The sequence below is a fragment of the Lycium barbarum genome, chromosome 12 (genome assembly GCF_019175385.1).
Source record: "Lycium barbarum isolate Lr01 chromosome 12, ASM1917538v2, whole genome shotgun sequence".
NCBI lineage: Eukaryota > Viridiplantae > Streptophyta > Magnoliopsida > Solanales > Solanaceae > Lycium > Lycium barbarum.
This window is the reverse complement of record NC_083348.1, coordinates 95,046,671-95,190,849: the sequence shown is the minus strand read 5'-3', so window position 1 is coordinate 95,190,849 and position 144,179 is coordinate 95,046,671. Positions and strand designations below refer to the sequence as shown.

At 33.8% G+C, this 144,179-nt stretch overlaps 8 protein-coding genes, 1 non-coding gene and 1 pseudogene across 13 annotated transcripts; 7 read left to right on the top strand and 3 right to left on the bottom strand.

The window, feature by feature from the left end:
* Positions 1 to 4,911: 4,911 nt before the first annotated feature.
* Positions 4,912 to 10,445, top strand: LOC132623714 (GDP-L-galactose phosphorylase 2-like). Of its 3 annotated transcripts, none has more exons than XM_060338510.1 (6): positions 4,912 to 5,057; positions 6,520 to 6,627; positions 7,380 to 7,804; positions 7,879 to 8,064; positions 8,138 to 8,404; positions 9,882 to 10,445. In XM_060338510.1, exons 2-6 carry the CDS (start codon positions 6,525 to 6,527, stop codon positions 10,209 to 10,211), a joined length of 1,311 nt encoding a protein of 436 aa, XP_060194493.1. In that variant the 5' UTR covers positions 4,912 to 5,057; positions 6,520 to 6,524; the 3' UTR covers positions 10,212 to 10,445. The 3 variants fall into 3 exon arrangements, with proteins under 3 accessions (XP_060194493.1, XP_060194494.1, XP_060194492.1); XM_060338511.1 differs by having other exon boundaries at positions 4,938 to 5,057; positions 6,131 to 6,627; XM_060338509.1 differs by lacking the exon at positions 4,912 to 5,057 and having other exon boundaries at positions 5,804 to 6,627.
* Positions 10,446 to 22,247: 11,802 nt separating this feature from the next.
* On the bottom strand, positions 22,248 to 22,979 carry LOC132623043 (probable calcium-binding protein CML18). Its single transcript, XM_060337741.1, has one exon. It carries the CDS (start codon positions 22,899 to 22,901, stop codon positions 22,431 to 22,433), a length of 471 nt encoding a protein of 156 aa, XP_060193724.1. The 5' UTR covers positions 22,902 to 22,979; the 3' UTR covers positions 22,248 to 22,430.
* A 26,115-nt stretch (positions 22,980 to 49,094) lies between these two features.
* On the top strand, positions 49,095 to 54,276 carry LOC132621987 (probable fructokinase-6, chloroplastic). The gene is made up of 7 exons (XM_060336499.1): positions 49,095 to 49,653; positions 50,101 to 50,312; positions 51,387 to 51,599; positions 52,120 to 52,317; positions 52,457 to 52,594; positions 53,164 to 53,280; positions 53,873 to 54,276. Exons 1-7 carry the CDS (start codon positions 49,500 to 49,502, stop codon positions 54,005 to 54,007), a joined length of 1,167 nt encoding a protein of 388 aa, XP_060192482.1. The 5' UTR covers positions 49,095 to 49,499; the 3' UTR covers positions 54,008 to 54,276.
* An 832-nt stretch (positions 54,277 to 55,108) lies between these two features.
* Positions 55,109 to 55,648, top strand: LOC132621988 (polcalcin Nic t 1). Its single transcript, XM_060336500.1, has one exon. It carries the CDS (start codon positions 55,245 to 55,247, stop codon positions 55,497 to 55,499), a length of 255 nt encoding a protein of 84 aa, XP_060192483.1. The 5' UTR covers positions 55,109 to 55,244; the 3' UTR covers positions 55,500 to 55,648.
* A 1,366-nt stretch (positions 55,649 to 57,014) lies between these two features.
* Positions 57,015 to 60,291, bottom strand: LOC132623108 (probable serine/threonine-protein kinase PBL7). The gene is made up of 6 exons (XM_060337817.1): positions 59,189 to 60,291; positions 58,615 to 58,872; positions 58,341 to 58,516; positions 58,169 to 58,248; positions 57,909 to 58,056; positions 57,015 to 57,599 (listed from the first exon to the last, which is right to left on the bottom strand). The coding sequence occupies exons 1-6, from the start codon at positions 59,607 to 59,609 to the stop codon at positions 57,261 to 57,263; spliced, it is 1,422 nt and encodes a 473-aa protein (XP_060193800.1). The 5' UTR covers positions 59,610 to 60,291; the 3' UTR covers positions 57,015 to 57,260.
* Positions 60,292 to 71,141: 10,850 nt separating this feature from the next.
* Positions 71,142 to 71,215, bottom strand: TRNAN-GUU (transfer RNA asparagine (anticodon GUU)). The gene has a single exon. It is a non-coding gene; the product is annotated as a tRNA-Asn (tRNA).
* A 3,006-nt stretch (positions 71,216 to 74,221) lies between these two features.
* Positions 74,222 to 80,997, top strand: LOC132624685 (double-stranded RNA-binding protein 4-like; annotated as a pseudogene).
* A 10,645-nt stretch (positions 80,998 to 91,642) lies between these two features.
* On the top strand, positions 91,643 to 102,236 carry LOC132621863 (double-stranded RNA-binding protein 3-like). 2 transcript variants are annotated; one of them, XM_060336329.1, is made up of 7 exons: positions 91,653 to 91,895; positions 92,900 to 93,174; positions 97,183 to 97,393; positions 97,499 to 97,907; positions 101,720 to 101,773; positions 101,852 to 101,937; positions 102,035 to 102,236. In XM_060336329.1, the coding sequence occupies exons 1-6, from the start codon at positions 91,769 to 91,771 to the stop codon at positions 101,907 to 101,909; spliced, it is 1,134 nt and encodes a 377-aa protein (XP_060192312.1). In that variant the 5' UTR covers positions 91,653 to 91,768; the 3' UTR covers positions 101,910 to 101,937; positions 102,035 to 102,236. The 2 variants fall into 2 exon arrangements, with proteins under 2 accessions (XP_060192313.1, XP_060192312.1); XM_060336330.1 differs by lacking the exons at positions 101,720 to 101,773; positions 101,852 to 101,937; positions 102,035 to 102,236 and adding an exon at positions 101,523 to 101,592 and having other exon boundaries at positions 91,643 to 91,895.
* Positions 102,237 to 111,195: 8,959 nt separating this feature from the next.
* LOC132623396 (transcription factor RHD6-like) lies at positions 111,196 to 113,645 on the top strand. The gene is made up of 5 exons (XM_060338142.1): positions 111,196 to 112,042; positions 112,483 to 112,587; positions 112,681 to 112,746; positions 112,845 to 112,910; positions 113,196 to 113,645. Exons 1-5 carry the CDS (start codon positions 111,425 to 111,427, stop codon positions 113,316 to 113,318), a joined length of 978 nt encoding a protein of 325 aa, XP_060194125.1. The 5' UTR covers positions 111,196 to 111,424; the 3' UTR covers positions 113,319 to 113,645.
* Positions 113,646 to 134,765: 21,120 nt separating this feature from the next.
* LOC132621749 (U-box domain-containing protein 3) lies at positions 134,766 to 138,182 on the top strand. 2 transcript variants are annotated; one of them, XM_060336132.1, is made up of 3 exons: positions 134,766 to 135,232; positions 136,956 to 137,748; positions 137,865 to 138,182. In XM_060336132.1, the coding sequence occupies exons 1-3, from the start codon at positions 134,925 to 134,927 to the stop codon at positions 137,874 to 137,876; spliced, it is 1,113 nt and encodes a 370-aa protein (XP_060192115.1). In that variant the 5' UTR covers positions 134,766 to 134,924; the 3' UTR covers positions 137,877 to 138,182. The 2 variants fall into 2 exon arrangements, with proteins under 2 accessions (XP_060192115.1, XP_060192114.1); XM_060336131.1 differs by having other exon boundaries at positions 134,767 to 135,232; positions 136,956 to 138,182.
* Positions 138,183 to 144,179: the final 5,997 nt, after the last annotated feature.

Below are 144,179 nucleotides of genomic sequence, written 5' to 3'. Positions count from 1 at the left end.
ACATTATTAGTTTGCACTATTTTTATGCACATAATATATATATATATATATATACTATGTTCAAAACACGATTAATATAACATTATAGTTTGTGCTCTGTATCTAAAACTTTATTATATTAGTGTTTGCTATGAATACAAAGTCTGCATTTTTTTTTTGACATTGTTTGTTTTTTTATTATGGGATTCACTTTTTTTTTTAATTTTTTATATTGCTTGATTTTGTCAATATAGGATACTATGTTCAAAACACGATTAATATAACATTGTAGTTTGTGCTCCGTATCTAAAACATTATTATATTAGTGTTTGCTACGAATAGAAAGTCTGCACTTTTTTTTTTGACATTGTTTGTTTTTTAATATGGGATTCATCTTTTTTTTTATATTGCTTGATTTTGTTAATACGGAGTCCACCTTTTTTTTTCCCGTGAGTTTGGAGATCGTTTAGTATGGGGCCCACCCCCATTTTTTTTAAGGGACAACGGACGACGAAGCATGGGTCTAAACCCATGCTTTATATAGTTTCTTCTTTTTTTTTTTAATTTTTTTTATATTGTTTGGTGTTGTTTAGTATGGGGCCCACCCTTGTAGACATTATTAGTTTGCACTATTTTTATGCACATAATATATATATATATATACTATGTTCAAAACACGATTAATATAACATTATAGTTTGTGCTCTGTATCTAAAACTTTATTATATTAGTGTTTGCTATGAATACAAAGTCTGCATTTTTTTTTTTGACATTGTTTGTTTTTTTATTATGGGATTCACTTTTTTTTTTAATTTTTTATATTGCTTGATTTTGTCAATATAGGATACTATGTTCAAAACACGATTAATATAACATTGTAGTTTGTGCTCCGTATCTAAAACATTATTATATTAGTGTTTGCTACGAATAGAAAGTCTGCACTCTTTTTTTTGACATTGTTTGTTTTTTAATATGGGATTCATCTTTTTTTTTTATATTGCTTGATTTTGTTAATACGGAGTCCACCTTTTTTTTTCCCGAGAGTTTGGAGATCGTGGGTTCCACTTTATTTACTTTTTTTTTTTAATATTGATTGGTGTTTAATATGGGGACCACACTTTTTTTTTTAAATGCTTAATTGGTTGGTGTTTTTTTGAATTTTTTAATATTAGTTGGTGTTTAATATGGGGATCATAATATTAGTTGGTGTTTAATATGAGACCATACTTTTTTTTTTTAAATGCTTAACGGACGACGAAGCATGGGAACATTTTACTTGTCATGTTATTTTTTACACGATTTTTTAAGAAATCGTCAATTAGAATTAGAATTTCACTAATTTACCTTATTAATTATTTGATCTTCATTTAATATTATTTTTCCTTTTATGACATTAATATTTTTTCACATTTATTAAAGTAAGGAAAAAATGGAAAAGTAATTAAATTTTATCTTATTTTAATATATAAGTATATTGCTGTACAATAATTGCATTCGCTCCACTAATGGGTTGATATGCATGTGGCAATAAATCCATCATTATTGATTCAATTGTTTGATTTTCTAAACACTTTTGTATTTTAAGTATGTTGCTGTACAATAATTTCATTTGCTCCTTCTAGTGGGTTGATACGCATGTGGCAATGAATCAGTCATTATTGATTTAATTGTTTGGTTTCTTAAGCACTTTTTTTTAACATTGTTTGTTTTTTTAATATGAGATTTATATTTTTTTAAAATATTGCTTGATTTTGTTAATATGAGATTCACTTTTTTTTTCCCGTGAGTTTGGATGTGGTGGGTTTCACTTTTATTTTATTACTGGTTGGTATTTAATATGGGGCTCACTAAATTTTGTCAAATGAAAAAGAAAGACTATGTAGCCCTTGCATAAAGTAAATTAACAGTTAAAAGAGGAAGCACCAAAATGATATAAAACAAAACAAAGTAGTAATTTATTTGAACTGTAATTCGTATATTTTAGTTCTCAGCTTTAGAAAATAGCTAAAACTGTCAATTGTAATTGCAAAGTAGAGTGGAGCCCACATGACCAAAAAGCATTTGTCAAATGGTAGTAAAGAAGTCAAGTGGGTCTACAAAATCAAGTGAGACCATACTTTTAAAAGAAATAGTACCTTACCCATACTTTTGAACTTATTTACGTAGATGCCACAACGGATGACGAAAAGGGACTAACCGGTGCTTCTAATATAGTAGTAATTTACGTAAATGCCACAACGGACGACGAAAAGGGACTAACCGGTGCTTCTAATATAGTAGTAATATTCATTCCATAAGATTTGAACTTTTCCCTATTTTTTATTTATTAGTTGTTGCAGTAAAAATCCCAAAAATCACTTCTTAATTACCCCATTAAAACTATAGAATTAAAATTAAAGAGTAGACGTTTTCATCTGAAAGAAAAAGTCCGAGAGTCTAATATATTTTTGTCTTTGTTTTAAAAATCACATGCTAATAAAGTTTTGAAATCAAAATTATGAGGACGACTAGAAAAAGCGATAGATGCTTAACTGAACTACTGCAGTAGTAATCCAAAAACTTTTCTCCAAATATATATATGCGCGAAATTTTCGGAAAATCACGGCTGCAACAACAAGATTTCAGACACCTGATTGAAATCATCGGTCGTGGCCTTCTAATAACCAATGAAAATGCTTGGTACAATGTATTACTAACAAATAACAATACATCTTTGCTCCCAACTTCCGTGGGAGATAGAAGTAATGTGTGAAACACATCTAGAAGCTCTCAAGCTTGTTTGATCATGTTGATTATATATATATATTTGGATGTTTGAACAAAATAGCTCATAATTTAGCTAGGTTTTCTATTTCTTTGCTGAAAAGATCTTTTGGGAGAAGTTTTTCCCAAGTTAGATTGTACATGATGCTAAGGTACATTTAAACCATGTAATTTGTTGATGTAGTAATACAAAGTGGTTAGTTTTGATGAAAAAAAAAACATATACCGGTAGCTAGTTGTGCGTTGTTTGAAATTTTATACATTTCGATTAATATACTTTTTTGTTTGTAAATCCTGTTGGGATACTAAGAACTTCTAATTAAAAGTACACATTTAAATCATGCTTATGCTTCATCAAAAATGTAATACACAATTAAAATTTTCTAAATAACGAATCTTTTTTATTAATCACATTTTAGTGATTAATTAATTTGCATTCTATAGAGGAGAAGGTTGTTGATTAGGTATATGTGGCAAGTTTTCGGGAAACTTCTTGTAAGTGATCATAATTGATGCTATGGAGCGAATGAGAGCAATATTTCTTCCTTCCTATTAGATGGTACGCACATAGGCCAAGTTTTTTACGTAAGTTCGATGTTAATTTTGTCTCATACATATTGTTATGCCTTGGGATATTCGTCCTATGAGCATCTCATGCACACTTAATGTACTAAGCTTTTACATCTTGGATTTTTTTATCATGCACAACCAAAATTATTTGTCTTAAGATTTTCTTTTAACTATTTGACAGTAGCTAAAAATATGGAAGAAATAGCTGAATATTATTGACGAAAATGGTCTTGCAAAGATTTTTTGTGTATATAAAATTAAAATCAAATTTATAAAAAGCATACGAAACTAATTAACTTTGATTCTGGTAAAACATATGCTTTCACAGCCTTAACGTATTCTGGATACACCTGGCATTCGTCATATTTGCTCTTCTTTGTATGTTGTGTTTTATAAGTAGTCAGTTCCCTCATTTCAGATGTATAGATATAGATATAATAATTATATTTGTACATATATGTAGCAATGTTTCACGTGATGGAAGTTTTGGATGGGCCAAGCCTCTATCCCAGTCTCATGGTCCATATGAGTACAGTAACTAAAGGAAGATTACATTGTCACATTATCCTATTTCTCTTGGTTCTATTAGAAGTCCGTTAATTTTTCTGCTTGGCTTACTTCAGCCAACCTCCAATAGATCACAAGTATTATTATTTTTTGGTAGGATTATTTTTTATGTTATTTGTCACCTTGCATTATAGAAAGTTTTCAAGTTAATTAATGAATTCTTCTTTTAGTAAAAAAAAAAAAAAAAAAAACTTTGATTCTGGTCGTATGCGGATATGTATGAAAAGGAATATGAAACTGTGACAGCGTCAAGAATTGATAGTAAAAATGAGCATTAGAAGAGTTTTTTCCGTGATTTAAAAGTAGACAAAAAATTCAGAGCACTAGAGCTGGTAATCTGGATTACAGCCAACAGATATCTGAAAGTGAAAGCAGCAAGTGTTGGCATAAAGACCAAAAAAAATTAAGCACTGTAATTTTCATCTGGCACGATTTTGTCAATCAAGGGTCGGAAAATATAATCGGCTTTGCTACTATTCACATTTAAACTATGTATCGTTAAAATATAAAAAAATAAAAATAAGAAAACTGTTAATCTTAATAATTGATACATTAGAATAACTGCATAAGAAGTTATACCAATACAACTAATTCTGTACAACTATCAACTTTACTAGCGACCAACGATTAGGTAATTCGAATAGATTTATTATTCATTAATTTTTGCTTATATTTTTTCCTTTTAAAGTTTAATTGCTCACTACTTATATGTTATGATGATATCATTTATATTGTTTTAAAAAGACCACTAAATAACATGAAACACACGTGTAACAAATGTATTCAGATACTAGTACTTTATTAAAAGTGGAAAGATCTTAAGTCTAAGTTAAAAGACAAAATATCCCTAAAACATCGATAAACATTTATATCCTTTGAAAATATTAAATAATTAATTCTAATAATATAAAAAAACATAAATACATTTATAAGTCATATTAATGATGCCTAAGAGCCGTTGCCTTTTTTAGTCTCCTTGTTTACTTGCCTTATACACTTATTTAGTTAGTTTCAAGTTTCTCAACCTTTCTAAATTTTTCATCCATACTTCTTTGATCTTCTAGCTATTTATTATATATATAAGAGCTAAATTCATGAATTGTTAAAGGATTTGAGTTTGAATAGATATTTGTCTCCCTTTCGTAACCTATGAGTTATATCTTATATCTCCTTTTCAGGTATTTTCATGACTAAAAAAAATCTTTCTTGTTTTTCTTTTGTGAGATTGATTTTGATTTGCTTTTTCTTTTTAATTATAATTAATTCTTGAAATGATTACCATGGATGTTAATATTATGATCAATATTCAATAGATTTACACATTTTTGTGTAGAATTTTGTAGTCCTTTTACTTAAGTTGCATAATATTTTGTAGTCCTTTTACTTAAGTCCTTTCCCGCTAACACTATCTAAATTTTCAAAAGTTACATATTTTCGTTGAGACTAAAGCTGTAGTATGATAATTTGTAAAATTGAAATGATAATTTATAAAACTGAAACAAATTATAAGCAGAATTATTAATGGATTATTAAGGACTTCTGTAGACGGTTTCATCCTTTATTGCGTTAGTTATATAGATTTTAACATTCAACATCTTTTAGAAAAAAAAAAGTTATTCATCATCAAGTTGCACTTTTATTTTAGATGTCAAACACAATTTTTAAATTAATTTTTCCTTCCTTAGTTACAAAATAAAGTGCACATCGTGAGAAACTAGTTTCTTCAAATAAGTAACTAGTTTTTTTTTTTTTTTTTTTTTTTTGTAATTTGAATTCAATAAATATGTGCCTACATTACAAAGAACATGAAACATATTCATCTGGAATCCATATCACACCACCTCATTTCACATAACGAAATATTTATAATATTAGTTTCTTCAGCCGAATTATGTTTATACTTCTTAAAGAATTTGTTAATAAAATAATTTATATAAATTAATTAGAAGAATATATCCTAGCAAAGGATAAATTAATAAAAAATGATAATTTTTATATTAACAAATAAACTAAAAGAATTGTTCTGAAAGTTAAAATAAAAGATACTATATATGTGTAATATCTTGGAAGGGAGATTAGTATTAGGAAATAAAATTTGTAGGATAGAAGGTGTATTTTGGAACTACATATAATAAGGATAATTTAGGCTTTTATATTAAAGTTGGGGAGGCTGCTTGCCAAGCCATACAATAATACAAACTCAATCAAACATTCAAACAGTTTTTTTATTGACCAAAAAAGCAAAGTGCAGAAGCGGCGAAGGAGAGAGAGCATCGGAGCACCAAACGCCACCCCCCCAAATTCAGTGCTAAATTCCAGAAGAAGATGTTAATGAATGAAGTAGTTATTTGTTGATCTTACACAAATTCAATCACGGCTCTTCTTGGATCTTTCGTTTTTATTCTCACAATTCATCACCACAACAAAGTGTTGATCGACAATCCATCTCTTCTGGTGGACGACAAGCAGCGAATCCCTTCCCCACACGGTGGTAGGGGTGCCTCACCCTCTGAAGGCGGTTGCCCCTCCGATCTCCTCTTCCTCGCCGGCGGCGGTCCCCTTTTCCCTCTCTCCTATTTTTTCTTGTAAAGTGCACATAACATACGTAGATATATTATTGATTATCCTATCCAAGAACAGGAAGGATGTTGACTATAAAGAGGGTCCCGACCCTAGTTTCCAACCACCAAGACGATGTTCCTGACCTGGGTTGTGGTCGCAAGTGCCTTGGAAAATGCTGCATGCCTGGTTTGTCTTTCCATTCTTGAAATCTCTATCTTTGGGACTATATGTTTTATTCTGAATCATATATTCGCTGTTCGGATCTTATGAACTTTCTGAAAGTTGGAGGCCTGTTTCTGTATGTCTGATTTTCTTTTCCTGGTGTTTCATTTAGTTACTTTTATGTGGGTATTATTGAATAATTATTAACAAAATATTATAGCACTAAGATAAGAGTTGAGCAGACAATACAGCTGTAACTATATTGTAAATTCAGCTTTTGCTAGTATACATGGAAACCTGAATGTGGAAGTGACCACCAATGCTAGACTGTCTACATCACACCTCTTGTGCACCGGGCTGCTTTTTTTTTTTTTTTTTTTAATTTATACATGGAAACATGAATGTTTATATATAGCCTATAGATTGAATGTACTCTATGAGCCTCATACTGTTAGTTTTTTAAAACGGCAGACTTGTAGTCTACTATTTGTAGCGTTAGTTTTGATATAACCCCATGGTCTATGTATCTTAGATTTGTTGAAAGTATGAGGTAAAGATATCCACTTTGCATATACCTTAATGCAGAATTAAGAAAATTGCATGTATTTTCTGAGGAAGCCAAAGGTGTGCTGCGCGCCTTTGATGATTTTGTTTATTGAATAGATCTATCCGACTTCTGTTTTGTAGTGGATACATCTTGCTTAGCCAAAAGTGTTAAAAATGAGGTTCGGATTGTAGTTACCTGCATTTTTATTTATGTTCTTGCTTGATTTCAGTTTCCAAGCTTCCTCTATATGCATTCAAGAATGACGACAATGAGCCAATTGAAAATGACATTCATACCTTGCCTGAAGAGGAGTGCCAGATATCTTTCTTGAACAATTTGATGTTAGGTCTCTGGGAGGAGCGGATGAGCCAGGGACTATTTCGATATGATGTAACAGCCTGTGAGTCGAAGGTCATTCCTGGGAGACATGGTTTTATTGCACAGCTGAATGAGGGACGCCACCTAAAGAAGCGCCCAACAGAGTTTCGCATTGATAAGGTTCTTCAGCCTTTTGACGAAAACAAATTCAATTTTACCAAAGTGGGCCAGGAAGAAGTGCTTTTCAGATTTGAACCAAGCACTGACCACAAGCCCCATTACTTTTCGGGCATGGGAGTAGATGCTGGTATTTCACCTAGTGTTGTTGCTATCAACGTAAGGAAAGTGCTTTGGTGCCTTTGTTGTAGTTATGATCAGATTCATTTTGTCTTATGAATCTTGTTTTTTAGGTGAGCCCAATCGAGTATGGACATGTGCTTTTGATACCTCGAGTTCTTGATTGCTTACCTCAGAGAATTGATCGTGATAGTTTCACAATTGCTCTCCATTTAGCCAGAGAACTGGCAGATCCCTTCTTTAGGGTGGGTTATAACAGTTTGGGCGCCTTTGCCACCATAAACCACCTCCACTTCCAGGTAATGGGTTAAGCAAATAATTTCTAATTATTTGTTTAGCATGACCTAACTGTCTTACTGCCATTGATGATAGGCATATTACTTGTCAGTCCCATTTCCAGTTGAGAAAGCACCAACACTGAAGATACTGGCAAGGAAGGGGCTGGGTGGCGATGGAGTTATTGTTTCTAAGTTATTAGATTACCCCGTACGAGGTTTTTCTTTTGAGGGTGGAAAAGGAAGTACAGTCCGTGATTTGTCTGATGCTGTTGTCAATTCCTGCATCTCCCTTCAGAACAAAAACATCCCTTTCAACATTCTCATTGCTCAGTGTGGAAAGAAGATTTTTCTGTTCCCTCAGGTAAATAAATCTCCCTTGTCTAAGTTCGTGTACTTGTTGCTACAGCATTTCTAGAAGGTTTCTCTTAGGTTCACCAGTACATCTCTACTGTTGAGAAGCTTTGATGAATACTTGTTAGGTTCTTTGAGAAATGCATAAATATCAGTTAATACCTGCTGATTGCAAATCTGCGCACGTCTGTAGGAAGTAATTTCACTTGATGAATTTCGATGAGCTAGATACTGGAAATAGGATAAAGTTGGAAAACAGTACAAACGAAGCCATAATGAACATTGGAAGGAGTTATAATGAGGGGATCGTTAGTGATACCTGACCGGTGTTGTCAAAGGCGCGCTTAACCTCTGAAGTGAGGCTCAAAACATGTTGAGCTCTTTGCCTCACTTTATGTGCGCTTCAGTGTCATCATCAAGGCTCTAAGGCATACTTTTCCTTGCCGATGAGCCTCTCTTGCAGAGATGACACTAGATATTTGATATTTCACATTTTCACTTTCTCGAAATGTTTTTACAATTTCTCTATCCATATATTTGTTATTCATGCTTATTATTATTTATTAGTCTTGGATTTTATATATATATTTGTATTTTCGCGCCATTGCGCCTTTCTTCATTAAAGCGCACGCTTTTTTGCACTTTGCGCTTAAAGCCCCAGCTGACCTTAGAGCTTTTATGCGCTTTTCGCTTTTGATAACACTGTACCTGACAGGGTTGTGAACAATGAGTCACATTTGTTACCCGATTCCTTCAAGAAAGTGCGTCTAGACAAATCCCAGTTTAAACCCTGGGTTTTTTCTCTGTTGTTGCTTTCTAGTTGGCAAATAAAGAACCCAGATGAGAACTTATCAAAAAAGGAAAAAAAAAAAGAGATTTTTCCAGAACTTGGTTTATCTGAGTCGGACTTTGTTAGATTCACGTTGACTTAATCAACCTGCATCATAGAGGGTTTGCAGACTTGGGATTGCTGATTAGTTTGCTCTTCTCTTTTATTGTAACTAAGCAAACAAACCAGATAATCTCAAGGTGACTTAATTACCCGTCATCAGTAAGAAATTTCAAAATCCCAGCTAAAAGTGCAAAAGACAAGCCCCTTGTGAAACAAGGTGTACACATTGTTGGACATCGCCCGAACTCCTTAGAACCCGCTTTTTTATCAGATGCATGTAGAAGCCATCTGTATATCTTTTCCCCATGATTGCTCAGTGTCTGTTAACAACTGCAACAGATAAAGAGATAAAGGCTCTTCACTTATAATCATAGCTGGAAAAATAAAAGCAATTAGTTCAACTTTTGATCTTTTAGCATTAGTTGTAAATTCAGTAGCGGGGGAACCTCGAAACATTCAACTTTAAACTTGCTTTAGAACCGAGTTTCTGTTATAGTAGAATAGCAGGTTATGTGCATGAAATATTTTGTGACTTGTGCTTACAAATTTCTCTGATGGTGAAGCTTGCATCATCCTTTCTGGGATGATTGTTTAGTGTTTTGCAGAGAAGCAAGCACTTGGAGTTGTAGACCAAGAGCTCCTCAACACTCAGATGAACCCTGCTGTGTGGGAAATTAGTGGACATATGGTGCTTAAGCGAACAGAGGATTACAACGATGCATCAGAGGAATGTGCATGGAAACTTCTTTCTGAGGTTTCTTTATCGGAGGAGAGATTTGAAGAAGTGAAAAGTTATATTTCTGAAGCAGCTGATCTGCAAGAAACAGAGGGGGATACAAGCATCAATCCAGAGAAGGAAATTCCAGATTCTCCTGGTCCGCAAGTGGCCTCACATATGCCTCAAGATTGTTTGGTGTTGCACTGAAGAACTTGTGGCTAGCTCTAGCAGGATTTAATAAAGGTTGAAGTATCTAGTGTATGGTTGATATTTTCTGTGCTATTTTTGCAACGTCTTGTTCGATGCATATTATTGTATTAGTTGGAGTTGGTAATACCCAAGTAGTGTTTGTACATGTGCCTTGTTTTTAATGGCTGCGAGCTGTGGCCTTTGGCAGGATTGTTTAATAAATAAAACAGTACTTTTTTGGTTGGTGATTAATTGATCATATTAGCAAATGTTCCTAATTACACCAGTGTGGACTTGCCCCAGTTCTTGGAAGTTTTGTAATGGCTTATTTGTGTTCCTACAAATGAAGAGGATTGAATTATTTTCTTAGAGTGGGTTGTAAACTATGCTTCTCCGACGCATTAATTAATTGAAAGAACTTCCAGCTATCATGTTGTAATTTCCCAAAGAAACGTCATCTCCATCTCCATGAAGCATAACTGAATTTTGCAGAAAATTGCGGGCCTCCTCTGCATCCGTTGAAATGAACTCCAGCGGATTTATATTCTTCCATGAATGACTATGGCCCCTTTTCCGCTTGTCGAGAACTCAATATAATTTCCAAGAGTAATATTTCCTCTTTTTCTTACAGAAGTTCCCTCTTGCCTTCCCATAAACATTATGCTTTATTGTAACATATGGGAATGGAGCAAGAAATTAAACTTTGTGGTAATCACCATATGTATAGTAAAACCGTTTTAACTAAAAAAGCTGATTCATATCAGACCAAAGGATCATTCTACCTATCCTGTAGAAGACCAAAAATATTGCTTGATAGTTTTGGTCTGCCTAAACCAAGAACGTCAATTTATGAAACAATGCTTGCTTGGCTGAAAACTGAATGTAAACTTAGTATACTATGTAAAAAGAAACTGTATGTGGTAATGATTCTTGCCATCCAATGTGACTACATTTTAAAGGTCAGAATAGAGCCCAGGGCGAGTTCGCAACTTAAATGATCCAAGAAGTGGGTTTGTATACCAAAATAACCTATAAAAAAAAAAAGTGACCAAAGTGCCTTTCGCGCACTAATTTAGTGCGCAATAGAACTAAACTGTAACTTTACATTTAAGTCCTATTGCGCACAAAATTAGTGCGCAAAAGGCACTTATATAAACCCCTAGCTGGCCATTTTCAAGTCACTCTTCACCTCCTCCATTTTCACTCTTACAACATACTTCACCATCACCCCCCCCCCCCCCCCCCCCCCAAAAAAAAATCATATCTCAAAGCTCCGAAACGTCAAACTTTACTATAGAACCCGATGTTTGTGAATGCGGTTATTATTATAAGCTAAAAAATCAAAGACCCAAGATAATTCGGGTCGTCGTTTTTGGCGTTGTAAAGTGCCTGAAGTAAGTGCTTTTATAAGTTTTCAGGGTTAATTTTATTTTTACATTATCTACATATTTTACTTTCAAAAACTGATTTTCTTGTAATGTTTATAGGATATGAATGGTTGCAAACATTTTCGATGGGAAGATAGCATTCCCGTGGATAAAACTATGGCAACAAAGTTTAAAAAGCCTCATGTTGATAGCATTCCCGTTGATAAAACTATGGCAGCAAAGTTTAGAGATACTGCGACCTCACGTATCACTAGAGATATCGCGACCTCACGTATCACTAGAGATACCGTGAAGTTTCACTTGCAGTTTAAGCTTATGGAAGCTCAAGAAATAATTGACCTTTTGGAGGTCTTGCTTAAAGAATCCAAAAAAAAATAAAGTTTTTTCAAGGCTAACCTTAGAGACACTCAACACGAGAAAAATGTTTTGAAAGAAAAACTGAAATTTTGAAAGATTATTTGTGATATCTTGTTGTTGTTGTTTATTATTTCTATGTATTTTGTTTTTTAAGTTTATTACTTCAATGTATTTTTTTGTTATTTTTATGTATTTTGTTTTTACTAGTTGTACGTTTTCACGTATTATGTAATCAACACCTTTTATGTACTAATTTATTTGTATTTTCTTTAAAATTGTGAATTGTTAAACTTTGTATGAATTATTAACTCCAAGAAGCTTATATAAATTAATAATAGACTATAACAATCAAAGAAAATTAAAAACATACTAAATTTTTTCAAATTGATGACTTCATAATATATTAAAAATAAAAATTAACCGCATAAGTCCGAAACTTAAATGACCCACAAACTAAGGTAGTAAACCAAAATAACCCCTAATCATCATCAGAATAGAAATCCACAATATTGTCCTCAGAACAATATTTTGGATTTTTTAAGGCATATCTTCTTTCTGTAGATGTTAGTTCTCTACCTGTTGATGATGCTTGTTCTTCGGTCAACTTCACCATGTAAAATCTACAACGTTTTGCTAGCATTCTGTTGTTTCTTTTCTAATCCTATGTACGACAAGCTCACAAGAATGTGGACCTACTCGAGGCATGGCCATTGAGTACCTTGTTGGGATTTGAACGTTGAGATTTTTCAAGTCACGGACAAGACGTTTTGATTCGGCAAGCCGATATGCCCATCCTCGGCGTAACCCGCAATAATATTCTCGTGGATCTGAATCATCATTACGCTCTATTAAAAGGTTGGGCTTCAAATCGTCTAGCATGAATTCATTGTTATCAAGAAAACTCGGTTCATCGGAATAGCTACTATAATTTGGGCTATCATCACCACTGTTATTCGAATCATTTGGAAAGAATACAAACAATCTACATTTCTACTACTCAACATTGAATATGTTGTTGTTTAATAACAAATGAAAGGCTACTTATACAGTTGCAAAACCCCAAGTCCCTTGGGGTAAGGGTGGGCATGGTACGATATGGTACGGTATTTGAAACTTCGGTTTGGTAATTTGGATTTTCGGTATTTAAAAATACTATACCATTACCATACCAAATTAATTCGGTATGGTTCGGTATTTTTAAGTTCAATTTTGGTATTTTTCGGTACGGTAATTCGGTAACCATAGTTTATTCGACTACGACTTACCTATATACATATGATAAAGAATTAAGACTTCGGCTATTCAAGAAACGTCTCAATTATATTATACAAACACCTTACACGTGTAAAAATATTCAAAAGAAAGTATAAGCAATGCCCTTCGTTAATCAATTATACAAAAAAGACATTTCAATCAAGATATATATACTTCGGTACACAAAAAGGGCATTTCAATCAATTATATCATACTAACATATCTTACACATGTGAAAATATTTAAAAGAAACTACAAGCAATTCTAACGTCTAAACAATTAGTTTGTACTAATACTAATTATATATTTGTTAGTATTATAAATATATATATGAATTGTATATGTAACTATATGAAATATTTCAGTATGGTATTCGGCATTTCGGTATTTTCTTTATCAATACCGAATACCGTACCAAATATCAAACTTTTCAAAAATGCATATCAAATACAATACCAAATACCATATTACAAAAACCGCGGTATTAAATATTTTGATTTCGGTATGGTAATCGGTATATACCGTACCGTGCCCACCTCTACCTTGGGATCCTCCTTATGACCCTACCTACTTACTTTATTAAAAAAAATATATTAATAGGATGACGAGAATTCATCTTCATCGGACATCTCACAGTCCGAATCCCACTTGGATCTGAATCTGACGTAACCTCGTTGACAATATTCTACCCTGAGGCAATGTATTTTCATCTGATTGTTCTCTTCGCGAAAATGGTTAAGAGCAAAATTGAAATCTGTAGTGTACCACGAGGCATTGACGTAATACGACTTTTTGGACGTTTGAGTCCGAGTGCCCTCAAGTTTTGTTCTAGCATTCCAACCTCCCTAACACGCCAATTTCACTCAGCTGTCATTGTATTCTTGATTGTATTTGTGGTTCAGGTTATTTGAGTATTTAAAATCATCCTCATCTAGTTCCCATGTCCTGCCCATTGTTTCGAATATGTTTGTTGGGGTAAAACATGTAATAGAACCAATATCAGAAAATTAGTTCCAAAATGCCATAATAACTTGTTTTACTGTGAATGCTCGTTGTTCGTCGTTTATGTTATATACTACACCTTGATGTGACAACACCATGCTCAATTTCAGACGCTTTATATGACACTTACATTGCGCAACATTTATATGCGCAAAATATGAGTTTTCACATACTTGATGTGCAACACCATGCTCAATTTCAGGCGCTTTATATGACACACTTACACTGCGCAACATTTATATGCGCAAAATATGAGTTTTCACATACTTGATGTGACAACACTATGCTCAATTTCAGACGCTTTATATGACACACTTACACTGCGCAACATTTATATGCGCAAAATATGAGTTTTCACATACTTGATGTGACAACACTATGCTCAATTTCAGACGCTTTATATGACACACTTATATTGCGCAACATTTAAATGCGCAAAATATTGAGTTTTCATATACTTGATGTGACAACACCATGCTCAAATTCAGACGCTTTATATGACACACTTATATTGTGCACTAAGTTAGTGCGTAAAATATTGAGATTTCACATTCTTGATGTGACAACACCATGCTCAAATTTAGACGCTTTATGTGACACACTTAAATTAGTGCGCAAAATATTGAGTTTTCACATGCTTGATGTGACAACACCATGCTCAAATTCAGACGCTTTATGTGACACACTTATATTGCGCACTAAATTAGTACGCAAAATATTGAGTTTTCACATACTTGATGTGACAACACCATGCTCAAATATATGACACACTTATATTGCGCATTAAATTAGTGCGCAAAATATTGAGTTTTCAAACGCTTAAGTTTTTTCTATTTAATATGAAGTTTGGATAAGGTAAACACTCATCCATTTCATAAGTTTAAGTGATATTTTTTAACATTCTTGAAATAAATAAAAACTCGAAAGTTCTTAAAAAAAATATTTTTTTCCCCTTCACTGTTAAGGTTTCTTTATTTTGGGATGGAGAGATTTTTTATGATAATAATATTGTTCGTAGTAATAAACCAAAAGCTCATGTTAAGTATTCAACTATGTTGGATTACCAAACATTACTCAATGCCTTACATAGAAGAATGAAAAACTAATCGTGAATGTGAATTATATGTAGTAGGCAGATACCAAAAACCATTGCAGCATAAGGTTTAGTGCTTTATGGTGAGTGGATTATCGATGATGATAACCATGACTCTTTGAAGAATTATTTGATGGCGCCAGAAGAATATAGGGGGTTAGGCAACATCAATGTTCTTGAAAAGTATGTTGAGAGGATACCTCGCAGTCGTCAGGAAGTCCCTCAAGTCCAGCCTACTCATGGCAACACCTATACGGACTTGAGTTCTTACGGACACATTTTGAGTGGTCAGGTGCCGCTGGAAACTCTAAGCCAGCAATTTAATCAAAATTACAGTGAAAATTGGTAAATATCCATTCTTAAATTATAATTTTGTGTAGTAACACATGTTTATTTTATTATACATATGGTAATAGTAATGTTTTTTTTTTGTCTCTTTTTAGGGGTTATACATCTGATATGAGTAATATTGGGCAATCCCCTCAGTTCGATGCAACTGATTATTATCGGTAGGTATACCTTTTATTAATTAAATAATATAAGTGTTTTGATGTTTAGTATTTACACTACTTGAACTGTCTCTATAGTGAAAACTACACACAAAACTCGCCAGTGGCACCAAATGTTGATTTCGGTGCAGTTGTTCCTTCTTCAAACCCTAACAATATTGATCACTATCGGTAGGTTCATCACCTTGCTATTAAATAATCCATATATATTTTGATGTTGGTATTTAAAATATCCTACCTAGTTTTCGTGTAGAAAGAGCCCTTTACTAGATGGTGATGATTATCCTAATTATAGAAACATCGTCGAGTGATAGCGATGAAATATCGAATGCAGAGGAGTCCGACGATGATGATAATGATAAGGTTAATGTTAATCCTCATATGCAGGAACTACAATTAGTAGAAATGATGAAAAGTCGGCCAAACCAGCAAGAACCGATGGCCGAAAGCCTAATTCACCAACAAGAACCGATGGCCGAAAGCCCAATGCAGTGGCATTCTGACTTGATTCCATATCTTGACGATCTTCAAGTTTGTCCTGATGCCTTTGTCTACACCAGAGAAGATAATCCAGTTCGTCATAAATTGTGGAAAGAATCGGTCGATCTTATAAGAGAACAAGTTCACCTTGCAAAAGGCATGATGTTCGAATTCAAAAAGGCATTGCAAAGGGCGGTCAAAATTTATAACTACCAGGGAATGAGGGAGTTTAAGGTTGATGATTCAACCCAAAAGATCTTGAGACTGGTTTGCAGACTACAGTATCAAGGTTGTCAATGGATGCTTCGTAATATTGTTAAGTATGATAGTATGTGGATTATCACAAAATTCTACCCACGTCACACTTGTGATATGGGAGAGAATCAAACAGACCATTTTAATTTAGATACAAATATGATTGCTCAAATGTTACTTGTTCACGTTGCCAAAACCCCAAGGTAAGCTATTCGACCAAGTTCGTTATAATTTTGGCATCAATTAAATTATCATATCATTGCTAAATGTTATTTGTTTAAACTTGTCCAGGTATCCCATCAAAGATTGCATTAGAAACGTTAAGGAAACATATCGTAAAACGATAAGCAAGAGAAAAGGGATATCTCGGACGTAGGTGGGCTTTTGAGATGATTTATAATACATGGGAGGGCTTTTTCCAATAGTTGCCGAGGTATGTGACAGCTCTACAAAAATTCAGTCTTGGTACTGTTGTAAAGTGGAAGCTCGTTGCTAGTAATATTTTCAATTTTGTGTTTTAAACATTTAAACCATACATTGATGGTTTTGCTCATTGCTGGCCAGTCATATCCATAGATGGAACGCACGTGTACGGGGTATACGACATCAAGCTACTGATTGCAGTAGAGATGGATGTCAATGAGTCGATATTTCCTCTTGCTTTCGTCATTGCCGCTAACGAAAGAAACGACACATGGGGGTGTTTTTGACACATTTAAGGCGATATGTATTTAGGATCATATGGGCATATGCATGTTATCTGATCGACATCAAGCCATAATACACAGTATGTCTAATTTGTCGGGGTGACAGCCTCCCTTTGCTTACCATCGATTTTGTTTAAGGCACATAAAAGCAAATTTCCAAACTAAATTTAGAAACGCCCCACTAAACAAATTGATGTGGACGGCTGCAATGGAGCATCAACAAAAAAAATTTCTTATACGGATGGAGATGATCAAGACAATGAATCCAATAGCATATAATTGGTTGAAGGTTATCGAGATTGAGAAATGCACATTACATGTGGATGGAGGTAGAAGATGGGGGATGCTAACAACAAACAACTTGGAGTCATTCAATGGTTTGCTAAAATCTGCTCGGGGACTGCCCGTTACTGCAATGGTGAGAATGACTTTCAAGTAAGTTGTGGAGCGGTTCGCCACTAGAATAAGACATGCCAGAGCCATATTAGTAGATGGTGGGAGATTGATGCCAAAACTTGCACAAATGTTCGAGTATTATAGGAAAAAATGTGAATTACACCATGTGGTAAAGTATAACTATGCTGAATGTGTGTATGAAATCCGAACAGGTTATTACCAAGGTCGGGGAGGAAACCTTCATACCGTTTATGAGAGAACGAGAACGTGTAGTTGTGGTAAGTGGAAATCATACACATGTCGTGTTCTCATGCCATCAAGTGTTTCCAGGCAATGGGAAAAACAGTAACCACGTATTTGGCATTCGAATACGACGTCGAAAATTATCTTAAAGCATATGCCGGAGGTTTCTACCCACTTGGTGATCAATTTGATTGGCCAAACGAGCCATTTTTAATGATTGCTAACACGGAGTATATCCGTAAAATTCATGTGAACGCACGAACTCGGATTCCCAATCAAATGGATGTTCCGGATAAGACATACTCTCGAAGGTGCTCGACGTGTAAGGAGTTTGGCCATGATAAGCGTTTGTGTCACCTACGGGGCCGTGGTGGAGCAAGTACCTCTGGTGGTGGAAGAACCTTTCGTAGTGGAAGTTTTCCATGGTTGAAGATTGTCTTAAATTATGAATGTATTTTATTCCTTCTTGATGTATTGGAATTGCCTTGAACTATCAATGTATTTTAATTCTTCTTGATGTATTCGAATTGTCTTGAATTAGTAGGGATCTAGTAGATCAATTTGTTAGCTACCTGAACTTTCACCTTGTTAGTGAGGGTTCGAATCGCCACATTGTAATCCCCTCGCCATTTCCCCTTCTCCTACCCCATATGTCTTGAATTATGAACGGCCAAAAAAAAAAAAACTCAAAAAAAATCTCGACATATCCTTAATAATGTAATGCCTTGACTAAATAATAAAGCGCTTAAATCAAAACCTTATAAAATAAAACACTTAAACCTAAAGATAACAAGTTTCCAACAAACAAAACTTATTTTGGGGCCCTTTACAACCCCTAAAACGACAATCCAAACATTTATGTATACTTGATGTATTAAGCCTACATTATTGTTCGCAGAAAAAGATATCAGGTTCTATATAAAATATTGATATTCCAGAGTTTTGAAATATGACCAATCTTTGGTCAAAATATGCAAAAAACGTGAAATTTCAAAACTTTAAAATTACACAAGTGCTAGGAAAATGAAATAACCCCTTTTAGTGCGCAATAGGACTTAACTGTAAAGTTACAGTTTAGTCCTGTTGCGCACTGAATTAGTGCGCAAAAGGCACTTTGGTCACTTTTGTTTTATGAGTTATTTTGGTACCCAAACTCACTTTTTGGGTCAGTTAAATTGCGGACTCGCCGAGGGGCACGTTTGAACCGAAATCCAGATACATTATGATATCATGCATAAAGAACTATTCTAAAGTTCTGTCTCATTTCCTTACTTATTTGGTTGTTTTCATGACTTCTCTTTGCTGAGAATAAGAAAGAACATGACAAGTGGGTGAATTACTTGCATACCATACTTCTATGTGAAGCTTCTGTATAGCAGACATTTCCAATATGAAGAAAAAATTATTAAGGATGAGAAAAATATACCTACACTAATCATGATCTCTTCTATAGGAAGAAGTATTGAATTATAGAGAGAAAAATTGGGTTTATTGCTTCTTTCTGTGGTCAATACTATCCAAACATTACATCAGAGATCATGCCACAAAAACTTGTTTTTTTCTTAGCTTCGAGATGTCAAACTTTGCAACGCCGAAAGGCGAAAAAAAAATAGTGATATTGTACTTAGAGCCTGTTTGGATGGGCTTATTTTAAGCAGCTTATAAGCTAAAAAAAAATAAGTTGGGCGAGGTAGCCCAACTTTTTTTTTTTTGGCTTTTAAGCTATTTTCAGCTTATAAGCTGCTTTAGATAAGTTAAGTCAAACGAGCTCAATTATTTTTTTGAGCTTATTTTAAACACAAAATGACTTTAAGCTGGCCAGCCAAACACTCAAAAAAGCTAAAAACGACTTATAAGCAACTTATAAGTCAATCCAAACGGGCTCTTACTCGGGTTCATAAGGTAACGACTTCACCACTCAAAAGTAGTTTGACCCAAAATGAAAAAAGGACATCAGAGAAAAATAACACCAACTGGTACAGGTATTTTTATGTTTTAATTGTGTGGTACAACTTGCCGAGGGTGTTTCGGAAACAGCCTCCCTATCTTCCGAGATAAGGGTAAGGTCTGCGTACACTTTACCCTCCAGACTCACATTGTGAGATTTCACTGGGTATGTTGTTGTTGTTGTAATTGTGTGGTATAACTTAACTGAATCCGATTCTAAGGCCCCGTTTGTCCATAGAAACAAAAAAAAAAATCACTTTTTTTGGAATTTTGAAGTTGGAGTTGGAGTTGGAGTTGGAATTGTGTTTGGCCATAGTTTTTGAAATTATAGTTTTTGGTGAAATGTAGTTGTAAAAAACTGAAAAAAGTGATTTTTTTTTATAACAAGTTTTTTGAGTTTTTGATATTCCGGAATACAACTTCAAGTTATATTCGGAATTCTTATGGCCAAACGCTAAAAAGTGAAAACAAATTCCGGAATAAAGTGAATATTTCTTATGGCCAAACGCCTACTAATAAAAAGCGAAAAATTTCATCCATAAAAGTAAATGTACAAAACTAATGAAACTACTCTCGTACTAAACAACTCGTTTTTTTGTCCAATAGTATTACCACAATATCGAAGTACTTTTTTTTTTTTTTTGAGATAACGGTAAAAAACACATTTGAACTATCACGTAGGGATCTAGTAGCTCAGTTAATTGGCTACCTGAACTTTCACCTTATTGGTGAGGGTTCGAATCCCACGTTGTAATCTCTTCCCTCATTTCCCCTTCCCTTACCCCCTACAACAGAAATCAATATTATTTAAAAAAAACATTTGAACCATCATTATTTCGCGGTTTCACGACTTAGCTATCAATTGTTTTCCTACTTGAACGATCACCACACCTCAAAATTGACTAGAAACCCGTTTGGATTGATTTATGACTTTTGGCTTATAAGTCAAAAGTCATAAGCTAGAATTTTTTGATTTATTTTTGTTATTTTGACTTAAAAACACTTTTTTAGTTTATCCAAATACTACAAAAGTGCTTAAAAGTTATTTTGGCTTAAAAGCACCTAAAATAAGCCAATTCAAACAAGCTCTAGGCCAATTTATCAGCTGTTTCTTGTTCCTTTTTCCTACGTATATTTTTTTAATACATAAATGATGATAATTCGGTAGAAGAAAAAACCAACCGATAGATGCGCTGTCCTCGCGAAAAAATGACGTAGTTAATGTTTTTGACCATTAACACTATTTATTTATTTTTTGAAACGGAATTGTGAAAATGACAAAGTGTCAAAAGCAGGTGGAAGTAGTATTAAATACCAGCCGCCCCTAATAAATGAAAAACGGAGGGAAAAAGAAAAAACTGACATTAGGCGGAGTACGCATTAGCACTAGAAATACGAAACCCAGAAACGCGTTGCCCTATCAACACGATTACAATTCCGTGTGGTCTTTGGCCACACTATCAAAATTCGTACGCCACAAATTTCTTCAGCAGCACTCCAAAGTATCAACCAATCACAATAATAAATCAATTCAAAGAGATGGATTGCGCGTGAATAGTGAGTTGCACGAGTACATAATAGGAAGTACGAATTATCATTTTTTAGTCCCTTTATTTCAATTTATGTGATATTTTTCGTTTTTTAAAATTTAAATTACATGAACGAATTATCATTTTTAGTCCCTTTATTTCAATTTATGTGATATTTTTCGTTTTTTAAAATTTAAATTACATGAACGAATTATCATTTTTAGTCCCTTTATTTCAATTTATGTGATATTTTTCGTTTTTTAAAATTTAAATTACATGAACTTTGACTATAAACTGAATTATATATTGAAACTACGTGAAAAATACTACTCTCTCCTTCCCATAATAAGTGTTACCTGATTAGAAAATCAAGACATAAATTAACTAAATTTTTTCAATTCTATCCTTAGACAAAAACTTACAAATTAAAGTAGCATCTAAATGATGATTGAAACATAATTTAGTATTATTGGATTCCCAATATCAAAAAGATTAATACTTGTACATGCTCCAATCAAAAGAAAAAAATAATTTATTTTTATTATATAAGGGCAATTTAGTAAACTTCACATTATCTTTTTAACTTCTTTTGTTAAGTAACACTTACTATGGGATGGAGAAAATATAAATTATGATTTTTTTTTCATATCAATCTGGTGAAAAATTACTAAATGAAAAGAAAGCGTTGGAACTTACAATTTTTCTTATATCAATTTAATAAAAAAATACATTTTAAAATTTTGGTCAAAATTAATGAAGTTTGAATATGCGAAACTGAAAAGTAGCGTAAATTAGGACAAAGAGAGTAATGTATTATTCTGTTTCCTTTTTGTCTAATTACTGTAATCAAATTAGATCTTAACCGACAAATTCAGCAAACATATTACTGACAGCTAATAGAAAAAGCTTTTGCTGATTCGGAATATCTTCAGAACTAACTACAATTAGAGTTGGATTGACAGAAAAAACTCACGGCATAAATCTGTCAAACAAGAGAAAATAAAAGCAGGCAGAATATCTACAAAGTTCCGAGAAATCAGTTCCAATTAAAACCTACCGTTATAATCTGAAAAGTGGTCAAGTCCTACTCATCATCTTCTTAAACTCCTCGAAGTTAACACATCCATCGCCATCAACATCAACTTTGCTAATCATACGACGACAATCCTTAATCGAACACTTCTCTCCTAAACCCTTCATAACAGAATGCAGCTCAGCCGCAGTGATCTTTCCGTTTTTGTCCTTATCGTACAAATCGAACGCCTCACGAAGCTCTTTTTCACTGTCCGTTTCACTTCCAGGACAGTGAAATGCTGCAAACTCTTTCAAGTCAATGAAACCGTCACCATCAGTATCAACTTCAAGCATTATTCGCTTTACTTCATCTGGCGAGGTCTTACTGCCTAGCGCATTGAGAATCGCGCCGAGTTCCGATAACGAGATTTTTCCGTCGCCATTGGCGTCGAATTTTCGGAAAACTTTCTCGACTTCCTCCATCTCCACAGATGAAACTGTTGGCTCTTTGGAATCGCTTGGAGTTTCGGCCATTTGTGGAGACAGATTGGATTGGATTGGAAGGGAAAAGAAGAGGAAAGGGCAAGAGATTTTTTTTCAGTTGTGAGTTAGTTGATGGTAATTTATATCTGAGAGGATCACGCGGTTTAACGCGGAAAAGTGGGATATAATTGTCTGTCACGCGGGATTTCGCGTGAAGTCCAGGTCGCTTTTTACTTATTTTGTGAGACAGGATCCGGTACGAACGCTCGCATGGGTAGTAACGTAATACGACTAATAAATGAGGACTTCTAAATTATGGTAAAAGTTTATTAGCAGGGATTTGGTCATGAAAATCAAATATTTTTCACTTTATTTGATATTTTAGAGTTGGAGTTGAAGATGGAGTTGTATTTGGTTATCATTTTTGTAAAGAATATTTGGTTGTCCGAATATATTAAAAGTGAAAAAAAAAAAGTAAAAAATAAGTTTTAGTTATTTTTCAAATTTCAAATACAGTATTTGAAATTTTTATGACCAAACACCATAAAATGAAAAAAATAAAAAAATATTTCAAAAAAAAAGTAAATAATTCTCATTGACAAACGGGCCCTTAGTCTCTCTATTTAACTTGGAAATGAAACAAATATTTCCTTATGGATATAAGTTTTGTTTAAAAACGACCGCATATAAAGCGATCAGTAATTAATAGTTTTTTATTTATAGCTATGATTCGTTATATATTATATTACTACTTAGAATTGAATATGTGAATCTTTTATAATCAATCTATTCTTTTGTTGTCAATAATTTTTTTCTTACAGTATTTTCATCACAGCTTTTGCTTTGCATTTGTCAGACTGACCTGGTTTTGAGTGAGGTTCTATCAGAAACTACCTATCTACCTCACATAAGATCGGGATAATGACTGTATATATCCATCCTCCTCAAACCTCGCTTGTAGGATCACACTAGTTATATTATTATTATTGTTGTGGTACCAATGAGGCAGAGGCGGATTCAAGATTTGAAGCTTGTGGGTTCTCAGCTAGCAGTGTCTGTTGTTACTGATTTCTCAGCTCAAATTTCTTATATATTTGAAGGGTTTCACAATATAAATACAATGTTCGGATAAAAGTTGTGCGTTCTTGCAAACTCACACCCAATAGTGTGGATCCGCCCGTGAGGGTGTTAAATAGAAGATCTAACAAGTAGTACATGTTCTTGAATTGTCACTAGAGACTACAAGTTGTAATTGAATGACCTTTAGACCACTATTATCAAAATTAAGTTATTTCTTCCTTCATTAATTAACTATGTAAAAATAAAAAATTTAAAAGCTTAAAAAGGTCAGCCATAGACGAGAATATATAAATCAATCGTGCCATGTGTCTAGCGAAAATTGTCTTGAGGCTATTTGCGGATATAGTGTAAAATTCTATTTTTAAGAAAAATCCCTTTTGATTAACGAATAAACAATCCGATGTGGGTGTAGAAAAATGGAGCAATAGTGGATAATGGCCTGCCTCTTCGGTGAGTGAGAGTAAAGGGTTTTACAAAATAGGTCTTAAAGGACAAGAAAGGAGAAGTGTAAGTTAAAGATGGAGTGTATGAGCCTGTTTTGGATGGGCTTAAAATAACTTATAAGCTGCTTTAGATAAGCTAAATCAAACGGGCTCAATTATTTTTTTGGCTTATTTTAAACACAAAATGGCTTTAAGCTGGCAAGTCAAACATTCAAAAAAACTGAATAGCTTATAAGTTATTTTCAGCAACTTATAAGCCAATTATCCAAACAGGCTCTATATATATTTACAATTGAGTATATGAATGAGATACTATTATCCTTAATCAAATATTTCAGATTTGAAATTTTCTTTGGGGAGTGGAGCATTTTATTTCCTTAATAAGCTTGGTTGGTGCAAATTTTATTTAGCTGAATGATTGAAATTCTGACTATGCCATTTATGGGAAAAATTAGTGGTTGTGTTCAGTATGAAAGAAATGATTTTTGGAAAATAAGTCAATTTTTTACTTATTTTTTAATATTTGGAAAGTAAGCAAGAAAATGTTTTTCCAAGAGCATTTATATATAATAATCTAGCACAACAGTCATTTTTCATACCAGGTTGAATTTCTTGTCCTTATGCCGAGGGTCTATCAGAAACAGCCTCTCTATCACCCAAGGTAGGATTAACGTCTGCATACACTCTGTCCTCCCCAGGCCCACTTTATGAATTTTCACTGAATATGTTGTTGTGTTGAATCTAGCAAAACAGCATGGGAATGGAACGGGGGTGGCGGGGCTAGGGCTTGGATTGTCAAGGGATGGGGCCGGTTGGGGCATTGGGTAGATTGAAATATCACTCATGGAACTTGTTTTCCCTAATGCTATTAGTAAAGTCATTTTCCTCATTTTTAATAAAATTTTCTTACAAAAATCAATTTTCAAAACATTTTGACCAATTGCTTTCCCCAGTACCAAGCACACCCTATATCACGAATGATTAACGAAGCAAGCAGTTAGGAGAACATCTAATAGTAAATGCTAGAGCGAGGACAGATACCTGTCACGGCGTGAGTTCTGGGAAAAGCGGTGAGCCTAATTTGAAATCAAAAAAAAAAAAAAAAGGAAAGCAGTGACTTAGCTTCGTATCAATAATGGGATATGACATGCTGACGGATCTGGAAAACGAAGGATTCTTATCTTTCACTTCACGCTAGCAAATTCGGCTTTCAGTTTCAGTTCAAATTTGTCTAATTATATCCAAGTCAACCTGGATTAATTATAACTTCCCATATCTATATTACGTTATACGTATTTGGATTGCTCGTTCCTATTTCTGTTGGTCTGATTACATCAAAGTCAAGTTGAATTTATAAATTCCATAGATCTTGTCGAATATTTGACACCATCAAACGCGTTTGTATTATGTAATTCAGTTTCTTGTCCCAGTCCGGTATTTAACTTCCTTTTTTCTGTTAACTACTTGCAACATTGGAATGGGATGGATAACAATACATAACAATACATGACTTGGCATTTTATACTTTTTGCGTTTTGCTTTAAGGTAAGACTAAAGAGGATACCTAGACAGCGGGATTATAAAAAGAAGAAAATGAGAAGACTTTCAAATGAATCCTGCAGTACTAATTAATATGGTAACTAAAAGAAGCACGTTGGAACTTTTAATTGAATTGTAAATATTTTGTATTCAATTTTAAGCTTTGTTGTTTAAGTGTGTAATCATCTCTAAAAATTTAAATTATTAGAGTTATCACACTTTTATTTATTTAATTATGTCTTCAACCCGTACTTCCGGATTCTTTTTGATGAGTTAAGCACGTGAAATACTTCTTGATAATGAGTGATAGTAACCCGAATCCTGAATTTTTGTTGTTATGTTACCATGTTGAAGTGTGTGGTCGACAACATCTGAAATTTAAAATTATTAGAGAGAACATACTATTTTATTTATTAGTTATGTTATATCTTCAAACAATTATATTCTCATTATCATTTGGAGGTATAAATCTACCGAATAACATATGATGACCCTCTCCAAAAATAGAAAATAATTAAGCTATACTCCAAAGTCCAAACCTGTGTTTTCCTTGTCTTGACTTACCCAGAAGTGCCGAAATGCATGCCAAAGAATGGGTGAAATTTCTTGGCTTGTAAGCTCACAATAGTAAAAGCGTTGAGTGTATGATACTTTAAGGGCTCGTTTGGTACGATGAATAAGCGAAAATAGTCTTGGGATAAAAATTTAGTGCCGCCTTATCCTACTTTTGGTTGGAATAAAAATTCGGGATAACTAATCCCGGGATTAATTATCCCGAGATTATAGTGTTTTTTTATCCCACATTGAGGGTGGAATAACAATCCCACGATAACTTATTTTCTAACCAAACGAGCCCTTAGTTTCACTTATAGAGGGAACAAGTTAAAAGTTTGATCTAATAACAAAAGAAATGAATTTCCCTCTCTTATTTGGAAAAGAAAAAAGATGAATTTCTTTTATCATATAGCTAGTTCAGTATATTTATATAGGCACGTTGAAATTACATTAACCATCGTAAAGAGGAATATGATAAACTAAAAAGACCCACAGAGTTAAATATTGTGATTTAATGATCCTCAATTTTATCATTAGTGCAACATTTCATTTACGAAATTGAGAATATATTTTGAGAAAATTGGAGTAGTGAAAACCTAATATATTTCATAGGATGCTATGATAAATTATAAACGAAAGTAACGAAATTATAATGCATTTCATTATTTTGTTCCCAATTATCATTCCTTAAATATGTCAGGTGTATAAACATAAATAACGTAAGAAAGTAGCAATTGATATGTTTTTATTAATTACAACGTAGCAAAGATGGAAAGGAGCTATTTCTCCTACTCAAGCCTAGCAACTTTGTATATAGATGGCTATATAAATCTATATTTAACTATTACAGAAGCATGAGTTTAGTGTTAGTATCGTCGTCAAACTCCTAGTCATGTAAAAAAAAAAGAAAAAAAATTAAGGTGGGGATCTACATGTGTGCTGTGGGTCCTATCAAAACCTTCTCTCTCTAAAAATCCCTTGCATTTTTTAGGCTCATTGTCACTTATGCCCTTATTTTGTGTAGTTGTTTAACTTTTATCCCTAAAAAAAAATTGTGGGATATAAATTTATATTTATGTATCATAATATCTCACAAGTTATGTTACGCATCATTAAAAACTTATGGCCACTAGGCATAAAATTTAGGAAATATAACAGCTTATGTCTATTTGGAAAAAATATTTACCCGAAATGACTCATAGTTTTAATATTACCCAAAATGATCCTTTATACATTATTATACACTTTTATATAAGATCGACACATTATTTACAATAAGTGTATAATGTTGTATATCGTGTGTATAAACACTATTTTAAAAAAAGTTGGCTATACAGATATAAATTAAAAATATAACTACGTGGATGTAATATTTTATGTTGGATTGTATATTATTTAAATTATTCCTAAAATTAATTGCTAAAGGCAAAAATTAAATACCGGCCCATTTGAAGGACAATTCGTGCAATTTCTTCCATTTTTTTAGTTTTTAATTTGTAATAGAAAAATTTCCTTTTTTAAAGCTAAATTCAATAGTGAGCTATAATGAAGAAAATTGTATTACACCCTATCCAACATCTCAATCATATTAAATAAGAATAAGAAAGAGCTGACAAGAATCACCTCACTAATTTACCAATTTCAAATATTTGCTTATCAAATTTTATTTTAAGGTCAATTTTTTATGTCAATTTGATCAACTTCTAGAGCAAATGAGGAATCAATTTACTGTTATATGACTTAATAAATGTTTCATTAAAAACAAAATATCCTACAAACCTAATATCTTATAAACTTTACAACATATTTATTTTGAAAGATGAAATTTTTTCTTTCAACAATTTGTGAAAAATATAATGAATTAGGCCCATAATAGTAATATGAAAAATTGAAATGATTAGTAGTGTGCTTCAATATTTTTACAATGACAGGATCCAAATATTTTATTAGGATAAAGTTTTTAATTTGTAATAGACAAATTCCCTAATAATTTAAAAGATAGGAGACAATTGCAAAAAAAAGGACTTTTAAATGATGATAATAAGTTCATAAAATGGTAAAGGTACGCTTAGTGAAATTTTAAAGAAGAGGAATTCAGGAAAAAAAAATGATTTAAATTGAATACAAAAACCGCTAAAAAAGTCATAAAACCAAAAGATTTAAAACTTATACCTTTGGGTAAGGATAAAAATGCACTAATTTTAGACACATACGTCTCACACAAATAATGAGGAATAACATCAAGAAGACGAAATATAAACGGTCAAGAAACGTATACACATATTTTCTTAAAATGATGAAGTTGGTCTATACTTAAAAATTTAAGACTACAACAGATGCTAACACATGAAAGCGCTTTTCAGTGTTGTTGAGTAGAAAGAGATGATGACATGAAACTCGTTAGGAGAAGGTGAATTTCAAATCTTTCAATTGGAGAACCAAACCAGGAAAGTCATATATGGGACGAGCGGACTAAGTAAACTAATTTATTGATATTTTCAATTAATTGAATTATAATACTTTCTATAATAAAAATTCCATAATTATATTACTAAAAGGTATTCTCTCTGTCCTAATGTATGTGACATAATTTGACTAGGTAAGAAGTTTTAAAAAGAAATGAAAGATCTTTAAAACTTGTGGTCTAAAACAAGTCATAGATATTTGTGTGAATTTAAATCATTTCATTAAAGGTAAAAGGGGAAGTTTCAAGTTAAATGATTTCTAAACATAAAAATATATCATTCTTTTTTAGACGGACTAAAAAAAAAGTGTGATACTATTTTTTGTGCTGGGCTTTCATCATCTAGTATATGTAGAAAGTGTTAGAAATCTTACGGAAAATACTCCATCACGAACGTTGTCGGAAAATACTTGATCACAAACCCTTGTATAGAAAATCTTGAAAGCTTGAGCCATGTCAATTAAGACGTTGTCCTTAAGGATATTTCACCCGATATGGGTGTATCCCCAGGATTCAACAAGCTCTTCTAGTCAGTGTTTTAAATGGCGTTTTTGGGGCGAGCCCCGGGGCTGGCCCTAGAGCGAAGCGTACCAAAAACGCACCGAGGCGTACAGGCGAGGCGTAAGTATCTTGGGGTGTAAGCCCCAACCTTTGGGGCGTTAGCCTAGGCGTAAGGCCCAGCATTTGGGGTATTCATTTGGAGCGTAAGCCTCAGGAACTTTTACAAATTTGAGCCAAAATTGCTTAATATTTTTTTTTATAAGTTAAATATCCAGTAATTAACTCATAGTAAATTCTCAAACTAAATATCTCAAAAAGTCAAAGTTTTTTCTAATCGTTTATCCTAAGTTCATAAGCTTTTCTCACTATTGTTTACGGAGTAACATATACACTTTACACTTTTGTATGCAAAGTAAACTACAAAGCAAATAGTTTGTCCTCCAATTCTTACTATCTTCCATGTTTGCATTTTCCTTCTTTATGCTTTATTTTCTTCTAGATTTTCTTAGCATTCTTCAATTTATCTTTTTCAAGATAGTTTTTAGTTTTAGAATTTCTTTTGATATCACTCTAGTTTAGATAATATTTTGAAGACTCTACTCTGACTATTTGTATTATAATGAGCATTAATTTGTATCTACTTTTGGGTTTTAAAATAATAACTTTATAATATTGTCAATTTTATCTTTGAATTATTAGGACAGAGTATTGTTTTGTCAACTCTAATTATGTTTCATCATAGTCATGTTATTGTGTAATGCATCTTTGCATTCACTTTTTCAAGATTTTTTTAATAGTTCATGTATACGTTAGTATGTTAATAATAAATATATTCATTTTTATACTAATTCAATTTGATTTATATAATTTCAATATATTTTTTACTTATATTTTTATTTTATTAATTTAGAAAATATTAAAAATTAAGTACCCATGGGGCTTACGCCCCGTGCCTCGGGGCTTACGTCTGGGCGAGGCATATGTAAAACGCTCATACTTACGCCCGCGCCTTTTAAAACACCGTTTCTAGTACAAAATTAGGAGTTAGAATCTAACAAAGATTAAAGTAATATTATAAAACCCAGCAAAAGAAAAATAGGAGTAAGAAGATATGTTTATGTATTCTCACTTTTTCTATATCACAAAGAGAAGAACTTAAGAATATATATAGAGACTGATTCATGCAATATTGATAGCTAATTTAATAGTCCAAGAAACATGTACTGCCATCTCATATCTCATAGCAAGTAACTTTTTCACCATAATGGTATAGGCATTCAATTGCACTAATGGAGGAAGATGAATGAGGATTCACCAACAATAAAGCTGATAACGGTTTTTACTTTAAACCTTAGTATAGTGGTTAATTAAGGTATTGGTCATAATTGAATAAATAATCAGACCCATATTTGGATGATATAATTAGGATAAACTAAATATTATGAGAATGAACATTATTTTGGAAAGAATGAATTTGGACACTTCCTTCTGAGATATTACACACATTTTTTCATCAATCCCCCACATATCTCAAAAGCCCACATATCTCAGAAGGAATAGAAGGAGAAAAGCATTTTGCTGGGTTTTCATGTATGAATACAATGCATCGAATCTGGTGTCGCGTAGAATATGAACCAGAACTAGATAAAATAAGATTAAACTTACAAAATAATTGGTGAAGTTTAGAACTTCTATGAACCAAGAATTCTTTTGTAAGCCCAGTGTCTTATTTTATCACATTATACTCGCACAATCTTTGTCGTTATTGCGGTTTTGCGCTAAGAGGCCATGCGCGTGTCCCGGTATTCATGAGTGCTCTAGAAATCCGTCACAATTCACAATTTCATAGAACGGTACCACTCCACACTCATATAGGTCCATCCATCAAGTGTATTCTGCAAAGCAATATACCACCGATAAAGAATATAGTAATGAATTAAGAGTTTATAATTCAACCTTACTTTGCCTTGCAGAACTGCATGAAAGGGTACTTGAATATGTGAAGTAGGGCTGGGCATAAATACCGAAAACCGAAAAGCCGAACCGAACCGAACTAGTTTGGTTCGGTGTTTGGTGTCCACCGTAAAAAAACCGAAACCGAAATATCCGAACCGAAGTTTGATAAAATCGAACCGAAAAACCGAACGCGCACCGAAATTTAATACATTACCCAAAAAAAAATTAAAATAGTCCAGGCCCATTAAGTTTAAAGCAAAAAAAAACCCAATTGTAATAAGTCCTCTTTGCATTTGTATCCCTAATTTTCCACTTCAATTGAGAAAATCAAATATCCTTAACAAAGAAAGGTAACTAGGATGTGTCTTTAGGATTAATGTATGTCCTTTATGTGTTTTCTTAATTATTCTTACGGTATGTATATAACACCTAGTAATCCTATATCATGATTATAGTTTTCTGTTCTTGTGTATCCTGTTTGTTTGATTTTGATTTCAATTTATCAGTTTTATGTTTTATTGCTTTTGAGAATATGAATTAGTGTCAATGAAATCGCTTCTAATATTATATCAAAAAAATCGAATTGAAAAAACAAAAACCGAACTTTAAAAAATCGAAACCGAACTAGTTTGGTTCGGTGTCCACCTTCAAAAAACTGAACCCAAAATAGCCAAATAAAAGTTTGATAAAATTGAACCGAAAAATCGAACGCCCACCCCTAGCGTGAAGTACGTATCTATTGCTTTCCATTAGAGGTCACTTTATTCCATATGACATGTGATGGTTAAAAGTGCCACGTACGTATTTGATGTGAGTTGTGTTTGCTTTTCCAAAACACTCCTTTATGCCTATCATGGGGTCCTCGAGATGCCAATAACTATGAGAAAGAAAAATAGACCTTCGATTTAATTCAATCTCAAAGATAGTTTATGACATGAACTTTGTTCAAAATTACATAAGGAGACAAATATACGATCCATAGCCGATGTGGAAAATCTAACACCCACTTGATAGCATGACAAGAAAATAAATTTTAGATCTAATTCGACTCTAAAATTAACTTATAATATTCAAAATTATATAAGGAGACCAAATATCCCATCCATAGCCAATGTGGGAAACCTAGAATTTTTCAATTTTTTTTTTTCAAAGGCATGAATTATAAGGCTTAACAAGTTAATTAAAGATGGCATGAGAGAAGTTTGCCTTGGCCAATTAGTGCTGAGACCACAAGTAATTTATGTTAAATAGGAGTACTGAAGAAATAAGTTGTATATTAATCCTACAGGGGTGTTATTCCTTTATTCCCGTTGAATGCACCACTGAACAATTTGACTTAAAACTCTGTCGGCGCTTGTCATTTTGCTGGATTCCTTTTTATTATTTTTCAAATTATGAGATGAACGAAAGAACCATTCGATTTGCTTGGTGAAAATTCAATAAGATATAGTATACCCTATTTGAAATATCACATCCGCTAGTTGTGGCGTCTGCTTTGGGCGGTGCTTAACCTGTTGTAGTCGTTGGTCCAGATGTCCCCTAAATAGAAGGGTATCAAGAAATTCTAACTTTATTGTGGTGACCCTGTTGCTTATGCTGCATCAAATAATTCATATTCACCAGTTTCTGCTCCATGTTTTTCATCTGATTAAAAGTGTGGTGGAAAACGTGTACTTGATTTTAGCATCCTGTGGCATAACGGTCGTGGGGTTATTGATCTTATAAATTAAAATAAGTTTCAAATTATCATGATACTAATGAATTTATCCGCACTTCGCGCAGTTACAAAAGACACCAATAATATATATATATATATATATATATATTGACTAATTCAGAAATATAAATCACTTTCAATAATTTGGTGATAATTTTCATGCTTCAAGTAATATTATATGTTAAAAGTTATCCATAAAAGCATACAAATGGCCAAGCTTTTATAGATGAACTATATTTTAAGTTGATAGATTTTTTTCAATCAATTATCTCGTTGAATACTTAAGACGTTAAAGTTTGAAGAAAATGTATATCATCTTTTATATAAATGTCTTTGTCTAATATATATATATATATATATATATATATATATATATATATATATATATATATATATATATATATATATATATATATATATTTAATATATGTGTATCTAAATCAGGATTTTTAAATATTTTCAAGAGTTTCTCCTTACATAAAAAAAATATAAAATAGAAAAATACAAGAAAAAAAGAAGATACACCCACTTGGCCATTTCTATACATATAAATACTCAAAGGTACAATTGATTCCTTAGAGGAAAATATTTGGTTAGTAGTTAATTAGTAGACATCCGGAAAAAAAAATCATAAATTACTATTTTGAATCAGAAGACATTATTGATATACAACAAACAGAAATTCATATAAAAATTAAATTAAAGAGGAATCATAGAGAAAACATACAAAAAAATAAATAAAAAACAAACTAACATAATAACACGTCGTTCTTACGACCTTAATCATTAAAATAGAAGGAACAAATACGGAATCAATACATAATTTTCCGAGCTCTTGTTGACATCAACTATCATAAGCCGATTCCATTCAAGAGCCTTCTTCTTCTTTAATGAAACTGTTAGGTTTTGAGCATTTTAATATTGCAAATATCTTTCAAATTTTGTCCAAATTCCTCACATGTTTTGTGCCTTGCCATGTAATTTTATTTTCATTTGGGTAGTCACAAAAGTTGACCATATCTTTCACATTTTTTGTGGAAAAAAATGTGAAGACCATGGTAGCCACCATATGAACATGGTAGCCACCATATGAATATATTTGGTCTTAGTTTCACATTGCTTTGTAGTAAAAAAATGTGACAATGTTTTTCACATTTTTTGTTGAACAAGTTTTTCACATTTTCATCCATTATAAAATGATGAATTATGATTCACCATTTATACATTCAAGAAAAAATAAGTTCAATCCTTAACTTGTGGGTGTAGAGAGGAAAAGTGAGGAAAGTGAAAAATAAAAGAGTTTATTAGTTGAAGGAAGGTGTTCTTTTGGTGGAGCTTTGGACTCAACATCTTGTCCAGAGTTCGTTGAGTTATACGACGTGTTCGGGCTATTGTATCCTGGAGGGGACAAGTCAGAAAGATTACTGCTGGACCGGCAAATTTGCTGCAGTGGGCTTGAATCTCCTTAAAGAGAGCGAGATATCCGCGCCTCAGCCATAAAAATTTTTATTGCTTCATTGTGATTTTTCAATTGTAATTGTAATTTCACTGCAAGATCACCAACAATTTTAAGGAGATTCAGATGGCTACAATTGAAAAATCGGCGGATGTCAAAGTAGGAGATCTTAACAAGCCATTTCGGTTCAACGGTACTCATTTTAAGAGATGGAAGGGTAAAGTACTTTTCTACTTAAGTCTTCTCAATGTTTCTTATGTGTTAATTGAGAAGAATCCAAATAAAATAGACAACACTTCCATGAATGATGAAGAACTTATTTCTCTTCAAGAAAAAACTAAACAGTACGATGAAGATTCATACAAGTGTCGGTATTATTTACTTAATTGTCTATCAGATAATTTTTATGATTATTATGATAGAACTTACTCTACTGCAAAGAAAATTTGGAAAGCGTTGCAGAGTAAATATGATACCGAGGAGGCTGGAGCGAAAAAATATGCTGCTAGTAGATTTTTTCGTTTCCAAATGGTGGACAACAAATCAGTGGTAGACCAAGCCCAAGATTTTATAATGATCGTTGGAGAGCTCAGGTCCGAGGATATAAAAATTGGAGATAACCTTATTGTTTGTGGCATAATAGATAAACTTCCACCTTCATGGAAGGAATTTCAAAAAACTATGCGCCACAAACAAAAGGAAACCTCTCTTGAGACGTTGATTATGCGAATCCGCATGGAGGAAGAAGCAAGGGGCCAAGATGCACTTTTGCAAATGGAAGAGAGCAACTTACAACCCGTCACAAATAAGGTAAATTTAATTACTTCAAATAATGTTGCTCCTAATGCTAACAAAAATACCTCAATGAAGCCTAAGAAGAAAATATTTAAGAAAAATAACGGTAGACCTCCCAAGAAAAATAATGGTGGTATGAACCAAGCACAAAATCAACAAGCACAAAATAGAGGGCCATGCTTTGTCTGTGGCAAGAGTGGGCATATTGCTCGATTTTGCAAGTTTCGGAAACGTGGTCCTACACCTCAGGCCAACGTTACCGAAGAGCCACTTGTGGCGGTGATAACAGACATAAATATGGTTGAAAATGTTGATGGATGGTGGGCTGATTCTGGTGCAAACCGTCATGTCTGCTATGACAAAGATTGGTTCAAAGTGTATACTCCATTTGAGGAGCCCAAAACCATCATGCTTGGTGATTCTCACACTACTCAAGTGCTTGGAAAGGGAGATGTCGAGTTGAGCTTTACCTCAGGAAGGGTGTTAACTCTAAAAGATGTACTTTTTACTCCTTCCATGAGAAAAAATTTGATGTCTAGTTTTCTTCTTAATAAAGCAGGCTTCAAACAAATTATTGAGTCTAATCAATATGTAATAGTGAAAAAAGGTATTTTTGTGGGAAAGGGGTATGCTTGTGATGGGATGTTCAAGCTGAATGTTGCGATGAATAAAATTACTAATTCTGTTTACATGCTTTCTTCCACTAATTTTTGGCATGCTCGTTTGTGTCATATTAATAATCGTTATGTGGGAATCATGAGTAGTTTAGGATTAATCCCAATGATTAAAAAGGATTTTGAAAAATGTGAGGCTTGTAGTAAAGCCAAAATCACAAAAAGGCCTCATTTCCAAGTTGACAGAAAAACTGAATTATTAGAGTTAATACATACTGATATTTGTGAACTTGGAGGAATTTTAACTCGTGGAGGAAATAGATATTTTATCACTTTTATTGATGACTTTTCTAAGTATACATATGTTTTCTTGATGAAAAATAAAAGTGATGCTTTTGAAAATTTTAAAATTTATCTCCATGAAGTTGAAAATCAGTTTGGTAGAAAAATAAAAAGAATTAGAAGTGATAGAGGTCGTGAATATGAGTCTAACGAATTTAATTCTTTTGTTAGATCATTGGGAATAATTCATGAAACTACTCCACCTTACTCTCCTGCATCTAATGGTGTAGCGGAGAGAAAAAATAGAACTTTGGTTGAGTTGACAAATGCCATGCTTATTGAGTCTAGTGCACCTTTAAATTTTTGGGGTGAAGCTATTTTAACTGCTTGTTATGTGTTGAATCGTGTGACTCATAAAAAGACTAAATTAACACCATTTGAGTTGTGGAGAGGTCACAAGCCATATTTGGGATATCTAAGAGTTTGGGTTGTCTAGCTTATGTAAGGCTAATGGATCCCAAAATAAGTAAATTGGGTAAAAAAGTTACTACTTGTGCTTTTCTTGGTTATGCTTCAAATAGTACAGCTTATAGCTTTTTTAGCCTTGAAGATAATATACTAATAGAATCAGGAGATGCTATTTTTCATGAAAACAAATTTCCATTTGATTCTAAAAATAGTGGGGGTCATAGGACTAATGAAAATATTTTGTCACTACCTAGCTCTTCTACTTCTGTTTTGAAAAATAAAGAAAGTGATGATTTTGAATTAAGAAGAAGCAAAAGAGCTAGAGTAGAAAAAGATCTTGGTCCTGATTTTTATGTTTTTAATGTTGGAGATGACCCTCTCAATTTACAAGAAGCTTTATCTTCACATGATGCTATTTTTTGGAAAGAGGTTGTAAATGATGAAATGGAGTCACTTATTTCCAATAAAACTTGGAAGTTAGTTGATTTACCACCGGGTTGTAAAACAATTGGGTGTAAATGGGTCCTTAGAAAAAAGTTAAAACCGGATGACTCTGTTGATAAATATAAGGCTAGATAGTTGCTAAAGGTTTTAAACAACTAGAAGGCCTAGAATTGTTTGATACTTTTTCTCCGGTAACTAGAATTACATCCATAAGGCTTTTAATTGCTATTGCTGCAATTTTTGATTTGCACATTCACCAAATGGATGTAAAAACTGCTTTTTTAAATGGGGACCTAAATGAGGAAATTTATATGGAACAACCCGAAGGTTTTATTGAAGCAGGCCAAGAGAGCAAAGTGTGTAAACTTACTAAATCCTTATATGGCTTGAAACAGGCACCAAAGCAATGGCATGAGAAATTTGATTCCTGCATGATTGAAAATGGTTTTAAAACAAACGAATGTGATAAGTGCATCTATCATAATTCTTGGAATAATTCACATGTTATTGTTTGCCTCTATGTTGATGATTTATTGATCTTTGGCTCTAACATGAATGTTATTGATGAAACTAAAAATATTCTTAGAAGCCATTTTGACATGAAAGATCTTGGTGAGGCAAATTTAATTCTTGGAATAAAAATTACTAAAACATGTGATGGAATATTCCTTGACCAGTCACATTATGTTGAAAAAATATAACTTTCTTGATTGCAAGCATGTTATAACTCCTTTTGATTCAAGTGTTCACTTGTTTCCTGTTCAAAGTGACAATGATGTGATAAATCAAAAGGAATGTGCTAGCTTAATTGGAAGTTTGAGATATGTGACTGATTGCACTAGGCCTGATATTGCGTATGCAGTTGGAGTACTTAGCAGGTTTACAAGCAAGCCAGGTAGTGAACATTGGCATGCCATAACGAGAGTTATGAAATATTTAGTTGGTACAAAAACCTATGCCTTGTTTTATAAAAAAATATCCTGCTGTACTTGAAGGCTTTACTGATGCAGATTGGAACACTTTATCTGGTGATTCCTGTTCTACCACTGGTTATATCTTTACATTGGCAGGTGGTGCTATTTGTTGGAAATCAAAAAAGCAAACTATTATTGCTAACTCTACCATGGAGGCTGAACTAATTGCTTTAGCTTCAGCTACTGAAGAAGCGAATTGGTTAAGAGATTTATTATTTCAAATTCCTTATTTTGAAAAACCAATTCCTCCTATTTTAATTCATTGTGATAGCACCGCTGCAATTGGTAGAGTTCAAAACCATTATTATAACGGTAAATCCAGATCTATAAGGAGAAAACACAGTACTGTGAGATCATATTTGACAAGTGGTACCATTAATGTTAATTATGTCAAATCTTGTGATAATCTTGCAGATCCACTAACCAAGGCCTTGGCAAGAGAAAAGGTCTGGAGCACATCGAGGGGGATGGGATTGAAGCCCATAAATTCATGAGTCGTATATGAGGAAACCCAACCTGGGGACTAGAGATCCTATAACCAGGTTCAATGGGAAAAACGAATCATATGATGACTTGTTGAGAAAAATGCACTATTTTATTTATTCCCTCCCTATGATGTAAGTGCATTATTCTGTAACAATTTGTGGAGGTTGAGTTTATAAACTCTTAATGAAACTCTGTAGCTCGTATGAGTGGGGTGTTAAGTTACAGAAGCACTCTTGACAGATTTCACCTATGTGAGTGTGGAAGTAGGCCGCTTTCTATGAGAATTGGGCTCGTTCTCAAAAGCACTCATGGAAACCGGGATAGCACAAGGCCGTAATGTGCTGGCTATTAAAGCTCATGTCAACATCTGGATTATTATGTGTAAGCAGTAATTCTTTATTTCCCTAAAGCAGTCATAGTTCAAGTCTGAGACCACTACGGCTCTGGAGTAAAGATTATTGTTTTACTAAGTGGAGGTTCAATGCAGAGCACACCTTCATTATGCATATTAATCTACCTTCAGCTGATAAACTCTCTTATGTTAATATTAAAATGAGTGGGGGATTGTTAGGTTTTGAGCATTTTAATATTGCAAATATCTTTCAAATTTTGTCCAAATTCCTCACATGTTTTGTGCCTTGCCATGTAATTTTATTTTCATTTGGGTAGCCACAAAAGTTGACCATATCTTTCACATTTTTTGTGGAAAAAAATGTGAAGACCATGGTAGCCACCATATGAACATGGTAGCCACCATATGAACATATTTGGTCTTAGTTTCACATTGCTTTGTAGTAAAAAAATGTGACAATGTTTTTCACATTTTTTGTTGAACAAGTTTTTCACATTTTCATCCATTATAAAAGGATGAATTATGATTCACCATTTATACATTCAAGAAAAAATAAGTTCAATCCTTAACTTGTGGGTGTAGAGAGGAAAAGTGAGGAAAGTGAAAAATAAAAGAGTTTATTAGTTGAAGGAAGGTGTTCTTTTGGTGGAGCTTTGGACTCAACATCTTGTCCAGAGTTCGTTGAGTTATACGACGTGTTCGGGCTGTTGTATCCTGGAGGGGACAAGTCAGAAAGATTACTGCTGGACCGGTAAATTTGCTGCAGTGGGCTTGAATCTCCTTAAAGAGAGCGAGATATCCGCGCCTCAGCCATAAAAATTTTTATTGCTTCATTGTGATTTTTCAATTGTAATTGTAATTTCACTGCAAGATCACCAACAGAAACTAAAGCATATGTATAATACTGCAATAAATATAATAACATCACAACTTCAAATATGGAATGAAAAGATAATTTTGAGTAGAATCTCATGAAATGCTATGAATTTACCTTATCTGACGCTCAAGAGGAATAAGAAACCAAGGAATGATTTCCAAATTGTTGTAGCATATTATACCAAAATTTCTAAGCCGAATGGTTTGCCTAGTTGATTAGAACTCTTTAAACTGCAGGCTGTTATTTCCGTACCAGTGTCATGCTCTTGAAGTAATATAACAACAAATTATTAATAAGAAACAGTAATGTAACACATTATACTCGAACAATGATTTCTCCTACTTATATGAAAAACTGTTGTCGGACAAAAAGTGTAGAGTTAGAGAGGTAGGCAAAAGATTGATCATTTCTTTTTGCAGCAAAGCCTCTCGATACCTCTATTTATAGGACTAAAATATGAAATACCAAATAATGTCATGGACAAGATTATTAATTATTTAGAGTTTTGATGATAATAAATTATGGATGTAATTGATAACAATAAGTTGTGGGAGTACTTTGATAATAATAAGTTGTGGTATAATGGAAATAAAGACCACTAAGTTTTTACATTAAAGAATATGTATGAATGATTAATTGGCATTTTTATTCTTTGTATAAGAAACAAAGAAATAGGGAAATTGTTAAAAAAAAAAAGGAGAGAGAGAAAAAAAAAAGATAAATAGGATTTTTGGCCGAAGAGAGGTGTCACGTCACTCTTCTTTTGCCTAGTATAGTGTCGTAAGAAAAAAAATGAATCGGAAAAAAAAAAATCTTTTTTTATTGAATTGAACGTGTTCATTCATTTTGACTACTTTAGCATATTTTCTCATATAGATTAGTGTAACTTTCTGCGAGGAGTCATTAAATTTTTTAAAAGTGTTGTAACATGTTTATGTCTTATAATTAATAAATATGAAAGATAATTAATATTTTTCATGATCTTCTAACATCCTATATAGAATTTTCTGTGGAAGAGATTTATAACCATTCCTCATTAGTTATTAAAAAAACTCATTTAATCAATTATACGATGAACTGGAATAGGGAAAAGCAGAAAATTATTTTAAAGAGAAAAGAACAACGTTGCCAATTGTTTCTTCTCCTTCTGATGCCTTTTCATTTGTATTTTGCTTCTGATTTTGAATCGTAGGCACTTATAGTTCCAAGATCCATATTTTCTTGTTTCTTTCAAATAAAATTTTGAAATTATTTTAAAAGATAAGAAAAAAAAAAAAAAGACGGGGACAACGTGATCCATAAAATGGTCCAAATTAAGTTTCTACCAAAAAACAGAAAAAGAATACAGAAAAGGGCCAAATATACCCCTGTACTATCGAAAAAGGTATATATTCCTTGTTATATTTTAGATTCAAATATACTTCTACCATTATACTTTAGACACAAATATAACTCTCTACCATTAAAATTGACCAAAGTTCCACATGACATTAATATTTTAATGAGTTATATACACGTGGCATGCCACCTCACTAATCAAATCCAATTTTACCTCTCATTCCCTATCTTCTTCCAACCACCCCCCTCCACCTCCGCCTCTATTCCACCATTGAACCTTTTTCTTCTGAAAGTAATTTTATTAAAATAATTTTTTTTTGAAGATCGACCTTTTTCTTCTGAAAATATCCAAGCAGAATATTTGTAATTCGTGACATTACCGATTAACTTTCTAAACAGTCCCCCTAAACCTCACCCAAATTCTTGTATTTCCGTGTTTATACCCATTCCGGCCAGCTGCTAGAGCACAATCTCTGGCAACCAAAATCTAAGTTGTTACAATTAATAATGAAGTGCATATCACCCCTCTTCTCAGTTTCGTCTGCCGAGTCTCCAATTTTCAACTTCACTCCTATTTCCCATACACTTTCGGCTCTCAAATTTGTAGCCCTTCCTCCGCAAAATTCGCCAACTTTAGTAGAATTACTGGAAGAAAATTTGAGTTTGTGATTTGTGAAAATGGTTCAGTGGTGGGCAGTAGTAAAAGGGGAGGTGGGGATGGAAGAAGATAGCGAGGGGAGGGGTAAAATTGAGTTTGATTAGTGAGCTGACATGACACATGTATTTAATTTATTAAATATTAAAGTCATGTGGAATCTTGGTCAATTTTAATGGTGAGGGGTATATTTGTGTTCAAAGTATGACGATAGCGGTATATTTGGATCTAAAGTCTAACGAGGGATATATTTGACCCTTTTTCGATAGTACAGGGATATATTTGGCCCTTTTCCGAAAAGAATATCACTGAGATAAAGAATTGTCATCTACTATTCAAGCTTCTATGTCTGCATGTAAACTTAAAAAAATCAGTATCTACAGGGAATTCGCGACTTTTTTAGCACAAAAAAAAAAAAATTGAACTAAATTAATATAAAAAAAAAAATACATTAATAGGTTTCACGCACGAAATTCGCACGTGTGGGCCTTTCACGCACGAATTTCATGCGTGAAGGAGCCTTCGATCAACCCACACTTGATTATTTGAGGATGGGTCATTACATTAACAGAGGTGACTTTAGGTGCAGCATTTCAGATTCCAAGGCCACTATATTGTCTCTCTTCTTTTGTATGTTTCCCTATTTTAAATACACTGCGGCCGGATCCTACCAGCCACATGTTATATTTCAACGAATTAGGATTTAATTCTCTAATTTTGAACCAATTACACTCGAGTTACTTAATTATACGAATGATCACTTAATTTTATCATATAATAATTATATTAAACTATTTAGTATAATAAAATATATTTAACATAATTATTGTCACGACCCAATCGGAATGCCATGACGGGCACTCGGTGCTAATCCACCCGGGCACCTCTTATCGTACATTCATATTCTCATCTAGGTGGGCCACATGGCCTGCTCATGATTTCTATGCATCAATAATAATAATCTCATTGGGTAATGACACATTTATATCATCATCAACAACAATGCCCATATCCATATACACAAGTCGATGAGGCTAAAAAATTAAATACAAAATATGAGTCGACAAGGCAGGCCATGTGGCCCACCTAGATGTGAATATGAATGTACGATAAGAGGTGTCCGGGTGGGTTAGCACCGGGTGCCCGTCATGGCACTCCGATTGGATCGTGACAATAATTATGTTAAATTATATTTTATTATACTAAATAGTTTAATATAATTATTATATAATAAAATAAAATTAAGTGATCATTCGTATAATGGGGAAACATACAAAAGAAGAGAGGCAATATAGTGGCCTTGGAATCTGAAATGCTGCACCTAAAGTCACCTTTGCTGATGTAATGGCCCATCCTCAAATAATCAAGTGGGGGTTGACCGAAGGCTCCTGTTTCGTGCGTGAAAGGCCGCAGCAACATTTTTTTTGCAGTTTAGTCCTTTTACGCATTGAATTTCGTGCGTGAAATTTATTAATGTTTTTTTTTTTATATTAGTTTGGTTCAATTTTTTTTTTTGTGCTAGAAAAGTCGCGGACTCGTATCTACAGCATGCCGGATGGAAATAGATATCAAATGGTTATCACTTAAAACTCACCATGGCAATAAATAAATAAAGCTCAACAAAAGAGTCATCTTTCGAATTTTGTAGAAATATTATCCAATATTTGAGATTTCATAACATGTCAGCGGAAAAAGAATACTCATCATAAACCCGAAAGGTCATCTATTCAACTGCTATATTGTCCCGTACACACAAATTTAGTATTCACAATATGACAATATGCAGAGAAAAAGAAAATATCAAATTGGTGTCAATCAAAATTCTCCATCATCACAAAGTACAAGAAGGAAAAAAAATCATATATATAAGTTCTACATTTGCGTACACTGACCATTCAACTTCCAGAATGCATTGATAGATGCTAAGTGAGAAAAAATGTCCCAACTCCTCATCAGTGGGTGAGAATCAATTTCTAAACATCTTGTTTCATGCTTTGGCTAAGGAAGATTAAAGTTCAAAATAAGGTCATCCCATGGCCAAGGCCTTTCTTGTTACATAGAAAAAATACAACGTAGTGAAGAAAGGAAAAGAAAGGTGCAGTATATAAAACAGCACACAATGGGAGGTTAGACGTAAAAAGTCATAGCCGGCCATAAAGAGGTGTTATTAAACACATTTAACAACGGGGGATTATGGATGTAGAATTTTTAATGCAATAAGTTTCTTATAATTTTTTATTGTCTTTCTTTATGGAGTACAATAATAGACCAAAGAATGAATAAAAAATATTAAAAAGGAGATAAAAGATAAATAGGAATGGTTACTAACAATAAAGAGATGTCACATCACTTTATTTATACCGAACTTTATATTATATGTAGATTCATAAAGGAAAATTGATTTGCGTGAGCTTATTGTAAGAAATATTAAAGACCGAATTTCAAACCTTAAGGGGTCGTTTGGTTTAAGGACTCATTAGTCCCGGGATTATAATCCCGGGACTAATTTATCCCATCTATTGGGATTATTTTATACCATCTAAAAGATGGTATAAAATAATTTCAGTATAAGTGGGTTAAGAAGGTATAAGCTGGGTTATCCCAGCACTAATTTATACCTTATACTAAACATGATATAAAAATTAGTGTTGGGATAACCCAGCTTATACCTTAAACCAAACTACCCCTAAATCTTCAATTGAAACAAAGCTTCAGCCGCTAAATATGTTTTACAGGTGGCTAAGGGGCATAGCGTGGGGGCAGGATGGCTCTTAATGGAATGATAGGGATGAGGCAAGTTCAAGCAAAGTTGAAATGAAAATGAATGGAAAGGTATATAGCTTTAGCATAACATAAAAGACAAATGTAAGTTCATGGGGGTGATACAGGCCGAACTGGGGGCAAATAGATAGAGTCCGGAACCAAAATGCCCCCAAAAAAATCACTTTGAACCAAAATATTCCAACAAAAAAAAAAGTTATCAAAATACCTATAGCGCAGTATTTTACTGCGTTATAGAAACAGTACAAAAAAAAAAATCTATAACGCAGTAAAATACTGCGTTATAGAAAAGAGTACCAAATTTTTTTTTCTATAATGCAGTAAAATACTGCTTTATAGAAACAGTACCAAAAAAAATAATTGGTCAATGATTAGTCGTATGTCAAGACTCCGAAACGTCAATATTTTATAAAGAACCTGATATTTTTTTCTGCGTACAATAATGTAGGCTCAATACATCAAGGATACGTATACATTCGGATCGTCATTTTAGGGGTTGAAAAGGTGCCCGAAGTAAGTTTTGTTTGAAAAAACTTAGTGTTTGACTGTAAGGTTATTTTAGTCAACTTTATATGTCGAGAAAATTAGTCAGCTTTATTTTTAAAAATTGAAACCGCAGAAGTGAAATTGACATTCACAGCTACATTACCCCGAGATTTTTACGTTGAAATCTATTGCGTATCATCATCTTATAAGTAAATAAAACTGAAAATTTCACGCCAATTTGGGGGAAAATTAAAATTAAATGGGATAAAAGGTATTTTTTTAAAAAAAATCGGCTTGGCCAAACGCGTAGATCTCGAAAAAATACGCAAGTTAAAAAAAAATGCGTAAAACGGACGTCCGAGCGCAAAGTTATGACCATCTAAAGTTTGACGACTTTACAACTAGTTTTTCTCCCTATATTTTTTAGAATTATATTTTATTTAAAAAGTTATGTCTTGATTAAAAAATAACACGCTTAAATCAAAATCTTAAAAAATAAAACACCATAAAGTTTCCAAACAAAACTTACTTCGGGTACCTTTTCAACCCCTAAAATGACTATCCGAACATCTATGTATCCTTGATGTATTGGGCCTACATTATTGTACGCAGAAAAAAATATCAGGTTCTATATAAAATATTAATGTTTCGGAGTCTTGACACATGACTAATCGTTGGTCAAAGTATGGAAAAAACACTAAGTTTTTTCAAACAAAACTTACTTCTGACACCTTTTCAACCCCTAAAATGACGATCCGAACGTCTACGTATCCTTGATGTATTGGGCCTACATTATTGTACGCAGAAAAAAATATCAGGTTCTATATAAAATATTGACGTTTCGGAGTCTTGACACACGACTAATCGTTGGTCAAAGTATGAAAAAAACACTAAGTTTTTTCAAACAAAACTTACTTCGGGCACCTTTTCAACCCCTAAAATGACGATCCGAACGTCTACGTATCCTTGATGTATTGGGCCAACATTATTGTACGCAGAAAAAAATATCAGGTTCTATATAAATATTGACGTTTCGGAGTCTTGACACACGACTAATTATTGGTCAAAGTATGAAAAAAAACACTAAGTGTTGCAAAAAATAAAGTTGACCAATTTTTTTTTTTTTTTGGTACTCTTTTCTATAATGCAGTATTTTACTGCGTTATAATTTTTTTTTTTTGGTACTGTTTCTATAACGCAATATTTTACTGCGTTATAGATTTTTTTTTTCTATAACGCAGTAAAATACTGCGCTATAGCACTTAACGGCTTCGTCTCCGTGAAGTGCTATAGCGTAGTATTTTACTACGCTATAGATACTTTGATAACTTTTTTTTTATTGAGATATTTTAATTCAAAGTGATTTTTTTAGGGCATTTTAGTTCCGGACTCAAATTGATAAAGGCCACTAGATAAAAGAAAAAAGTGAATGAAAAGGACATTCACAAATCACAATGATGAAAATTAAAAGGCATTTCGATGAAATGAGGCTCTGCGATTTATAATGCGGAAAAGGTCCAAAAATATCCCTGAACTATTGAAAAAGGCTCATAAATATCCTCCTTCCACCTTTTGGTCTAAAAATACCCTTAAGGTTTGTTTTTGGCTCAAATATACCCCTCAAACTAACAAAGTTAAAGTTAACTCTTTTAAAAAGCCAAATGGCATTTTGTGATTGGACACATATATTATTTAATTTAAAAATTAAAAAATATGAACAAAACTGATTTTTTTTTTGCATTTTGTGAATTAATCAACGAAATATGTTTTTTTTTGCATTTCGTGAATAAAAAAACGAAATAGAAAATTATAATTTTTTTTTGCATTTCGTGTATTGAAAAATGAAATAGGATAAAAAAAAATAATTTTGTTCATATAAAAACAAAATTGGAAAATATATTTTGTCCAATTTTCCAATTTCGTTTTTATATGAACGAAAATAATTTTTTTTTATCCTATTTCGTTTTTTAATACACGAAATGCAAAAAAAAAATTATAATTTCCTATTTCGTTTTTTTATTCACGAAATGCAAAAAAAAACATATTTCGTTGATTAATTCACGAAATGCAAAAAAAAAAAAACAGTTTCGTTCATATTTTTAAATTTTTTAGTTTTTAATTTTTAAGTTTCCACACAATTTTTTTTTTAAAAAAATATGTAAATTACGGAATTTTATTATTGGCAATTTTTTTTTTAAATATGGAATTTTAAATTACTGGAAATTTATTATTGGCAATTTTTTTTTTAAAATTTGGATTTTTTTTTAAATTACGGAATTTTATTATTGACCAATTACAAATTGCCATTTGGCTTTTTAAAAGAGTTAATTTTAACTTGTTAGTTTGAGGGGTATATTTGAGCCAAAAACAAACCTTAAGGGTATTTTTAGACCTAAAAGGTGGATGGAAGGGTATTTTTAGACCAAAAGGTGGAAGGAGGGTATTTATGAGCCTTTTTCAATAGTTCAGGGGTATTTTTGGACCTTTTCCGTTTATAATGAGCAGTGTCAATATGGGCTGGCCCAGCCCAACCCGATCCAACCCTAAAGGGCTAAAGAATTAAATGGGCTAGGACGGGCTGATCCTTTTAATTGAAGGGCCTACAAAATGGCAGTCCAACCCAGCCCTAAGCGGGCCGCGGGTTAGGACGGGCCAACCCTTTAAATTTTTTCGTCTTCCGAAATAACATTTTCTAAGTGATTTTTGGTACAATTTGAACATGAAACTTATGTAATATGAAATAGAATCTTCTACCACACCATTCTTAAGCAAAATCATATCATAGAAGAAAAAAATTTAAGAGAACAAATATAAATTATTATTTTTTATCACTAATTCAGATCACGTTCAAAAGAAATTAAACATAATATAAATTTTAAGACTAAAAAGTATTACTTTATTTTCTAATTTACTATTTAGTAGTAAGTACATTCTTTCTTAATCATTACTTTTATCTTTTTGTTTAATTTACTTATATTTTTTTTTAAAAATTAATTAATTTATTATTCTTTTCTGACCTTAAGGGCTGATCTCAGCCTAACCCTTGAGGCCGGCGGGCCAAGAGAGGCTGGGCTTTTGAGCCTCACTTCTATATGGGCCAAAGAAATCCTAGCTCAACCTTACTTAAATGAAGAGTTGGGTTGGACCGACCTCGCGGGCCAATTCCATATTGACAGCTCTAATAATGAGGAAAAACATTAGATGAAGGTACGAGAAAAGGGCTATGAGAGAAAAGGACACGGTGCATATTGTTAGTTTTGGATCATATTTTATATAATTTTTTTCTAAAAAGTCACGCATAATTAATTAGTTTTACACTTTATATGTGGTGTCTCAGTCTTTATAATGTGAGATTCTATTCGTATAATCAATAATCTTTTCCTCTAACTAATTTTCATGCAGCCCATCACCATCTGGGGAGCCAAATTTGATACTTATGGGTTCTGAACTTGCCAGTGAACTGAACCCTTAACTCAACTTAATTCATAAATAAATATTTTATACATATTTAATAAATTTCCTAATGCGAATACAATATTTAAGCAAACGCTATTAGGTTGTCCGAATCCATGCTAATGATCTAGCTCCGTCTCTCATCACCACGATCCACGACCAATTTTTCAAGATTTACTGTGTCACTTATACAACGGAACATTTATGGCCACTGGAGCCATGAGCTAGCATTTTCTTGTGGGTATGCATCTCCAAGCTACCTTTGGCATGTTAAAGATATTAAATCAAGTACCACATCATCTTCATACTTGTATTATCAAACCATTGATTATAATACGCATAGTTAGGTTAAACCAAATAAAAAATAACATGATATAATATTATTTGCTTTGATCCGAGCCACACAATTTTTCGGAGCAAACCTCACACCGTTAGTTGCACTAATTGATTTGTTGTATTCAAATAAACTTCAAACCGGGAGTTGGAAGGTTGAACCAAATCTTCATTAATTGAAATAATTAGCATGTAATAAATCCATATCACTAATAAGTGAGTAGGTAAATCAGGATTTTTGCCTGAGAAAGGATAAACAATAGGTTGTCATCAGCTAGTTTTGGGGCCATCCAACAAGACACACTTGGCCAGATGACAAGCAGCAACCACCTTGTATTTTAGCCAATTTCCACTCCTTGCTTTCTCCGCTGCTGCTCTTATTTTCCCAACAGAAGAACTACTTCAATTCTTCCGAAAAATAGGGTTTCTTGTCTGAAAATTCCAAGTTCCCAACGATTACTCCCACGCGTCACCTCGTACATTCCCTTTTAGTTGCTGAAATCTAACGCCTGATGTAACTGTATTAGGTCTTAATTTTGAAAGTCATTATCTCTACCAGTTCCTCAGATCACCTCTGTTTTTCCTATAAAACCTCAACAAATGGCTCTTCATGCTACTGCTTTCTGCTTCAGTGGAGTTTCCACTTCTAGAAGCTCTTTGTTCTCAGTTTTCCCTGCTTCTAGAAGATGCACTGTGAAAGCAACAGCTTTTCCTTCCCCGTCTCTGCCCATCTTTCATCGATGCAAACTTCAAGGTCTTTATCTTTTAAATTTAGCACAATTTCAGACTAGATTATTTATATATGTATGCAGAAAGTTTAGTGAATTTTTTTTCAAAAGACAACCACAACAAACCCAATGTAATCCCATACATAGACCTTGAAAGGGGCGTATTTAGAATATAGATTAAGAGGTGCAATCAATGTCTTTAAATTTTGTTTTTCCCTTTTTGGGGTTGTGTTGATAAACCTGCTAACACTGAAACACATTTCAGAATGAACTATAAGAAGGCATGTTCCTTCTGTTCATGGATTTGTAAATATATAATGCTGATAAGTAATATTTGAGCTGTCTTGGATTCTTTTATTGTGGACTATGTCATTACAAGACCAACAGCGTGATCATTTTTTTTTTTTCGTGTTTAGAGTTTGCTTTATACCTTTTTGTATTTATAATTTCTTTTTCAATTATAATTACTCAAGGAAGAGCATTGCCAAGTGACAATGGGCCATTGGAAAAGGATGAAACTTCCCTTGTTGTGTGCTTTGGAGAAATGCTCATTGATTTTGTTCCTACCACAAGTGGGCTTTCATTGGCTGAAGCACCTGCATTTAAAAAGGCTCCTGGTGGTGCACCAGCTAATGTTGCTGTTGGTATTTCCCGTCTTGGTGGTTCATCAGCTTTCGTTGGGAAGGTATAACATTAGATAGCTTTACGAAGTTCAATAAATGTACAGGCAATTATCTTTTCAGTCAAGTATGTGTTGCTTTTAAGTTGGGTTACTTACGTTGACAATTAGCACCAAACAGACTGTAGGAGGAAGCAACTGTTTATTATTCCCTCCGTCCCATTTTAATTGTTGCTTTAGCCCTTTTCACGCTGATTAAGAAAAACAATAAATACAAGGTATAGTTTACTAAGTTACCACTATTTATTAGATGCTTTTCGAGAATTGAGCAGTATTAAAAAGAACTAGTATTTCTTTATGTTAAGCGTATAGTTGGAAACAATTGCCAACTTTAGCCTTGAACTCCTAAAGTGGCAATTATTTTGGGACATTTTTTTTGAGCTAAAGCAACAATTAAAATGGGACGGTGGGAGTATTGTTTACTTGCTTCTATTGGAACATATGTCTGTGTCTGTTTCCCAGAACTATTTCAAGTCACCAAGTGACTTTAGAAGCTCCAAGGTTATTCACAACATTGGAACGATCTTAATGCATGGTTGAAATTTCATTAAATCTAACATAGAGATCTGCTACACTTGCCGAGGAAACGTGAATTGCTCCAAATTACCCCTGGTACCATGCTGATCTGGGATCTAGCGTGGTGCACTTGTCAAATACCTTCTTCTTTAGTATACTAATTTCAATGCTGATATGATATACTCATATACCTTAGCCTATAGCATTAATGAAGAGCAGCTTTGCCCTCATCCAAGAGTCACTATTCCAAACTAATGCATTCAAATTAGGGAACTCAACTTAATATGCATTAGGCTTATCTTCCTTTCTGCCCTGGAGATATTTGATAATTTGATTGTTGTTGAAGAATCATATTCAATCATTTCCTTTGCTGAGTTGTGAAAATTAATTAGAAAAAGACTGTGAAAGTGAAGATAGGCCTTACACATTTATTAAGCCTTTTGTGATATATGCTTATTACTTGTAATCACAAGCATTTAATGCTTTTATTTCAATTTTTTTACACCTCACCGTACTATTTGATATATACTTTCCTTCTAAAGAAAAACTTGTAATCATGAGCAGGTTGGTGAAGACGAATTTGGTTACATGCTTGCTGAGATTTTGAAGGAGAACAACGTCAACAGTGATGGTATGCGCTTTGATCCAGGTGCTCGTACTGCTTTAGCATTTGTAACACTGAGAAAGGATGGAGAACGTGAATTTATGTTCTACCGTAACCCGAGTGCTGATATGTTGCTTCAAGAGGATGAACTTGATTTAGAGTTGATCAGGAAGGTACATGAGGTTCTTTATCCTTGAGATAGAAGTATTTCGAAGTTTCGTTATAGCAAATGAATAAAGAAGGACGAGATGAACAAAAATTAGGATCATAATATGAAAACTGAATTGGTTTTGGTTCTTAAATGGCGTACTTCCAATCATAAGAACTTCTGTATTTGTCCTCTTTGTTACTTCTTTTAAGAGTAACTTATCTTATTTTGATGTGTCCACTTTATATAGTAAAAACCTTTATTCAGTTCATAATTTGGTTCTTAGAGTACCTTGCAATCCAGATCTTCAGATTTTCGGAGACCATCTTATTTGAAAAGTGTCTAAGTATTTCGTATGCTTTCTGGAAAGCATGTCACTCTACAAGTCCGCCAAACTGTTACAGTGTTGCTTTCCTTATTGCACGAGTTTAATCATGGATACATCAGATTTCTTCTTCTATTTCTAGTGTGGACTCCTACTACTATGTTTTATTTGGATTGTCAACTTGATAGTGACACCTGATGATTCCTATACCTTATGACAGGCAAAAGTTTTTCATTATGGTTCCATAAGCCTGATTACGGAGCCATGCAAATCAGCCCATATTGCAGCTGCAAGAGCTGCGAAAGATGCTGGTGTGATCTTGTCATATGATCCCAATTTGAGGCTTCCATTGTGGCCATCTGCAGAAAGTGCTAGAGAAGGAATCCTTAGCATATGGGAAACTGCTGATATAATTAAGGTACTATTTTCCAAGTGTGCTATGTGAAATCTTACTTGTTAATGGCGATATAATTAATCTTGCAAGAGAGTCGGACTGAAAAGTCTGAACTTTCATATGAAATGTTACCTCTGATGTTTCAGCTACTTGTTATCACCAGATAAGTGAAGAAGAGATTTCATTTTTGACACAAGGAGAAGATCCTTATGATGATAATGTTGTTCGGAAGTTATACCATCCAAACCTCAAGTTACTCCTCGTCACAGAAGGCTCAGAAGGTTGCCGATATTACACTAAGGTGAGCTTCTAAGATGTGGAAAATTTCTTGTTATTTAAATTTTTTAACTATGCTGCTTGCCTGTTTGTTCTTTTAGGGAAAATTGCATAATTGCAACTGCATCTCACTCTACACAAATTAATGTGTGTAAGCTAATGATAATGTAACCCTTTATCACGAAGTTAAGAATATGTCTGTATTTGTTCCTTATATCTTAAGATGTAAAATCCATCTTGTTGTTTCATAACTTCTTAAACTATTAAGTATGCTGTTTCCTTTCGTGAATCATGATCAGGAAACAGTATGACTACCGTTTCTTCCAGTTTCTTGAAAAGCTCATTAGAGGTTGTCTGAGTCTTATTGGTCTACTTCAAGCTGGTTCAAATATGTCAGCTCGTTCCTGGTCAAGTAGCGCATAAATTGCATTGTTACAACTTACAAGTTAGAAATATTAATTTTGTGCATCTTTAGGTCAAACTTCTAGGCCAGTCACCAAATTGATATGTGCATACCCAGATTTGCCACCTACCACTATATATGAAAGGAAAAAGAAAATAGTTCTCTGAAGTTGCTTGAATCATGAAAAACAGGATTTCAGTGGACGAGTTAAGGGTTTAAAGGTGGATGCTGTGGACACCACCGGCGCTGGAGATGCTTTTGTAGCTGGAATATTGTCACAGCTAGCATCTGATGTCTCGCTGCTTCAGGTATCGTTTTTTTGTAGTGAATCTAATTATGTTCTGTAGTCGTAGTGTTTTATTATCTTGGCATTATGTTGGCTACTACTTTACATTTTTCATTGTGTATATGGTTTCTAATGTCATGCTATATAATGAGCAAAAAAAAAAAAATACTATTTCTTGTTTGTGCACTAGGTGTGTATCTTCAGTACAAGTACATTAAAGGACCTATATGATTTACTTGTAGTATGGACATTTTACCATGTCATTGAAACCTCTAGTTGGGACCCTAAAAACTTAAACTCGCACATGCAATCCAGTGATATAAGGCAGCTGAAAAATCACAATTTGAATAACTGTCTTCTGCAAGTAAGAACTTGCAGTTAATGAAGCTAGACCACTACTCAAAGTGGGCTGTGTTGATACATCGACTTATCAATTACACTGGGTGAAATTTCTTGCTGTAGCTACTTCTGAAACAAAAACTGAAAGGGCTGAACTGATTGATTTGAATTCTCAAACTTCAACCTGTTTTTCCATTTGGGGTTGCGCTTCCTTTTATGCTTCAACTTAAAGCACATACCTCTTTAATGCTAATTTATGAATCTTAATTCTTTAGGATGAGGGAAAACTTCGAGATGCCCTTAGATTTGCTAATGCTTGCGGTGCATTGACTGTGATGGAGAGAGGAGCAATTCCAGCTTTGCCAACAAAAGAAGTAGTGTTGAATGCCTTGCTCAAGTCAGTTGCATAATATCATCCGACTTATTAATCAGTTGTCATTTAAATGCGCTTGCAAAGTTTTCCATGTGTCTCTTGCATAAATTCTTGTAGGGCAAAAGAATATCATGTATGAGTAGATCTAGAAGAAGAGCGTTGGCACAAACCTGAAAACAGCTCCAAATAATCGTAATAATTTCTGATAAATATGTGGAAGTTCATAACCACATTATTAACCCCGTGTATTTATTTAAGACCAATGTTCAATTCTCGAGGCTAATGCATGGGTTGCTGATTCAGTTACATTCATTCACTTTGAAGTGTTTATATCTGTCAACAGCGCTTGATTAGCATTGACAGTTCGAATATGCATATGAATTGATTTGGTTTAATAAATTGGAGCATGTAGTCTTACTCTTTCTTTTTCTTTTACGATAAGCTAGTCGTGTTCACTCATTTCTAAACAACAGTAAACGGAAGGTAAAAACGCGGACTTGGTCAGCTGGTTTTATATATAGCCTTTACAAATTTGTGTTTTATTATGTCTTTTTTCTAAGACATGTTTACTTATATAGAAATAAGAAATCTGAAAATAACTCACGAGATTTTTGTGGGTTTATTTTCTTCTATTTAAATTGTAAAAGGTTAATGAACTTTATGTCGTGCCAATTGTAAAGGCCCTGGTGAATCTTGTGACCTCAATGCCATTTTTTTTTTCACTTTCGAAATTCTCCTCCCCTTCCTTACAGAGAAGGGATAAGTGACTAGTTCCGTACTCCTCTCATTTAAATGATATATCGAACACACCGAAAATATAATACTGTTGAAGCTGTTGGTTGTTATTTACTGCGGGACAATACCACATATAAGTTGTGACCTATGAATAAATTACGGATCCCATAAAATTGTTAATAAGGATAAGTTTCATATTTGGTAAAATTTTCAAGTATTTTACCCTTTCCCAACTGCACGCAATTTTGAGGTGTCAAAATGTTGTCATCGTCTGTTTTGGAAGTCGCATTTATTTCCTTCCACAAAGAGTAACAGATTGGTTGTTGCAAAATTTGTTAATACCATCAACCCTCAAGAGTTCCTTTCACAAAGCCCGAGTCCTAAGGCTAAGGGTGGCCATACAAGCTAATAGCATACCTCTTTATAACATAAATTCTAACTCATTTTGCGGATCTAATTAAGTTGACAAACTCACAAACAAAACCAACTTTGCCTGCATTACAACCATCATAATAAGAGGGCAAAGAACAAACTAAAGAATGGCTGAAGATCCACAAGACGTAGCTGACCGCGAACGAGTCTTCAAGCGTTTTGATTTAAATGGTGATGGGAAAATTTCTTCAGCAGAACTTGGAGAGACCTTGAAGATGTTAGGCTCTGTAACCTCTGAAGAAGTCCAGTACATGATGGCTGAACTTGACACTGATGGGGATGGCTTTATTTCTTTTGAAGAATTCGAAGAATTTGCTCGTGCCAATAGAGGTTTGATCAAGGATGTTGCTAAAATATTCTAGCTTTCTTGATGCACGCTCTTTACCATTAGAAGCGGATTTTGGGTGGGTTATGCAGGTTCAACTTAATTCATTACTTTCAGCTCGAACTATGTATGCATATACAAAAAAGATTAAAAATGTATATGTTTAATAAGATCATAGTCATTCTGAAGCCGACTGACTCTAGATTCTAGATTCACATTTGCTTATCATGTTTCAGTATTCTTTCTCCATTTTGATATGCATCACTTTCGAATCTGTCTTGGTTTTTCCTTCTTTTTCTTGGTTGCAAAAAACCGTTAAACTGTACCTCTTATTCTTACATCATTGTTGAGGTGGTTTGTATGTATATCTTTTCTTTTGGTTATAAATTATTTGGTTGGTTCTAAGTTGTTTGGTTTAAATAAATTTTATAAATTTAGGCAACGTGGGTTAACAACATTGAACTACTAGTTTGTCTGCCTTGTATTATATTGGGTCATTTGCACCATCACCCTTCAAAGGCACTAGTCTTTAATTTAATTTAATTTAATTTTTGTCACTCAAATTGGTGGTCTTTAATTTTTGTCTTTCACCTAATACCATGAGGTTTGGAGTTCAAATTCCGGTTCAGTAAAAAAAATAAAAAAAAATCGCAAGGCAGAATTTTATAACAAAGTTAGGCCTATTCGGGCCAAAGTTAGGCCTCTCTCTTTTGCATTCAAAATTCTGCCTGCAAAACTCTGCCTTGCAAATCCAAAACTCTGTCTTGCGAAATTCCTTCTTTTTTTTACTGAATTGGGGTTCGAACTCAGAACCTTGAAGTATTAGGCGAAGGACAAAAATTAAAAATCACCAATTTGAGGGACAAAAATTAAAGACCAGTGCTTTTGAAGGGCAATCCGCACAACAAAAAGTATGGGGAATAGATATTTTCATTATTTGGGGTCCTATGTGAGAGTTTTAGCTGTCATTATCTCAACAATCTCAAATAATGTCAAGGTGGCCTAATTTTATTTATTGTTAGTGGCAAAATGGTTGTACTTTCTGAACCATATCTTTCCTTAAATACCTAACCTGAAACAGATCGATTAACTTTAGTTTTATTAATAAAGAAAGAGGTTAAACGTACCATCAATAGGAAAAAAGATATGCCATGAAGAGAATATGTTGTCAATTTCCTATAAATTCAAAAATCCAAAAAGAGTTGTATTCAACAAGAAAGTTTATTAATGTCTCAGACCTTTTAAACAAACAGAATTTACTATTAATAAATTTTAAATTTTGGTGGCCTACTGTAGATTGTCATACACTGCTCCCTTTAATTTACCATTGAGAAATATGGCAACGGTTATTAGTTAGTTACAAGAAAGAGAAAGGTTCGATTAACTACATTATTAATTTGGAGTGAAAGTAGCTAAGAAGTGAAAAATCTCGAAGCAATACAAAAAGGCCTTTCTGTTTAAAGAAGATTGTGTCTGGGGTGCGGAGCGGGGGTCGCTGATGCCTTAAACACAGTGAATTTAGAAACCAATGTCACGGAAAGACGTAAGATCATGCTAGAAAACAATTCACAAACTTATTATGTGCTCTCACAAAACAGAACCTGCCATATTTTCCCCACCAAAATCAGGGACACATATATACAAACAGTGTATTCTTCAATCAGACCACCACTTCTCTATCTATCTACAAGTTAAATGAGCTTATCAGTTGTCACCCTAGAACCTTAGAATGGAGTGAGGGGAACAAGAACAAGGAGAAAAAAAAAATAAGAAACTAATCAAATTAATCGTCTTCATGTCAACGACAACAAAAATCATCACCCTCAAAGTCAGTTACTCCTAACATTGCCAAGGCTAAGTGACTATTCATTTCACTTTTGGTGCGCTGCAACTGGGGATAACACTCAATCATACAATTATTACTGGAAATAGACTTCTTCCTGTTCAATGAACGAACTTCTGTGCCGCTCAATATGGCAATGATCTCATCCATATTGGACCTTCGAGATTCTTCACTGTGTATACATGCAGCTGCTGCTTGAGTCATCCGAGTTATTTGATCTAGGTTCTTTCGAGGAAATTTGAGTCTCGGATCAAGAAACTTTTCAAGAGCTCCTTGCTGCAGCAGTGGCTTTGCCTGAAAAGAACAGAGAATGAGACTATAATTTCCAATCTTGTCAAAAAGAACAATAAATTATCTAATTCGTTAAACAGTCAATCATGGTAATATCACAGGGATTGTACAGGTCACTCAAACATCATTGGCTATAGCAAAAAACTTCTCAATAGTGAAATTTATAAATATGCCACAACTTTGGCAGAAATCATGCTGGATAATATGTATGAGTGCATTACCAGTTACCAATCACTGTAGCCAGACTGATTTAAACATAACTAATAAAGAGAAACGAACACAGCTTAGGCAGAAAGTGAAGCAAGAACCTACCCACAACACCAAGTTCTCTTCTCTTGGTCCTCCTTTCCCTTCAATTGGCTTCCTTCCAGTTAGCAGCTCCAGGAGGACGACTCCAAAGGCATAAACATCGGTTTTATCCGATATTTTACCATGCTGAAAATATTCAGGAGCTAAATACCTGCAAATGTAATTCAAGAGCGTAAATACGGTGATGTTCTCTACAGTCAAGCAAAGTGAGGATTTTATTCATAGCTACCCCTATTTAAGAGTTGTCAAGATAGAAACTATACCCGAATGTTCCTTTAACTGTTTTACAAAGGAAAGGAACAGAAGGTGCAGGAGTCCATGTAGCTAAACCAAAGTCACACAACTGCATAGATCAATATAAGGATTAAAATACAGAAACGGCCAAAAGAACGATAAACAATTTAAGCTGTTAAATATGAATGTTCCTTCCATTACCTTGGGCGTCTTCTTTGATGAGAGAAGAATGTTGGAGGGTTTGATGTCCCTGTGAACAACACACCTCTCAGTGCCATAATGCAAATACCCTATTGAATCTGCAATGCCTACGGCCACTTTATACCGTGTAGACCATGGAAGTGCTGGACCACTTTTCACTCCCCTCTTCTTCTTATCTGTGAGTGAAACTCTATATATATTAGACCCAAATAAATTGTGCAAACTAAAATAACAATGACCTTATTGAGAAAAGAATAAAACCAAGTATTCTCACCGTGCAAATGATGCTCTAAACTTCCGCCAGATACATACTTGTATACCAAAAAGAAACCCTCCTCTGGATCAATGCAAAAACCAACCAGAGGAACAATGTATGGACTATGAAGAGAACTAGCGATCATCAATTCCCTACAAAATGCCTTTGCAGATTCCTTGTCTTCCCTTTCTAACCGCTTAATCGCAACAGTAGTCCTCATAAATCCAACTCTTCCTCTGAAAACATAGCTCAATGCTCCTCTTCCCAAAACTCTACCTACCCAATTCAAGAAAGGAATAATTACATTTTTCGACAGGTCAAAAGATCAATAGCCAGCAAACGCATAGGCTTTGTATATTAACTATTGAAGTATATATAATATACATATTGTACACGATGAAATATACACACATATATATACACATTCAATGTATAGGTTTTATATATTTGCCTAGCGCCCATAATTAATTTCGGCCGACGGGCCAAAAATGAAAAATCCCTTCAAGAAATAACAAATCAACATCACATGAATTTCTCAGTCAAACAGGGGAATGTAATAAAGTTAAGAAATTGAACATAACCAATTGAATACCTTTAGAAAAATTGCGAGTAGCAGAAGCAATCTCAGCATAAGTGAACCTAATTAAAGAATGAGTGACAGGTGAAATACTCCTCTCAAGTGATTGAATTTTCCTCCATTTAAGCTCTCTAGACAAAGGATCAGTCAACCCATTATCCAAATTCACCATCAAAACAGTTGCAGAAGAGCATCTGTTATTCACATTCATAGACTCAAGTTCAACCTGAGAACAAAAACTGAACCTAAAAGAAGAATGAACAGAATGTGGCTCAGCATTAATTAACTCAGTACCACAAGCACCTGACTCAGCAAGTAACCAAGCTTTATTATGTTCCAAACTACTGACACTTTTACCCTTATCATTGTTATCCTTGCCGGACCGTCGCCGGAGTCGGGTCGGGTTAAAACAGGCCAACCCGAAATCCCAAATCATTCTGTAAATTAAAGACTTGATTTTTAACTCATGGTCATCAGTATCAGTGTCTAAAGATTGAGTCTTTAAAGGGTATGAACTGTGAATAGGCTCTATAGAGTTAGTATAACTACTTTAGAAACCCCATTTTGTGAGTGGATCTTGAAAAGCAAAAGAAAACTTACAAACCAAAAAAGCAAGAAAAAAAGAAATCAAGAATCAAGAAAAGTGAACAACTTTGCTTGTAGGGAAGGATAGAGTTACTAAAAGAAGAGTAGTGTTGGAGAATAAGGGATCGAATATGTCTAATGAAAAAGTATGGAAAAGTGTGAAGGGATTTTTGATTATATGCTGAAAAAGGGAGAAGGTGAGAATGAAAGAGAAATAGAGAGAAAGAGAAAGATGGTCCCCAGATGAACTAAAATAAGACCGACCCAGTTTAATTTTTTAGTATAAGGCAGTTAATGGCATTATACTAAGAATGAGAAAAATGTGAATTGAGATAAATGCAAGATTCTTGGTGTTAATGCTTAACCAGACAAGCAGAAACCACAAAAGAGATGCTTCTGTCTTAAAGGGGCTTTTCTTTTATTGGGGATTTTGGATAAGTTTTAAACAAATGGAGGAAGAAATTTATTAGGCAGTTTTTTCAGAGGGATAATAAGGTGTAAATGTGAGAGGGAAAGAGGCAAATTAGGGGTTAGTTAATTTGGTGTTGGTGTATTAATTATAATGCAATAATCAAGTTGGAAAATCAGATAGATGATGGATGTAGTTGTTTGGTGACCTTCTCATCCCCCAACTACCTTTCTTGACAGCAGAGCTGCCCTCTCTCTTGTCATTCTACATATTATTCTTGAATCTTGATTTAACTTATTTATACAATAGAGTAGAAAGTGTATATATATTAATGTAATTTAATTTGTTGAAGCATATTGACTATCTTATCTTTTAGGTAGTTCTGAATATAAAAATTACTCTTGTCGAGTTTATGCTCAAGCCGAAAACTGGATAGATCTCGATGTAAAAATTTTGGTGATCAAAATTTGTAATATAATGATAACAAATTGTGATTGGACAGTGCATTGCTAACTAGTTTGGAACAGACTAACGACTGTTTCGAGGGGCTGTTTCGTTTAATAGTTACGTTTAAACATCAAAGTTGTATCGGTTGTGTAATTGATGTGATCAAAACATGGTAAACGTATTAGATTGTACTAACCATGAAGTTTTCACTAATAGCATTTGAGAATTGTTTTCGTACGATACAGTTTATAACGCTTGCTATTCGTTAGCTTAATGTAAGACTCTGGTGAGTATAACGGCGTCGTTCTCTTAAAAATAATCTTAAGAAACGCATAGGAAAAATATTACTTTTAGAAAATGTAAAAATTAAATAATTTTTTCAAGCTAAAAAAATGGATCATGATCAAAATGTCTGCTTGTGTTACTACTCTTTAACTAGCGTTACGTTTGGGTTCAAAGGTAAGGTTGCAAAAGAGTCTTGGATTGAACTTAGTTATTCTCGATATTCTTTGAGAATACAAGTGAATTAAGAAATTTATGGATTTAACTCCTTCTGGCAATACGTAGAAACCTAAGTTATATCTATGAATTCCTAGGCAAAGGACGACGGACAATCAAGGGAACGAGAGCAGGATGGTCAATTAAAACATCATGTTCTTGAACATTGCTAATGATTTGTCAATTTATTTCGAATAATATCATGAGATCTTTAGGCGGCATACTGCCATAATCATAGTTACTATAGGTTATCTAGGGTCTTAATGATATATCGTCCTCCCATGTCAAAAAATCAAGTAATTAATTAATTATGGAAATATGCAATGGTTGTCATATTGTTGATCAATAATAATCAACATTTATATTTTTATTATTATAAATGTGTATTTAGGTCAATCTGACATATCGATTGTTTTATTGAGTATCTATTGCCTCCCACTAGTACAGGTATCGAATAACTCTAATGCACTACAACGCGGGTAGTTCAAGAGAAAAAATCATCTACTAAATTTATTTATTTTTTTATCTCTGCCGAAATTTGAACATTAATTTCTTATGATTTTCACTAACTTGATACTTCTCCAAACAATTGACTACTGGAACCTTTCTCAGCTAGTACTCAAATTATATTACTTAGCACCAAGAAGAAATAAAAATATTAAGGATCATTGAGTTTAAAAAGACGGCTTTCAACAGAATAACATTATAAATGCTTTACTAAAATAAAAGGAGTTAGGAATGCGTATATCTACTTCCCCGAAAATGAAAAGGAAAGGAAGAGAAGCCGTGCAGAGAAGAGTAAGCTACCTAATTAATGTGTGGATTAAGGCAGTTAAGCTGATACCAGTGGAAAATTCCCCAGATGGCTACCATCAGATACATTTCATTACACAGTTCAGGTTATACAAATAATCCATATCAAGTTGTCACGATCCATTTTGGGGTCACGCGGGCACCTACCCTTCCCACCTCGGTAGGCGAACCCTCTCGTTGATTACACATCAATCAAGTAAAGGCGATTCATTTAAATCAATAGGTACTTAGAAATTCAGCGGAAACTTCATAATATATTCAATAAACTCAAGATTTAATAAAATTACAACGATTTAACACATACAGACTCGATCCACTTCCCATGACTTGGTCTAGACTAATACAAGAGCGACTAATGATTTCAGATTACCACTGCATTCTAAGACTCAATCTCCGTCCCGAAATGAAATGGGAGGAGGCCTTCCAGATAAGCACCGCGTATTTCCGCATATGCTTCGATCAATCACCTGAAACAATCTACACCCCAAAAACGGTGCAGCAAGTGCAATATCAGTAGAAACCACGCGTACTGAGTAAGTATCATAGGCCGATAATGGTTAATAACACATATCAGTAAAAGGATTCACAGATAAACATGACAACAACTCAATCAAGTCATACAGCTATCTACCACACATTGTATATCAATACCTTTCACTCTAATAATTCACTAGTCAATCTCCTAACGATCTCGGAACTCACATATCATTAAATCGATCGTTTCAGTCTAGTAGTCAACTCATCGGTAAGACATCCGGCATCTTACATCACATAGAGACCAAACATATAACTAATCTTACGAACGGTCTATGGGATATCTCAACAAGTTCAATCAATAAATCTAGATCCAAGTACACGTCATTGCCTAAGTAAAGCATCTAATCCAAATGTGCCAAGTCTGAAGAAATCATTCTGAATCCAATCATCACAAGTAAACACCAAATTATCTCAAAATCAAGCCATAATGCAATGCAATGCAAGATGTATGGATGCAATGCCATGCCATGCCAATGAGGTGTACACATGTACTCCGGACGAAAATATCGATGTCTCAGTAGCACAACCCAGTGTGACTCGTGAAGTCTAAGTGCCACCCTTCCCGGATCTTTGTCCAATAGACAGATGGGTCCCTGGCTAATTGCTCACAGAGGGAGTCTCACCGGCACCACTCTGGGGGACCCACGGAGTCCATGCACTAACAACGATTCCGGGATAACATCGGAATCGGCCATACAACAACGATACCCGAACATAACCATCGGACATCGGCCTCCTCACAATCACTCAAAAGAGTTTATCAAAATATCAGTTACACTCAATCAATGATACCGGATCATCACCGGATATCGGCCATGCATTATGAATATGAGGGAATGTATGCACTGCAAATATCAACGATTTCGAAATTGAACCTCGAAATCAGCCTTCTCACAATCACTCAAGTAAAAGAGTTTCTCAAATTTCAGTTTCATAGAATCAACGATTCCAGAATGGATCTTCGGACATCGGCCTTTTTACAATCACTCAAATAAGGATCTTATCAGAATTAGTTACTCAATCAACGATACCGGATCATCACCGGGTATCGGCCATGCATCATGAATATGTGAGAATGTGTGCAATGCGTATATCAAGTATCAACAATCAAGTTTAGTATCACAAGTACCAACAATTGGGTACGCCAACAATGTATCATATCACAATACCAACAGTGGGTATACCAACATACCAATATTACAATACCAACAGTGGGTATGCCAATAATATATCTAATCACAATACCAACCGTGGGTATGTCAACAATATATCAATATCACAAATACCACAGTGGGTATGCCAATAATATATATGAACCAAGACGGATAACGAGGTCTAATCTCTGTCAACAACTCATGGCATCAATCCAACACAGTAGTATTATCAAGCACAACACAACGGGGTAGCTAGTTCCAACACACACAACAAGTCAATTTACATTATTACCACTTCTTTAAATCAACCTATTAGTTTAGAATAAGTAATCTCACCTTACACTTACAATCATTTGTCACAACTCTTTTTAGAACTCAATCACAATTGTTGGTGTATTTTATCCTCCCATTTATCCACTAGATTCACTAGTAATCGCATAACACAATAATCCCATATTACGGGAATTTCTCATCATTAGACACAACAATAGGATTCACCCGCTACTTCCAAGTCACATATATCCACCGATATTAACGAAAACCACATCAAACAACCTAAGGAATCTACAGGCCAAAAGCCCAAACACACAAATCACACAACAATACCATCCTAAGATTCCATCCCAAATCTCCAATTCCTATACATGCATTCTCCGTTCCTTGTAATACATAAATATATGAAACTAACCGGAGTCTACCGAAAAGGAAGCCATAACCTACTTGGCAGTCGAACAGGTGCCACGAACCCACACGTTGCCTTGTCTTTCGAAGCGTCTCCAAATAATCAAACTCTATCATATATGAATTCTATGTAAGAAACCATGAATAATGATACCCATATTGGCTACTTTTTATTCGGGTCAAATTCCAACCCTTAATTTAGGAAAAACGGGACTCAAGGGTAAAACGGGAATTTTATGGTCAAAATACCAAATTCAATATCAAAAGGTCAAAACCCTTTACTATAATCATAGGAATACTCGATTAATTCTCAAAATCATCATTTATATGAAACCCCCAAACTGGGTCTAAGAACCCTAACTTTGATTCATGAATTTCAACTCTAGCTTGGAAGATTATTGGTCAACAATCCTAGATATATCATTATCTAGCATAATTAGCAACATTAACACCGCTTATTCATATTCTAGGAAGCCAATTTGATTTTAGAACTCACCTCAAGAAACTCATTTAAAGACCCATTAGATTCTAGATTATGCTAGATGATTAAGAGAGGTTAATGAAACTATAATAAGGTAGGAATGTTACCTTTGGGAAGAAACCACTTGAAAACCCTCAAATTTGACTCCACAAAGCTCTCAAGTCGGAATAGAAATAATGACTAGGATTTTGGGGTTTTAAACTTATAAAACTGCTCGTCGACCGCTGGAGACACCGCCCTAGTGGTACCGCTCCAGCGATCAAGCAGATCGCCCCAGCGGTCTAGTCACAATTGCTCTTCATCGCTCCAGCAGCACCATCACCGCCCCAGTGGTGCCGCGCCGCTGCAGTGGACACCAGCAGCTCAGACACCAGAATTTTTTTCCAAGTTCCACCATTTGATCCGATTTTCCGACTAGTTCCCGAGGCCATCTGCTCACATACCATACATGTAGGCACACTTAAAAACACGCTACGAACGCGCCCGTGGCCTCGGAATTCCCAACGGAGCTTTCGTTGACCGAGTCAACTTTGGGTCAACTCTTTTTCACTTTAAGCCTATATTTCACAAAAGTTGCCCGAATCCCGGTCTAGACACCTCGAGAAGCGTGCCAACGGTTCCCTCGGGTAAAAAATGAGCTAATCACTGCTCAGAAAAGGGCGAAAATACCAAAAAGGCCATAACGACCAAACGGGTCGTTACACAAGTTTAAGAATTTTGTTCACCAAAATAAATTAATAAAACTTTTGTGGTTTCCGGGAGTCTTTTTTAATTTTATTTATATTTTTATCTATACTTCTTGCACTAATACAACTACATCAGTTAGTTCACCATTAATTCTAATGATAAAAATGAGATAAGGATATGTATTAACTATAGTTAATTGATAATAATTTAAAAATGAGATAATAAAGACACATTTCATTTATGCATTGATTATTATACACCTCATTTGGATAAGCTTTTGCCCTTATTTGATGAGTACATTAAGATGATTTTTGGTATGATAAGTGTACAATAATTCTTTCATGAATGAACATCTTTCTAAACGTATAATTTGATCTTAGAGTTCATATATAAGTTTATGCGAATTAACTAGCAAATATAAGAAAATAGATATATCAAAAGGTAGCAACAATAGTATGATAAAGAATAATCTTAAGATAATTTTAAGTGTCCTTGCATGCCTCACATTGGACATTATGTCCTTTTGTTAAATTAAATTAAAGTATTTCATTGGTTGGAGGGGGTGTACGTGAATAATGATGAAATTGGGTCAGTGCACGTGTAACAAATTCGCTAATCAAATTTGGTACCGGCAGAATATCAACATCAGATCTTTCATTGAATAATTTAAGTGATGTTTTATGGGCAAACAATGGAACACGTAGCATTTTTCTTCTGTATGGGACGAATCAATTAGGTATGAACTCTCAAAAACTTATGGAGTACATCTTATTATTAGTTTTTTTAAGACATTATATAAATTAAATATTCCTAATTCTTGCCAGTTGTTAAGTTGTCGTCGCACTAGCGAATGAGATGGTTTTCATCTTTTAATAACTTTTTTTTTTTGCTTAATCTTTTAATAACTTCCTTTCACTGGTGTGCGTACCTTCTTCGAATGAACTCAAAAGTACAGGTTCCGAAACATCTAAAGTTTTGTTTTAGATTTATACTATGTCGTACATCTGGTTTCTTAAATTTTCGGAATAAAGGGTGTATTTTGGTAGTGAAGATTTTTTTTTATATATATTTTTGTAATGTTTGGTTGGTCAAAATATTTTAAAAATATTTTTTTTAGGAAAACACGTTTCTTAAAATGGTTTCACGCTCGTCGTCACCTCCCCACCTCTAACACCCACCCCACCCCTCATAATTTGCTTAGATTAAATATAAATGCTCTTAGAATACTATAATCTACTTACTTACTTAACACCAGAAATAAAAATATAAATCACTTATTTTCCAGAAACATTTTTCGTTTTTTCCTTCATACCAAATGAACCCAAAAGTAATTAACGTCTTTGAAATTAAACAGAAATATTGTAACTCACTTTTTTATAATAAATTAAAATTTATAAAAACCGTATAAAAGAAAAAAGCTTCCAAAATAATAATAGTGTCATATAAGATAAATATGATTAAGTAATTAGAACTCGTTAACTGTGCATACATTGATATGTCTGCTTATAGGAATTTTTTTTCTTTTTTCGAGAAATATTTTGATAACCAAACATGAAAAAATTGATAAATATTTAAAATGTTTTCCTCCGTAACAAAAATGCCCTCAGAGTATAGAGGTTCAATTAAATTAAAACATGTGGATTTATCTAATCTCATCAAATGAAAGAAGAAAACCAACAAAAATAACAGCAATTACGTTTTGGTCCCAAATAAGGTGGGGGAAAAAAATTAGGCGAGCTATGTCATCAAAAGCCCGTTTGGATTGACTTATAAGTTGCTTATAAACTGTTTTCACATTTTTTGAGTGTTTGACTGGTCATCTTAAAGTCATTTTGTGCATAAAATAAGCCCAAAAAAATAACTGAGCCCGTTTGACTTAACTTATCCAAAGCAGCTTTTCACCTTATAAGCAAAAATAAAATAAAAATTAGCCTCCCCCAACTTATTTTAAATCCATCCAAACAGGCTCCAAATGTGGTCAGCCTAATAAACTTATAATAAACTATAGATATGTGAAATACCCTACATGCAACCACAGGTAGTGGACTAGTGGTTTAGATTTGCAAGAGTTGCCAAATCGAAGTACTCCACTAATTATTTCATAAATTAGATAGATTATGAGGCGATAATAATACTACAATACCATATGTTATGGGTTTTAGTTTACGACAGTCTTTGTTTCGTGAAGTGCTAGCTCACCTAATGACATTACAGTTGTGCTAACATCTACTGTTTTTCAATGAATCCCCCATAGCCCTTCATCTCGAATTTTCTCTTCAGTTGACATTCTTTTTTGTTTTATTAGACACATAATACTAATTACGTACAATTATTTCATTTATTTTAAATTATTACAGAGGAGAGGATTGGGGTCCAAATTGACAATAAGAAAAATCACCATATGATCCTTCTCCCCTTCTTCTTTTGCCCTTTTGGTTTTGAATAAGACAGATAGCGTGGAAGTCTCTTAATACAGCTTGACCCCTCGGATTAAACTATTTTTGATCCAATTGTTTGATAAGTCATTTCAGGTTCTAACACACTAAGTCAATAAATGAAGACAAAGACATGAATTTTGTGCTTGAACTCCATATAGTGTATAAGCTAACTCAAGAAATACAAAAGACAGATTAATCCCGAACCATCATGTAAATTATCAACAACAAATCAAGCATGATATAGACAGCTTAAACTTAAATGGATTACAAAAAAAAAATGAATTAAATTTGTCACCTCTATTAATAAAGGATTAATCCCACTAGCTAGCTCCCCTTACGACATACAATCTCAATCACCACCATGCAAGGGAACCCAGCCCATGTGGGGAGCAAAAATGCATAAATGGGAGGATTGCATCCATCTTCCACCACATGCAAAAAAGATACAACAGGGTACATTGTTAACGGTGCGGCCACGTGACAATCAACATCCTACAAGGTTGAACTTACCTGCAGTATTTGTCATGAGATTTTCTTACTTTTGGATAGTAGAGACTTTATTTCCTGTTTTAGAGAATTAGGAGTAATTAATTAGTAGTGGAATGAAATGGATTTGAATAAAATAAAATAGATAAAGATGATTTTTATAGTTTCTAAATTAATCTATCATTAAGTATGGTTAGTTGATCGGCTAATTGGAACTCGCAGTAGTCTATTTAAATGAATGTACGCAGTGTTGTACAGGGACTTGGAGAATTACAGCATTTGATAACTTCCACCTTTTGTGGAAAATTTGAGAATAATGTTAGTTTGTGCAATAACTTGATACTGATCAGTAATCTTCAACTTTATTCTAGTTTCACGTGAAGAGATTTAACTTGCACTTTCATCAAATTGTAAAGATTAGAGAGCTAAACATGCAGATTAATTTTTAGTTTCCAGAAAAGTTAGACACATTAACAAATAGAGGAAGAGAGAGGGAGAGAAATTACTTGTTGGATGATTAACGGACACTGAAGAGCAGAAATCAGAATCATTTCTCCATAAAAAAATAGAAAATAAGTGTAAGTATTCCTTTTGCTCCCAGAACAAATGGATACCAGAAACAAGGTGGACCATGTGCCCTCTACGTACGTTAAGTATTGACTTTATGAAACCTTTGGACGTAATATTCGGTTAAAATTTGAGTAAACATCATGTGTATTTGTTCTATATCACACAAAATATCCAATAATTTTAGTGCATAGTGTTGGTACTAATTCATAATGTTTCTGACGGGAGACATGACATGAGTCTCCTATTCACATTGAGGCAAATTGTCTACTTGCGTATGCCACATCCTGTATCTTAATTAATTACTTCCTCTTTTTTGTAATTCGTTCTATATGACCTGATCAGCAATTGAAAAAGTACAAACAGCTAATTAACAAAAAGGATTTTCGTGTCTTTTTTTATCAGTATTAACTACTCTTTATATATTGCTCTATATATTACTGGGTACAAAAAATGGAAATTTTGTTATAAAAAATTAGTTACCCACGAACGCTTTGCAACCAGGACTACCCACGTAAGAGACAGTCTAATCATCAACCATTCTGATTTCTGCTAAAACCGATCTAATTTTATCGAGATGATGTGCAAGAAATTAGAATATATGCAGCAAGAATCAGTATATATTCTTGGACCTGGTGCATGTTTTGCGCGGATTGCCCTTCTTTTGGGGTGGTCTTTAATTTTCGTCCTTCGCCTAATATCCCAAGATTCTGGGTTCGAATCACAGCTCAATAAAAAAAAAAAGAATTTCGCAAGGCAGAATTTTGTCTAAAACTCTGCCTGAAGCAGGTAAAATTCTGCCTGCAGCCTAACTTTGGCCCGAATAGGCCTAACTTTGCTACAAAACTCTGCCTTCCGACTTATTTTTATTTTTTTGACTGAGTCGGGATTCAAACCCCAACCTCTTAGTATTAGGCGAAGGGCAAAAATTGAAGACCACCAGTTTGAGGGACAAAAATTAAAGACCACCCCAAAGTAAGGCCATTCCTGCGAATTGCCCCATGCAGGATGAGTGGAATCCAGCCCAATTTAATTTTTGGTCTTAAATTTCTAACATTTTTGTGTGCGGATTGGCCTGCAAAGGCATTGGTCTTTAATTTTTGTCCCTCAAATTGGTAGTCTTTAATTTCTGTCCTTCGCTTAATAGTCCGATGTTCTGGTTCGAACCCCAGCTCAGTAAAAAAAAAAAAGATTTCGCAAGGCAGAGGTTTGTAGCAAAGTTAGGTCTATTCGGGCAAAAGTTAGGCCTTAAGGCAGAGGTTTGTCTTAAGGTAATTTTTTACCCAAAAATAGGCCTATTCGGGCAAAAGTTAGGCCTTAAAGCAAGATGTTTGTAAAATTTCAACGAAGTAAAAAAAAAAATGCCTGAAGGCAAAAATCTACCTTAACTCTATCTGAGGTAGAGTTTTGCATGCCTTGCGAATCCAAATTCTACCTTGCGATTTTTTTTGTTTTTTAAATTTTTGACTGAGCGGGAGTTCAAACCTAAAATTTTAGCGAAGAGCAAAAATTAAAGACCACCAATTTGAGGGACAGAAATTAAAGACCAGTGCCCTTTGAAGGGGAATCGTGCAAATGACCCAATTTCTAATTGAAACATTATACATGAGTATTTCTACTTAGCTATTTTAGTAACAGCGAGCACGTAGTATTATTTATTTAGTACACAGTGGACAGTGTCGAATGTAAACTTTTCCAAATATGAGCTGCGAACGAAATCCCTGATGTTCCGTTCATTCCAGTGGGCGTGCCGGAGTGGTTATCGGGCATGACTAGAAATCATGTGGGCTCTGCCCGCGCAGATCCGAATCCTACCGCTCACGTATGTATTTTGGTTTTGCAATATCTCCTTCCATGAGCAATCCAAAATTCTTTAGTTCGAAAATTAAAGAGAAATAAAAAATGCCGCTGTAACAGCGAGCACGTAGTATTATTTATTTAGTACACAGTGGACAGTGTCGAATGTAAACTTTTCCAAATATGAGCTGCGAACGAAATCCCTGATGTTCCGTTCATTCCAGTGGGCGTGCCGGAGTGGTTATCGGGCATGACTAGAAATCATGTGGGCTCTGCCCGCGCAGATCCGAATCCTACCGCTCACGTATGTATTTTGGTTTTGCAATATCTCCTTCCATGAGCAATCCAAAATTCTTTAGTTCGAAAATTAAAGAGAAATAAAAAATGCCGCTAGAAGGAGGGCTTGAACCTCCGACCTTGTGGTTAACAGCCACACGCTCTAACCAACTGAGCTATTCCAGCTCTTTGTTATTGTTCATCCATTCGTTTAGCCTCGTACTTGTTTAATTGAACTCGTTGATTCCGCGCTGCATCCGATGGTACGTGATACAAAAACCAAAAGGCTGACAGCAATATGTCTATTATAGTACTCCAAAAAGAGTTGACAGAAGGCAGTTTCAGGACTCGTCTGGGGCGGAGCACTGGCAAAACGCCTCGGAGTTCACGTGCGGGGCTTAGTTTCTGTGAGACTAGCGTCCTAAACGCCCGACTGTTCGCCCTAAACACGCTTCGCCTAACAGTTCTCACACAAATTATATGTTAAATTCCTTAGTTAAAATCATTGACCCTTATAATTCTTTAACAAATGAATGATACTTAATATTTTTTCATCTATAGAAATAAGAAGATCGGGTTTAACTCAATTAACAAGTCGTAGTACTGCATATTTACTGTTTGAGAACATCATGAGGGTGAATATTATTTTATATTTCTCTTAAGATACATAACCGAATCATACATTTTCACTTGTCATTGGTCTTTTGGCGAATGTATCAAAATTATCATATTTTATTATTTCGCTATTTGAAAGTAATTTTATTTTTATTCATAAAGGAGTTACATTTTAATTATAATACTGATAAAGTTTATTGATTACTTGCTTATAGGGAGAAAAAATGAATAGTATGATAGTAATATTGTTTTGAGAAATTGTAATTTTTCATTGTTTGAAAGTTAAGATGTTAGGGTTGATTTGAATTTCATAATAGCTTTTATTTCATTGTATTATTTATTCTCATAAAGTTATGTTATATATAATTACAAGTTGTACGTAGCGTATAATGGATTGCTTTGATACAATAAATATATATATATATATATATCATTTATTTACAATTTTCTTTTATTTTTTTAAAATGTAACTTTACCTATTTAAAAATATTTATTGTAATTGTATCATTTTATGAAATACTAAAAGTTAAATATTCATGGGGCTTACGCCTCACCTAGGCATATGTAAAACACCTCGCCTCACGCCCCCGCCTTTTAAGACACTGATTATAGTAATACCTTCGCAATTAATGGCATACCGCAATCATTGTCCGAGCTAGCATTGGATAATTTGGAGACGCTTGATGAGCAGAGAAGCAAGAAAAAAGAGAAAATCAACAAAAAAACTTGTATCTTAAAATCATATTCTAATTCATTTTCTTAAGTTGATTGACATGAAAGCAAGTATTGGTTGGTAGCTGAAAAGAATATACTCTAAACTTTTTAAAATTGGTTGAGATGAAAACAAGTATCAATTGGTTGCAGCGGAAGATAGATAAAATTAACACTAATGTTCATCTATAAGATGCAAGTAAATGAAAATTACTAATACGTGAAAATCAACTTGGAGTTTTAATTTTACATACTAACAACTCAAAGATTTTCCTAGTATCGATGTAATCTTTACCTATTAAAATATGTTATTGACTTTTCTTTCTAAGTTATCACATTAAATTTACACTATCAATAAATATTCAACTTATGTAATTGTTTAGACGCACCGTGAATTCAACGTAAATTTTAATGGCCAACTTTAGGATAAACGGGCGCAATCATGCTCGCAAGTTTTCAAAGTTAAAAATTATAATCTAACTCAAATTCATATTCAATAAATGCGACTTATAAATCACATTTGACAAGTGCACTTTGGAAAGGCGTCAAACTCGGTTGACATTCGCCAAACACAATTTATAAATGGGTTAATCAATTGCGACTTATAAACTATATTGAGAAAATGATAAATGGTCCTTAATGTATGGGGTTGGACTATTTTAGTATTTCATATATACCACGTGATTGAAATAGTCCTTAATGTATGGGAAAAGTGATTATTTTAGTCCTTTATATATATTACGTAACCGATAGCCTTTAATGTATGAAAAAAATGATCAGTTTAGTCCTTCGTATATACCATGTAATCGAGATAGTCCTTAATGTATAGAAAAAATGATCCATTTAGTCCTAAACCTTAAAAGTAACAGTACAGGTAAAAAGCGGTTAAGTTTAACCAGCAACATAACTGATGTGAGAGAAGAAAAACCTGCCCTTTCCCTCTTACTACCACTGTGTGCGCCTGCAACAATGGAGTATACATTTTTTTTTGCTTTCCTTGAAACACAGTTTTATTTTTATAGAGCTCACGTGAGCTTCACTCTGATTATTGGTATGAGAGTTTCAATTGAAGGTAACAAAAATAGACCATTCTTCTCATCATATAAGATTCGATTATGGCCAACAGGTATTGCTCCCATTTTTTATGTTTTCTACAGGTCACGTGAATTACGTTTTTGGTTAAACTTAATAAAAAAAATTCACGTGAATTAAACTTGAATGATCACGTTTTTCATACATTAAGGATTATTTGGATATATATGAAGGAGTGAATTGATCACTTTTTTCATACATTAAGAACTATTCGTTACGTGATATATATGAGGGACTATAGTAATCACTTTTTCCATACATAAGGACTATTTCGATCACGTGGTCTATATCAAGGACTAAAAAACAGTCCAACCCCTGTAGCCATTTTGATCATTTTCTAAAACTATATCCCATCTGGCAAATGGAACTGATGCATTCAAATCCAAATTACAAATCCCATTTGGCAAATGGAACTGATGCATTCAAATCCAAATTACAAATCCCATCTGGCAAATGGAACTGATACATTCAAATACAAATTACAAATCCCATCTGGCAAATGGAACTGATGCATTCAAATCCAAATTACAAATCCCATCTGGCAAATGGCAAATGGAACTCATGCATTCAAATCCAAATTACTTACCCTTCCCAATGATTACATGCATCCAAAATCCCAATTTGGAGTCTACTGAATACAAATCAGCAAAGTAACAGACACAACAATGAGAAGCAGAAAAAACGTGAATTGTTGCTATATATATTTCAGTGGGCATCTTCATTTTCATTTACTTAACCCTAAACAACTCAGGAAACACCGAAATCTACTCAACCATGTCGATCAATTCTGCGACTCAAAGCTCTGCACAGCACAACAGAATGGTTGAAGATCTGACAAATCAATGTAAGTTTTTTTAATTTTCTGTTTTGTTGACAAGTGCTGGTAAAGATAACATCTTTTGTTATGGTTTAGCTGTTTGGTCTCTGTATCTGTAGTAAAACCTACCAACCTAGAAATTATTAATTGTTTTTTCTAACTTGGGAGGTGATAAAAATTGAGCTTTTGTGATACCTCATTTTTGCAACTATACAGGATCACTTGTGTGTCTGTAGTTTGTTAAGTGTGGATGTTCTTCAAGAGTTGCATTAAAACAATGAGATCTTTTTGTTCCCAATTCTTACCTTAAGGGGAAAAAATACTTTTGATAAGCAGTAGAGAAGCAACCATCACCATCGATCTTTGCTCTGGTATCTGGTGTTAAGAATTCACTGATGCTACTAATCCAAATTCGTGTAGGTTAGGCCCACTTAGGGGGTGGAGCTCTTCCTACCGATATGTTCTCACTTCCTAGGGGTCGAACCCCAAACCACTAGGCGACAGTAAAGGTATTCCAACCATCACACCATATCCCTTGAATGGGTTACAAAGGAAATGAACTGATTAGAAGCCTAGGGTGCTGAATAAGTAGGATGACGCATCCTAACCTCTACTCCCTGGAAGGTTTTTGCTGTTTTCCGCTAAAGAATTATTTGAAGAATTAGCGCATTATTTATTTGTTTTTTACTCACGTATATAGGTGTGTGCTAGTGTATATATCATGAAGTATGTAGTAGGTTTCCAAATAAGTTCTCTCTTTTCAGAAAGTTAATTATGCACATGTTTTGAATGGAAAGGACCGTTCAAATCTTGTTGTTTCGCCTTTTTTTATACTTAAAAGACAGCAGACAACAAATGCTTTTGGTTAACTTGTTTGAAACTCTTGGAGCATAATGTGTTTATGATACTAACTCTGACTTATTACTTGTCATTTCTTGTTGTAGATGTTTATGAGCCCCACATGCTAAAGAATCGCCTACAAGAGTATACCCAACGATCATCCCTAGATTTTCCTGTTTATCAGACTTTTAATTTAGGCTCACCCAACAATCATCCCTAGATTTTCCTATTTATCAGACTTTCAATTTAGGCTCTCCGCATGCACCCCTCTTTAGATCAAGTGTTTTCGTTGATGGGCCTTGGTATACCTCTCCTGGCACATTTTCACATCTAAAGACTACAGAGAAGGAAGCTGCGAGAGTTGCCTTGATTAGCATGAAAGAGAAGATGAAACGTGACAGATGACCTCTCATTCCTGAGGTATGTTGTATTATCGCAAAATAATATATTTATAACGTTTAGTTTTATAAGCGTCTAAATAACTTATATCTTTGTAGTGAGGTGTTTTCTCATTCCTGGTTCATCGTTTGTATATTTCTCAAAATCTAAATCTTAGGCTCCAAAGATCAGTTAATCAAAGTCTGTTTCTCTCTTTTCTCATATTACTAATACTGTTTTTACCTGGTGTACTTTGTCTAGGATACTGTGTTTTGCAAGTCCATCATGAATGAGTGTGCCGTCAAAATGAACCTAAAGAAACCTACTTATCAGACTGTTCAATTTGGGGTGGTGCCTGCTGTTTTCAAATCTATATCGGTCTTCAACGGTATTCATTATAGGGGAGAAACTGGGAAAAACAAGAAAGAAGCTGAACAGCTGGCAGCTCGAGCAGCGGTTATGTCTATCTTAGGTCAACAACCTTCTCCCATAACCCCTTCTGGAAAAGGAAGGGGATCTCAATATCTAATTTTCACGTGTTTGTTTGTAGCATAGTGTTAACTTTTCATCACTTCTTTTGCAGACTCTAATTCTGGAACCGTGATGTTGGACATCATCAAGTCTAAGCGCAAGCTTTACGCTGCACTAGGTAAAGTTCAGGATACAGGTGATGTTAATGCTGGTTTCATGCCTACAGAACTTGGCCGTCCAGTTCATTTGGAGAAAAGGAAAGAAGTTGAAGTTATCGAAGGTGCTAGGGAAAATTCTAACGCTGGACTTTTAGCATATCATTTGGACAACCTATTGAGGCACCAAATCAGTTTCATGCATTTAAAATACCAAAATCAGGATCTTCACCAGTGGAAGTGGCCCCTCGCATAGGATTTGTGCCCCCGGTCCTGGATCCATCTTTGCTTTGGTCGACTTCTGAACAGAAAAAGGGAAACAAGAAAAGAGTATGGAAAGATGTGCAAGCTGACCCTCAGTAAGTTTTCAAACTTGTTAGAATGTATCTATATTTGTTATACATGTCCAGGTAATTGTATAATAAGTAAACATAGAATGCTTTTAAAGGTTGTGCCTTTTTTAGGAAACAGTTTTGTTTCATGGAACTTAAAGTCCTGTATAAGATGTCCGTTCTACGTTCACAACGAATTAAATAAGTGCTCTATTCATTTTTTTTCTTTTCAGTCTATATCCCTCCCTTTCCCTTCATGGGTTACTAAACCTATGTGTTTGCCTCCCAGTATTACATTCTCCCATGCCCTTTGGTCATTATAATTTCTTCTCAACTCTAGCAAATTGGTTTTGATCAAACATACCTTATCAAGTCGTAAGTCTATTAGTAGACCATATTATAAATATCTTATCGAGATGAACACAACAATAAAAATCTTGTCCTCAGATTCTTGCAAACACACGATAGTGCATTTGTTCCTTCCTGCACCATCAATCATGTATGGTTGATGTAAACTAATTTCTCAATTTAGCTATCTATGTTAGTTGACCTGTTTAGCAGTCTACATTAAGTTAGCAATTATGTCAGCCAACCTTTCTAATTAGTTGTCCATGTAGTCTATGACACATTAAAGCAGCGTATTGTTCATGTAGCAGTACGCACCACACATTCCAGTACTTAGTGCCCAAGCATGTAATCATGTCTTCTATAATAATAATGTTAGTATCTGGAAAATATGGTAGTTGGTTCTATGTATTATTCCGATTTTTTTTTTTTTTGCAGTCTAATTTGTTAAATTTACTCTGAGATTCCTGAATCCAATATATGTATGACAAGTTTAGAACATAATTATATTATTTCTATAACTATGCTGCTTGCACGCAGTTTGGCTATTCTACCGGGTACTTGCTACCTTCCACTTATACATGTACCGGATAATTCTGTCCACTAGGGCATAGGCAGACGGGAAGAAGTTACCTAGTGTTTTGACCACTAGGCCACACATCCTTGAGTGCAGTTCCAGACTTACTTATGCACGGAGTGGTAGAATGTGTTTAGATTTGTTATATATTTTTTGTTAATATGATAGATTCTTCGCTCATGTTGTTTCATATGGTATTCGTCTGAACATGGGGTTTATTATGTTAATTTTCTTTGTTAATGACAGTGAAAAAATATCAAAATAATAATTGGAAAATTATTTAGATATAGAAAACATCTCTTCAAAGTTTTGAATTTAAATAGTATAATGAATTTGATTCCTTAAAAGTAGTGAAAGTAGTATAGAAATGGAATGGTTTCAGATATTATACAGCATGCCAAATTGGAAAGAATATAAATAATTGGAACAGCGAGAGTACTATAAGGGAATATTTATAGTACTCTCAAATTTCCTTATCAAAAGAGTACTATAAGGGAATATTCTCAACTTTCATGCTATAACTAATAATTCTACAAATTAGAGAACTTCTCTTATTTTATGTAGTCTAAAGTCCTATATAAGGAAGCCTTCCTATCTCTTGTTTTAATGAAAATATAATTAGTGGTTTCTCTCTTTTGTTCTCTTGTTTCACATTTATTTAGATGCATGGAACAAATTTCTCGTGCATGTGATGTTTTCATGTGCTCCCATGCTTTGTTTACAGCAGGAACCAATTTTAATACATGCTTTTACGTAGTAATGCCAATTAACAAGCAAGTCTTTTACCTAGTACTGGATGGCTTCTTGGCCTTGTTCATGTGGTTCTGGTGTTTTTTTTTGTCTACCTTTTGCGCATTATTAGTCACTATTATGATACTTATCTATTTTTTGCTGCCCACAACTGTTTTTTTTTCCTTCTATACGGAAGTTTCTCTTCTGCAGTTTTTAGTACTTTTAATATTTTCCTATACAAGAACTACTACAAGGCCCTCTTTTATGTTTAAATAATCAATTTTTTCAAAAGGTTAATGCAATAAAAAATTTAACTTCTTGCTTGAAATTATGCCCAGTCGAGGAGGGCACAAGAAGTTGGTAATTAGTACAAATGTTAATTTGCTTAAAGCTCGGATCACGTTTTCCTTGGAACTAAATTCTAGTCACTTGTCGCACTTAATTTGCAATTTTTTGGATAAATATATTGCATTTTTAAGCTTAAGGTTGCTACTTGAGAGTTTCTGCTTGTTATGAGGTTTTCAGCTTTGACTTCTTCATGGAATATATTTAGTGCTTTGCTTCTTGTCTTCAAGAGAACCTACTGTCATCAGTGACAATATACACTGTAGCAGGGACTACAATATTCTGAACTCAGAGATCTCTATCAACTGATTTATCTGTGTGGCTAATTCACTCTCTCCATCTCTCACTACACACTGATTAAACTACTGAATCATATAAATCTCACTCCTAGATAGCAAACGATATTATGAGTTTTTCTGTAAATGATAGTCCTAGCACTTCATTTATATTTAGCAACCCAAGTATTCTTCAAGTTGTCTTCGTGTTCACAATCACCACATGTTTTTTTTCTAGCAACTCTCTGTATGGTTTCATTTGCTTAATCAACAGATTCTCTTACGTATGCAGGGTGCCTGCTGCTACTTTGCCATGGGCTCAAGTTACTCCCTACTCCATGGAGCAGTGAGTTTCTTAGGCAGTCATTTTGTCAAAGGTAAAGGAACTTCATGAACCTTGTTTAAATTCTGTTAAAACCATGAAAGCCAATTATGTTAGCTTTGATTAATGCATCTGTTTGAATACCTTGCAGGTTTCAAGCTGCTGCAATCACATGAATTGAGTCCTGTGTTTGTTATCATAAAGGCATAAATGTTTGTTATCTTATATAAGTTGTTGCTTCTTGTAGTAAGTTGGAATGGACAGCGTCTGTCTTGTTAAAGACATTGCAACTTTTGCTATAGTTGTGGATAGTTTCTTTATGGTTTAGTAAAATACTCGTGACTTTCCAGTTTTTGGTATACTTGTTACTTCCTATGGCATTTTCTTGCGCTATTGGCTCTAATGCTAAAACGTGAAAATGGATTTTACAAATGCAAGGAAGTAGCTCATTTAGTAGAGTGAAGACTATTGAGATTTTTTTGGTAATAAACTGTAAAATATTACCATAAGTAACAAAAAGATTACACCTAAAGAGCACTTGAGAAAATAATGCCACCTTCCAGGAAGGGCGCATCATTTCCTAAGCCTCCAGAAGAGAAAAACCAACTAATTATAAAATCTTTGCAGAAAGAAACTACATCTAATTACTCTCTTCGAGCCTCTCACGTGATCTAGCCTGCCCTTTATCTCTTTTTTAATCTGCGCAGCAACCAACTCATTATTTACACATGTTTCCTTGAAAACCTTCCAGTTTCTTGCCTTTGAAGTATGGTAAATCAAAGCTCCCCGTACAGCTGCCAATATTTCCTTTTTGAATTGCTTCCAATGCCTTTCTTTGATCCACTTTAGACATTGAATCACTCCCTTCTCTGATCTGCAGCTTAATACCTGTCCAGGTTTCCAGCTTATTCTTTAGCTCTGCAGTCCATCTACACTCAAAGAACAAATGGTCCTGAGTTTCCTCCTTATCATCATCGCATAGACAGCACACAGTAGAATCAGTTGGAATATTATAAGCAATGTTGACGACATCAATACAATCAGAGGATCAGTGTTTCTTACCTCTAGTGCGTGTTTGTGATGCCATAGAGTTGCACCATGTCTTTGTTTACTCTTCAAGTTTGTGATTTCACGTTGCAACTAAAGATTATCTTCATGTTGTTTTCCTGATAACTTTCCTGCATTCATGTATTTTTTGCTAAAAAATAGATTCTATGATTAAGGTAACTAATTCTCTAACGGTGTTTAAATGTATCATTTGCATAGTATGAAGCTGCAAATAATAAGTTTAAGTTTCCAACTTCTAACTATCTATAAATTTCTTTGAACATTCTAGCATATCTTTTGTGCTTTGTTATTTTTTTATTGTACAACATGTCCATGCGACCTTCTATGCAGTGTTTCATGGGGGTATGTTTACTATGCTGCATTTGGATTACATATTATCTTCTTTGTTCTTTTGTTCCTTTGTTGCAGTGGTGTAATGAAATGTAGTAGTCAAGAGTGAAAGAAAAGAAGAAACTATGCCAAAAAGGGACATCTTTTCATACATGATGCAAGCCAATATTCATCAAGACCTTGCATACAAAGAGTTCAAAGGTCTTTCATCAAGTCTATATTTTGAATGCTTAGAGGGTGCATGGAATGAAAGCTTGAAGCCCAAAAACATGCTAAAATAGAAGGACAAGACTCCACTTAGCAGAATACTTGGAGGAGAAAGAGGCCATTCTTAAAACACAAGCCATCATGCCTAACGAACTAAGAAGACCCTTATTTAATCAAGGGTAGTTTTGTACTAATAATTATTAGTCCTCTTAGCCTTCACCTAAGTCTAGTTTAAATACTACACTTATCATTTCATTAGGGTTAGATTATTTTGATGAACTTTGAGTTTACTCTTGTGAGAGAGTTGGGTCTATGGCATTTATTGTTAAACAATTTGATGAGATTGCTTGCTTGGGGAATCATTTCTCTTGAGGATTAGCTAAAGAGATTACTTGCTTGAGAGTTTTCTAAGAGAATAGGTGCCTTTTTGGATTATTATTTTTTTGAAAATGTTTTTTCATTATGTATTATTCAAATCAAACGCAAATAAATCGGTAATGAGTGACAGAGGAGAAGTATTCCACTCCATCGAACCAGACATAGAAGTAGATGCTCTAGCAAGACATTGAGCAACTTGATTGCTGATTTCTTAACAGACGACAAAGAGAAAAACGGCAACTCTATGAGAAAAGTTTTACAATAAAAAACTAAAGCATCAAAATAAGAGTAGTTCACCAAATCTCCTTCCACAGCTTGCCTCACGAGTAGATTATAAGTTTTCACAATAAGTCTCGTTGTACTGAATCACTACTTAACCAAGAGCCTCGTACACTCCTATGATCTCACGGCCGAGGGAATATTGTTTTCCAGCGATGAACCCAAGTGATCACGTAACTCTATGCCTACCCCCGCCAAGCCTGTATGGATATTGTAAGAGACATCGCTATTACATTTGATTGTGGAAAGCGGAGGCAATTCCCATTTAGTAGTCATAGTATTCACTGTAATAGTAGCCATCTCGTCCCGCAAATTGGAATTCCTCCATACCTCCAATTCGGTACAAAATAGTAGTGGGCACACTTTTCTTATTATTCCAGCATAGATTATTTCTCACTTCCCACAAGCTCCACAAAATCATGACAGCTTCGTCCATTCCTGTTTTATCATTCCTCATTCTCAGCTCCTCAAACCACTCCATAAAGTTCCTTTTGATTGAATCCAACATTGCTTTGCAAAATGATATTCTACCAAGCAATGTTTTACGGTCTCTGGTACTTGCAAACATCGATGGCAGATTGAACACATTTCTTCTTCAAAAGGCTCTCACATGTAGAAAAAAAATTCTCAAGGCTCTCCAAATAAAGTTAAGCACTTTAGGAGGTAATGAAAGGCTCCCAACGAACTTCCAAAGTTGTTGGTGCTGTTGGTTCGGTGCAATATTTTTTACTATAATAGAGACGATATCCACTCTTCACGGAATATAATCCTTTGCTATCCCATCTCCACATCCATGTATCTCCTCGGGGCCTACTTGTCACGACCCATCTAGGGGCCGCGACGGGTACCCGGGGCTAACCACCGAGCACCGCTCGTTCTATCTCTCACCATGCTCATTTAGCTCTTTTATCACATTTATACTCAAATTGTAGTAAAATCATATTTCATATGGAAACGTAAATAGTTTTATATACATATGCCTCTCGGCCATCAAAATAATATATATAATAACCTCTCGTGAGACCATCTAACCCACACTGCGTATCTACGAGCCTCTACTGGAGTGCTAAACATTAGGACGGGACAAGACCCCGTCATGCCCCAAAATACATATACACGAATATACACAAAAGAATCATCATAAGCACCTCCGAACAATAGAGTGCTCTCAATCAGCTACTAGCTTCTACGAATCAGGATCAAGCTCTCCTCCCTACGGGCATGAACACAGCGTCCAAAGAAAACGGACGTCAGTACGAGCATTGTACTGAGTATAAGAGGCATAAACAATAAAATAAGACAATGGTATAAAGGAAATGTCAATATGAAACATTTGTGTCTGACTGTCAAATATAAAAGGAATAATGCATACTGTCTTGCTCATACTCATCGTCATATCATATATGCATAAAAGTATAAGTTGCTCATCCATATAGGTACGGTGTGATACTATATAAGCTGCCCGTCCATATCGGATCGGTGTGATAATTATAACATTAGCCTGCGTCCAGGCCTCCCGCGTCCGGGGTATCATCTCATGCTGCCCACTAGTGGTGTCTGCCCATGCCATCTGGCCATGGTGTATACGCAGCCCGCCTTAGCGGTGACTGCCCGGCCATATAGGCGCGGTGTTATATCATCATCATACATGCTCATCATAATATGCTTATCATAATATACTTATCATAGTATATGCATAGGGCTCAAGAACAACTACACTTTTTCGGGGTGACGTAAGGTCGTGATCCCCCGATTTCATTATGGAGTATTCTTTGACATTCTGCCTCACCTTGAAGGAACTAACATATAAGGTGAGTGTGAGCAATAAATGACATCATTATCATTATAGGATCATCATATCATACATTTTAGAATCTTTATACTTTAACTCATCACCATCATTATAGGGCTCATAACATGTCTCTTATCTTATATAGCTATTCATAGACGTAGGCTTTTAACTTTCTGGAATATAGGAACTCATGAAGAGGAAAGAGAGTCATGCTATAGGATTCATGCCATTAGAAAGAAAGGACTAGCCTCACATACCTTTGACGTTTAACCAAGCTATCACTTGCTTGTTCTCCTTTGATATCACATTTCTACCTTCAAGAGAGAATTCGCGCTAACGTTAGTTAATCGTCTATAAGAACGCGCAACCATTCTAGGGAAAAATTGGGCAACATTTCCTTTGTTTATACTATTTTTCCCATATTCTATATCAACTCCCAAACGCTCATATCACATTCACAATATGATAGACAACACTCATCATTCATTTACAATATCCGTATTTCACAATTTGTCTTCAATTTCTCCATAATCATGGCCATGGTTCATTGTTGCATTTTCTCACATAGGATACTTATTCCATGTTCTAAATGTCACTCATAACATTTTTATAATCACAAATTATCAATGATCATGGCTTAATTCAAACCTTTACTCAACAATGCTACTATTCACACTTTCATGACGCATTTCTTACATCTTTCTATAATCCAAGTGTTTCAACTCTTCCATATCCTAAATAACATGTAAATGCCATAAAACTTACCTTAGATGTTGTAGGAACAAGCCTCGAGTGGTATTACTCTTCTTGCACCAAAACCCTAGTTTACTTCTCTTGAAATTTCTTAACTTGGATGAACTTTGATGAGTTTCATACACTTGATTCACTTGGATTCTTGATATTGATCTTTGATTTCCTTTGTTTTCTTGTAGATGAAGAGTGGAGAATATTCTAGAGGTTTCTAGGGAGAAGTATCGTGGAAATGAAATGAATTAATGAGCTTGGGTCTCCTTTTTAATGACTTAAAATCTAATCCGAAATGAACAGTAGTTGAAGTGCACAGTGGTCGTAAACCCAGTTTACGGTCCGTATTCTGCGAGCGTATTTAAGCATAACAGAACCAAAAAGTCAGGCTGAGGATGTTATACCCTATTTTAACCGGGGTCAAAATAGTTTACAACATCCGGGTAATTTCGGGGTTATTTAAAGTTAGGAGTCGCCACCTAATTATTTAAGGTGAATTAGAACACCTAAAGTTAATTAAAGTTATTTATCTAAAGTCAACTCTATTTTAAAGTCTACGAAACCAAATGATTCTAGGTACGGGTTCAACTAACCTAGAGGGAAGGTATTAAGCATCCTTTAAATTCCATTAATAATGGTTAACCGACCAAACTCAAATTTAATTAGGTCTAAGAATGTAGATGTAATATTTTATAATATTTAAGAAGATATTTTTATAAGCATTGCTAAGGTTATAATAGAAATATAAACATGCTATTTTAAATAAAATTTGTAGAAAATAATGATGTGCATAAAAAAAAACTTAATTATAAATAAACCAAAAGAAGCGGGATGTGTAACGTTTACGTGTATTTGGAGAAAGTAGGTTATGCCGACTAACAAATTTAAAAGCGTTATTGTAAGATTAATATCGATAAAGTTTAAAGTTTTTATAGAAAGACTATTAGTTCAATATAAGGGTTGTTTTAACAAATACATGTTTTAAGTGTTAAAAGAGCTAAAGTGAAGAAATTATCCACAAAACTAGTTTGTCTTTTTATTTCTCAAATAAGTTAACGTTTGTATAAAAATTTGTAATGTTCTAAATTTCTAAAATAGTAAGAGTGAATCTTGATTCTTTTAACTCAAAATATGTAATCATGCTATTTTGAAAATCAATTGTTCTAATAAGAAATAAATGTTATAGATACTATGAATAATTTAACATAAAAAGGGAATGAGACTTATGAACTAATTGTTAGTTTCTCTTTTAAATTAACTACCCATCATACCAACCCCCTAATTCCACTAAAATTCATTCTAACTAAGAAAAACAAACCAAGTAAAGTATTAGTTGTACAATATAACTTAAATGCACGAAATAAGGATCAAGTAAAATTAAATGGGCTCAGCCCGTTTTCTGGAACTGCTGCGGTCCGTTTACTGTTAGGCTTCAGCCCCGTGATTTTTAGACTGCTGCGGGCAGAACTGGACAGAGAAGATAGATTGCGTTGGGCTTTTAGCCCAACACCAAATACGGGAGAAGAGTGAATCCCTGTGACTCGTATGCGGTGGTCATGCAAAAGGAAAAGAAAAGGAATTAGTGCGATGGTATAATTTCTATGATATACATAATCATCATATATGGGAAACTTAAAGATGATTAACATGTACAAAAGACATATTCAGCCCCAAAACAAAGCTCACTGCCGAACTGATGACATATGTGCATGTGTAGAAAAATAGATTTTGAAAAAAAAAAAAAATATATATATATATATATAGATGAAGAAAATTAACAATACACTTTTTCAGAGTGGGCTCTTCACTTCTTTTCGCAAAAAAAATTAAATTGAAAACGATACATTAATTTTCATAAACTAATTACTGTTCTGCATAAGATAAAAAAGTAACACTACTACCAATCCAATGGGCAGTAAGGCACAATACCAACAAAACAATTAGAGGAAAACCAGTACAGAGCCAAAATCATGTCCAAGCAACCAAAAGAAACAAATAAAAGCAGAGCAGTTTCAGTTTCCAACATAAATGACTCGTGTATATACCGGGTATACTCTCATGTATACATCCTAATGTATGCATGATGTTTCCCATTCGTATAGTAAGCAACTGCCAGTTCTTATCATACCGATACAGATCAAAAGAAAAGGTTTATCAGAAAGTAAGGAGATTTACAGTTTTGGGAAAATGCTAATATTACGTTTGTCATAGACAAGAAAGCTACACAACTAAGCAAACACATAATTCATAAAAGAAGTTTTAAACCACTTTTAGATATAGCAAGACCAAGGCATAGTCTTTGTTTGTTATGGTCTGTTTAGTTTCCAGTATAATAGGCATAAGGAATTTAGAGGGTATCCAATGTAAACACATTCATGAAAATATGACAATGTACAATATAGGTAGATCAAAAACCAGCATAAGAAGGATACTAGACTGCTTCTTACATGAGAACAAGAAGACAAGAGTTGGAATGTTATCAAATACTTAACTCTCTAATCCGAACCGAAAGCATCGAGTAATTCTTATTAATTTATAACTAAACTAAATCTCAAAGCAAACAAACCAAACTTGATCAGAGTACGTGAAAGGAGACTACTGTCTATTCTAAGTTCGAAATCGCACTCGTAATCTCAATTAACAAACTCACTCTATAACTGAAACTTTGCCTCTTCCTCAAACAGAATCTCAGAACAAAAAAGAACCAAATCGATATTCAACTTAGAATTCTCTAAACTCTTGATAGTTATCAATCTTAATCGAGCATCTCTAAGTCTAAATCAAAACCAAGACGCATGGCTAAACAACTTAGATTAAGGTTAACTTAAATTAATGAATCAAAACTTTCAAACCTAAAGCCGAAAATCAGCCCAACCAACATGCCATAATAAAGATGTCATAACAGCAACTCAATCACATTTTTTAGTCGTGATTTCAACCAAACTAGTAAATAACACATATTTCATTCGGAATTTCAACCGTATAAAACAACAAAAATAAGAACGACCATTTTTAGGCTAATAACAGTAAAAAAAAAAAAAATCAAGGGAAAATGAGAAGTGATTTTACACTAGAAAAGATCTGATTCATGATTTTATCTCAAACAGCAAATTCATTACACTAACAGTATCAGAAACAGAGAAAAGATTGAAGCTTCAAGTTTACCGACCTTTTGTAGGTGCAGTGAACGGGGTGTCGACGTCTCCGATCTACACTCGACTCCAAAGTAACAGTCGAATTGATAAGAGTGAATCACTTAATATATCAAAAATGTTCTGAGATATAGTGACTAAAATGTATAAAAAATGGGGGTTTAGGCGGCTAAAAAGAACTCCCCTTTTCCTCTGTTTTCAAGATGTATTTATAGTAGATCAGTGCTAGGGCGTGAAGAGAGAGGGAGAGGAGACGAGAGGAAGAGAGTGTGCACGAGAATGGGGTGGCAAAGTGTGTCATGGTGAAAGGGGGTGGATCAGTCATCCATAAGTGGAAGGGAAAGAGGAGAGAGGCGGAGGAAAAGAGAAAGAGAGAGAACGGCGTTGTTGCTGAAGAGATTAGGTATTAGAGTGAAGTTGATGAAATGAAATGAAGTGGACCGGGTCGGGTAAGGTATTGGGCTGGACTGGGCTGGTCGGGTAACAAATGGTAATGGGCTGGTCTGTTGGGTTGATTTGTTTCAATAGATAATGGACTGGTTATTTGGGATCAAATGTTAAAATATGGGTTCTTCTTTCTTTATTTTAATTATTTTTGGGCTTCTAATTTAACAACTAGCACAATATATATTATGTGAAGACAAATAATAATTAGTATGTAGAAAGTAAAGGATTTAATAAAGTAAAATTAATTTAACGAGTACAAATCCTAAAATGAAACAATGACGAACCATTTAAAATTTGTGATAGAGTAATAATAGTAACGTTGATAGTAAAAAAGTGAAAGTGAAAATAACGATATTAATAGTAGTAGAAAATAAAAAATAGTGGTGAAAATAAAGTATTTAGTTCGTTAATAATTTTAGAAGCCCAAGGAAATAAATTGAAAAGGAGGGACGAAATTGGGTGTCAACAGAGGACATGGTGGTTTACGACTCAGTTTACGGGCCGTATTTCAAGTCGTTTTTAACCATTCAAGTCTTTGGCAGAAAGTTGAAGTTTTGTAAGTTGAAATACGACATGGCAGTTTACGGCCCGTAAACTACTTTACGGTCCGTATTTCATTTTACGATCAACTAGGCCGAAGTGCAAATCTGCAACTTTCACGTCTTCAGAACCTATAATTAGTCATTGTGGAGTATAACCTATCTCTTATTCCCATTGCCTTTGAAATCTTACTTAGGGTCATCAAACGTCATTCCCTCCTGATTAAAACATCGTATACTCGTATTCTTCGTTAGTCTATTCGCTGTACGAGATTGGAAATTTCCGAGATGTCACACTACTATTCAAGGAAATTTGTCTAACCACCTCTATCTCGGAGGCATTAAAAAGGGTATGAAGCAAATTCCAGTTCCATTCTCGTACATCTTGTCTCATCAGATCGGCTACAAGCAAATTGTTGCTCCCAAGAAAACTAAAGCTTTCAACATAACTTGAATCATCTTTAGGCTGCCATGGGTCAATATAGACCCTCATTGCCTTCCCATCACCAATACGTTGAAGACATCCTTGGTTAAGAATTTGTTTCCCTTCACACAAACCTCGCCATACAAAACTAGGTTTGGAACCTAGCCCCGCATGGAGAAAAGTTGATTTATTAGGTTGGTCAAGAACATTTATTGCCAATAAATTTCATCCTTGTGTCTATCTTCTATCTTTACCCTCTTGTTCTTAGATTTAGGTTTCTTTCCATTTTATATTGCCTCAATTGATACCGATATCGTATCAATACATCAGCGACATCTCTCCACCAAGGAAGTGGATAATGCAATTACTTGAACTTTATCCAATTGAAAATATTAATGGATATGTGTTTTTCATTTATTATTCTCTCAATAAGATGTAAGATATACATATGCTATTCTCTTGCATATAAAGGAAAAATGACATTGAAAGACGCAAAGTTGGGAGCACGGGCAATCTCCATCTAGAACTTAATAGTAGAAGGCATCTCTTTGGTTCAAGAGCAAAATTTTCAATCAATTTTTTATGGGAAAATTGTAAATTGATACTATTAAAGTTAGACATATACAAGGTGATATAATGTAACACTCTGTACATTCGGATTAGGTGTGAATATGTTAAATGAGTATTAATGTGACATTTTAGACATGTGATATACTATCGGGTTGAGTTTGGGTGAAAAGTAGTTGTTACGAAATCAAGACGAATAGTGAGGTGCTTAAGGTTCGGTTGAATCAGCTAAGTTTAATACAGGTATTCCTTACATCCAGATTTTGTGAAAATACGTTGAGAAATTGAGAAAACTTAAAACATGAAAGTTATAGACTTTTAAAATACCTTTCCAACGGTATATTGTGGAGCCCAAAAGAATTTCTGTACAAAAAGTTACGTCCATTTTACTGAACGTTGTCGGCAAAGTAGAAAAACGTGAAATTTTGACTAAGTGTAAAATAGACCTAGGAGCTCGCTGAGCTCAACTCAAAGCACAACATAGTCATGCTATAGGCTAAGCTCAGCGAGCTAGGGGATTCTAAATGCCTCATCCTATAAATTCAACACTTAACTCGAAAATTCGTTTGTCAGACATTCCAACTACGTAGAAAACCCCTCAAGGACGATTTTCTCTCCTCTCAAACCCCCACATCAAGGTAAGAACATCTCTACGATTTCTAATCAATCCTAACACTAAATACATGATTCTTAAACAAAAACATAGGATTTCCTACATAATCCTTCCCAAAAGAAAGAAACGAAAAAAGGAGGCCGGACCACAAGGGAAAGAAACAAAAAAAAAAAAAGAACAGACAAAGTAGCGTTGGAAAAAATACAAGAATGAAGAATGAAAAAAGGAAAATATATATATATATAAAAGGAAGTACCTAATTGTAATTCAATTGACACACACTGCGAATTGCTTTTGCCATTTGTTTCTTTTTTCCGTTTCCTATTTTTGTTTCTGTTTTCTTTACATTTCATTTCATATTTTCTTTTATAAGAAAAGAAGAAAATTTTGGATATTTAAGGAAAGGGAAAATAATTATAATAAAATATTAAATTGTTATTTCTTCATTCTAAGAATTATTTTTTGTAAACATATGTTGGAAATAATAATTCAAAATTGTAGGAAATCAAATTTGATTAGGAATTGGTATTTTAATCCATGTCTAGTTAGGATTTATAGTCAAATTAGTATAGGAATAAGTTTTCCTGTTTTGAGTTAAAGCAGATTTCTTACTAATATAAATAGAAGTGCTACAAGCTATTTTCATAACAAGAGAAAACAAGAGAGAAAAAGAGAACAAGAGAAAACAAGAAAGATTGTAGAGAGCGTTTAGAGATTCATAGAGTTTATCAATAAAATATTTTCCTTTAAATTGGTATCAGAACTTCTGCGATTTTGATAAAGAATCAAATAGGTTCCGCTGATGGCAGGCGGCTATAACCATATATGCCGCCCGTCTGGCCAATGAATATGTTGGCAAACGTCGGGCCAATGATATATGCATGAACAATAATCATGCTGAGAATGATTGGAAAACAATATTGCAGGTTTCAAGAGGTGCAAACAAATTTGCACAAGAGGAAGGAACAAACTTCTCTAGAATTGGAAAAGTGGGTTAAAAAAAAGGGTTGGTGACAAGTGCACCAACGGGGTTAGAGATAACTGCTTCAACAAAAATTTGGTATTGGTGACAAGTGCATCAACGGGGTTGAAGGCAAGTGCTTCAATGAAATTTAGTGTTGGTGACAAGTGCATCAACAGGGTTGGAGACAAGTGCTTCAACAAAAATTGAAGGTTGGTGACAAGTGCATTAACGGGATTGGTGACAAGTGCATCAACGGGTTTGGAGACAAGTACTTCAACAAAAATTTGTGTTGTTGACAAGTGCATCAACGGGGTTGAAGACAAGTGCTTCAACAAAAATTTGGTGTTAGTGACAATTACATCAACGGGATTGGCGACAAGTGTATCAACGGGATTAGAGAGAAGTGTTTCAACAAAATTTGGTGTTGGTGACAAGTGCATCAATGGGGTTGAAGACAAGTGCTTCAATAATTGGAAGATGGTGAGTGGCGGTTGACGAGAAAGTGCTTCAACAATTAATGGGTTGGAAACAACTACCTCAACAACTTGAAGATGGTGACAAATAGATCAAGAATTAGATATACAATTTTGAATTTCAGGAGAATGTTGGAATAATAATTCAAAATTGTAGAAAACCAAATTTGATTAGATTTTGGTACCTTAATTCATGTCTAGTTAGGATTTATAGTCAAATTAGTATAAAAATAGGTTTTCCTATTTTGAGTTAGAGTACGTTTATTGCTATTATAAATAGGAGTGCTACTAGCTATTTTCATAATAAGAGAGAAAAAGAGAACAAGAGAAAACAAGAAAGATTGTAAAAAATGTTTAGAGATACATATAGTTTATTAATAAAATATTATCCTTCAATATATAGCTGATAAACTTATTGTTTTAATCTCAATTGAATTCATAAAAATAAAATAAAAAATTATCGATGTATCCACGAAAGCATCATGAATTTTACCGTGAGTTTCAATGGCCAACTTTGGGATACAAGGGCGCAAGGTGCTCACAACTCACAAGTTATCCAAGTTAAAACTCAAATTCTAACTTAGGTTTTTAAATTAGTTAAATGCAACTTACAAATGATATCCAACAAAAATAACACAAATACTACAATTTATAAATCTCATCAAAAGGCCACAGATATATTTTTTTTTTTTCAAAAACTAATAAACCCTATACAACTTAGGAAATACCAAAGTGTCTATTCATCATCTTTAACCATGGCACAAGTGAGTTCTGGGACTCAAAGCTCTGTAGTACAGTCCAACGAAATGGCTGAAACTGTGCCAAATCAAAACCCTCTGCCAAACATTCCTCAAAATGAAGCTGAAAAAGGAGGCCAAAAAAGTAAGTTCTTGGTCTCGTTGTCCAGTTTTTTTTTTTTTTTTTTGCTGACAAGTGCTGGTAGAGATAGCATTTTTGTTTTAGCTGTTTGGTCTGTGGGTCTGTAAAACCCAACAGCCTAGAAAGTATTAATTGTTTTATTTAACTTGATAGGTGATAAATTTTGAGCTTTTGTATACCTCATTTTTTTTGTGGTTCTGTATGTCGAGTTGGTCTGCTTTTTGTTCTTTTAATTTTGGGAGCATCACTTGTGTGTCTTTAGTTTGTTATGTATGGATGCTCTTCAAAAAACTTAAATACAAAAAGAGATTTCGTTGTTCCTAATTCTTTCCTTAAGGGTAAAAAAAACACTTTTTGTAAGCAGTAGAGAAGCAATCATGGTAGTACTGGGAGTTTTTTTTTTTTAATTTTTTTATTTGGGTATCTGATGTTAAGAACTCACTGGTGCGACTAATCCAAATTTGTGTGGGGTAGGGTCCCTTAGGGGGTAGAGCTCTTCCTACCGATAGGTTCTCCCTTCCTAGGGGTCGAACCCCAAACGACTAGTTGACGGTAGAGGGATTCCAACCATCACACCTTATCCCTTGCTCCGGTAATGGGAGGTTTCCTTGAATGGGTTACAAAGGAAATGAACTGATTTAGAAGCCTAGGGTGCTGAATAAATAGGATGATGCAGCCTAACTGCTACTCCTTGGAAGGTTTTTGTTGTTTTTCGTTAAAGAATTATTTGAAGAATCAGGGGTCTGACTTATTTGGTTATGTCTGCTAGTGTATATATCATGAAGTATGTAGTAGGTTTCCAAATTAGTTCTCTGTTTTCAGAAAGATAATTGTGTATATGTTTTGAATGGAGACCGACCATTCAGATCTTGCTGTTTAGTCCTTTTTTTTTTTTATAGAAGACGGACAAAAAATATTTTTGGTTAACATGTTTGAAACTCTTGGAACGTAATGTGTTTATGATACTAGCTCCACTTTGACTTGTTACTTGTCATTTCTTGTTGTAGATATTCAGGAGGAAAACATGCACAAGAATCGCCTGCAAGAGTTTACCCAACGATCATCTCTAGATCGTCCTGTTTATCACACTCACAATTTAGGCACTCAGCATGCACCCCTCTTTAGATCCAGTGTTTTGGTTGATGGATTTTGGTATACCTCTCCTGGCGCATATTCACATCTAAAGGCTGCAGAGCAGGAAGCTGCGAAAGTTGCCTTGATTAGTGCGAAAGAGAAGGAGAAAGAGAAGATGAAACATGACGGATGCCCTCTTGTTCGTGAGGTATGTTGTATTATCACAATATTTATGGCATTTAGTTTTATAAGAGTCTAAATGACTTCTATCTTAGTTGCGAGGTGGTTTTCTCAAAGGAACACTTTTCTTTAAGGCACGTTTGATTTTTAAGTGACGTTCACTTTTAGAAATGGACTTTGAATATTATTATTTCTTTGGGCAGTGTCATTAGGGTTGGATATTTGGAGGTTAACAAGGTTGATTCATGATCATCCTGAATTATGGCACTGTTACAACAACAACAAGCCCAGTATAATCCCACCATGTGGGGTCTGGGGAGGGTAGAGCGTACGCAGACCTAACCCCCACCTTGAAAGGTAGGGCCGCTGTTTCCGAAAGACCCCCGGCTCAAGAGAGGAGAACAAGAGAGGAAAAACAAGACAAAAGGTCAGATAGGACCAAGCATATCGAAAACAATATGAAAACAAGGAATAACAAAAGCGAGAAAGTCATGGTAGAACAATCCGGAAAGAAAGAAGCATTAACTACTATAGATAAATAAGATAATCAAAGTACAACGGTCCAACAAATATAAGCAGCAATCAAATGCAGAAATCAAATAACAATAAACAAATGAGCAGAACTCCAACTACTATGGTGAAAGGATAAGCCACTTAGCCTTCTATCCTAATTTGAGTCCTCCACAACCTCCTATCTAAGGTCATGTCCTCGGTGAGCTGAAATTGTGTCATATCCTGTCTAATCACCTCTCCCCAATACTTCTTCGGCCTCCCTTTGCCTCACCTGAAATCGTTCATAGCCAACCTCTCACACCTCCGCACTGGGGCATCTGTGTCTCTCCTCTTCACATGCCCAAACCATCTCAGCCTCGCTTCCCGCATCTTGTCCTCCACCGATGCCACTCCCACCTTGTCTCGGATATCTTCATTCCTAATTCTATCCCTCCTAGTGTGCCCACACATCCACCGCAATATTCGTATTTCCGCGACTTTCATCTTCTGAACGTGAAATTTCTTGGCTGGCCAACACTTCGCCCCGTACAATAAAGTCGGTCTAACCACCACTTTGTAGAACTTGCCTTTAAGTTTTGGTGGCACTTTCTTATCACATAGCACTCCGGAGGCGAGCCTCCATTTCATCCACCCTGCACCAATACGATGTGAAACATCGTCGTCGATATCCCCATCTCCCTGTATAATAGACCCAAGATACTTGAAACTTCCTTTCTTTTGAATGGCCTGGGTACCAAGCCTCACTTCCTCGTCAGCCTCACGCGGTAGGCCACTGAACCTGCACTCCAAGTATTTTGTCTTGGTCCTACTCAATTTAAATCCTTTAGACTCCAACGTCTGTCTCCAGCCCTCCAGCTTATCGTTAACTCCGTTGCGAGTCTCGTCAATCAGGACTATGTCATCCGCGAACAACATACACCAAGGCACCTCACCTTGTATTTGTCGCGTCAATTCATCCATCACCAGGGCGAATAGAAACGGGCTAAGAGTTAATCCCTGATGCAACCCCATCATAACAGGGAAGTGCTCCGAGTCTCCTCCTACCGTCCTTACCCTGGTCTTAGCTCCATCATACATGTCCTTTATCGCTCTAATGTACACCACAGGTACACCTTTAGCCTCCAAGCATCTCCATAGGACCTCTCTTGGCACTTTGTCGTAGGCCTTTTCTAGGTCAATGAATACCATGTGCAAGTCCCTCTTCCGCTCCCTATACTGCTCCACCAATCTCCTTACAATATGAATGGCTTCTGTAGTCGAGTGCCCCGGCATGAATCCAAACTGGTTCTCTGAAATAGACACATCTCTCCTCACCCTCATTTCCACCACCCTTTCCCACACTTTCATAGTGTGACTTAGCAGTTTGATACCTCTATAGTTGTTGCAGCTTTGAATGTCTCCCTTGTTCTTGTACACGGGAATCATTGTACTCCACCTCCATTCTTCCGGCATCTTCGCTGTCTTGAAAATGACATTAAACAACCCAGTCAGCCACTCCAAGCCTACCCTGCCTGCATTCTTCCAAAATTCCCCAGGAATCTCGTCAGGTCCGATCGCTCTTCCCCTGCGCATCCTACGAACATCTCCCTTAACCTCCTCAACCTTTATACTCCTACAATATCCAAAGTTGCGACGCCTATCCGAGTGCTCCAAGTCTCCCAACACAAAGTCTCTGTCCCCTCCTTCGTTCAAGAGTTCATGAAAGTATGACTGCCATCTCTGTCTAATGCGAGATTCCTGTACCAACACTTGGCCATCCTCGTCCTTGATGCACTTCACTTGATCCAAGTCGCTTGCCTTCCTCTCTCTCGCCTTGGCGAGCTTAAATAGCTTCTTATCCCCACCTCTGTCCTCTAGTTCTGCATAAAGTCGTTTAAAGGCTGCCGTTCTGAATTATGGCACTGATAATGTTGTAATATGGGATGAAAGTCTCTTCTTTCTCCAACTGAACAGGTCAATAGACGAAAAGCATGAAAGTTATAAAATGAATAAAAAACATACTCATGCCCTTCATATAAGTAGGTGTGTACCAAGACATTACGGTGTTGTATTCATTTTGTAGCTCTATGACTAATCAGAAATTCATTTTTGATCTATCCTTGATCAGTTTAACATGTGAATATTGAGGAAGGATTCTGAAATATTTTTCTTTATCAAGATCTTAAAGAGTACGATGATATGCAGGTTTCTGTCCCAAATCTTATCTCAGAGTATAAACAGTCTCCAAAGTACAGGCTAATAATTACCAACCAAGTACAAGTTCTTCCAAAGAAGATTTTTTTACTCTCTACATGTTTACTCTCGGTTTCTTTGTCTACTTTAACACATTCAAATGTGTGTGTATTATTTGTGAAAGGTTTTTTGATTTTTGATTTCAACTATAAATTCCTATAATTTCACAGTAAAATCATTTATACTAGATTTTTCACTAGAAACCCAGAGCTATGTTGCTCGGACCCTTCACTTTTGCCGCCGTACCCGTGTCCGACACGACACGACACGGGTTTGGGTACGGAATTCGTGTCGGATCTGGTCAATAGAGATCGGATACTTTGACCGAAATTCATGACCAAATTAAAGAAAAATTTTGAGATTATGATTTCTCAAGATAACAAAAAGTAGAGATTTGAAGACATGAGATGGCATACCTTCAATATTATGTAGAAAATTTAACTAGTTTCTCGGAGCACGCAGTCTAGCACCTAGTAGAATGGAAGATTGAATCACATGTCTGGTACAAACTACATGTAGGTGTTTCCACAAAAAGCTCTCATAATCTAGGCATATTCTTGTAGCTATATTATTAGAATTTTGAATTATTTTTGCCGAATCCCCGCACCCGGATCCGTACCCACGAATCTTAAAATTTAGATCATGCCGAGTCCGACCTCTAGATCCATACCCGAGTCCGAGCAACATAGACCCAGAGAGAGAGAGAGAAGAAGGGGGGGGGGGGGGGGGGGGGGCGGTACCAAGAGAAGTGATAGACTATTTTTCTCTAGCTGTCCTGCATTGTGACTTTGGACATTTATGGTCACTTTTAAGATGTCATGGATGTATAGGGCACATTCTAATTTAAAAAGTTGGTTTATTTTTTATGGATTGTTGAAGAGCCAGAGAAAAAGACTTAATGGAAAAGCTTTCAGTTAGAGCTGTTGTACTAGTATGGTGTTTGGATCTTAGATGGGCACATTCTGATTCAAAAAGTAGGTTGATTTATTCATGAAGTGTTAAAAGAGGCAGAGAATGAGACTAATGGAAGAGCTTTCAGTACTAATGTGACGTTTAGATCTTAGGTCTAGCATGACTGGTTCATCGTTTGTATAGTGACTGAAAATCTAAAACTTTTGCTCCAAAGATCAGTTAATCCAAATCTGTTTCAACTGTAGGTTAAATCAACCCTATTAAAGTTTTTTAGATCCATTTACACCAAAGCTGGAACTGCAAGGTGTTCTCTGACAGTCTGAATTATATATCTCCTTTATATTACTAATACTGATTTTACCTTGTGTACTTTGTCTAGGATACTGTGTTTTGCAAGTCTATCATGAATGAGTATGCTGTTAAAATGAACCTGGAGAAACCTACTTATCAGACAGTTCAATCTGTGGCTATGCTTCCTGTATTCAAGTCTACAGCGGTCTTCAATGGTGCTTGTTATACAGGAGAAACTGGGAAAAACAAGAAAGAAGCTGAACAGTTGGCAGCTCGAGCAGCGGTTTTGTCTATCTTAGGTTAACCGCCAAACCCCTTTTGGAAAAAGGAAGGGGATCTCAATATCCAATCTTTCAGGTGTTTGCTTGTAACGAAGTGTTAACGTTTCTTCACTTCTTTTGCAGAGACTGATTCTGACACTGTGATGTTGGAGATCATCAAGTCTAAGCGCAAGCTTTATGCTGTACTAGGTAAAGTTCAGGATACAGGTGATGTTAATGCTGGCGTCATGCCAACGGAACTTGTTCATCCAGTTCATGTGGATAAAAGGAAAGAAGCTGAAATTATTGAAGGTTCTGGGGAAAGGACTAATACTGGTCTTTTGGCATATAGTTTGGGACAACCTAGTGATGTTCAGGCACCAAATCAGCTTCATGTATTTAAAAAACCAAAATCAGCATCTTCACCAGTGGAAGTGGCCCCTCCCTTAGTATTTGTGGCCCCTGTCCTGGATCCATCTTTGGTTTGCTCGACTTCCAGAAAGAAACGGCGAAACAAGAAGAAAGCAAAGAAAGATGTGCAAGCTGACCCTCAGTAAGTTTACAAACTTGTTAGAATGTATCTATATTTGTTATACATGTCCAGGTAATTGTATAGTAAGTAAACATAGAATGCTTTTAAAGGTTGTGCCATAATTAGGTTTGCTATTAATTAGGAACGTTTTTGTTTCATGGAACTTAAAGTCCTGTATAAGATGTCTGTTCTATGTTCACAACCAACTAAATGACTGCTCTGTTCATTTTTTTTCTTTTCAGTCTATATCCCTCCTTTTTCCCTTCATGGTTGACTAAACCTATCTGTTTGCCTCCCAGTATTACATTCTCCCACGTCATTTGGTCGTTACAATTTCTTCTCGACTCTAGCAAGTTGATTTCTGGTCAAACATACCTTATCAAGTCGTAAGTCTATTAGTAGACCACATTATAAATATCTTATCGAGAGGACCACAATAGTAAAAATCTTTTTTTTTTTGGATGAAGTAAGAGGTTGTATTGAAGAGGCATCAAGAAGATGCAAGAGAGTTACAAAGAAAATAGATGATAACTCCAGAATTGCAAAAAAAACAAATGAGATCTGGGAGTTAAAACCTATAGCAAAAACTCAAAGCTGTTAAGCTATTGAGAGGGAGCTAATGAAATCTACTAGGGAAATCACATCAGTTACAGGGAAATATTTGGTCCAACTAAAAAGATTCATCAGACTTTTAGATTTCAAGGAGCAGTTAGGAGTTGAAGTCCCATCAAAGCATCTGTCGTTTCTTTTCCATCCATATACACCAAAATATACAAGCTGGTATCATTTGCCAGATACTGTTAATGAATCTATTCACTTTCCATAAGCTCCAACTTTCAACTGCTTCCCTCCGAGTGGAGGGTGTTGACCAGCTAATGCCAAAAACTGCAAGATACATGGACCAAATTCCTACTGCCACAGGGCAGTGTAAAAACAGATGGTTCACTGTCTCTTCTTTAAGATGGCACATGAAGCATTTGTTCGCTATTTGAAAGCCCCTCTTCTTGAGATTGTCTTGAGTGAGAGTGCCATATAGGAGAGCTGTCCAGAGGAAACACTTGATCTTTTGGGAGGAGTTTGGTTTTCCAGACCAGTTGCCATGGCCAATAATCGGTTAAGCATTTGGGATATTGAGTCTACTGTAGCCTGCCTTGACAGAGAAAATTCCTTTTCTTGAACCATTCCATTTGAGAGTGTCTAGGACTTGAGGATTTACTGATGAACCTTCCAGAAGATTGAATAAATCAAACAGCACCCAATTCCCAGTCTTGCAAGTTTCTTCCGAAGTGTATGTCCCAAATGTTGCCATCCCTGTTTCTTGCAACTGTTGAATCCTGATCTGTAGCAATTAAGAAGAGCCTATGATGATACTCTTTCAAAGGAAGATTGTGCAACCACCTGTCTTTCCAGAATTTGACACTAGTACCATTCCCAACCCTGAAAGACACCTCTTGGAAGAATTCATCCTTCAGGTTGTTAATATGTTTCCAAGGTCCCACTCCATGCGGAGCTCTGGTCTTCTTGGTGCACCAGTTGTCTTGTCTCCCACATTTAGCAATAACCACCTCCTTCCAAAAGGCCAGTGGTCCTTGGCCGAATCTCAAAGGAAGATTGTGCAACCACCTGTCTTTCCAGAATTTGACATTAGTACCATTCCCAACCCTGAAAGACACCTCTTGGAAGAATTCATCCTCCAGGTTGTTAATATGTTTCCAAGGTCCCACTCCATGCGGAGCTCTGGTCTTCTTGGTGCACCAGTTGTCTTGTCTCCCACATTTAGCAACAACCACCTCCTTCCAAAAGGCCAGTGGTCCTTGGCCGAATCTCCACCACCATTTCAATAGCAAACTCTTGTTATGTTTGCTTAAGTCTCTCTTATGCCTAGTCCTCCTTGATCCTTAGGCAGTAGAACTTTTTCCCATTTCACTAAATGGAATTTATGCTCCTCACCATTCCCTTCCCAAAGAAAGGATCTTCTCAGTTTGTCCGGTTTGCTCAGCACCTCAATAGGCATAGGGATAAGGGAGATAAGGGACATAATGGATCCAAAACACTGTCGATGAGTGTTAGCCTTCCTCCCATGGACAGGTACTGCACTTTCCAGTTCCCTAACCTTTTCTCCACCTTTTTATCACTCCATTCCACACTTCTTCTGCTTTAGGCAAACCTAGATAGGTTGCTGGAAAAGAGCCTATTTCACAAGCCATTATCTCTGCATTCAATTTGGGCACTGTATTCACTAGATAAATCTTGCCCTGAGATGATTTCAAAGAGCATAATGGTCAGATTTAGGAATTGCACTTGAAGCTTTTCTGCCCCACAAAATATTAAAGTGTCATCTGCATAGAGCAGGTGAGAGACACTGACAGAGTGCTTTGGCCTGCTTTCCACTTTGAATCCCTCAATCCAGTGATTGAGAACTGCTTTGTCCAGCATCTTGCTCAGATCCTCCATGGCTAGTAGGGATAGAAAGGGGAGAGAGGGTCCCCATGTCTAATTCCTTTCCGGGGAGAGAAAAAGCCAATAGGTGCTCTATTTACCAAAATAGAGTACTCGACAGTGGTGAGGCTGTATTTAATCCATTTGATCCATCTGCTCCCAAATCCATTTTGACTCAGCATAGAGAGTAAGTAAGACCAGTTGACCTTATCAAATGCCTTCTCCACATCCAACTTACACATAATCCCAGGGATACCACTTTTGAGTCTTCCATCAAGCATTTCATTGGCAATTAGTGAAGCATTAGTGATCTGACTATTCTTCAAAAAAGCATTTTGTTCTCCTGCTTCCAAATCACTGCTTTTAATCTTTTAGCTAAAACTTTAGCAAGTATCTTGTAGACACTGCCAATGAGACTAATGAGCCTGAAATCTCTGATATTCTGAGCTCCCTTCTTCTTAGGAATCAGAGCAATGAAAGAGGCATTGCTTGATTTTACCATGTGGCAATGCTGATGAAAAATGATTAAGAGCTCCCTTAACATCTGCTTTAATAAAATCCAAGCACTATGGTAGAAGGCCATTGTATAACCATCTGGGCCTGGGCTTTTATCTGGGGCACAAGAGAAGATTGCAGCTTTAACCTCTTCTTCTTCAAAATTTCTCTTCGGCAATGTTTTTTCAGCACGAGACAACCTATAAGACTATCAAATCTTACTTCAGGCCTCCATTGTTCTTCCTCTGTGTACAATGCTTGATAGAATCTTAGAATTTCAGCTTTGATTTCATCTTTGTTTTTACAAACATCATCTCCAATCAGTAGCTTATGAATGTGGTTAATCCTTTTTTGAGAGTTAGCTACTCTGTAAGAATTTTGTATTCACGTCCCCTTCTTTGAGCCACAAACATCTGGACCTTTTCCTCCATGAGATGTCCTCTATTTTAGCTATTTTCCGTAGCCCTAGTTTTAATTGAACTGATCTGTCTTTCTCAATTTGTGTCATGAGTCTTCCTTCTGCTGATTGTTCCAGGATTGATAAGTCATCTAGTATCTTGCCTTTTTGAACTTCCAGCTTCCCAAAATTATCTCTGTTCCAACCAGTAATATCCTTCTTCAGGTTCCTGAGTTTTTGCATCAGGATGAAATCTGGACTGCCTCTAACGGAATAACTTTGCCACCACTCTTTGATCTTTTCAGGGATGCCTTCTACTTTAAGCCACATGTTCTCAAACTTGAAGTAAGAAGGGTCTGAATCCCAATCTCCGCATTCCAGCATAAAAGGTCTATGATCTGATAATACCCTAGGAATAACTGCTTTATGGCTCAAAAGTTAGTCCTACCACCTCTTTTATTTTTAGCAACCAAGTTTGGTAATCAACAGATCCTCTTTGCAGGGTGCCTGGTGGTATGTTGCCAGTGGATCAAGTTCCTCCCTGCTCGATGGAACAGTAAGTTTCTTAGGCGATCAATTTGTTCAGAGGTAAAGGGAACTTCATGAACCTTGTTTAAATTCTGTTAATTTGCAGGGTGCCTGGTGCTATGTTGCCAGTGGATCAAGTTCCTCCCTGCTCGATGGAACAGTAAGTTTCTTAGGCGATCAATTTGTTCAGAGGTAAAGGAACTTCATGAACCTTGTTTAAATTCTGTTAAAACCATGAAACACCAATTATGTTAGCTGTGATTAATTCATCTGTTGGAATATGTTGCAGGTTTCAAGTTTTGTTGCAGTTGCAGTAATCAAGTCCTATGTCTGTTACCATAACAAGGCATGAATGTATGTAAACTTACATAAGTAGTTAGTCCTTGTAGTAAGTTGGTGCGGCCAGTGTCCGACTTGTTCAAAACATGCTACTTTTGCTGTCGTTGTGGATAGTTTCTTTATGGTTTGGTAAAGTACCTGTGACTTCCCAATTTTTGGTATACTTTACTTCCTATGGCGTTTTCTTGCATTGTTAGCCCTAATGCTAATTGTTAGCTCAAGAGGTGAGGGTTATCCAAGACCGTATAAGCAGGACTAAATCCATGTCCCACAACCGATGACATAACACCCTCTACACGCTCGGACGTGCCAACTGAAGTCTGAACAACATAAGATGGGGGTTCAACATTGGGTAAACCAAGAACTGGGATGGGTCTTGTTTTGATACTATGTTAAGAAATGGACCTTGGGGTTTGATTCAACCTCAAAAGCTAGCTCATGAGGTGAGTATGCTCAAGACCATATAAAGTCAAGAGACTAAAAATCCACATCCCACAACTTATGTGTGATATTAGCTTGGGTCTGACTTCTGAGCATGCATTTTGAGGATAATGTGCTAGCTTCTTCTTCTGCTCTGTGTCTTTCTATAAATTTTGTATTTTGAGCTGTAGGTTGTTTCTATCCTGATACTATGCCCCAGAATTAAACGAAGAACGAGAAAGCATACTGTAGATACCAAATTTTCCCAACGTATTTTGTTCTTCCTCTATGATTAAAAGCCCCCTAACTTTAGGCTCCTAAATAGTCCATTCATTGGAATAGCAACAAAATGGAATAAAGGATCCATATCTAGTGCTCGTTTACGTAAAGGTGAAAATGTTAAATCGTTAGAAAAAGACTGGCCCTGCTGCATTTGGTTTTCAACAGATTAAATACGTATTATGAGCTTTTTCTTTTTGTTTGACAAGATTCGTCTCTCATTGATTACTCAAAAAGTATGTGATAAGAAGAAACACCCTTGTGTGCATTGGCACGCTATATGGATCTGATGCATAGGAGCAAGCAGTGATGAATTTTCTGTTACAATACAAAAATCAAGGAATTTATGTGCTGGAGAAAGTTATTTACTTTCGTGTAGGTGTGTTCATGGTTTGGTAAAATACGATCCAAACCGGAAACTGAACCAGACTGATTAAATAAATCGATATTTATTTGGGTTGGGTTTGATTTTAAGTTTGTAAAAACCGATAGTATTTGGTTTAGTTTTGATTTAACTACAAGCAAACCGCAGAAAAAATCGAACCGAACCGATAAATTTTATACATACATTTTATTATTATATATATACATATTAATTTTTATAAATACTTTTAAATTTGTATACTTTTTAAGCAGAATTTTATTTATCTCTAATAGGCTAATGAACTTTATACCTTAAGCTCATTTTAAAAGAAGAAATTCAGGAATTCAAACTCATTTATTCAAAGAAATAATTAGTATGAGATTTATTTTTTATATTTCTTATAAACTTTATTCACTTAATTAAAACTTATAAATCCTAAGATGTTTTCTCCATAATCCAAGAAAACTACCACAATAAAAGGGTGATAACGAATTATAAGTTGGAAAATGATAGAAAGTTCTATCGTAATTGTAGGAAAAAAAAACGAAAGAGAGAAATACAGTTTAATTTTTCTTACGAACCGAAAAACCGAATCAATCCGAACCACTGCAACCAAACCGATGAATGTAGTATTATATTTGGTTTGGTTTTGTTTTAATAGTTCTAAAAACCGACTAGGTTGGTTTGGTTTTTGTTTCATTTTTTTGTGCGGATTGCCCTTCGAAGGCACTGGCCTTTAAATTTTGCCCCTCAAATTGGTGCTCTTTAATTTTTTCTTTTCGCCTAATACCCCAGGGTTTTGGGTTCGAGCCCCAGCTCAGTAAAAAAAAAAAAAAAACAGAGGTTTGTGGCAAAGTTAGGCCTATTCGGGCAAAAGTTAGACCTTAAGGCAGATTTGTCTTAAGGCAAACTTTTACCCAAAATTAAGCTTATTCGAGCAAAAGATAGGACTTAGGGCAGAGATTTGTAAAATTTCAACTAAGTAAAAAAAAAAAATTGCCTTAAGGCAGAGTTTTGCCTTATGCCTTAAGCCATTTTGCCTTCTGGTGAAGGCAAAACTCTACCTTAAGGTAGAATTTGAAACTTTGCCTAAGGTAGCAAAACTCTGCCTTATGAATCTAAACTCTACCTTGTGATTTTTTTTTTAAACAATAATTTGACTGAGTGGGGATTCGAACCCGAAATCAAGAAATTTTTAGTGCAGGAAAAAAAATTAAGGGGAAAGATCACGGATGCAGCCTCAAACAAAAAAAGTTACCCCCCATACCGCCATAACTTTTGTTTCCTCAGAAAAAATTAAAAATATTTACCCAAGATGCCCCCAGTTATAATACCAAAATGGTATATAAATATACTGAGATGGTATCATGGAAGATGCTTCAGTCCTTCTCTTAGTCCTCCGTGATACCATCTTGGTATATAAATATACTGAGACGCAATTATGGATTATCATGTTGGTATACCGTGATGGTATCATGAAGAATTGCTTTAGTCCTTCAATAAAAAACTCCTTTTATGATACCATCGTCTTATATACATATATCGTGATGGTATCATGAAGAACTGCTTTAGTCCTTCAATGAGACACTTTTGAGGACCATGATACCATCATGGTATATAAATATACTGAGATGGAATCATGAAGGACTGTTTCAGTCCTTCTCTTAGTCCTCCATGATACCATCATGATATATAAATATACTGCGATGGTATCACGAAGAGGAAGGGGTTTGGCCGAGCGGTATGTCGGGTAAATACTTTCAGCCGGTGGGGTAGAAGCGAAATAGTTGGGGATGGGGCATGGGCGTGAATATATTTTGTATTTTGGGGGCAATTAGTGATGTTTTCCTAAAAATTAAAGACCACCAATTTGAGGGACAAAAATTAAAAACCAATGCCTTTGAAGGGCAATCGTGCAAATAACCCTTTTGGTTTTAACCAGAAAACGACCCAAACCGGCCCATGAACACCTCCTACTCTCGGGTAGTTATTTAGACTCTTGACTTTTAATGTACGAAAATTTACAGCCCATAACTACCTCTAAGACTTATTTATTAGTAATAGCTACCTTTTTTTTTAATTATATTTGGTAGCTTAATTATTTATCAAATTACCATTTATAACTTGTTTTTGTAACTGTGGTGTATTTCCCTAAAAATAAGGTACCTCTCTTCCACTTATCCACAATCTTTTTTTTTCCAAATATTTTTCTTTTACCTATCAAATCTATTTTCTCCCTCACCCCTCTTTCACTCTCTGTTCCATCTCCTAGTCTTTTAAATTGATTTTCTCTCACCTAGCAAATTTATTTTCTCCGTCACCCCTCTTTCTCTCTCTGTTCCATCACCTACCCTAGATCTCATTTTCTCTTACAAATCAGAAGAATCCTACAGTAGTAGCAGCAGCCATGGTTGACAACGGAGTGAAGCTTTATTAAAAAAAAGCCACGGTCGACGACGGAGTGAAGCCATAGTCAACGACGGAGTGAAAAAAAGAGCTCTAACAACGGCGAAGGACGACGGAGTGAAGCTTTATTAACTAGTCCAATTGAAAGTTTTTATCTCCGAATAACGTCCTTTTTGTAGCAATCTGAGACGACTCGCTTCTTTCCCATGAGAACACCATTGATGAGAATTGTGGAGCTTCATGCCCACCAAGTATTTGATAAAATGTTTCAGTATATTTCAGCGTATTAACAAACATTATATTTAATTTTCAGTATATTTCAGTACATTATTTCGCTGTATTTCAATGTATTTATATTTTTTTGGTGTAAATATAGTGAATGTTTCAAATATAGAGCCTATATTTACTACATTTTGTTTTCACGGCTTTTATATTTCACTGTATTTCAATGTATTTCTGCATTTTATATTTCTAATTTATGAAACCGTTTATGATATATTTCATTGTATTCCATTGTATATACGCATATTACAACTTTATATTTCTTAAATAATTAATCATATTTCACTATATTTCAGTGTATATTTTTTTGTATTTGGAAGTTTTTAGATCTTTTGTGTTTTTAAATTTAAAAAGTTTTAATTGTGATAAAAGTTGAGAGAGATTCGTAAGCTTTTATGGAAGAACAACCGTTATGCGTGATTTATGAAAAGTTTTAAATTGAATCTCATAATTTTATTTTTTTTAAAACTGTTCCATAAATAGGGATATTCTTCAGTGATTTGTGTGAAATATAGTTGATTTAATTTCACTTACTATTTTAAAAGGAAAAAAAATATTATGTTCCAAAAATATAGCCTATTTTTTCTCTCAGAATTTTAAAAAAAAATATGTTCCAAAAATAGAGCCTAAATTTACTCTAACGTGTTTTGTATTTCTCTGTATTTCGCTATATTTCACTGTATTTTAAAAAGGCAAGATACAACTGAAATACAGCCAAAAGCAGCTACGAATTATAAATCTCCAACTTATAGCTATAACTAGTTAGAAACTATTAAAAAGTAGCTATTTGTGTAAATTTTACTTTAATGTATGCCAATGTTTACACTCTCAGGTTAAAAAGACAACCCATAATAAGTGAAAGTACCTATATGAAAAAACTTTAGGTAACAACCAGGTTAAGTTGTACTGATAGAGACATAGAGTGAGAACTTTTTTACACCGCGTGTAATTAAATTATTTTATAAACTCGGGTACTTCCAGTTCCACTGTCATAATGCGAATAATAATCATCTTATTCATAGTAACACTAGCTTCCTTCCCAAATTAGTACTTCTATAATGACCGTTCATCTACAGTTCTACACCATGTGGAAATGACATGACATGAATTGAATATGGCAGAAAATTAAAATAAATTCGACTAAACTAGTTTAATCCGTTTTCATATAGACAGTTAATTATCCGTTTACTTATTTGTTAAACTAACAACAATTTCAATTTAAAAGATGTCACTGTCCATGTGCTGACACGTAGTAGCAACCCATGTTAAAAGAGCAGGATTAAAGGGATCCAGACTTAATCGAATTCATTAAATGTTAGCCAAAGGCCAATCTAATCTCAGTTATGTAATTTATTGAGGCTTAATTAGCTGTCTATTAGAAAATGATATTTGTACATACATATTATCTGCCCCAGATAAGATGCATTCAGGAGCTTAAAAATGAAGATGGTGTTGTATTCTAATTTCTAAAAGGCGTGGTACATGGTGTAAGCACAATACTACTTATTGCATCCCGCTATTCACTTTTATTTATCACGTTTCGCTTCTTAAGAGTCAATTGGACTAATCTTCAAAGTAAATTGAATTAGATTAATTATATTTGATATGTTAAAATTAAAATTTAGATGTTAAAAAATTATAAATCAATTAATATGATGGAAAAAAATCTTAAAATATTAATCAAATTCATATAGCTTGATTTTTAAAAAATGAAACGTAACAAGTAAAAGTAAAAATAAGAGTAGTAGGACATGTTACTGCCTTAAATTAAATGCAAATAAGTAAAACAAAACATAATCTCCTTGAGACAAGGAATTCTGCCCATCTCCGAATGCCAGCTTTGATTTTCACATTCCCCATTTCGTCTTGTCTCTGACAAAACACATAAACATGTGGATGACTATCTTCATCGGGTTTGACAAACATAATTAAACAAATTGCTTAATTTATTAGTAATATCCTTTTTAATGACTAACCAAAATAAAACAATACTATCGGCAATCTCTTAGTTCTCGCACATTAATTTCTCGATCGAGAAATGTCGACATTTCTAACTTACCTTAAGAATAATTTAACACTATCCAATCTATTTTACTTGTCATATTTAATTTTTGAACGCCTCATAAGAAAATATTAATCAAAAGATAATTTGACTAAATTATCCTTATTTATTCTTTGATCTCAATTTAATAATACTTGTTTTCAGCACATTAATCTATCTCCACATTTATTGAGTAGAGGTGAAGGTGGAAACTAATAATTAATTGTATATTTATTTTTTTAAATGACAATTATTTTGAACATCTATTTTTAATAAAGACGACAAGTGAAATCGACGGCAAGGAGTATTACCACAATCTCGTGTTCATGGGTTTTACACATTCCTTTGTTCACTTTTATTAGTCTCTTATACTAAAGAGAACCCATTTTCAAATGAAGAAGATGTATCAGAAAAAGGAAAAGTATTCCGCATAGTAATAGGAAAAAAATGATCTTCGCCTGTTCATTTCGTCTTGCCCTAAATAATTATAAGGAAGAAATTGTTCCCTAAGAGCTTGTCCAGTCCAAATCTTTCAATATTATCTTATTATCAAATAACTATATAAAGTAATAGTAATCAAATTTAGTTTTAAATCATATACGGGTAATATAATAATGCTTAATAAATGATATCTTAAAAGGAGTGTTAAGTTAATACTCTCTCCATTCCATATTAAATAACCTTTTAGGCTTTTTATTTTGTTTCAAAATAAGTGACGTTTTAGGATTTTAAGAATATTTTGGACAGATTCTTCCAAAATTACTCTTGTTTAAATAATCAAGATTCACTAATTACATTTTTTTTTCTAGGCATTTAATTATATAAGCACAATATTTTATGTCAAATGAAATGGTGTTCACATTATATTATACGTAGTATCATGCTAGCATAACTCTTCTCCTACATCAAAACGAGTAGTAGTCACTCCATGAAAATAAATTTTGAAGAGTCAGGTTGTTCTCCACCAACATACTCACTCTCAGATTCAAAAGGAATGTTCAGATCAATTTGAAGTGAAGACCTTTGGTTATTTTCTGTTGTAGCCACATTTACTCAGCAATTAGTTTTAGTTTCACGTGAAGAACTTCAAACCTTCTTTTATAGAATAATTTTGGTGGGAAATGTCAAAAAGTTGGCTCCAATTTTAAAGTTTCATTGAGAATCTAGAATTACAATTGAATTTTTTACATCTTGTGATTTTTGTTCTAAAGTTTCATCTATTAACTATACATACTCCAAAAGATTCATTGAAGTCATTAAGTTTTGTTAGTTGAAGGTTTAATGATACCCCTCATTAATTGTTCATTCAACAAAATTTTTAATAACCTACTACAGTATTACTCAATACTCAATGTTAACTTAAAATATAATTAGGGGTTGGTAAAAACACTCCTAATTTTTTAGGAATGAGCAATTTCTTAAGGAGTGCACATGAGCTAAAAGAGTCACTTATTATGGAATGGAAGGAGAAGAAAGACAAAAAAAAAAAAAGGGGGGGGGGGGGGGTGGGGGGAAGGGAGGGAGTAATGGTTACTTAATCAGTTAGTACTTTAATTTACCAAGTCGTGTAATGCGAAAAAAAAAAAAACCTACTATATTCTGAAAGAACTAAAATGTGTTCCTGAAGGATGGGGTTAAACCCCGACCATTCCGTTTCTTTCTATAATTTCCCAAAAGTAAAAAGATTTCAAGTTTTATATAAACACTGATGAGGTAAAAAAAACTATAATAATCACGTTAATCAATGAATATACTAAAACGTCAAAGTAAAACATAAAAGTTCTTCTGTACTGTGCATAATAATGAATTCGTCAAGATAAGTACCTTACTATACATAGTAGTTTTATGAGAGAGGTATTTAGAAGTAGAAGCAACACAGTGCCACCGTTAGTCAGCAAAACGGGAAGTTGTCTCCATATTAATTAAGGCAAAACGTACCTTTCCTGCAAGCAGGCCAATTATTGGAAAGGAATTCCATGCAACCACTTGATGACTTGAATATTGATCGTCAACTCGGTGCTGCATGCTATTAACAATAATACTACTTGACTGATCCAAATTGTACAGATGTTTATTCTCAGTGCAACCATAAATTTTCTACTCTAATCTTAAGATTGATGTAAAAGCCTATCGTACGTGTTGCATGCCCTCACGATAAGATGGTAAGCAGGGGCGGAGCTACAGTGTTAAAGGGGGGTTAAGGCGAACCCAGTAGCTTTTGCGTATACCCTATATTTGTACTAAAAAAATTTAGTAAAAATAGAGATATTTACTTGCGAACCCATATGCATGCATAAATAAATAGATGGTTTAGTGATAAGGTAGAGGCTAGTGAAGTTCTCTTTTGGGGTGAGAGATGTGGGTTCGAAACCCAATAGTATCAATGTTTTTTGGTTTTGTTGCTATTATAAGCAAGATTCTCTTTTAATTCTTTTAAAATTCCGAACCCCCAAACATCAAATTCTGACTACGCCTCTGAATTGGTAAGATTTCATTTGTTTCAAAGTCAAAGTAAAAGAGGAATGATCAATATTTACATTATAGTTTAACTTTTATACACTGATAATATAAAATATTTTTTACGCTATCAAATCATTTAAGAGATAATTACAAGTAACTTGTAAAATGGCAAGATACCTGAATATAATAGGTGATGACATAATTAAATAAGTGTTCTCTCTCTAACAACTGAAACTGTTAAATGAGATGATCATGTACATCAACATGGTATCAGAGAGATAGAGATCTTGGATTCGAGTCTTACCGTAATTACCCATTATTAAAAAAAATTACATGCTTAGCTCATGCAAATAATTAAATAGATGGTGTATAACGTAAAAATTAAAACTCTTATTAATATTCATTGACAGTGTTTATAAGCTGAGAACATAAGTAAGTTAAAAAATACACTGATCAGACAAAAAAAATCCAAGTGAATCAGGCACCATGTTAAGTATATCTCAATCAAACACAAAGAAATCCTAGAAGAATTTCCAAACCAATCTAGGCTGGAGAAAGTATGTAATATCCATCACTAGCACTTCATTAGCTGGCTAGCTTACACACCTCCATGGAATGTAATATATTAATTAAAATTTAGAGATCCACGTGCTCTAGCTTGGCTTCTCAAGTTTGAAGGAAAGTTGGTACGAAAGAACCCTTCAAGAAAACAAAGTCCATTTTCCAGAAATTGAGACTTATTAATTAACAAGGTATTAATTTGGAATCTGAGACGTGGGTTTTGCGAAAGAAACGCCGAAGGTCTTGCTGATTTCTCCAATTTTTATTTTAACATTAATCACTTATTTCATTCAATTCTAGTCACCTTCTGCCAGCTAATTAATTACTATCAATCTCAAACTATTTTAATCAATATATTGCCATCTATATATACTCTATATCTTAGTCTTACAATTATTCAAATAAGGACAATTGGACCTTTTTACTCGTACACAGAAAAAGCCAAAAAGACAAACAAATTTAGAGTTAGCTATAGCTAGCTATCTTTCTTGTATCCTGTTCTTTGGTCTATACAATTCTTTTATAATATGTCCATGGCACTAGCCAAAGAACATGTTATGAGTGACACAAAAAGGGGCTTGGTGGACAATTATGATCAATATTATGAAGGTGAATTTGGGATCAATGATCATTCTTCCCCAGAGTTATATGGGATGAATGAAGAACCTCCAAAGTCAATTTTTGAAGATGATGAAAATACAGAGAAAGAAAGTCCAAATGTAGCCAAGAATTTTGCTTTAAGCAGTTCTTCTTCACTCTCTACTAGCCCAAGCAGTTCCAATTCTAATGGCCATTCTGTTATTAACTTCAAAGGGGGTTATGGTAATTTTATGCATTCAGCAAATGGATCTTTGTTGAGTTTTGAGCAAAGTGAAAGATTTTGCCCAAATCCAAGAATGAGTGGCAATCAAGTGGAATGCTCAGTTTGGGAAGATAATAATTTGCAGTACCAGAATTTTCTTACTCCTAAGGGAAGTAGCAACGCTAGTCCTCGAGTGATTAATGAGAATTCCAAGAATATTCAACAATCCAACAGCTATGGTTCCAATAACAATGGAATACCATTTGGATGGTTAAATTCTGAAGCCAATGCAAGCACCACTACTCATGTCGAGGAATCAAGTTTCAATAAGCGCCCCTCTACGGTAATTTCATATCTAACCTTATGTCGAAATGTATGATCATCTTATCTTATTCTTTTTCATAGTTCAAACACATGAAAATATTTTTATTTTTTTAGTTGACGGTGAGATTTAAATTTAGTCAAGAGTTTTTGCATGTTCTCACCACATGTTTATGATGAAATTTTACTGCAAAGTCTCGTCGAGGATCCAAAATAGGTTCTCAGGATTCAGTAAAATAAGTTGTTCAAGACCGGACAAAATTAGAAGTACATTTTAATTTGAATTCACTCTGTCAACTCAAAACTCATTATTCTAAATTTTGGATCCATTATTGAATTAGTTATACCCGCTCTAATGTACGTACCTTGAAATCTCTAATTCACCATGATTATGATGCCATACGGTAACAACTATAGTAGTATTATATACAAAATGTTGACTTAAAGAGACGATTAATGCAGGAAGAGAGCATGCAAACAAATAAGAAGCAATGCGCTGCGGCTTCAAAGAAGGGGAAACCAAATAATTCTGTTGCTACAAAGGATCCACAGAGTATTGCAGCCAAGGTTTGCCTAGCTCCTTTTTGTAGTAATTTGCGAAATGCTTGCATTTACTGAAATTGCGTGTTTATTAAGAACAAAAGGTATGTTTGTTTGCAGAATCGCAGAGAACGGATCAGTGAGCGACTTAAGATACTACAAGAACTTGTTCCCAATGGTTCCAAGGTACATGGTTAAATCCTTTACTTCTTTATTACTCCTACAATTTTGTATGTTAATATTAAGGAAAATTCTTAATCCTTGGTTCATGTATATTAATGCAGGTTGATTTGGTCACCATGTTAGAGAAAGCAATCAGTTACGTCAAGTTTCTTCAATTGCAAGTGAAGGTGAATATTTATAAACCTTGTTAGCATTTTTGTGCTTCTGTTTGATTTTTATTCTCTTGAGTTAAGCTCCAATCTTAGTTTCTACTACCACTGCTTTTATTACGATCTAACTTAGTGTAATGAAATTTTATACTATCAATGTAATTTAACTTGTTTTAGAAAATTACTTATTTTATTTTTAAGATTACTTATTTCACCAGATAAGAATATTTACTTATGATTACCTTTCAATTTATTTTATAGTGTAAAAGAATTTTAGTTAAACTCTTGTGAGTATGATTACAGGTGTTGGCAACAGATGAATTTTGGCCGACACAGGGTGGAAAAGCTCCAGATATTTCTCAAGTAAAAGAGGCCATTGATGCCATCCTTGCCACTCAACGAGACAGAAACTCAACCTCCAAGTGATTATATAGTACCTAGCTAGATTAATCTGTTGAAGAAAATGAAGGAATTAAAAGGGTTTCACAAATAATTGAAGTAGCGCAGCAATGGCTTCAAAGGAAATAGAGTTCCCTTTGGAGGACTAATATGGTGGTGAAAATTTAGCCTTAATTTGTGCATTCCGAGCCATACTACTACTTATCAGAGTTTTTTCTTTGATTAACCATGTATTAGAAGTCATCTAAAAGCTAAAAAAAGAAGAAATTTTCTTTGTTTTAGTTCGTCTTTTTTGTCATGCACTCATGCTTTATCAGTTTGTAATATAGGGATTTTTTATTTTTTGTAATATAGTGATGGAATTTAGGTTATGGAAGATGCTGGCTATTATCGTTACAGTGTTTTTTCCCCTCCAATTACGTCTTTCAAAATTCAATTTTTAGCTCTCTCATATTTGGAGTGAAGAAATTCCTAGGAGTAACTAGGAAATATGAGAATACAAGGCGATAATTGACTTATTGGGACAAAACCAAGATTTATACAAATCCAAGACAACGAAGAATCTTACTCTCAAGTCTCAACCAAAATACGACGGGTCATTTGCACAATTGTCCTTCAAACGCACTCGTCTTTAATTTTTGCCTCTCAAATTGGTGGTCTATAATTTTGACCCTTGCTAAAAATTCCTTGATTTCGAGTTCGAACTCCCGTTCAGTCAAAAAAACAATTAAAAAAAATGCAAGGTAGAGTTTGAATTCGCAAACAAAATTTTGCCTTAGAGGTTTGCCTTCAGGCAATTTTTTTTTAAAAAAAATTAGTTAAAATTTTACAAACCTCTGTCTTAAGGCTTAACTTTGCCCGAATAGGCCTAATTTTGGGCAAAAGTTAGAACTTAAGGCAGAGATTTGCCTTAAGGCATAATTTTGAGTAAAAGTTTGTCTTAAGGCCTAACTTTGTTACAAACTTCTGCCTTGTGAAATTCCATTTTTTTTTTTACTGAGCTGGAGTTTGAACCCTAAACTTTGGTATTAGGCGAAAGGCAAAAATTAAAGACCACCAATTTGAGGGACAAAAATTAAAGACTAGTGCTTTGAAGAGGAGTGGGCTACTTAAATGACCCATGTTTGGGGCATTGGAACAAAAGTAACCACCAAAAACAAAAAGTAACAATAGTACTTTTGCGCACAAATTTTGTGCACAATAGGATTTAACTGTGACGGTCATTAAGTCCTATTGCGCACAAATTTTGTGCACAATAAGGTTTAGTTTTATTTTTCCCACACTTTGTACAATTTCAAAGTTTTGAAATTCACGTTTTTTCATGTTTTGACCAAAGATTAGTCATGTCTTAAAACTTCAAAATATCAATATTTTATATAAAACTTGATATCTTTTTCTGCGAACAATAATGTAGCTCAATACATCAAGTATACCGAAACGTTTGAATCGTCATTTTAGGGGTTGTAAGGTGCCCGGAAGTAAGTTTTGTTTGGAAACTTGTTATCGTTAGGTTTAAGTGTTTTATTTTATAAGGTTTTGATTCAAGCGTTTTATTATTTAGTCAAGGTATTACTTTATTTCGAATATGTCGATATTTTTTTCATCATTAATTTAGGAAGTTGCACGAGTTATTAATAAACGATAATAAAGACTAAGATAACTAAGAGCCCGTTTGGATTGGCTTATAGCTTAAAGCTGTTTGCAGCTTATAAGCTGCTTTAGATAAACTAAGTTAAATTGGTCCAATTATTTTTTTGAGCTTATTTTAAGCATAAAATGACTTTAAGCTGGTCAGCCAAACACTCAAAAAAGCTGAAAACAGCTTATAAGCCAACTTATAAGCCAATCCAAACGGGCTCTAATTATCATTAAGAAAATAATACCATAAAAATATAACATTAACATAATTCGTTACTATAAAATATATAATATTATGTTTATATAGAATATATAATATTAACATAAAAAGACTAACAAATAATTTTAGTTTTAGTCATTAGAAAAATTTACTACTATTAAGAAGCACCGGTTGGTGCTCCTTTTTCGTCGCCCGTTGTGGACCCCCCCCCCCAATAAAATAATTTTGGGCCCCATATTAAACAGGCTCATGAAAAAAAATTGTAAAAAAAAATTATGGGCCCCATATATATTAAACAACAACTAATATTAAAAAAAAAATGTGGGCCGCATATTAAACACCATCCAGTATTAAAAAAAAAAAGCGGAACCCACCACATCCAAACTCACGAGAAAAAAAAAGTGGACCACATATTAACAAAATCAAGCAATATTGAAAAAAAAGGCGAATCCCATATTTAAAAAACAAACAATGTTAAAAAAAATGTGGGCCCCATATTAAACACCATGCGTATTCGTAGCAAGCACTAATATAATAAAGTTTTAAATACGGAGCACAAACTACAATGTTATATTAATCGTGTTTTGAACATAGTATCCCATATTGACAAAATCAAGCAATATATAAAAAAAAAATGAATCCCATATTAAAAAAAAAAAAAAACAATGTAAAAAAAAAAGGTGTAGACTTTGTATTCTTAGCAAACACTAATATAATAAAGTTTTAGATACGGAGCACAAATTACAATGTAATATCAGTCGTGTTTTGAATATAGTATATATATAAAAAAAAAAAAAAAAAAATGGTCCCCATATTAACAGGCCCATAAAATAACAAAATTGTAAAAAAAAATTGTGGGCCCCATATATATTAAAAAATAATTAATATTAAAAAAAATTGTGAGCCCCATATTAAACACCATCCAGTATTAAAAAAAAATGGAACCCACCACATCCAAACTCACGAGAAAAAAAAAGTGAACCCCATATTAACAAAATCAAGTAATATTAAAAAAAAAAGTGAATCTCATATTAAAAAAACAAACAATGTTAAAAAAAAAATTGTGGGCCCCATATTAAACACCGTGCGTATTCGTAGCAAACACTAATATAATAAAGTTTTAAATACGGAGCACAAACTACAATATTATATTAATCGTGTTTTGAACATAGTATCCCATATTGACAAAATCAAGCAATATATATATAAAAAAAAAACGAATCCCATATTAAAAAAATAAACAATGTCAAAAAAAAAGTGCAGACTTTGTATTCTTAGCAAACACTAATATAATAAAGTTTTAGATACGGAGCACAAATTACAATGTTATATCAATCGTGTTTTGAACATAGTATATATATATATATATATATATATATATAATATACATAAAAATAATACAAACTAATAATGTCCAAAAGGATGGGCCCCATACTAAATAACACCAAGCAATATAAAAAATAAAAAATAAAAAAAGAAGTAACTATATAAAGCATGGGTTTAGACCCATGCTTTATCGTCCGTTGTCCCTTAAAAAATAGGGTGGGCTCCATACTAAATAACACCAAACAATAAAAAAAAATAAAAAATAAAAAAAGTGGAACTCGCCACATCCAAACTCACGGGAAAAAAAAAGTGGACCCCATATTAACAGAATCAATCAATATTAAAAAATAAAGTGAATCTCATATTAATAAAACAAACAAGACAACATGACAAGTAAAATGAGTTAAACCGAGGATATTTACCAAAAATTAAAAAATAGCATTTCTTCATTTAAATATAAAATTAATTTCTACTTTGTTTCGTTTCAAACATGTAAAATTAATTTAATAATTAGAATTAGAATTATCCAAATCAAAATTTGATCAAAAATAATAAGTATTTTACACTTTTAAATTAATCGAATTAAAATTGAAAGTATCAACTGATGCTTAAATATTGCTATTATTTTATCTGAAAGAGAGAAAAATAGTTTTCTTTTAAACAAATCTTCTCTTTTAAAAAGTATTCATAAATTTTCGTAGCAAACACGAATAAAATAAAGTTTTAGATACGGAGCACAAACTACAATGTTATATTAATCGTATTTTGAACATAATATATATATATATATATATATATATGTATATATATATAGTTGTGTTTAGATACACTATAATCCGAAGTGTTGGGCCCGTGCGCAGCACGGGCATAGGCCATCTAATATAATATATAAACGTGAATTTGTGCGCAATATAAAATAGTAAGTTTTGGATCAAACATTCAATCTTTTTCTATTTGCTTTAAGAAAGAATGATGTTTCCTTTTGATATTATTTTCTTAAACATAATTAGTTATCTTAGTTTTTATTATCGTTTATGAATAACTCATGTGACGTCCTAAATTAATTATGAAAAAAATCTCACTATATTCGAAATAAAGTAATGCCTAGACTAAATAATAAAACGCTTGAATCAAAACCTTATAAAATAAAACACTTAAACTTAATGATAACAAGTTTCCAAACAAAACTTACTTTCGGGCACTTTACAACCCCTAAAACGACGATCCAAATGTTTAGGTATACTTGATGTATTAAGCCTACATTATTGTTCGCAGAAAAGGATATCATATTCTATATAAAATATTGATATTTCGGAGTTTTAACACATGACTAATCTTTGGTCAAAATATGAAAAAAATGTGAATTTCAAAACTTTAAAATTATACAAAGTGTTGGAAAATAAAACTGACCTCTAGTGCGCATAAAATTTGTGCCCAAAAGGTACTTATTACTTTTTATTTTTGGTGGTTACTTTTATTCCAATGCCCCCCAAACATGGGTCATTTAAGTTTCCCACTCTTTGAAGAGCAAACCGCACAAAAAAGTCCGATCAAAGTTAAGCTAAGTTAAAGTTCCTCCTTTTCTTTTTGGCCCTTGACAAAAGGGTAATTTAAATAAATGCATGTCAATAAAGAAGCTAAGTGCCTGCTAAGAAGCAATATAATTTTTAGAAGGTTAAGTGGTACCTATGTATTCAATTTAACAAACTTGGTAAATTACTGAGGTTCTATTCAAAAGATAAAACTTTTGGACACAATCAATTACCAATCCAATATTTTAATTTACACTTTTCCGAGCCTTTCTTTAACTTGTTTTTATCCATATTTATTTATTTATGTCGTTTGATTTACAATCAAGGTAGTAGAATTTCGAAGATTTAGACATAATAATATGAGAATATTGAAAAAGTGACTCATAAACTGTGGCAAACAAGCCATAAAAAATTCAAAACACCTATATCAATATGATTGAGAACAACTAGTAGCACTATACTATTATACTGTTGATGACTAAATATGGTAATAGTTACTTATTTACTAATAATACCTTAACAAAAGACCTTTATATTCAGAAACTTCATTAATTTTCAATGTGACGGCGAGATAGTTGCTAGCAACTGTGAGAAAGCATGAATGAACTAATTAATAATAGTCTATGCGATCAAAATTTTGTTCAAGATCTAAAAGTTATTTCACATGATGATTGACGGGAATATATCAAATAGGTCTTTAATCTAACCAATCGATCCTATAATATGAGTGCATAAGAGAGTAATGAATTTATGTAATAAAATTCAAAATGTTTTGTCAATTTTCACATCTCCAGAATTTAGGTCAATTGGTCGTTCCAAATGTGTGTCGTGGAATAATCAAGGATTTTGAGAACTATATAGTCATTAAAATTCACCTTTCTGGCTTCGCGTGCATGCAATATTAACATTAACTTATGGTAGTAAGATATGTACCATTAATTTACTATATTACTAATTATTGCATGCTTATTTTAAATATCATACCATCCAAAAAAACAAAAACAAGAGAAAGATCCAAATTAAGCACAATATATTTAAACTCTACAATGAATAAACTGGTATGAGCAAACATGAACCAATGAAAAAAATATAAAGAAAAAAAAAAAAAAACTGCATGATCCATCCCGATACGAAGCTCTCTTATGTGATTGTGCGAGTAAAAGTGAGACAAGAAATGGCATGTGTGGCTTTAAATAAGGTTCACATGGTTGATCACATGTCAATCCCACAAAAAATGGTAAACACATTCCCAACGATACATCGAACTCAAGATTAAATGAACCAAAATAACCTTAAGACTTCTTTTATGCAATTGATTTACTTGTCTTAAATCAAGATTCTCCAAAAGAAATGGATCGATCAGCTCATGCCTGTAATATTGAAATTTTACGAACATGCATAAAGCATCAAAATGATCTAGCATGGAATACGCCTGTCTAGTGGATTTCTAAACAGAGTTCCTTGAATTGGTGCTATTCCCTCAGAAATTCCATGTACGAATTTCAACCCTATTAATTTGGACGACACGTTCTTTTCAGCACTCCTAATATATGCTCCTTTTTTATACACATGCTTAAACTAATCCGCCAATCTTTTTTTAAAAAAAAAATCATGTCTACCTTTTATAATTGTTTCTTTTTAGAAACAGAGAAGCCAAGAAATCACATTAATGTTCAAAGAAGGTTTTGTTATTTCAAGTTAACACATGCATTAGAATATATAGCAGTCGCTATTTTCGGCTGAAAATAAAAAGAAGAGATCAAGGAGAGGGAACTAGACGAGCACTTTGTTGAAGTATAAAGTAGTTAGAGGGGCCAGTTTGTATATACTGAAAGTTAGAGGTGTAATGTTATGTATTGATTAGTTTTATCAGATATTAGTTAGTCGGTTAGTTGCTTTAAGTATCTTGTACACAGTAGCTGTTTTAGCTAATTGATTCAATACACAGATAATTTCAATTTCGGACTAACTGAGTTCTCTCCCCAAAATCTTGATCACTACCAAACTTCCATGAAGTAGAACGATGAACTTGGTAACATGAGCATAATGCACATTAATGGAGAAGAAATTTTGTTTTTGATACCCTATCCCCTTTTGTATTGAACTATTTTGCACTAGACTTAAAAGAGACAAATTAATTTCAATAAAGGTGTCGTCCCTGGGTGTAATTTTATCTTTTGTAGCAAAAAGGAAAAAAAAAATGATATCCTTAATACTTATCCTCTAATCCTTCCATACTACTTACTGATAATAGGTACTCTCGGAGGGATAATTTGGAATTAAGAGTAGCTGTTAAGCATGTTAAAGCACATGAGTGAGATTGTACTTTGGTTGTCCCTCATCATTAGAGAATGCCAGATCAGGATTCTTTTTAATTTTGATATTCTGTTTAGTATTCTTCTTGGTTAATACAATTATGGCTTAATACCAGCCTTAAACTTGACATGTTTTGTAAGATAAGCATATAAACTTATAAGGTGACCAGATAGACACTTAAACTTACTCAAAGTGTATTTTTCAAGTTTTTCAGTTGTTTTGAAAACAAAAACTATATTTTTCAAACACTCACAATTTTCATGGCCAAACAAGCCCTAAATATATCACAAAATATTTTTTTTAAAATGCAAAAATAAGGCAAACGCATATACATGAGACTATAAATGTGCACTTAAACCAATAAATACTCGCTAATCGCAATTTTGCAGCTTTCAATTAACTCGGTTTTTTTTTACACTTGAATAATTAAAAAACAATAACTTTAACCAATAAAAATCCTTAAAAAAAGAAATTTCAAATTAAGAAATTTCTTTTTTTTAAGGATTTTCTTCTCGGCTTTACAGTTTTCTTAATTTGAAATTTCTTTTACACTTGAAATGCTGAACTTAGAAATTTCTTAATTTGAAATTTCTTTTTTTAAGGATTTTTATTGGTTAAAGTTATTGTTTTTTAATTATTCAAGTGTAAAAAAAAAATCCGAGTTAATTGAAAGCTGCAAAATTGCGATTAGCGAGTATTTATTGGTTTAAGTGCACATTTACAGTCTCATGTATATGCGTTTGCCTTATTTTTGCATTTTAAAAAAAATATTTTGTGATATATTTAGGGCTTGTTTGGCCATGAAAATTGTGAGTGTTTGAAAAATATAGTTTTTGTTTTCAAAACAACTGAAAAACTTGAAAAATACACTTTGAGTAAGTTTAAGTGTCTATCTGGTCACCTTATAAGTTTATATGCCTATCTTACAAAACATGTCAAGTTTAAGGGTCCATCTAGGTATTAAGCCATACAATTATTGTATAGCAGGACTTCATCGGAGTAATTTATTAGTATCTACACGTGCAAGATCAATTTAAATGTAGAGTACTAAATATGTAAGTACGTTGTCATTATTGAAGAAATTAATAGAGGATGATATATATATACACACACATATATATAGGGGAGAGAAAGGAAGCAAGTATAGAGTATTTAATTGAATTATTATCATCATTTTAGGGATCTTTTAATGCATTCCCAAGTTGGGAACAGATTGGTATGGGCAACTAATTAACCGACTTAAAAAGCTGGATTTCAAACTCGTTTGCTGATCTGCACAGATTCAGTATTAATACTTCGTGCAGATAGTAGAATGTAATGTAGGTTGAGTTTAGAGCTTTTGTTCATTGGAAGTACTTTCTCAAATGGCTCTTAAATAACAAACATGAATTTTAAGGTTATTGATTTATGATCTTACATCCATTGATAACTTAAATAAATTTTTATACTTTATATATCGGTGCAATTATTTAACTTACTAAAAATGTTACTCGTACTTAATTGTTCTATTTACAATATCCGTGTATACGGAGGACAAGAGAGAGAGTTGAAGAGCTAAAGGCAAAGAAGGTTGCATGATCTTTATTACATATCCCGTAATTGGAGGAACTTGGAATAAACTCATGTCCACTTAGTCAACAACAGAGTTGAGTTTTCATGTGGCATTCATATTATGATAGAAATTACATATATACACTATGTATTGCAGCATGTGTGTGTCGATTTTATATATGGAGCAAGTGAAGTTGGAAAAGGCATACTTCACCTGTTAGCAAAGTTGTCTTCCAAGTGAGTCATGATGGGCGGCATGCATTTGGTTGACATCCACTTATATCTAACATGTTACTTTACATATCACTAGCTGTTGAATGAATCTCTTAATAATATTCTATTCAAGTATTCGTACACTTGACCACCCTTTATTCTACTAATAACTAAATACTAGTATATCTCTCAATAAGTGATCTTTTTTTTTTTTTTTTAATATGATCAACAATCCGTCGGAAATCGACTCTTTGTGCCAACCGCAGTCTTCTGATACTCGAGAATGATGGGCTTGTCCCTCTATCTTTGGTGTAGGGCTCGAACCTATGACCTAAAATGCAAGTTTCTCAACCCTTTTTAATTGAGTCAACTCTTGAGGATTTTTTTTTTCTCTCAACCGCATCATATTCATATCTCAGTTTTTTTGTATATGCCATATTCGTTTTGTACCTTAATTTTAAATGCTACAAGGTAGTTTATTTTGTTCAAAAAATAATTAACATAGAAAACTAAAAGACCTAAAAAAGAAACAAGATTCCGGTGCTTGTACCCATTATGCGGTGCTTTACTTGTCAAAAGTTCAACCGAATAGGGTGATAAGTTCCAATTGAAAAGGAAAAAGAGAATGTTTTGCCTTTAGTGAGTCCTACTTGGTGCGAATATGAATTAATCAGTCAAATAAATTTCGATTAGCAGACAATCAGACAAAAAAAAATGAGAAGGAGAGAAATGTATTGTTTTTTGTTTCAAACAAAATTGTTTCCTATTTTTCATTTCTCCTTCAAACCAGATGGGCCTCACAGCAATTGGGCCTATTGATGCAGACTTGGCTCATTCAGGAATCTTAGCTTGCGGGGAGAATCAGAGTCCGTGGTCACACACGAGTTGCTATGGTTTTTTTGAGCGGATTGTCCTTCTTTTGGGGTGGTCTTTAAATTTTGTACCTCAAATTGATGGTCTTTAAGTTTTGCTATTCACTTGAAAATGTGGCCAAAAATATTGAAGTTCTGGGTTCGAACCCCCGCTAAGGCATAAAAATAAAAATAATTTCGCAAGGTAAAGCTTTGAGAAAAGTCTGCTTATGCGGCATAGGTTGCCTTAAGGCATAACTAAAGTTCTGTCGGATCCGGCATAAGTTGCCTTAAGGCATAACTAAAAGGTTGCGTTATAAGGCAACCTATGTTGGATCCGACATAACTTTAATTATGCCTTAAGACAACCTATTTTGTCTCTGGCAGAGATTGTCTTAAGGCATAACTAAAAGTCTGTCTTATAAGGCAACCTCTATCGAATCTGGCAGAACTTTAGTCATGCCTTAAGGTAACCTATGCCGCATAAGGCATACTTTTCCAAAAGCCTTGCCTTGCGATTTTTTTTTAATTTTTATGCCTGAGCCGGGGTTCGAACCCAGAACCTCACGTTATTCTAGGTGAAGGGCGAGAATTAAAGACCAGCAATTTGAGGGGGGGGGGGGGGGGGGGAATTAAAGACCACCACAAATAAGGGGCATTCCTGCGTTTTTTTTTTCTTTTGGCGTGGGTTGGCCCTTCATTTGGGGTGGTCCCTCAAATTGGGAGTCTTTAATTTTTGTCCCTCGCCTAATATCCCAAGGTTCTGAGTTCGAACCCTAGCTCAGTAAAAAAAAAAGGAATTTTACAAGGCAGAGGTTTGGATTCACAAGGCAGAATTTTGCCTTCAAAAACTCTGCCTTAAGGTAGAGTTTGAAACTCTGCCTGAAGCATGCAAACTGTCTTGGGAATCCAAATCTGCCTTGCGAATTATTTTTTTAATTTTTTACTGAACGGGGATTCAAACCCGAAACCAAAGAATTTTTAGCAAAGAATAAAAATTAAAGACCACCAATTTGAGGGCCAAAAATTAAAGACCACCCCAGCGAAAGCCAATCCTACAAATTTTGACATTGTAATTTGTAGGATCTTTCTTTTTTGAATTTCGTGTCGATTCAAGAATCGTCGTATGGTAATAACAATATAACAGTATAGTAGCAATTATTTTACATAAAATTCTGGGGGTGCGAGGTATTAGCACCGCAGAGGCCTATACAACTTGAAATTTTATTTTGCGAGAAGACAAGGAAGCAATGAACATGCAAGTTGGAAGAAGCGAGACGAAAATCAGAGAGCTACTATTACTTTTTCATATTTGATTGATACTACTAGCAGTCTTACAACATGCAGTAGGGCAATTGGTCTCCATAATGGAAAGTCTAGTCTTAATCTGATGATAACGACCATGCATTAATCAACGCTTCGATTTAATTGCTTAATAAATATCCTGCCAATTATAAGCATCCAAATCAAGATTAGGATCCCACATTTGAAAAATGAACTATCAAGCATTTGAATGATATTGATTTTTATCAACCTATCATTAAGTGATACTGTAGGGACATTTCTATTTACACTTTTTATAGAGAAAAGCAAAAAGATCGAATATATTCCATTTCTTGAGAATATTCGAAATTTCCGGATTTGTGCAAAGTCGATATTACATATTTATTATACGATTCAGGAACATATATAACTCTAGAATACAACATTGGAACAGGAAAATGACCGAATCTTAATTTAATTGGTGATGTATTTTCACCATATTTAGAGTTATTAATTTTTAAGGCTACGACTAACAAATTTGGGAAAGTTTACGTACTTGTAGGGATTTTTACATGAGATCACACAATTTAACTTCAGCAGTTACAAATTGAAATGAGAATGCACAGTATTTACTATGGTGTATAAATACCAAAGAATTATATTATTCTAGTTACAACCAAATCATATCTACTAATTAAAGTCCTATAAATCCTTTTTCTATTTTAAACGATAAATCGACTAAGCTGAAAACTAGATATAAAATATATCTTGTTTAAATTAGGATTATTTAATCCACATAATATTAACATTTTCTTGTATTATCTTATTACCTTACCAAAGGATAGATTCTGCATTTCTACATTTGTCGTTGAAGGCAATTGCTTAATTAGAATAATACTCATAACAAAAAGGCGTGCCTAAATTATAGTACAACTTTATCTTTCCGTCCAAAATATAAATTGTAATTAACAAGACTTAAAAATTAATTAAGAAAAGAAAGAACGTGAAAAAACATCATATATATATATATATATGTAGATTGTAAAAGCTTTGGGGAGTATGATCAATGCTTTACACGCTTTTATATCAAGAGGAAATTAGTTAGGAGGAAGGTAGAAACTTAGCTTAATAAATAATCACTTGAAACCCAAGAAAGGAATATAATATCATACACTTTTTTCTTTCATTCTTTTTTTTTTCCCTCTTTTTCATGGGGGTGCATAATTTTTAGGTTTAGATGCCTTATACAAAACGTGTAGTCTACGAATACGCCAGACACACATGGCAAATTAGGATTACAAACCCTTTCAGCTTATCTACTTCCCACCAATAATGCAATGAGTTCAATTACTTGAATCGCATGTTTCTTGTTATTATAACTTGAATCGCATTAATCAGCAAATAATCATGTCAAAGGGCCTACTTATTAATGTAGTGCTACTAATTCCCACCAATAATAATGTGAGTTCAATCACTTGAATCGCATTGAATGGTTGATAAAAAATAGTCAAATTAAAGGGCCTACTCAATATACTTAAGTAAAACTTACACAAATATCTACCTTTTAATAGCTTCTAACAAATTATAGCTACAAGTTGAAGATTTACAATTTGTAACTGCTTTTGGCTGTATTTCAGTTGAATTTCGCGTTTTTAAAATACAGCGAAATACAGGGCGGCTGTTGAGTAAAAAACGGCTATATTTATGGCAACAAAAATCTTTTTCAAATTATATGGTAATTTATATTAATGGTTCCATGATTCACGCAAACCTCATGAGGTTCCATTATAGCTAACGTCTGTCAATCAAAATCACTCCATTCAAAAGTTTTTGAATTCAAAAAAACTCAGCATCTTCTCTTTCCAAAAATACAGTAAAATTTTCTTTCATCTTTGAAATTTTTTCAACAATCTGATTCGAGCTAATACACTCTGTAATTCACGAACGATTGATTTTACATTGTCGTAGTGAAGAACAGTTGAAAAATTGGATTATCAACAAGGTAATTTTGATTTCATTCTATTTTTTTTTTTTTAAATACAGTGAAATACACAGACATACAAAATAGGGTTGAGTAAAAATAGGCTATATTTTTGGAACAAATTCTTCTTTTTCTTTTTATATGGTAAGTCAAATTAAATCAACCATATTTCACACATAACGACTGTGTTTCAATAACAACTCACGTCTTTCTCTCCCCCTATTACTCCATTCCAAATAGAAATACGCTGAAATATATTGAAATGCACATAATCAATGGCAAAAATAATACACTGAAAATATACTGAAATTAGATAAAACACAGTGAAATACACATAATCAATGGCAAAAATAATTAATTATAAACATAAATACACTGAAATATATTGAAATACACATAATCAATGGCAAAAATAATACACTGAAATATACTGAAAATTAAATATACTATTTGTTAATACACAGAAATACACTAAGATATACTGAAACATTTTATCAAACACTTGGTGGGCATGAAGCTCCACAACTCTCATCAGTGGTGTTTCTACACCAACAACCTATTCTCTTGCTCCTAGATGATGCTACAATATCATATTACTATAATCAATATTATTCTTCATCACTCATAAGATAAACAACACCAGGTGATCAGCAAACATAAGAAGGATTTTCCTCTTCTTTTGGCCCATCCATGGAGGTTTAACAGACGAATTGTTATGACTGAGCTTCGGCCATTGGCTGGAGATCCTCCACTGCTTTCCTTGTTGCCACTTCCTCCACCACCAACAACAATCACGACAACCACGTTTCTATCTCCAAATTACTCAATTCCAAACTTTTAGAAATACTTCCAAATACATAAAAATATACACTGGAATACAATGAAATATGGTTGATTGTTTAAGAAATATAAAATTGTAGTATGCGTATATACAATGGAGTACAATGAAATATATCATAAACTGTATCATAAATTAGAAATATATTGAAATACAACGAAATATACTGAAACAGTACACTGAAATATATTGAAATATACTAAAATATTTTATCAAACACTTGGTGGTAATGAAGTTCCACAACTCTCATCGGAGGTAGAGTATGCGTTGGATTCATACCGGAGGAGTGTTAGAATAGTGTCGTTATCAGTGAGAGAAGGGAATTAGTAATATTTTACAAAATCATCATCGCCTCTTTCAAGCCACCGATTATACTCACCAGGCACCAGCACCACTTCCACCAACTCCACCGGCAGCATTCAATGCTCAGGCGGAAGCATTAAAAAAATAAAAATAAAACCCTTTGAATGATATGTAACAACAATGAAGAAATTGCACGGATTGCCCTTCAAAAGGAGCTGAACTTTAATTTTTGCATTTCAAATGCCAAATAAGTTGTTTATAATACTCCCTCTGTTAAAACAGATTTGGGAGTGAGATAGGTAACGGAGAGAGAGAAAGAGAAGGGTGAAAGAGATAAAGAGAGGGGTGAGATCTCATGGACCGTGTATTTAGGGATAGAATAGCTAATGGACCGTTTATTTAGGAGATAAGGAAACACAGTAATTGAAATATAGTTGGGTAGCTATGAAATGTAATTTTAGAATAATATAGCTGCGAAAATTAAATATTAAATAAGGTAGTTATTATTCATAATTAAGTCTTAGGGGTAGTTATGGCAAGCAAATTCCTACTAAAGTTCAGTCTGCATCATGACCATGACCATTGGGCTATGCAAATATGGTTTAGTTATGGTTCTACATGCCGTTAATTAGAAGTAAATTAATTACAAGAACAATTATGCGCGCGTTATTTTTTTTAAGCTTAATTTCTTCTTTTGCCCGGCAATGTACATAGCAAAAATACATTGTGTCCGCTCTCCGTCAAGATTTTAAGTGAGTAAATTTGTTTAGTCTCAATTTATATGTAAATCCAGATAAGTATTCTTAGTATGCTACATGATTTAGCTAAATGGACATTGAATTGTTATATTTCTAAAAATTGCAAAACATGTGATAATTTTCCTATACTTGCAAAAGTTTTCGTATGTGTAAAAGTTATAGTATGATAATTGAAAAGTACTCATAACTTTAATAGACCAAATAAACTATTAATGCATATGAGAAAATGTATTGGCTAAGAGGGACTCTAAAAACTGTTGAATGGATACTGGATAGGCAAAGAAAAGTTGTAAGCTAGGAGCCTAGTTTAGTCAAACGGCTGCCAATAACGTTTTAAACAACATAACGTACCCAACTAGATAAGAACTATTGGCCGTTGGGTTCTTTCTTTCCTTTATTTTTGTTATACAAGTCATTGGGATCTCTAATATTTTGTAGTCCGTTGCAAATATAATTTTACTTAATATAGAGAAAAATCGTTAAAAATAATATAAGAGAAATTATAGTGGATATAAAAGATGTTTTCGTTCCGATAAAAACACGATGCACAAAATTATTAATACGTTAAACCGACGAAAACAATTTGCCACAATGTAACGGGCATCTTAATTCTGACGGCCCGACCCACAGTCTATAATTTGCTATTATGGACCCCTACCTCTCTCAGCCCCTCGTCGGCAATTACCGCCTGCCAATAAAACCAACTCGGCTTTAATTTTCTAACACCTTTTAAGTATGACATCCTCTTAAAAAGAGTTAGTAGTAATAAGGATGATTTTATATAGTAATTAGGAAATTTTTTATCTCATTGAACTTGCGACTAATCCTTTTTCATAGTCAAATATTAAAACAAAAAAGGCAAATTCTTTGTAAAAATAAGAAATGTTGAGAATATTCCAACTTCAAATTAATATTAAAATAATAAAAGGCAGATTCTCATAAAAATTAAAAATATTGAGAATATTCCGCCTTAAAATTAGATAATTAGCACAGTCACATATTCAAGTACCTCTAATAAATGATGTACTTGTATTATTCTTTTATTAATTTTTTTTATCTTCTATATATCCTCTGTAAAAAAATTCCTTGACATATATTTGTATACATTAAGAGTATGGACTATTCAACTTCGCAGCATAAACCATACGCCTTCAACAAATTGAAGAAATGGTCTTTGTGTATTAGTTAAAAGATAAGAGATTAAATTAATACTAAAAATAAACAAATATATAAAGTAAAAAAAAAAATGGATTAAAGCATTACTTTTGTAGGTATACGATGCTGAATTCCTCACTGAGCAAACATGTAACAATCATCTTGTCTACTATTCCTAATTAAAATTATTCATAAATATCAAGCAATCTCACTCGTATTGTGCACAACAAACTTCTTAAAGCCATAAAATAGTGTCGAGTCTTCTTTTCAGAATTATAGCCAATGTTTGTTCTGCATTGTAACACATTCCTTGAACTTTCTTTTAACTCTCAAGTCACTACTCTTTTGTCTAGATATAAACACGTTGAAAAATCAATTGGTAAATCTTGCACATGTAATTGAATCCAATGCATGTGACACCGTTACCGTATTATTCAAATATTTATTAAAGCATCAAATAAAAACTCTTTCTCTGGTGAAATATGAATATAGCGATCAACGCATACAGTCTAGATATAAACAGTTTAGATTGCACTGCGTGGTACAATCTTAAACCAAGTACAGGGTACTCTGTGGTACAATTTACAGAGTTTTCATCTATAGAGTTCAAATATAAACGACTTTTGAGTTGGTTTAAGAGGGAGGAAAAGATGAAATCCCCCAAAACTTTAAAAGAAATGATATATGATATATATGGTTAGATGGTATTGTATGTCTTTAGATATATGATTCAACTCTACAGATTATGTGGATAAGCATCATCACACGTTATTCACATATCTTTCATAAGCATGATTAATATTCAAGAAAAAAAATTAAAATATACTAAATACAAAATACAGAACAAATTAGTCATTGTATTAAGGAATCATATATAACGTGTCAATCACCACATTACAAATCTGATTTTTTGTATGCAACTCGAGACTGGACGGTAATAACTAACATTTTTTTCCCTTTTCAGTTTTCATATAAAAATTGTAGCAAATAAGTTAAACCTTTTCTTTTTCCTAATTCTACACATAATAATAAAAGTTTTGTGTTATTACTGAATAATAAGGTTCAGATCAAGCTTAAAATAAAAAATGGGTCATCTAAAATAATACCTTCATAGGGATTTTATTGCGTCAAAAAAATAAACTTTTTTCAAGAGATTTTAAGATTATTAATCAAACATATTCATCGAACTAAAAAAGAATCGCTAAACTTTCTTCGGTATTGTCTTTATAAAAACCACCATTATCACTCTATCATCCGCACCTTGATCTAACCAATTCAATTGAAGTGATTAAATGCACAATAGTCACATTCTCATTCATTTCTCACTATAGGCTACCAGAAAAGTTACAATTAATGACTTGCCATACACTTAACGACTTGCCGTAAGAATGACTACTGGAATGACTATATAATGCATGAACTAAAAAGTAAACAACATTTTTCATGAAATAACGTGATAATAATAAAAATAACTTATGATCATAGATATAAGCCTAATAATACAATATTCAATCCATTTACAGCAAAAAGCGTGTATCTCAGCTTTTAGAAAAAGGTTCTCTACTATATCTTACTCTCATCTCGCCACTAGTCAAATCTCCATTTTTACTCATCTATTTTTTTATTTTTTTTTTGATAAATTCTCATGGTTCTGCAAAATCAAGAAATAATAAAAAAACATTTTCTTTTCCTTGATTAGTTCCTCTTCTCATTACTATATATAAAAAAAGTTGTATAGAAAAAGAAAATACTCGAATGACACCATATACACACCATAGGATGTTTAAAGAAAACGCATAACCATATCCATGAATGGAAAGCCCGAATACTGTTAACAATCAACACACAAACTAATACTTAGGTTAACTAAAGAGCAAGAAACTTTGTATTGAGATATAAGTAAATGCCAAGGGAAATGACAGCGTGATAGACCAAATGAAATCTTCAATATTGGAAGTAATAGACAATAAAATGGATAAATATGAAATTGAAGTGATGGACAATGGAAATTAATGAATATGAAAGTAACCATGTTTAATGACATTAAATGGAGAAGAAAAAAGGAACGTGTGAATAGGAACTAATGGAGATTAATTCATAACTACTCAGGAAAGAGAAAAGCAGAATTAAATGGAGAAGGCACAACGGTTGAAAACCTGTGCACAACTATTTCCGAACAGACATATCAAAATATTTATTTCACTAATTAATTCATTCAATTAAAATACAAAATAAATAGAGTTTCTGGTCTAGGAGAGTGTCACGTCAGCGAGCCTATGTCCTGCTTTTATATATATATATATATATATATATATATATATATTCTATTTTCACTCACATACCCCAAAACTTTCTTTTTGTGTGCAATTGGAACGAAGTATTATGAAGTTGATTATGGAAGGGAAAACCAGAAAAAAAAAAATATTACTAACAAAGAATAATATGGACATGTGAAAATATATTTGGAAAAGAGAGAGATATACTATATGGCTATCTTGGAAGTGTAACTAGGATAACGAGCGCACTATAGATGTTTCTTTTAAATTTCTGTGTGTTTTTGTCACAGTTGTTTTCTTCTTTCTGTTTTGTGCTTTATGACGACCTAACGAGGTACATCAAAGAGTTCATATGGCGCACGAGCAATTAGAAAAAGTGAAAATTATTTCCATATGACTACTGCCTCTAAAATTGAAAAAGTGAAAATCATTATTATATGACTATTACGACTATTTTGTCGGTTGCAGGCGTTGTGAAAATAATTAGTTGGGACTAGCCTTTATATTTTATTGTAGTATATATACTTTATCTGTACGTTCTTCCTCCTATGATATTTATTTAAGAGAAAAAAGAAAAGAAAAGTTGAACTTGCACTAAATTCGCACTTGGGCCTATTCCTTCCACGTCTGAAGATGCTTTTGGGATATTTAACAACGTTGTCGACCAAATTATCGAATAGTATCATACTTCTTAAATATTTCATGCTTTATTTTTTTCAAAGAAGAAAACCTCAAAAAGTTAGGGGCAACCTTTTGGATTGAAAGCTCCCCTCATACCACACCCTCGACTAACGACCATGTGATAAGTTTGAATTTTGATAGAATTTGGAATAACTAGAGTATTTAGGAGAGGTAACTAAAGCTCGATAGTAGGGATGTATATGAACTGGGTTGGTTTAGATTTTTTAAATATCAAATTAAATCAATTGCGTCGGGTTTTTAAATTTATAAACCAAACCAAACTAATAAAATTTGGGTTTTTCAACTTCAGATTTTCTCAGGTTATTCGATTTTTCCCCCGAAAAAGTCTTCATACAAAACATGACTTTTACTTCAAATATTTCTTTAGTCCTAGTAAGATACAACTATATAACTAAGGTGTTTCTTAAGAAAATAACATAAAATGTGAGATGGGTGATAACATCGTATTAAAATGTTCAACAAAAAAGATAATAAAATCGGTTTAAATAAGTATTGTTAATTAATAAGCCATAAAGAAAATGACTTTAATCTAAATATTAAGTTATGCTAAAATAAGTACGGCTATTAAGTATTAATTACATGACAAAGAAAAAATTAAGTTTTGTATTTTTTACGCTCTAAAATAATTATGCAAAACTAAACAATAGATATCCAACATTACTGTCATTCCTAGTGTTAGAATTGAATTTCTTTTGTTAGCATTAGTGTTGAGTTGGTTTTGATTTGGACTTTATTTGAGTTACTAACATGGAATATAAAACTTATTGACATTCAAAGTTCTAAGTTCAAGCTTAAAATAATATGATAAAAGACAAAAAACTATGAAAAAATTACGAAATATTTACAAATAAATATTTTTATGTATAAAATATTTTAAAAATCGAATACACGTAATGTCGGGTCGGTTTGGTTCGGTTTGACTTTTTTTAGCTAAAACCAAATCAAACCAATTATAGTCGGGTTTTTTTTTCCAACACCAAACCACTAATCGGGTTATTTTCTCGGTTTGACTCAGTTTATCAATTTTGTGCAGTTTGTCGGTTTGCTTTGTACACCCCTACTCGATAGTATATATATAGCTGGAATCCTCAAAAAAGTTATTGTAAAAATGTATATGACCCTCTTCTCTGGCCATTTGAACTTAACATTTTGGTATTATGAAAGCATGGGCAGATTTCATGGGTCAGCAATAAGTTTGTCGGAACTCAATAATTTTGATTTAAATTTTTTATATATATTAAAAAATTCACTAAATAAATATAATTAACTTATTTTAAATTTAGTAAATCAAGTACTTATGTTGATGAATATCAAAATCAAACCCATAAAATTCAAAACTCGAATTCGCACTTGTCGAGTCTATAAGCTTACCTTTAGACAGAGTTGAACCAAAATTTTCTTTCCACTTAGGAGTATACAACTTGTATCCTCAAAGCTAGTTTCTAGAAATGTCCAAGTACCCTTCTTATTCATTGTGTTTTCTTGTTTCAATCTTCGGAATGAAAGCAAGCTTGTAAATAAAATACTACTATGATAGAAGAAGATTTGGGAGGAAAGTATTAAATTTTAGATTATAAGTGAGTAAAAAACTTCCTTGTGAATGTATTAAAAGTTTTACTGAATAAATACAAACAATAAATTGTGATAGGATCTAAAATTCAAACACGTAATTAAAAATGAAAATGAGGATAATTTCGTTTTCGCATGTGACGCAAAAGGGAATTATAACAATAAAACCCCCCTCTAAATCATTGCAAGGGAGAATAAGAAAAAGTGGAGCCGTGGTGTGGAGACTTTAATGGTTGAGTAATTTTTCCTTCATATGGATAAAGATTAAAAGTTGCCAAAAGCATACTCTAAATAACCGAACCATCTTTGGTAAAAAGAATATCAAAGACCAAACAACTACCAAAAGCCGTTGAAAAAAAAAAGAAAAAAAAAGCACCCTCTGTCCCCACGAGTCGGGTGCAGGTGGTGACTTTTTATTTCTCATCCCATTTTCAATATTGACTTTGAGATTTGATTAATTCATATTACATACTTATAAAATTTCATTTTAAAAATATTTATGCAATATTTTATCAAATATTTTTATTTTGATAGCTCGAATACAATCTCTAATTAACAATGAACATTACTTTATAATAAGGTCTATTCGAAACATTGTCTCTATCGATCCACTAAATAGGGATAAGATTTGCAAACACTATATTCGTCCGTACCTTTACCTGGTGGGATTACATTGAATATGTTGTTGTTATTGTTGCACTTTATGGTAAGCAAAAATTGCATTCGATGTTTATATCAAATCGATAAATACATAACACGTGTCTTCGCACATACCATTATCGCTATATCGTAAAATTTATACATATTTTTAACTTAATTATATAAATCAATATAATAAATTTTAATTTACCTAATACCCAAACATACCCTTTGGGCTTTGGTAGTGAGGTGGTGGGTTCTTATAACTGTTGCTTAACGCCACGGCACCCCCCTTTTGCCTTTAAAAATCTCAACCTTACGTTTCTTTTTCTCTTTTTTTCCGTCTCAAAACTCAACAATATTAACCATACCATATTTCTATATTACAATAACAAAATTGGCCCTTTCCTTATAACCTCTTTCTATAAGCTCTCTCTAGTCTCCCCTGAGCTGAGATATTTATTTTCTCTCCATATTACTTGTCCCAATAGTAATAATTAATATGGAGTCGGAGGGGGAGAATTGTGTGCAGCTTAACAGTCCGTCAAGTGTTACCGACGGTGATATAATTCGTGTAACGGCGTCGTCTTCGGCAGTTCAACAGACACTTTTTCTTATTCATTCGGATGACGTGAGTTTGAAAGTACAGGCGGCTAAGGAGATCCGCCGTTTAACAAAGACTTCACAACGTTACCGACGTCATTTTTGTAACGCCGTTAAACCCCTTGTTGATATGCTCCGTTCTGATTCTTTTGAATCTAATGAAGCTGCTCTTCTTGCCCTCCTTAATCTTGCTGTTAAAGACGAAGGGTACGTTTAATTTTGTTTATTGGATTGACTAGTGCTAATTCTGATTTCAATTTCAGTCTTTGGTTTTTGAGTTTTCGGGCTAGTTTTGATTTTCTTGATATTGTTTTTGGAATTTTCAGTTTCGCATCACTTTCTTGCTTTGTATTGGCTTAATTAAGTGTTTGTAAATTCTGCTGCAGAATTTGATTTGTGCTAATCCTGATTACAACTCAATTTTTGTGCTTGCTAGTTTTGATTTTCTTTGAAGTATGTTTTGTTGATTTATTTTTGGAATTTTCTGTTTTTCTGTCTCTTTCTTGCTTTTGGTTTCTATTTGTATATACATCTTTTTCCTTGGAATCAGTGTATCATTAGAGGGACGTTGATACTTTTCTTTCTTCTGTTGTTGCCTTTTTCATCTTTATTTTTCGTTATGTTTACTGTTTTCTTTTCTCCGCAAAAAGATGGTCCTTTTTTTTATTCAGGGTTATGGAAATATGTGACCTTGCAATTGGTGGTTATTGTTTTTATAAAGAATTCAACTTTCAGTAATAAAGATTGAAATTTTAATTTTTGAGTGCTAAGCTTTCTTGTGGGGCTTCATTGAGATTCTTTTTTTTTTTTTTTTGGAATGAGTGATCAGACTGAACTCGTGATGCAATTTACTTCTGGATCCAATTCTTGAAGCATCAAAATGTGCAAGAATAAGAATTACCTTCCTCCATTTGTGTGGATAAACTGAGCAAAGTAACTGCAGTAGTTTTAGATTTTTGATTGGTTCATTAAAAAGATTATAATACTGTAGTTGCCTCTATCTGAAGATTTATTAAAGTTAATAAAAGTCAGAGGCATATGCTTTTCGATCGATCCCTTGGCATGGGATGCCTAAATTTGCAGGTGGGGCTGTTCTTTTATGATTTATCCACATGCTTTCTTTTATTTTCTTCTTTTAAATTCTTTACCCCATCTGCTTGTCTCCCTTTTTTCTTTTCTTTTACTATCTTGTTTATGAAGCTATCACATGGATTGGATTCTTTTCTCTGATAAATAAATTCTGCTCTTAATTAAAGTATTCTATTGTACGATGGTTGTTGCTATTTTACTAGCAATAATGCATTGATGAATATAGATTTGCAGATCACTCAAAGGGATTGGTTTTTCCCATAAATCTGTATGGGAAATATTAAAATTTAATATTAAAGTGGAATGACCCTTATAGGATTACTACTTCGAGATACTGTAAACTATGTTAGATTTCAGTGGTTGCTTTGTACTGTTAACACTCTTACTCGTATTTGTTCATAGTTCCTAAGTGTCAAATGATTTGCATTCAACTCTCGCCAGGATGTACCCTATTTGACATTTCAATTAGTACTGTTGTGAACAAAACTGGCCCTCCTTTCCCGTTCCTTTCTACAGTTAATAATTTGGCTACTCAAATCCATTCTAGTATCATTTTAAAGAGGATAAAAAAACTACAATTTTATTTGATGAGGAAATAAGTTCGACAGAACCATAAACCTAATGAAAATGAGATCCAGGTTTGGTTCCTATATGTGAATGATGCTGGACTGCTTGCTTTTCATCAGACAGGAAAGTATATTTTACCATCTCTGAGATCTAAGCTAACAAAATATTGAAATGTGGATTCTGCCAACTTCAAACATATTGTAGTGTGCAAATATTAATCTTTGGAGCTTCAAGCTTAGTTGTTTAACTAATTTATTTCCTTTTTCATCTCCAGAAACAAGATAAATATCATAGATGCTGGTGCTCTGGAACCCATCATTGGCTTTCTTCAATCAGACAATGCAACTCTCCAGGATCATGCTACTGCCTCTTTACTCACATTATCTGCTTCTCCTGCCACTAAACCTATAATTAGTGCTTCTGGTGTTTTCCCTCTACTAGTGGAAATCATAAGGCACGGCAGTTCACAAGCCAAGGCTGATGCCGTGATGGCTCTTTCTAATCTGTCGACTTATCAAGACAATCTACTGTTGATCCTGCGGGCACAACCAGTTCCATCTACAGTTTCTCTGCTTAAATCCTGTAAAAAGTCTTCAAAAACTACTGAAAGATGCACCGCTCTTATAGAATCTTTAATGTCTTATGAAGAGGGTAGGAATTCATTGATATCTGAAGATGGGGGAGTACTTGCAGTGGTGGAAGTACTTGAAAGTGGATCTCCTCAAAGCCGAGAACATGCTGTAGGAGCTCTCCTAACAATGTGTCAGAGCGACCGCTCTAAATACCGAGAACCAATTCTCAGAGAAGGTGTAATTCCTGGGCTCCTAGAGCTGACTGTTCAAGGAACAGCCAAGTCTCGGACCAAAGCACAAACACTTTTGAGGTTGCTGAGAGAAACTCCTTACCCGAGGTCTGAGCTTGAGCCTGACACATTAGAGAACATCGTCTCCAATCTCATATCTCAGATAGATTGCGAGGAGCAATCAGGAAAAGCAAAGGAGATGCTCGCCGAGATGGTACAAGTTAGCATGGAACAAAGTTTGAGACATTTACAACAAAGGGCGATGGTATGCACCCCAGCCGATCTGTCTGTTCCTAGTTGTGTCTCCAAAATTACCTCGAAATGATAGATTTTTTTTCCCTTTGTTTGTTTCTTCCTGTATCCCTTTTCCTCTTGAAACAGGGGCTTGTGTGAGATCGATTCTCTGTATTTGGAAAAGCTGGATAGATACTGAAAATTGGCAGTCCGGGCCCTTAGATAGGTCATAGGTGCCAGGTGACTGTTTAGTGATCAATAAGGTGGAAAATTATATGAGGTCTTAGAAGTATAGTTTATGAACTTGGTCTTTGTAACAACCATGCAGTTTATACAGCCAGCGAAAGTTTCCTTCTTCAACCATGGTTTTCATGATTGTAATTATGTGATAGAGCGACATGCTTGAAACTACAATTCTGTACAGGAAATTTCAGCTATTTAATCACTTCTCTATATGTGAATTTAGGTGTTATCTTTAGCTATTTTCAGAATTATACACTTTGAAGTGATTCTGGTGAGTGTAGCTAAGCAGCGGGCTTTAATGTTGAATTCAATCTTTATATAGTGCTGATATAATTGTTGCTAATTTGTGCTTATAATTAAAAGTTCTATAGCTTTCTTGATTTCAACCTCTCCGTTTTGCTTTTATTGGATGGTGACAGTTTGTTTGTATGTGTATTATAAATGAAGCTTGTTTGGCTCTGTGTCGAAATCTATTTGGAGTTGATAAATATTTTACAGGTGTTACTTAACCCGGCTTCTTTAACACCAGGTATGATTTCATGAGTATTAGAAAACTATATTCTACCGAACACTAACTTTTGTTACCTACTTTGCGTAGTGTAGTGGGGATGAGGTAGTTTGTTGGGGCTTTGATGGAACAACAGCCCAAAAGTTTGATTTCTTAAAAACACATCCTGCCTGCAATATCTATGAAATTTTGAGGATTAAATTCGGTTTCTGTCTGCAAATTGAAGAACATAAAAACTTTATTTGCATATAATGGAAGTAACCTTTTAATAGTACTTGGACGTTGTGAACAGTGGCAGATCCAGGATTTTTATTCAGGGTGTTTAGAAAAAAAAAAAAACTAAATATACACTGTAATTTTTTACCGAGGGTGTTTAAAAGTTAATATATGCACATAAACACAGAAAATTTATCCTATATATACACTGTAATTTTTTGTCAAGGTAGATTCGCCCCTGGGGGTTTTCCCTTTTTTTATTTTTTTATTTTTTTGTGGCCACCATTTGTTGGTTTGCAGGTTTCAGAACAAGACACAGAATGTGCTATCAGGGACTGGAAACGTGGCAAATAATAAGTGAAACATGACAAATATGTTGGCTTCATTTGCCTCAAAATCGAATTACCAAACAAAATTGCTCACACAACTTATGTACATGCAAAAAAATATTTCTTATGTGCCGTTTCTTTGCTACCAGACCATATTTCACAATCATAGTCACACAAGCAGACACAGCTGGGAAGAGTCCGGCAACGTTGAACCGTTGAGAGCCTAAAAAACTATCTTCAAATACTGCCAAAATAGAATCTTAACGTGTAAAGAGTGATGTAAACATCATTTTCCTGACAAATAATTAGAACCAAGAAAACCAAACTCATATTGTGCGGACAACATCTTATCATTTTAAATTTGGGAATTAGAGAGGCCTTTTTCAAACTGTTCCCTTTCCGAGCAAAAGAAAATGCTGCTACTTTGAGAAATTATGCAAATTGACGAGTTAACACCGAGTTGCACCGGATATTTACACCCGATTATATGAATTTACTATCGTTAAGTGATTAATGCTGTAAAAGTATATCTATATCTATATATTATTAAAAAGAGGATAGTTTGCAATAGGATTGTGACAAGTGGCGTCATAGGAGTATGACAAGTGGTAGTTTTAGGACCACAATTAGTTAATAATTAGTTATTGTTTTTTAATTTAAAAATAAATAAATATCTATTTTCTAAAAGTAACATATACATCTATATGTTGATTTAATTTAAATTAAGATAAAGAATTTAGGTTAGAACATAAATTATCTGGAATTGTTTTGAAAAATAAACACATTTTTTTATGAACTAGAATTACTTCCCTATTTTATCGTTACACTTACTTTTATTTTTATCTTTAAAAAAGAAAAAGAAAAACAACAAAGATAAGAAAACAAAATGATAATAAGACCCAAAAAAGAAGAAGAATAAACTAAGTAAAAACTAATCCAAGTGCACGTCACTTGCCCCATTTACCCAACTACCTCACAAACACACATGCACGGTTAAAACTTCTAAAAATTTCAAAAAAATGAAAACACGTTTTTTGAATCTTTTTTATTGCAAACTTTATTTTCAGAAAAATATAAGCAATAAACTAACACGTTCCTTACCCAATTACCCCACTAACTCCCAAACACATTTATACAGAGGGGTGGGGGTGGGGTGGGGGTGGGGGTGGGGGGCAGGGGAATGTGCTCCTTATAAATTTGAATTTGATTTGAAAAATAACACATTTATTAAAGAATAAGAATTACTACACTATTTTATCTTTGCAATTTATTTTATTTCTATCTTTAAAAATAAAATAAAAAAGACACAAAAACAGATAAAAAGTCTATATACTATTATTAAATGGAGAGGAAAAAGCTCTCTCCTTAGTAAACATTTACAGATTTCTAATCAACTATGGTATTTCTTTTCCATTTTATCTCACGTCCCAATACATTCTAAATTAGTAAAAATATAAGATAATTTCAGGGGGGAAAACTACCGAGAATTACTACACTATTTTATTCTTGCAATTTTTTTTAAATTTTTATCTTTAAAAATTAAAAACAAAAAGACACAAAAATAGATAAAAAGATTATTTTTAAAGAAGACTAAATTGATTAAAACTAATCTATGCACGTTCTTTACCTCAATTTCCCCACTAACTCACAAACACATTTATACCGGGGGGGGGGGGGGGGGGGGGATGTGCTCCTTATTTGTAGCAACTAAACGCAAGATTTTGTCTCATTTTTTTTACTTTATTTTTAAAAATTGTATCTATCCAAATCAATATCCTAATCAGCTTAAGTTTTTGAATTTTACATATAACTGTTCTTCGCAGTTAAAATTCATCATTATAGTAATCGTCCGTCTTAACCGCACCATAACGTTTCCTTCTTTGCCTCTTCTTTTTTTTGCCAGTGTAAATCTTTATTTCTTCCTTCTCTTTTTCCCAATTGCCCAAGTAAATCAGTTTTCCTTTGTTTCAGGTTTCTTCTCTCTTTCCTGTTTTGTCTACGCTTTTTTTTCTTTTAACATTTTTCTCTCTCGAATATGTATCTCATGGCAATTCCGTAATGGTAACAACACAGATTCTGCCACCCATGGTGATGGATTATGAGATTGCCCCCTTCAGATTAAGCAAGATTCTCACTTAGAAGAGAATCAACAGCCACTCAACAAAAGGGGCTTGCTCTGGGATGATTTTATTCATCTCTTCATGTTTGATTCATGTTTTATTTATCTCTTTCATGTTTGGTTCCTGTTTTATTTATCTCTTTCATGTTTGGTTCCTGTTTTATCTATCTTTATGTTTAGTATTCTTTTTTGCTACTTGAATTCTATTTCTCTTTCACTTTTGGGATTTGTTTGTTCTATTTTAAATATGTCACAGCGGGAACAAGCACGAACAGAGTCCTAATAAGAATAAAGGTGAGAACTATCTTTTTAATTCACAGAGCTTCGTCCTGTTGACTTTCAACTCTTTTTTTTTTAACTGTGTTACGTTGTTCGCGGTGTATGATGTTTGTTGCTTGTGATCAATTTTTTCATACTCTATAGGTAGACCTTATGCCGTTTTACTTTTTTTTTTTCCGGAGAAATTGAAACTCACGGCCAAAGAGTTCTAATTGAAGTCATATTGCTGTCTTATCCTATCTATAGTAAAATATATACGTTTTGAGTTTCAAATAAACTGCAACATGAATAGATGTTGAATAATTTATCATTCTGTTATATCTATCCTAACATAATTGACTCTGATTAATTTAAGATTGGGAGCATAATGCAGTTAAATATAAAAGCTTGCAGGTTTTTTTAAAGGTGGACATTTGCTATTTGTAAGTCCCCGTATATCTTTCTTTTGGATTTAAAAGCTTTTTTACCGATCATCTTTCTCAAAGTCAATCTTTCTTGAAAATTCGCCAAGGCTCACACAATGCCAAAACGCACGCAACATGTACGATGTTCTATATTTTGTCTCACAATCATTTAGTCACATTATATGCCGCTGCAATAAATATAAATACTTTATAGAATAAATCAAGATTGTAAGTTAAAGAAGAAAATAAAAATGGTAAGTTTTATTCCAAAAATCATTGGCATGTGGGGTGACCATAGATTTCTTTGATGTTTGAGTATCTCTTTAGTCTAAATTTTTTATTACACTTTATCAATAGAAATCGCACATTTGACAGAGTAATGTAATTATTGCAGAGAATTTTGTCGCCTTATTATTTCAATAATAATTTGGGGATGCATATTGAAAGACCTCTACATTTAGTATGATTGATAAAATATGAAGATCAGTTTATACTTAACCAAGGTTTATAGGTGAGTGTTTCTTATTTCTTCATATTTGATTGAGTTGTATTAATAGTTTGGTTTAGCTTTTTGTATTTTCAAGTGCTATTGGAAATTCTCTGATATTGGAACGCCTATTATCCAAACAATTCAAATATGGTGTACTATTATATCACTATATTGTGGCCTACGAATGTAAAAGTCTTCCCTATTTTGGTGATTCTTTCAGCTGTTACTAAAAATTTCATCGACAAATTGTGCATGTCCCTTGCTCGATAATTTTTAGCAATTAATTGTTTGTTTGATATATTTCCAATTCTATAATGAGTTTGTAGAATTATGTCCAACAGAGTATCAGGAATTGAAGTGAAGACACAAGTAACTCAGATTTTCAAAATAATATATGTGGGATGTATGTATTCAATATGAATTGAAAAGAATGAAAGAGTATTAATTTGAGCAGAAGAGCATGAGTGTGGGAAAAATAGCAAAGAAGATAGCCTACATATGTAATGTTAGAGCTTCACAACGTATTAGAACTTCCCTTCAAAATCAAAGATTCTAAGCATAAAGTATATCTTAGAGCTCTAGATATATGGTAATGTATTATGTAAGACTGAACTAAGATGTGTTAGCTTAGCTAAAAAAAATTTAAAGATTCTATTGGTAATTATTAAAAAGTTGGTTACCAAAAAAAACTGAATTTTGAAGATGAGTATATATAAAATTTTCTACTTATAGTCCACGAGACTACTGGTATTGACTATTATATTTTTATCTTTTTTTTTTGGCATATACATAAAGCTACAATAAAGCAATCGATGGAACTTATGAAATTTGATTTTGAATGAAAAATTCAGGTGGTGATCCATACTATTGGTGAATTTTCATAATTTGTTCATTTGCAATGCTCTAATGGTTATTTGACTAATGTTGGCTGAGTAGTATTTCAATAAACAAAAATAATGTTAACTTTCGTTTTTCTTTACACTTCTTTAATCAACTAAGTATTATCTAATTTAGGGTGCAAACCAATTTTTTCAGTAATACATAGAACAGTCGTAGACTGTTTTGCAGATACGACAAGCATCGCAAGTTATATGCTTAGAATGTTAGAATACAAAATTGAACAGTCCTTTTAGATAAACATTGTTTCTTTATCGATCTTTAATGGGAAAAACGGAATTCGAGGAAGGGAGTTCTTAAGTGATCGAAAAATTCTCTGTTCTCTATGAATTTTCATGATAGGTTAATTATGTTGAGTTTTTGATCTTATATATTGTTTGGTGGTTATTTCATTTGCTTTTAATTTTTTTAATATTGTCTTTTTAATTTCTTATTTGGATTATTATGTATTAAAAAAAGTATTTAGTTTTGTGCTATTAAAAGGAAATTGGCGACCCATGCGATTTCCTCACTAACTGCTACATTAAAAAAAAAGATGTAGTTGTGATTTACTTTTCAAATTTAAAATGAGACTTGGTTGTCCCAGGCTTCCAAAAACATACTGAAGGTTCTCCTAACCTTAACGTACAAACTAAAATCTAAATTTATCATATAAGAATTAGAATCTCTAAAAGCATGACACAACTTCAACAAAAATAACAATTTCTAGAACCTTAATAATAAAACACTGTGAGATAATGGTGAAGTATAAAGTATGATCATATGCACTTCTTCTTTTTTGTCTACTATTTATAGATTAAACACTAAATGAAAAAATTAAATAAAATATCATAGTTCGGGAAATAATATAGAAGAGGGGGATAGAGATAATGCAACAGAGAGAAAATTTATTTGCTTAACATATAATACAAAAACAAAAATATTGAAGATTCTAGATCTTCTAACAAAAATAATAGAAGGCTTATCTCTTCGTAATT

Excerpts from the sequence above, each read along its gene's own strand:
- LOC132623108 (XM_060337817.1), bottom strand. The coding sequence starts at position 59,609 with ATGATTTGGGATTTCGGGTTGGCCTGTTTTAACCCGACCCGACTCCGG. Across the intron at positions 58,873-59,188 it reads TACTCGCAATTTTTCTAAAG|GTAGAGTTTTGGGAAGAGGA; the intron begins GTATTCAATTGG and ends TGAATTGGGTAG. Across the intron at positions 57,600-57,908 it reads AAGAGAACTTGGTGTTGTGG|GCAAAGCCACTGCTGCAGCA; the intron begins GTAGGTTCTTGC and ends TGTTCTTTTCAG.
- LOC132621863 (XM_060336329.1), top strand. The coding sequence starts at position 91,769 with ATGGCACAAGTGAGTTCTGGGACTCAAAGCTCTGTAGTACAGTCCAAC. Across the intron at positions 93,175-97,182 it reads GATGCCCTCTTGTTCGTGAG|GATACTGTGTTTTGCAAGTC; the intron begins GTATGTTGTATT and ends TACTTTGTCTAG. Across the intron at positions 101,774-101,851 it reads CCTCCCTGCTCGATGGAACA|GGTGCCTGGTGCTATGTTGC; the intron begins GTAAGTTTCTTA and ends GTTAATTTGCAG.
- LOC132623043 (XM_060337741.1), bottom strand. The coding sequence starts at position 22,901 with ATGGCCGAAACTCCAAGCGATTCCAAAGAGCCAACAGTTTCATCTGTG.
- LOC132623714 (XM_060338510.1), top strand. The coding sequence starts at position 6,525 with ATGTTGACTATAAAGAGGGTCCCGACCCTAGTTTCCAACCACCAAGAC. Across the intron at positions 6,628-7,379 it reads TGGAAAATGCTGCATGCCTG|TTTCCAAGCTTCCTCTATAT; the intron begins GTTTGTCTTTCC and ends GCTTGATTTCAG. Across the intron at positions 8,065-8,137 it reads TAAACCACCTCCACTTCCAG|GCATATTACTTGTCAGTCCC; the intron begins GTAATGGGTTAA and ends CATTGATGATAG.
- LOC132621987 (XM_060336499.1), top strand. The coding sequence starts at position 49,500 with ATGGCTCTTCATGCTACTGCTTTCTGCTTCAGTGGAGTTTCCACTTCT. Across the intron at positions 50,313-51,386 it reads CATCAGCTTTCGTTGGGAAG|GTTGGTGAAGACGAATTTGG; the intron begins GTATAACATTAG and ends AATCATGAGCAG. Across the intron at positions 52,595-53,163 it reads GTTGCCGATATTACACTAAG|GATTTCAGTGGACGAGTTAA; the intron begins GTGAGCTTCTAA and ends CATGAAAAACAG.
- LOC132621749 (XM_060336131.1), top strand. The coding sequence starts at position 134,925 with ATGGAGTCGGAGGGGGAGAATTGTGTGCAGCTTAACAGTCCGTCAAGT. Across the intron at positions 135,233-136,955 it reads CTTGCTGTTAAAGACGAAGG|AAACAAGATAAATATCATAG; the intron begins GTACGTTTAATT and ends TTTCATCTCCAG.
- LOC132623396 (XM_060338142.1), top strand. The coding sequence starts at position 111,425 with ATGTCCATGGCACTAGCCAAAGAACATGTTATGAGTGACACAAAAAGG. Across the intron at positions 112,043-112,482 it reads TCAATAAGCGCCCCTCTACG|GAAGAGAGCATGCAAACAAA; the intron begins GTAATTTCATAT and ends CGATTAATGCAG. Across the intron at positions 112,588-112,680 it reads CACAGAGTATTGCAGCCAAG|AATCGCAGAGAACGGATCAG; the intron begins GTTTGCCTAGCT and ends GTTTGTTTGCAG.
- LOC132621988 (XM_060336500.1), top strand. The coding sequence starts at position 55,245 with ATGGCTGAAGATCCACAAGACGTAGCTGACCGCGAACGAGTCTTCAAG.